We start from the raw sequence: 105,035 nt of genomic DNA, 5'->3' as shown, positions 1-105,035 counted from the left end.
CTTCGAGAGTCAGAAATGGCAGTGGTTATTATAACAAGTATGCATGAGTTCTACATGTAACAGTTTCATATAAAGAGTCAAACGCATTAAAATGTTAATATTTTAGCTCTTTTTATACATTTTCTAATGAATCTTAACCACCTATTATTCTTCAGCCAAAATTGTACTCCAGTTGTGGTAGAGTACTGGTTTGGAATTTTTCATCAAACAGAATATTGATATTAAAATTTAGCATAAGAAAGGTACACATAATACACATAAATGAGCTGCATATGTTCATCAGAAGATTATTCATAATAACACTGTTTTTCAAGAGTCTTCCTTGGGCAGATCAAGCTCTTACATCAAATAAACATTCTATATAAATAATTCATTTAACAGTAAATTATTTTAAAAGCATAAATAAAAAAGTGTGAGTAAATAATAACAATAAAATTGTATTATTATTTCAAATATAGCAGTAAACACAAACATTAAAATATACAATTTATTTGAGAAACTCGTAATGCTTGATTAAAATGAAATATGGTATGCTAAAAATATCATAAAAAAGAAAGTTTTTTTAGAAACTACTCAAAGTTGACAATATATTGACCATTAAAAGTTGGATTTTTTTTAAATCGACAATAACATTTTTATAGCAGTTGTTATTTGGAGATTATGTATATAGAATTCTGTAAAATTTTATGTATTTTAAAACCTCCAGAAACTGAAAGAAAATTAAACAAATTTTTTTAAAGATGTGCATGAGTAAAGACAAATTCTTATAAATGGATTGCAATTATCATTTTGCGTGCTGCTTTGGCACTAGCTTGATTACTTAAATATTTTGATCATATTTTGGCTATTTGGTAAATAAAATCAACTAGACAACATCGTATTACTAGTTCAACACAGATAAAGTTGATGTAATCACACTAATAACAGTTAAAATTAATGTCATTACAACTTTTCAATTAAAACTAGCCCCCTTATTAATACTGCAAGGTACTTTAGTTTTATTACCTATTTATATTAAATTAAGGTCTGCAAGATCAAGAGTACATGGTTATAAAGTGTGTGTAGGTAGCTTGGCTACAGTTGTTTTATAAGGCATTCAGTATTTTGATTAAATTCATAATTAAAGTTAATGAATAACTGATAATAATCTATAACTGTTCAAAGGAATATTTTGTCCTCCCCAATCAGAAGTTCTCAACCCTTCTCCCAAACAAGTGGAAAAAAAATTAAAACTAAATACAAAATTACATCAAATATATAAACAAAATCTATATTTAAAGCTAGTACAAACTGCTTAAAGATCTTATTTACATAAATATATTCACAATAAATTAAATAATTCACAGTCTTTATAAGAAATATTTGTCCTTGAAGACATGCAAGTGATTGACGAACGAATGAAACACAGTTGTGTACCTTTGTACTCTTTGCTTTACAATATATACCTTCATACAGTTGGTTAAGTACCTTTTTTAATTGTTTTATTCACTAATAACCCCAATACAACTACAGCGCTTTAAGATTATTTGCATTATATTTTATAAAAACCTAAGGGTCTATATTACTTTAGGTACTATATGAATATTTTAAAATTTAAATAAATTTAAAGATTTTAACAACACTAAAATAATATCCAATAGGCTAGTATAAGCATAGACGCTTTCTGCATCGGGAACACCTTTTATATCACATTAAACTTAAAAAGCATTTTGTCTAAGAGCATACATAGAACAGCATGCAACAAATATACCCTTACATACTATTAAGTCTTACTAACATTAAGATCTTCAGGCTTGGAGCCATTTACATAACATCACAACCGGACTCGTGAGCAGTGCAAAGTTCGTTTTTGCACATCAACATTAATAATACTCAAGAAATTGCGATCCAACTCGAAAAAGTGAACACATTTTGTGAGGGAATGTTGCTCAACGACAACACTGAAGCAGATTGCCTTCCATACCTTGATATGGTAGAATGATTGTTTGGTCGAAGCATGTTACGTCTACCCTCTCACCCATCCTATCTTAATTATAAATAGAATAAAATTAATAAATTGTATAATAACAACAACAAATAATAACATTTGATCAACAGAGATATTTACAGCGTAGAATGTACAGTAGAGGAGATGGATTAAAAGACGTGGCAGGAACCGAAGGTAGCCCACGTGTGGTAATGATATGTGTTGTCCTGTGTTAGTATTGCGTTGAGATCACTGGAACGTGGCTCGTCATTGAGCAAGAAGAGGAGAGAGAACCCAGTCCCAGAGTTGAACCTAAAAAGAATAAGATTGATAGTAACAACATATCTTATTTCAACCTTTTCTGTGACCACTGTAAGTTTTAGTAGCAAAATACTTTTAACTGTATATTTGAACAAATATTAAGTATTCAGTGTTTGGTCAGTACTGTAGTGCAGATATCAAAGAGAAAGTTACTATCTAGCTTTTACTATTTAAAGACTGTTATAAAACCCACCTTAGTATTCTTTTGACAGAAATAGGTTTGTCAGAGGTATGTATATACAGTATATATTATTGATCTGGAAATAAGGCAAAATTAAGTATTGGATAAATATATCAAGACTGGACTAAATTACAATGGCCATTAATATGAATTTGTTGATCGTGGTCAAACTCAACATTGGCATTGGAAATATAATTCACTCGAACCAGAAGTGCTCATACATGTACAAAGCCTATGAAATAGTGTGTGAAGCCATAGGTAACTGATAGTCTTTTTTTATTTTTCTGAATATGAACTGTGTTTTAAAGAAAGTACAAAAGTGTACATTACAAATACATTGAAAATACAAGAACACGTGTAAATTACCGTTGTTTTAGTTGTGTACATAAATTTAAACATAACACATGAGAAATATTGTAAAGTTTCCCAAAATAATCCCATGATCACCTCCTTTCAAGTACTGTCTCAGTGCACTTTCAAAAATGTTACAGCTGCACTTAAAAACAATCAAAATACTTGTTACCATGTCTACTGCTGAAGATCTGCTTCACACTTGGGGATGTCAAATATTTCAGCGAAAAGAGGTGGCAGTCGAAGCTTCTCCCAGTTGCTGCGGAACCACTCCAGATGTAAGACATGTTTAGCTCCCAGGGCCCGCAGCTCTGGCACCTTCATCAGGAGGCTGGCCACTATTTGTGCATCACCAGGGTGACTTCTTGCCAACTGCAATAATATCATCCATTTTCAATGTGATGATATTTCAGAGAAACTGTCAAGTAAGTGTTGATAAATAGCAACACACATTAGGGCTTACAATAGAGCAATGATAAGTAGTATTTTAAAGTAAAATAATTAACTGACCATCAAACACGTCACCCTTTGTCAAATTGTTTTCAGCATTACTTCTTAAGTCCTCAAGGTTTTTAGCTTATTGCAGATTTAAGTAAAAACAGTACTTATATGGAATTTTACTTAGTGCATGGTAAAAGCACTACTAAAAATGTTGTGAAATTAAAAGATCCAACAAATATAAAACTCTGAGAAAAATTAATAGGAGTAACAAGGGTCACTAAAATATTGTTGTCTAAAAGTTGTTTTAATGAAAACGTACATGCTCATAAAATTATATAAGTACATATACATCATGTAGTTTAACAAAATCAACATGATTCAATTAATCCATGCTCTAAGCATTTTTGTTTTGAAATGACGAGGAATATGAAAGGATCTTGTATAAAAAAGAACAAAGTGAAGAAAACTACTTCTACAAAACATTAATCAACATCAGTGACGCTGCACTTTTAATGGGTTAAACCAGAGGTTCTCAAAGTGTGGGGTGCGGCCCCCAAAGGGGGGGGGGGCGCAATGAAGGTTCAGGGAGGGCCAATGCTTAATTGAAAATAAATTTAATTTACTTACAAAATAATAAAGCAAACTTTTTTATTTTTAAAATTACAAGTGTATATACAATTGTTAGTCATCATTGTAATAGTGCCAAATATTTTATTTTCCTTAGTTTATCGGCAGTAAAATACTGTGAGTGTACACCAACATGTTTTCAGTAAAGCGCTGGAGATGACTCACGGTAGCGCATGGTTGTTGTGGTTTCCCAATGACTCGTAAAGTACTTTACTTAACGAAAACCACCAAAACTCAATGTTTTTCACTTACTCAGATTTTTTTCTGGGATTAGCATACAAGCCAGATATATTCGAGAAAATAAATGTCCTAAACAAGTCTTTAGAGAAAGAAGTTGCAAACCTCCTGCAATTAACTGAAAAGGTGAACAGCTTTGTAAAGAACCTAAGTTTGTATAAGGGCAGTGTGGAAAGTGACAATATTGAGCTATTTCCTAATTTTAAAACTATGATAGAAGAAATTGATCACAAAACTATTCTAACGAATCCAAATAAATGCTTTCTTAAACACTTAGAAATCTCATTAAAAAAATATTTTGATGAGGACTTTGATGGTTGGGCATGGATTAAAACCCGTTCTGAGCTTGAAAGTAAGTTTAAAGAATATTCTCTCACATCCTTCTGGATTGGTGTAGAAAAGGAACACCCAATTTTGAGTGAAAAGGCATTGAAAATACTCAATCCATTCATCACCACTTATTCTTGTGAAACTGGGTTTTCTGCTCCAGCTGCCACGAAAAGTAAATATTGCTCAAGACTGGATTTGACCAAGGAACTCAGAGTAGTGTTATCAGAACCGAACAAATTATGCACAAAGAGAAAACAAGCACAAACTTCACATTTAAGCTCGTTTTATTATTATTACTTTGAGTTATAAATAACAATTTTTAGCTGAAATAAATAAACTATAATTGTTTGTATAAAATTTGTTGTTTGATTAGGATTAAACCTATTGCCCCATTAGGCTTTAATGTAGTATGCATAGAATGTGCAAAATTAAGCAAATAAAAGTTGACTGTAAAATTTCAGAAGCAACTCACTTATATAGTGCGCTTACATGTAGGAGGGCCCGGCTACCAGCTGGATTATGCAAGAGGGCTCGAAGTAAACAGTTTGAGAACCACTGGGTTAAACAACACTTTGTAGCACAATATGCCAGGTAGTACCGTGCCATTTCAAATATTTTTCAATACATTCTTGTTAGGTTGTTGAATCAACACTTCATTTAGAACTTCACCTAGATAATCTAGGAGAACTTCAACCAGCAACAACACCTCAATCTAATTTATAGTGATACTTTTTCCTCTAACATGGATATGTTTGTGGTTCAAGGTGGACAGTACAGCATGACATTTGAGTTTGTCTTAGGAATTACACTTGTTTGATTTTTATATTACTGCATTTTAATGACAAAGAAAAAGGATGAAACAAATAAATGCCTAAAATAGTAATTATTAACTCACATTAATACAATTAGTTATACATTCTTTTGCTGTTTTTAAGGTTCAAAGGTTATAACCAACAATTCAGCATAAGTATTGTTACAAAATTGTACCTTATTAATTTAAAATTATGTTTTTTAATAATAATAACTATGGTAAACTATGGTTCAAATCGATATGTTATTTTTATTTTATCACTTCTTTAAACTAAGTGTCCTATTTCTTGTCTTCCTCAGCCATAATTTGTGTTACAAATCTCAAATATAAAAATGTCATAATATAGGTATATAGTCTGTTTATTACCCTTCTTTTTTATAAGAATCCATTTGGGAATACCCTGCACCCAAAACAACTGGTCTTGTAAATGTCTACATGAGTTAATGAAAAATATAAGATTGTCCACTTAATTAGACATTCTTTACATTTTTTAAATTTATATATATATAAAATAATATTCTAAATAGATAAAATATATTGCTTTAAATTTGTAGAATATTTATTTGTTTCTCTCCCACTATCTCTATAAAGTTGATCATAATCAAGTTAATTTACTTTTACCTGTAATTTCAAAGCTTCCACCATCGGGTCCACAGTGTGTTCCACAGCTTTAGGGTCCATCACATTGGTGCGATGGGGTGCGAGCAGTATGATGGCTGAGAACAGACCAACCTCTGCGTCGTTCAGCGACATGGTGTTATACGAGTTCGCAAAATGAAACATGGAGGTCGCAAAATCGTTCTGAATAAAACATAATTATTAAATATTTGTAAGGAAAAAATCATCAACCAACTTATCTCAAAGCTAAGGATAAAATAAGCAATGTTTAACTAACCCAGTAACAGGAATATATTTGCCATCATTTAGTGATATGAAAAGTCAGGAACATTACGTTTTGAAATATGGATCTCTTTCTCAGGTAGAAAGAGCTGGTAGTCCAGTACATACGCTACCAGAAAAACTTTTAGTAAAATTATATGTTTAGATTCTTTTTAGACAAAAATACGAGATGCAACAATAAAGTAACGAGACTGATGTGAAAAAAATTTGCTTATCGTTATGTCAAGTTTAGTGCTGTCTCCTTCAAAGTAGTTCCCTCTTGACAGCACTCACTTTTTACAGTGCATTGATGGTAACATTTCTAGAACTCATCTTCTGTAATATTCTCAAAGATCCTTGTCACAGCTTTTTGGTCATCTTGTGTTGTTTGAAAATGGAGTCCCTTGACCGCCGTTTTGACTCTTGGAAATAGAAAAAATTTGAAAGGAGTGATATTTAGTGAATAAGGTGGCTGTGGTAGTACTCAAATTTGTTTTGAGGTTAAAAATTGCTGTACTGCCAGAGCAGTATGGGAGGGGGCATTATCGTGATGAAGAATCCAATTATCAGCAATGTTGGCACGGGTATGGAAGAACTCTTTTACAAAGTCTTTCTAAAATTTCTTTGTAGTAATACCGGTTAACTATTTGTACAGGGGGCACCCACTCTTTATGAACAATATTGGAATCAAAGAGGTGCGATTGAGGTAACTCGTGCCCTTTTCCTGTACTGTCTGGTTTTCCCCAGGGCTCTCACCTAGGACCATTACTATTCAACATCTTCATAAACGACATCACCAGTGTGGCAGCCTCTCGTTTCCTTCTCTTTGTGGACGATATCAAGCTGTTTAACAGAGTCACTTCTTTATTTGATCAAGATGAACTCCAGCGTTCCAAAAAAGTGTGTTGTGATGCACTTCAGCCGCAGTGAAGTGGTTTTCTCTTATGGCTGCGCAATCAATGGGAACAAGCTTAAGATGATTGATGAGGTGAGGGATCTGGGTGTCATCACTGCTCCTTCCTTATCTCCTTTTCCTCATCTCCAACACATTTCCTCAAAAGCTTCTTCCCTTCTTGGTTTTGTCCTCCGCTCTACTAAAGAACTCAAATCTCCCCATACCCTTGTTATTCTTTATAAAACCATAGTTCGTCCTTTGCTGGAGTACTGTTGTCTTGTTTGGTCACCTTTCATATTGAAATGCTCAACAGAGTGCAAGTCCGCTTCATCAGAGCTCTGGGAATAAGGCTTGGGTATCAGTACATGGAGACCCCAATCCACACCGTGGAAGAACTGTTCGACATCCAACCACTCTATTCGCGGTGGGCTTATCAAGACCTCAACTTTCTGCGAGGGCTGGTCAACGGTGATATAGACTGTCCTGACCCTGCTGGGAGCTGTGACTTTCACTGTGCCGAGAGGGACTCGCTCAAAGTCAGTTTTCAGTAGGCGTTTCTAGCCAACTAATTATACTCAAAACCACAGCATATCCAGACTCTTGAAGACTGGTGAAGCGGCTTCTTCCTCCGTCAATTTCTTCAGGAATTCTTCTTTCAGGATGGATGCTATTGGTTTCCTGAGAGACTGGAAGTGATGTGTGGTGCATGAGCTACGTAGTCTCTGTTTTACAATTAATTCCTATATGTTAAAATACCTTGATATTGTTTTGTTTGTATACTTATTATCTATTGTTGGTTTCATTCGGATCTACTTGTAATATTTGTAAAATTGGTGTTGTACTGTTGAAATAAATAAATAAACATTTTATACCAACGAAAAACTTGAGCTCTAGACATAACCTCCTCTGTAAAAGCCTTCTGAAGCTTACCATAAGTTGTTGTAGCATTTCACCCAATTTAACGCAAAAAGAAATGGCATACCGTTGCGCAATATTATGTGGTTCTATTTCCGTGATGAAAGACACAAACACACGCTAACTTATTACAGCACAACTCACAACTGAGCAGTTGCATCGATGTGCTGCTTGGACTAGAAGCAGCTTATAGATCAAGGTTGAAGATATTGTGCCTATGCAAGCCTGCAGAGTTGCCACAACCCGTTAAGAAAATCAGTCTCATTACTTTATTGTCGTACCTCGTATAATTTAAATTTATTTAACAAAGTAATTTGGATATTAAAACAAAGGTTTAAAACAAACTATTAAAGTTTTGAAATATATTTCTTTAATCTCTTCGTATCCTTTACTTATTATCATTCATTCCATTTTTTTGGTTATCAGAAACAATAATATAATGTATGAGATGGACATAAAAGAAAAATACACATTTAAAATAAGCATAGTTCCAATTATTTTGTAGTTAATGCACTATTATTAGGAGTTTAAACATATACAGTCTTATTTGCAGTGGTGTAAAGTACACCCCCACACCTTCTGCATGGTCGAGCACTGCATGTCAAGGAGCACAACCCAGGGAGATGAAAAATAAGGGAATGTTAATAAAATTAGTAAAAATGCAGTCCTATTTTACCATGCTACTCTTTTATACAACAAATATTGCTATTTTCATTGTAATGATATATAACACTGCTTCATATAACTAAACTGATGAGAAAATCCGAAACCTTACTTATTACAGCAATAAGGTAGCCTTCAAAACTAAAACACGCAAGTTGTTTACCGAACCACCACCACGCCCCACGTGCCAGAGCCAATCAAGTGTATTCTCAGACCGCTGTGTGTGGGTTGATTTGTTTCATGTTGTGACTTGAATACTTCTCTCCCCCTCCCCATCCTTATCTATTCATTGTTCCCTTCTTAGTTCATTCTCAAAACTTATTGGTTGCTCATTATACTGCACTTCTCGAAAGTGGTAATTTAATTAATGCGATTGTGGCGGCTTTTAAAGATAAGTTTTAACTATGCTATTTCTTAACAGACAATATACAATTGCAATCTGATTTTCTAAAAAATTTAAATAAAAAAGCAATGCCTGAAAAACTTAGTGGTGCAGAGTACAGAAAGCAAAAAAAAGAGCAGGAAGAAAGAGAAAAAGAAAAAAAAGAAAATCTATTTGCATTTTAAAATTTAATGTATTCATAAGTAAAACCAATGAAACTGTAAAAAAAGAAACTTACGGTTTTGTTAGTTGATGTAGTGAAATAAGTTCCAACTTACTTACCATCGAGACTGAAAATGAAAAATCCACACCGACCCGACCTCAACTTACAAATAACGAATGAGATGTGAGTCTAGATATTAAGATAAATAAAAAATAGTCAGTTGTACCGTAGACATTGATAAAATCAATTATTTTGGTATTTAAATATCATGAGAACAAATATACCCCAACGAAGAAGTAGGCTATAGTGTATATGGAAAGATACGGGTAGGCAGGGCCTAGTAACAAGGGCTGAGCCATTTCTTTGATCTCAGCGCGGTGCCGCCACGGCAGGCGGAGTGGTGAGAGGGGGGTGCCGTGACGTCGCTGGCCTGATCAGGCCAGATACCGCCATCGCGCCTGCACCGCGTTGCAACTTGCAGGGACTGGCCGTGTTGGCGTTGAACATGTGTTACATTGGCGCACTGTCGTTTACACGCTGCTGCACATGCCGAAGTGATTTAATTGAGGTTGATCCTCAGTGATTTGATGTGGATTTAGTCTATTTATGCAGTGTCAAAATGAGTTGTTGTGCTGTGGCTACTTGTCCAAATAACTCTAAAAAGACTAAAGGAAGTGAACAGCGAGTAGTGTACTATAAGTTTCCAAAAGACAGTGAGACTTGTAAAAATTGGTTATCAAAGTGTAAAAGAGGAGACGCGGTAAATTGTAAGTATGCCTATGTGTGTAGTGATCATTTTGCACCATCTGACTACATTGATGACTTGAAAAATCGCTTATTAGGGCTGCCTCAGAAATTGTTATTAAAGCCCTTTGTTGTTCCGTCAATAAAACTTCCCACTATCAGTAATGACGATGACGATGTACGCAATGAACGGATAGAAAAACGACGTGTTCGTAAAAACGCAATTAAACGATTAGACAGTTTAAGTCCAAAAAAAACCTCGAATTGAGCCGCTAAATACAGACCGATTAGACGAAAGTAACCTCGTACAACCGAGTTCTGTTTGCGAAAAATGCGAGAATCTGTTAGAAGAAAACAACAATCTGAAATCTTCCATTGATGTTTTAGAACAAAAAATAACTAATCTGAGAAGAGAGCACGATATATTGTATAAATCCGTTGCGAAAAAAAGGAAAATGCATTCTAAAACCTTAAGAAGGCATGCAAAAACTGTCAAGATCCTGAGGACAAAACTAATGTTTGCAAGCAAGCCATACACGTATATGCCAGAGTGAGAACTTTTATTAGATTAAGGAACGTTAATAGTAACTTAGAATGCAAGAGGAAACAGCTTAAAAAAGCTAAGAAGTGGATTCAATAAAAAAAAGACTGAAGAACAGTGTTGAACTAGATAAATGAGTGCTGTAACTATTAAGTGGTATCAATCTATTAACATGCATAATTGTAGTTTAGGTATTGACGTCTTAAACAAAACAATAAACAAATAATGCTGTAAAGTGAACGAACTAATTTTATTTGGACTTGCAATCTTTTCGTCATTGGCTCTACTAGACATTTACATTGCCTAAGTTAAGTCACAAAATATTTTCAAACATATCCATAAAAATATTTAAATAGTTATTAACCAATAAGATGTGTGCAAATTGAAAAAAAGTAGATTCGACGGATATTATTTCTTTCTAAAATTATTCTATTATTCATTTGTATAGAAAAGCCTAAGGGAATATTAATAATATTTTATTTCAATTCTTCCAATGAAACTTATAGATAAACTAATTTACTATAACTTTGCCGCTAAAAGTTTGTTTTTAACCAAAAAAAATAAGGCTTATAAACTTTCAATATATTGCATTTCTGAGTTCAAACACGCCTTTTTGTGGTTGTACAATTTTCAAATCGATATAAACGGAAATATATTTATACTGCTAGTTTCAGCAAATCACACAGTTTAAGAATATATAAGGATGTCCTTAATTATATTATTCTACTGATGTGTAATAGCGTGTAAACCATAACGCTCCCATAGTGGCAAGCGGGTAGACGCGGCAGACGTCAGGTTCGTGACGTATGCGGTCACGTGACCAGGGGGTCACGCCGGCAGGCAAAATGGTGCAGCCCTTGATACTAGGCCCTGCGGGTAGGTTGAAAGTGTTATAGGGGGGGGGGGAGTACTGGAGAAGACAAGAAGAGCGTATTTCGCTACAAGGGGCACCACTCTGTCCAGCTATGCCACTGCTTATTTGCTACACACGCTAGTTCAATCATAGTTTCACTATAAAAGTGACATTTTCAAAAAGGTTCCTTGCTTTAATTTTAGAATAAGTTAACAAAGCCGTTATGTTGGTAAATTCAGGTTCATTCATTATCTATTGGTAATAGACTTTTATTAATATTAGTAATTAGTCAAAATCAATATAAATATCTTATTTAAAATCTAAATACTTATTTGTTAACAGTTTTTAAAATTATTATTTGTAGTAAACATGTGACAATTTGAATATGCCAGCAGTTTAGGTTGTTAATATAGAAGAAGCTTCAGAATTTGGTGCAATATATGAATGTATGACACATCTCATATTACTATTTTTTAGTAACTTAAATGATTGTATAGTAATGAATGAAAAAGTTAGGTGCAAACAGAGCAATTTTGACAAAATACCGTTTTGGGAAAAAAACTCATTAAAAAATTTAGATACTCTAGAAAGTTATTAAGATTTCAAAATAAAAATCAAAATATTGTTTCATTTCTTTAACTTGTTATCTTAGAAAAATATACATACTTTTTGAAAATTACCTTTTTAGTTAATGTTAGTAGATTTTTAAAAGAAAATGGTATCTTACAAAATCGTTCTTTTTGCATTCATTAAGGTCATAGAAAAATATATTTTTGAAATAAAGTGGTTTACTTTATTTTATTTGAATTGTTGAATTGAATTGAACACAGTTGAAATGTTTGTAAAAACCAATTTAATTAACAACGATACAAAGGCTGTAAATAAGACTGAATTGCTCATTGTTCATTATTGTCAAAGGCATTCCCACAGAATCTTACCTTACCATTTTCACTTAAAAATGCTTTTAGAGATTTTAAATTATTCACTTAAACTTTTTTTAATTAATATTTTTAATTCAATTTGTAAAAACCCATTAGACAGTAATTTGTGATAGAATGCATTTGTATTTCCTATGAATTTATATAGTGAATGTTAACAATTAATACTTAATGGTATGCTGGAGCTAAGACCACTCCACTTTGTCATACTTGGCTATTGGTTACATTTGTATTTCTCATGTATTTATATTGTGAATGGTATGAATTAGTACTCAATGGTACGATAAAGCTTAAACCAATCCCTTTGTTATAGAATAGAATTGTATTTCCCACTTTGAACATCATTGGGTACTTTAGCATATAAGGTTTCAGTATAGTGTTCATTTTTTTTTCTTTAACAAACTGGCTGCATGAATGACTCCATATTCACAAGTTTTTGTTTGTGACTTCTTCATACATATTCTGGTACATATTCAAACTTCTCAATATTTAAATCCAGTTATTATAATAATACAATCTGTTATAATACAACTTCAACTCTAAGAAAACATTAATACCGCAGTGAGTGTTACCTCAAGAACAGTAACTATATTAAATAAGGGTAAAAATGTTGTTAGAAAAACAGCTCCCACTGAGACATTCATCAGATCAGTTTAGTTCAAAGACAAACCTTATAGAATAGAGGAAACAGAAAAGCAATGTCTACAGAAAAGGAAATTTTGCTTTTTTGGAGTCTTTACACTATATCTTCTCAATTGAAATAAATCTTTAAATTTAGCCACATACAAGTATATAGACATTACCCACTTTAATTTAAATAACTTGTAAGACCATTATAATTGATCTTTCTTAAAAAAATACAATATTATAGGATTACAATATAAAGTTCTGAGCAAAGTGAACATTTAGTAATCAAACTATTACTAAGACTTTATTATTAGATATACAATTATTAAGACGTTATACAATTTGGATTGAAAAATCTTAAAAGTTTTTGTAATAACATTTTGTCTCTCTATCAGTTTTCTAAATGAAAAAATGGCTTTATAGATGAAGTACAAGATTGATGAATATATCTAACTTCCATGAATCAGAGCTAATAGCAAATTCTTAGAATGGTCCTTAAAACTGTACTAAGCAGCTAACACAATTTTCAAATCAACTGCCTAGGTTAACATTTAGAAACATTATTATCATTCCTGTTGTATACATATTTGGTACTCTTCAACAAAGTGAGGTGAATGTAAGTAAGTTACTTACATCGAACATAACCTCCATCTGTTGGCGAGTGACATACGTTCCGTCAGCGAAGGTAAAAGAGGAATCAGAGACTAGTCTGGCTGCTCCAGCGAACCACAGCTCGAAAAAACCATGTTTGATTAGAATTAACTGGTCATCTTGTTTCAGATCAAGGAAACCTGGAACAGGACTTTCTTAAAATATCTAGTTCACAAACTATAAGTTTATAACTATTAATTTTACTAGAGTTTAGGTATTTATACCTTAAAGAAATTATTTGTTAATTTCTAGGTAAATATGACATGAACATTTTGTAGAATGAGTCAGGGCCTTGTGTAGTCTTGTTACTATCTACAGTAAGGTGGTGCTAATACTGAAACAAGTGTAATCAAGATATTAAAATGTTATAATAAATGCAACAGATGTGTGTGTGTGTGTGTGTGTGTGTGTGTGTGTGTGTGTGTGTGTGTGTGTGTAATCAGAACGAAAGTAAAAATGAACTAAAGTAAAATAACAAAACAAGACAGGGGTATACCATAAAGATCTAAAGGATAACTGACACTAGTTATATAATGAGAATCTTATGATTACATATCAACATGCTATAATTTATACAGTTATATGATAGAATTTCCTTAAAATATCTTTCTAACTTCATGGATGATTTTTATGATTAAAAATAGATTTTCAGTAATAGTCATGTCAATACATATGGTGTAACAGCACAGAGCACCATAACATTATTGCTATTTTTATAAGAGCCAATACTGAGTTCTATAACTCATTAGGTACTGGCATAGAACAATAGAAAATATGAACAATCCATTATTATTTTTCAGTAAATACTTTGTATATATTGAGAGAATTGTTAGTAGATTCATTTATATAAAAGATTAAAATTGAAATTAAAACGTACTACATTAAAAAATACACAGTTCTGATAAAACATAAAATTTTTTGAATTGTTGGGTATATTTTGTTAAAATAAATTTACAAATAGCTATCAGAAACTGATATGCATAAGAATGAGATAGTGGGAACACAAAGCTGTACGAGTACAAAACCTTAAAGAACTATGGAACATCAGAGATTTCACTTACTGGATAGTACGTTTTTAATACAGAACAAATTTTTATATTTTGAAAAAAATTCATTTTTGGAAATTGGTAAGATCGTCAGAAGGTAAACTTAAGGTAATTCATTAATAGTGATAAACTAAACTGTATAAGGCTCTCTTTACTTATGAAAGAAATGTAAGTAAAATATTAATAAGGAAATGTGTGACAATTGGGAATATTACAAACTAAGCGGTTCAAGGTCTGTTGACTGTAAATTCCTAAGCTTCATTTATACTAGATTGTTATATGCCGTGCTATAAAGCTTTGCTACAAGTTTACAAATGCACAACTTAAATACAACTATACAGATAGGCTATATCATTCAACTTTGGAGATGGATACCTGAAATTTGGTTTTTTATTAGTGGTCGGAAAGGTCAAAAGACAGCTCAAATGAAGCAAAGCAGATCATTTACATAAGCTATATATCAAAACTAAATGTTGCAGCTTGATATCTCTGCTATAATATATGTATAGAATATATACGTATGTGTGTGTGTGCGTGTGTGCGCGTGCGTGTGTGTGTGTGTGTGTGTTAGTTTAATTTGTTTATGAGGTTAAGTGGTAGAGAGGACTTTATAGTCCTAACTTCACCTCTAATAAAGACATTTTTCATTTCATTTTTACAGCTGACTCTTAACAAAACTTCCAAATGCAATTGCTTTTAACACAAAATTAGTACTTCCCTCCAATCTATACTCTGTATGAAGAGAACATAAATAGATAAGATTAATAAACTACACAATACTATAATTCCATCTGAATAGTTTGAAAATTTTAAAATTCTACTATAAAAATGTTACCTGGAACTTTTTTGGCGAACTCGACTAGCCTTGTGATGCTCGGGTTGATATGAGTGGCCCATTGCTGCCACAGCCATATCTTTTGAGGCTCCAGACTGTCAGCCGTCGATGACGCAACTTCCGGACTTGAAGGAACTGCTGATGGCTACATTACAAAAAATGTATAAAATGTTTTAAAATACTCATAATTTAAATATCAACACAGTCCACACAGTAACACAACTCACACTGACAACACCAGAAGTGAATTTACTTGTTAAATCCAAGTTGGACTGATTGTTCTGCTACCTACTCTTCCCTCTCCTCAACAAATTTTACATCTCCACTTTCTTTTCTTAGAGAATTCTTTATATACTAGAGGCATTTTAATTTTTATACATCAAACATTTTTAACAACTCGCTGCAGTAAAATGGACCAATGATGACCTGATATGTGGCAAACTTTGAACTCACAATCTTCGTTCAATAATTATTATTTTGGTTCATTATGCTAAAAAGTCATCAGAATAGATAATGTTAATTTCTTACATGTAAGTATTTGATGGAAATGTCCAGACATTGGCTCGCATTTTTGGCTAGTCATTAGCCAAGGACAATAAGGAGCTGTAGATTAATATGTTCCAGATTAACACCTGATCTACAGCAGATTATGCTGAGAAAAACAAGATATTAGCTGAATGGCTTCCACCTCAATCAACATTTAACTTGAACCTGGTATATATTGAAACTAAAGAATATGATTTTGGGTGCCATTTATCTTTAAAATGAAACATCTTCTGAACAAAATTAAAGGCATAAAGGAGTTTTAAGTTTAACATTGTTCTTATGGGATAATATTGAAGATAATTTCCCTACAGCCGGCTCTTAACCTAAACAGTGTATATTTTTACAGTAGTCTCTCCTTATTGACTAGAATTTACATACAAAGACAAACCAATCCTTCTAAATTTACTCCCATTAATCATTAACCAGTTATTCAGGTTCATCCTCAGCTACTTTCCAAATAATTGTGTACTCACCGGCAAGGATGAGATGGGTTTGCGCAGAAGTCCACGCGTGCTCTCCTCCGCGTACTCACAGTGGTCTTGGTATGCTTGGCCCACGGTCAGGATGACCTCGTACAGTGCCAGAATCTTAGGGTCACTGGTCTCAGGCATCGTTGCAGGAGGTGGAGGCTCACTGGGGTCAGATGTCGATACTCTCGCATCGTCCTTCTCGCCCTCTGAAGGTCTAGACCGCTTCGGCACCCTTCCGTACCGCACGGCTAAAACACATAAGAAATTCGTTGAGTTCATAAACACATGTACATATTATGTAAAATACAATTACAAAAATAGCTTACATGACAATATTCCGCATCCAGATTTCTGTTACAGATTTATATAAGAATTTCAAGAGTCATTATAGGATAAATACTGATAAGTTTTAGTTGTTGTGCAAAAATAAATAAAAAAAAAATACCTACATACTAGAAATTAGATTTTGCTTTCTCCACAATATCATACCCAGCCCTGGGAATAAGAGGTTGAGATGTTGTGTGGGTCTCCATGATTTCAATTTCATTTTAAATTGATTTTTTTTCATTGAAAAAATTGTTATGAATAGTGACTGGATCTGAATTGTGTGTAAGTTAATGTAATCATTATTATTCGATTTGTTTAATTTTATAATTAAAAGACTATCGTCATATCATTTTAAAATACCTTATTTTTAAGAAAAAGTTATTAATTTAATGTTTTTTTTCATAATTATACAAGAACTGTAGGCGTTTAAAGTATTATTATCCATTTCTGATAAACTTAGAAGCCCAAATATAAAAAACTGAAGACAAATGTATTTAATTTTGTATAATTTAAATGGACCTAAGTGAAAGATGATACACGAGAAAAAAAGATTTTTTTTTATATGTAAAATAAATTATTTCCTTAAGTAATATTTCATTAAAAACCAGTTATTTTTACATTTCTTACTTAAAAATTCTAATTTCCTCAATAATCATTAAATAACATGACATTTCCTGAAGTTATAATTAACACAAATTCTGTAAAGATTTTTATATTTAGCTTATTATAGTTTTTGGTCTGACTACAAATTAGTCAATATCCAAGTTTTAGAATAAAAAGTAATATTTAAGAATGGGTCGTAGTGTGAACTAAGTTTATAGTCTACACTTCTTAAGTATATTAAAGTTGATTTTTTCTGTTTTTTTTTTTTAAGTAATATTTATAAAAATGTATTGATGAGAGTTTCCCCTCCCAAGTGTGTATATATATCACTCATATAAATTACCACATAAAGGTATTTTTCTGGATTACTTAAAAAAAATCAAAAACTACTCACAATCCCTTGACATTCCGACTTGCAAACATTTCTTGAAACGGCAGTATTGACATCGGTTGCGGTTGAGTCGGATGACCAAACACTTGCCGTCGCGCAGACACCGGTACTCGATCTGCTTTTGGATACTTCTCCTGAAGAACCCCTGAAACAATTAATGTTTTGTTATAGTTTGTATTTGAAATATGTTGTTATTATGTAGCTGTATAGATGGTTGATTTTTAAACTGTTACATCAAGTGATTGTAAGTATTTTGAAACAGATTTATTTTGTTATTTTAGTTTAGGTTTAGGGCAATTTAAAATAATGTTTTATCTTATTTTGTTAAATAAAACTTAACTTTTACAAAGCATTTTGTGCTTATTAATGTTTGAAGTGATTAATAAAAATGTAGAGTCATGCTGTGTCGATACAAAGCATACAATTTAGGTACATTTTTAGAAACTCTCTTTAAGTTTATGTACCTACATATTAGATAATGAATGTAAAGGTTTCTATGAAACACTCTGTAAACATAATCATAAAGTAATATCATACAAACAATAATAATAATTTTGTATGAAAAATAATTATACCAAGATTGATCAAAATGTTCCAGGACTGGTTAAAGACAAATTTATTTCAAACAAAAGACAAGTTATTGAACCTTGTTTCCTTCAAAGCAACCTTTTTTGGACACTATACATTTGTATCATTGCCATTTCACTGCTAAAATTATCATGCTGAATCATCTGCTATAAGGTATGCTTTTCAACTCCTCTAAGTCTCATTCTCTGCCCTCTGGACAGCCTAATCTTCAGTTTTTGAGAGAGGAAAAATTCACAAGGGCTAGGTCTGGTAAGCTAAAGTGCTGGGAAATGCTGGTTATGGTGGTTTCTGTGCAATAATTGTAACTGAGCAGCTGTGTAATGGTACAGCACCTGCTCTCCACTTTACCACATCTTAAGCCTCCTCCTTCTTACAGCCTCATTCAAACATGTCAGGTTTCAAGGTACTAGCAAAAGTTTTAAAAATCTATTGTGGAAGAAATTTATAGTGAAGAACTAGCTTATCTCAAACAAAGCCATGAGCATGGTCTTGATATTAGATTTACTTAACAAGGTTTTTTATGTTGGAGAACTGTACATCTTATATTGTGATAATTGTCATTACTGAGTCATTAAGATTCTCTTAACATTAATGAAATATTCATGGTTATTGGAAAAACCCAAACTGTCCAACCTACACTATTTTTTCTCCATAAAAGATATTATGTAGCTTTCAATAGGGAAGCTTTATCTAAACTATAACATGAATTGAGAAATATCATGACATAGGTTGTAAAAATAAGTAACAAATTAAAATAAATTTGAATGGTGAAATGAAAAAGAAGATAGATTTGCTAGAGAGGTGGATATAAAGGGTTACAATATCTACTGTAAATGTTTTAAAATATAAAAATACAATAAATACAATTTTCTGAATCATTGATATTACTACAAATTATAACTCTCAATATATAATAATGTAATTGCCAACTTCAACTACATAATTATATGCAATCTATACTGTTTCACTATTCCAGCACATGTGCAAAGGCATCCTAGAAGAGTGTAGCAAAATAATAGCAATCTTGAGAAATCCCAATCTCTTCAATCTATTCCTGCTATTCCTAGAAATATATTCCACACTGAAAAATTATATGGGTATTGCATAAAATATAAATAATTACGCACAGTTAAATTTCTTCATCTATACTGATGAAAATCAATCATAGTTTTTGGAAGAACCTTTATCTCTATAAACTACTTTATTTGGCTGCTCTATAACACTTTTCATGTAGACTCTAACAGATCATCATTAAACATTATTATGTGAATGACAAATATTTCATTAGCATCACTAAAGTCTGTTACGATAAATTAAAGAAATCCAAATCTCTCTACTCTATCCTTTTTTAGATTTTCAAGATAGATTACATGCGTGGTCCTTGACAGGGCCATTATACATTATCTTGACATGAAAAGTAAAATAACCATCAGCATCTGTTAACTGGATGACACCCATTAGAAGAAAACTCCATCACCACAACCTTTTCTACCTCATTGCTTCATGACACATATTCCTCATCTAACAATGCCATCATTTCAAACTGAGAAATTGGAACCATAATTTTTTTTAGCAGCACTAAGATATGTCATGATCATTTGAAGAAAACCTAATTCTGCAAACTACTCAAAAGCGACTCACTCCACAATTGGACTTTCAATATGGTGCACTGCATAAAACTGTGACATAAGTGTCTAAGTATGCCCTTATATTGCTGCAAATTTTCATGATAATTTATAACAATAAAATATCACCCCCCCCCTTACCTCCCTAACCCACCCCCAATGGGAAGGGGGGGAATAGATGCACCCTTTCCTATCTAACAAATCCATGATGGATTTCAAATGTTTCCCAACAGGATCTTCTCGTGAAATTTCGACACACTCCCTAGCATTCCTAAATATAGCCACAGAAAGAAAAATCATCATCTTAGCAAGAAAAAAATTATCATCTGTCTTGTTGCTTCAGGACATTCACGTTTAATAAACTCAAAAGATGTCATCATCCCAAATTCAATGCATATAAAAAAGAACCTTACTCAGTGGAAATTGTTTATTGGTGAAAGGTTAATTGTTGTTGGTGAAAAAAGAATATTTTTAATTTTTTACTGATTGTTCGAATAAAAATTATAATTCTTTCTCGAGCTCGATGTGAAGTGTCAATATATCCACTTTTGATATATCTAGATTTTACACTGTGCAATTTCCTGTTAATAAACACTTTTGAATTTTCACACCATTACATATATAGGGATCCAATATATTGTAATTACCTTGCATCCCTCGCAGGACGTGACGCCGTAATGGTAACCGGACGCTTTGTCGCCACACACCTTGCAAGGCACGAAGGACTTGGTGGGTGTGGAGCTGTTGGAGTCAGCAGCCGCGTAGTGTTGTTCTGAAACACAAAAGCTTATATTGAGATAAAATCAGAGTATTGTGTATGCAATGCCGTTTTTATATTCTTTCAAAAAATAATGTAAGAATAATTAAATTAAGATTTTTATATAGTGTTTTATAAAAAACACACACAAATGAGAGGATGAAGTCTAGCATCCTTCAAGTTCACAACAATAATTTAGTTTAAATGAAAAAGTTGCAGATTTTCATTTGTATCTGCAGTAATGAATGTTTTAAAGATAAACAAAGCTGGATAGTATTCAAAGGAAGCAAGTTTGGAGGATTGGTGATGAGTAGGGGGTATTGAAGGGGTGGGGAGGAGAGATTTAGGACTCCCTCTGTCCGCTAACGATAAGAGACTCGTGGTAAACAATCTTGTGATTCAAATTTAATTGTTTCAAAACCACTGACAACATCCAATAATGGTTTCTTGTTTACATCTTCAGTTTGACTCGTAACTTTAGTTTGTCCGCAAACAATATCATTTTTAGTATTATAGGTTTCACTCGTCATCTATAACGATATAATATTCAGCTGTCCTCAGTGCAATATTATTACCAATAGAAGAGTGGAAATTAGAGTTTCTTGCATGCCGAGTGCCAGTGCTATTATAAGTTGGTAAAGTTGTAGGCTCATCTTGGTCCGAATAAGTGCTTATTTATAGTCTAGTTTACAAAATTATCACTCTCCAAACTAAATCTGTCACTATTCTAAAGGTAAAATTCAATTGGAAACAGTGTTGGACGTAAAGTAGTCACAAGTTTGTTTCATAAATTATAAAACTCTTGTTGAGCAATAAAAAAGGGCAAAAAATATTACATTAATTTATGGATAAACATAGCTTTCTTCAACATTCTATGACCATATTCCAGACCCAATTAACTCACATCAAGTGGAAAAAGCGACAAAATTAATTTATTCTTCTTCGGCTGTGAACTCTTGCCAGTAATTATGGAACTGTTAGAACTATGCACTCAATGCAATTATTTTAAGTTAGAGGGTAAAATTTACCATCAAGATGAGGGGATGGCAATGGGTTCTCCACTGTTTCCTATTTTCGCCAATATCTTTGTGGAGGAATTTGAGCGAAAAGCTTTGGCTTCAGCTCAGTTCAAACTGAAGATTTGGTGGAGGTATGTGGATGATACCTTTGTTATTTTTTCTTGGAGATATTGAACTAAATAAGTTTTTGAATCACATTAATAGTATTTCTCCTTCCATCCGCTTCTCAATGGAAGTGGAAGTCCAAAACAAGCTTCCCTTTTTGGATATGTATGTATTAAGAGATAGGGATGTCCTTAAGACAACTGTTTTTCAAAATAAAACGCACACAGGAAAATATTTAAATTATCAATCTAACCATCAAAACTCTGTCAAATAAGGAGTAGCCTACTCATTGTTTGATAGAGCAAAGAGCTTGTGCTCAGATAAAGATGGATTAAAAGAAGAATTTAAGAAAGTTGAATCGGATCGCAGAAGCAATGGATACCCGCAATTAGTAATAAATCAGTGGAAAACAACCAGAAGAATCATTCCTGAGTCAGAAAAACAAAATTGTGATAAATTTGCGTTTATGTCAATCCCTTATGTGCCGGGATTATCGGAGAAAAATTAGAAGAGTAGGTAGAAAGTACAACATTAGAACCGCGTTTAAAACATACAAAACTCTTAGACAAAGTCTCGTAAAAACAAAACCAAAAAATGGCATACAGGATTCCAAAAACTGTGTTTACAGTATAACATGTAGTTTTAATAGGGAATACATAGGCGAGACAAAAAGACCACTAAACATAAGGATAAAAGAGCACAAAGAAAACACAAGAAAGGGTCTCACAGAAAAGTAAAAAATTGCACACCATTCTTGGTCCGAAGACCATCACATGAATTGGGATGAAGCCAACATAATACATCGGGAACCACATTTCTTCAAAATGAAATTAATTGAGGCAACATACATTAAATTGGCAGACCAACCAATCAGTCAACCATCAGTCGAGATTAGGCCGCTTTGGTTGCCAATTCTAAAAAATGAACTAAAAAGAAAACCAAAAGTAACAAACGGATCAGATATGTGTAATAAACCAATGCGGAGTCACAATATGGTTTTAAGAAGTTCATCTAGCATAAACCAATAATGACAAAAGGGCCCATTCCTGTCCCACGTGACGATTGTCATTGGCTAGTGCCCTCTGATCAGTCGTAGGTGGTTAGTAGACGAATGCATACGTATTGTGACCTGTATTCTGTAGTTCAGTTTTAATGATTAGTGATGTGTATAGTTTTTTATTAAGTGCATGTTTTTAGAGTTAGACAAACATGTTACATGGTGGTTGTGATTCCTGAATTAGGCGTGCCACAACGCTTTGGTATGATTTGTTTATTTTAACCTAGTTTGTAATTATGTATTATGTTAGTTATACCTGAAGAAGAGATCAGATTGCAGATCTCGAAATGTAGTGTTACTGATTTATTGTTTCACTGAACGATGGAAAATGTCCGGAAAAATCCTGTTTCCTTCACAATCCTTTCGTCTTCAAAAATAACCTTCAAACAAAGAAGTGAACTCTTAGTTGGATATCACACCGAGAAGTGCTTGTCAAGGTACCGCGTTCTTTGATTGGCTGAATGTGTTTCACTCCTTGAGTTTCACCTCGTAAGGATAACGTTAAACTTCAAACACTTTATGCCCTTATTTTTCGTTTTAGAGTTTGGAGGTGCTAACTTCCTTTCAAAAGATTTTTTTTTTAAGTGTATACGATTTGTATATATAATAGATAATTGCCTTGTTAGGTCTCATTTGGAATATTGCACAGTTGTGTGGTCTCCTAATCAACAATATCTCCAAGACAGACTCCAATCGATTCAGTTTCGTTTAATCCGCTTAGTTGGTTATCGCCTGGGTCATCGTTATGCTGATGTCCCTGTGAACTCTTTGGCAGCTGAACTTGGCCTTCAACCACTTGCTTTGAGGAGAAGAATTTTTGATTTAGTGTTTTTATATAAGTTGGTTAACGGAGATCTCAACTGCCCTCAGTTATTGGAGCGGGTAAGGTTCCATGTTCCTGCCAGCACAAGGTCGAGAGACTGCAAGACTGCATTACTCTACAAGTTACGAAAGGAACAGCACGATGGTCCGGATCCAGACGCTTGGGAATACCCTACCACTGGAACTAGACATTTTCAACACTGGTACTGCATCATTTCAGAGACAGATTACCCAACTGCTCTCCATGGAAGATTAAGAAAGGTAGGCTCCATGTAAAATATGCATTGTTTTTATGTTCGTATAGTAGTTATTTTGTTATTACTATTAATTTATTATTATTATTTTTAGATCTCTTTATTGCTTGTAATCACTTTATTTAATGCTTCTTACTGTTAATACTTATTTTATTTCTATCTTTTCTAATATATTAATTATTTTGTCCTTAATCGCTGTTATATTTATTGATTCATATCTATTTCTGCTTGCTTGCACTGTTCATTAGTACCAAATTGTTCATTTGTTATTTATTTATATTTCATTGTTCATAAATTATTTATCATTGTTATCTATTAAAATGGTTAAAAGTTGTTTTTTTTTTCTCTTTCGAATGTTGATATTCTAGGTTTTATTTCTTTCTTCATAGTTGATCATTGTTAGCTCTTTCATATTTTATTGCCTTGTTGTCTGTTATTTTTCATAGTTTATTATTGTTACCTCTTATTGTTTACTAATTCATTTGGTCTTTTGCATTTTACATGTATTAATTCATCTTAGTCAGGTTGTTTTGTATCTATTATCATACTACTCTGAATATTACTGTATTGTGTTGCAGCTTATCTATATTAGCCTTTGTAACTTTTTACTATATTTTGTCAAAATGGGTTGTCCGTAAATAAATAAATAAAAAAAACAGTTTATTCATGATCTTATAGAGATTATTTTCGGAATAACCATTAAAAAACTAAAAAAAAAAAACAATTGGATTCGTATTAATCATCCATTTAAAAAGACATCTGGTATGATGCTAAAACTAAAAATAAGATGGTAAAAGTGTTTGAAGGTAGCAAAGTTGGCTCTTAAGTTAAGTAAAAGTTAAGATGAATAAAACCAATACAATTTATTATTATATGTTCTTTGCTGTTAAAATTAAAATTCTGATAGCGCATTTAATTTGCATTTACATACAAAGCTGGAATCAAAAAACTTGTGTCTTGGTATGATAATCGTATCAATTTGAATGGGGGTTATGTTGAAAAATAGCTTAAGAGTGTAGTTTTTAAATGCATATAATAAAATGTTCCTATTTGAGTTGGTTAATTTTTTATTGTATTTTATTTTACAGTGCTTTCGATAATAAATGAAAAGTCATAGTGAAATATCAATAAGCCAAAATCAACAGAATTGATAAGTTTTTAGTAGAATATTGATGAATTTGAGATTGGGACCATGCGATAGATGATGGAATTAGTTGAGCTAGGAAAAGTACCACAACGTGAGAGCGCATGATGATTAAACTTTAGAACCGACTTTTAAAATATACTTTCCAATCTATAATTTAAATGTTTTACTCTATGGAACCTGTTTGAAGTGTAATTCAGTTAACTATTTACTTTTGGAACCACTTTTTTGCCTTGTATTTAGGCATGAAACTGATGCGCAAGTTAACAAGTCTAACAGCAAGGAGCTCACAATTTCAATTTACCAATCTCAAATTTAACTCAATGTTTATCGAAAACTGTTTTCAAATCAGAATTCCCTCTTTGTAATTATACAAATGACCCAACGAAGAAAATTATGTCTCAGTGCAGAACATTTTAAAACTAAAATATCTCCATAAATATTTAGTTTATCAGATTTTGCATGTTTATGATTTTACGTTCAGATTTTGCATGTTTATGTTTTTACGTTATGTAATAATTCGTTAGGAATATAACCTGCAACATTTTTAAGGCTTTGATTGAAAATAGGTAATAGGCTAAATGTTTTCTTGTTACAGATACAAGGCATGCACAATGTTTTACAACTACTCAAAATGCGTCAAGAGAATATACTCGTTAAATATTTTGCCCTCCTAGGCGTGTTACTAGGGTGATGACAATTTCCTTTACAAGAAATGCGTAATCAAATTATAAGAAAAGGAATTATTATCACCAAATTAAAGTGGAAAGTGACGCTGTCAGCAGTCGAGGCAGGGTTGGTTTTATTGTAGCGACAAATCAATGTCCTGTCAACCGATACATTGACTTTTCTTTGTTTTACGCAACACTGTGTTTAATGAATTTTGAGGTTATATACCTGTAACACGTTTTTAAAATTGTTGTTTTAATTATTTTAAGCTAACTAATATATATTAATCTCTGCATCCCCTTCAGTATTCTGCACAACGCGGAGATACATTTCTCCCCTCACTGTCCGGTGTGGTGACACAGGGAATAGTTACACTCAACGGCAGTTTGTTAGTAAAAGAAAATAAAAACCTAAAAATGTGTAGCCATGTCACATCTCGTTTTATAACTATATTAATTTAACATCGAAACAGTTTTGAGCGTAGCGAGTGACCATTAATTAACGTAACCACATTGATTTGTCAGTCTTTGTTATTGCGTACAACTTTGTTCATTTAATATTTACTGTATCTCTAACAGTTTCTTCAGTATTGTATACTAGCTGTTTCCCGCGGCTTCGCACGCGTCTCTTAAGCTTTGCCCGTATATTTCTTTGCCTTCAAATAGTGTTTGGATATTTTAATATACGTAACTACTGTGTTGTAATTGCAGTTTATAATGTGCAGGCGCTTTGATAACTTTTATATCTTGCAGTACAGCCTGGTGGTTAGTTACATCAATGGGCATTGCGTATAAACCTTCTACATAGAAAAATACAAATTTTCATAGTGATCGGTCCAATAGTTTCTGAGTCTATAAAGGACAAACACACAAACATTCATTTTTATATATTATGATTGCAGAAACAGTTTAAACAAAATTTGTCGTTTCTCTTAAGCTTACTCTATGCTTTAAAACTATAAGTGTAAAGAAATTTATATATAAATATATTTTTTGTCGCATTATATATGTTTACAAAGAACAGCTGATTAAAAATTTGAAAAGACTCTTTCACTTAATAACATATGTTTGCTGCAATGCATTTCTTACGGGTATTTCTGTAACCAGTGGGGCGGAATCCTGAATCGGGAAAGGGATAAAAAGTATCCTATAACCTTCTACAGATCAAGACGAACAAATTAAAAAAAAAATTAGGCGAATCCGTCCAGCCGTTTGTGAGTGATGCTGTTACACACGAACAGTTTCATTTTTATATATATAGATTTATCACTTCATTAAGAATTGGAGTGTTAATTTAGTTGGCCACGCCGCGCATTGGTTAGGAAGATACCGATATTAGGTATTTAATTTAATATAGCGAAGTGCATACAACTTGGCTGCAATCTGAATATACATTACCACAACGTTCCTACGTAGGCATGTTTCTCACATTCTCCTATCTTTTCCTTACTTGTATTACGTCACGTTGTTTCATACTGCACCATATATATATATATATATATATATATATATATATATATATATATATATATATATATATATATATATATATATATATATATATAGAAAAACGTACGCGTTGTACATTAATAAAATTATTATTAATAATGAAGAGTACTATTTCAAATACTGCAAAACAAATTCAATAGTATAATCACATAAATTAACAGCGAAATCAATGCTTACACGAAAATAAAGATCCATATAACCATTATGCAACTTGAATATTGTATAACATTTACTTATACTTGGTTTTTGGTCGATTTCTAGTTTAACTATTCAATTATGTTTGTGTAAACGAATAGAGAATAAAGTAAAATATATGGAAAATTAAACAAACGCCACTACAAGAATCTTCCACACATCATTAAGATTACGCAATAAATTCTTAACAGATCTTTAAGAAAATTTGCCACTGGAATTTAACTTCTATAGGCCAGTAGATGGATTATGCAATTTCTTTGCCGGGCCGGATTGGAAGAGCAGAATCTCAGAGCCAAAACCTCTAAGCTAACCCTCTAGACACCTTGTACTAACTTGAAGGATTGGAAGAGCAGAATCTCAGAGCCAAAACCTCTAAGCTAACCCTCTAGACACCTTGTACTTACTTGAAGGATTGGAAGAGCAGAATCTCAGATCCAAAACCTCTAAGCTAACCCTCTAGACACCTTGTACTTACTTGAAGGATTGGAAGAGCAGAATCTCAGAGCCAAAACCTCTAAGCTAACCCTCTAGACACCTTGTACTTACTTGAAATAGAACTGAAACTTTAAAAATAACAAAAGCTAACCGATGATAGTTCGTGATCTCCTTTGGGACCAAGCGGACGAAACCGCAAAACTAACGTAGTTCGTAGTTTTCTGTACATTACTTAACCTCTTAGAAATCTATGAATTGTAACAAAAATTGGCATGGACATGCGATAGAATGAATTGTAACCTATGCTGATTATGTATTACCCTTTGGACCAATGGGTCAGAGTTGAAGGCCACTGTGTACACAACTATACTGTACATGTTATGTATAAACGGATTAACAACAAAATTGGCATGTATCCATAAGTATAGAATAGTTTTTTAACCCTAAATAGTTTTAGAGTCATTTTGAATCCAAGTAGGCACAGTTGAAACTAAAACACATTTGTGCAACTATTATAGGCGTCTTCTGGATCCAATGAAGACCGAAATTATCAATAGCATCATAAGACAACAATTGGTATTATTATAAGAACAGCTAGCAAGTTCCTTTTGAACCAAACGAATGAGGCTCCAAGGATAGAAATGTAAATTTATATAAATGGTATCTAGATAGTATATAGAGCAAATAATAACTGAGAAATATTATTAGCAGCCTAACTGTTTGCTAAAAAATTACACATGAATTTTATATTTTAACCAAAATTGGTGAAACAATATTAAACTTAACACTGTGAAAAAATATTTATCTAGGAAGGCTAATGGAATAACTTTATATGTTTCACCACAGCTTCTATTATGACCGAAACATATCCTTAAATACATAATAAATATACTTTTAAATGCCACATGTGTATTGGGCTCTTTGGCCGGAGAATATATATACATTAAATTGTATAAATGGCAATAGCCTTATTTAATTTCAATAAACACTGAATCGCAAAAAGTACTTGCTCCGCCGGGAGTCGAACCCGGATCTCTCACTTGCCGGGTGAATGTGCTACCATTACACCACAGAGCGCTTACTTTTTCCGATTCAATTATTTTGTATTTGGCCGTATCTGTCACATATGCGTTTTTAAATAAGCAAAATAACATATGACCGGAAGACCAAAATACCTATCAAACGACTTTTATTTACATTAAATTGTATAGATGGCAATAGCCTTATTTAATTTCAATAAACACTGAATCGCAAAAAGTGCTATCACAGGCCAACAGCTTCCGAGATTCCCAGCACGCGGTTCTTTCCTTACATCTCAAGCTTTTAGAGAAAAGGGGCTCCAAAGGGCTAGAAGTTACGGAAAATCAGAGGCCGGTCATCCCCAGAGCTACCAAATGCCGAGAACTTCTAGAGACTGAAATATTCTAGAAACCAGGAGCTTACCAAATATCGGTAGTTCCCACTAGGCAAAAGCTTTTGGAGGCCGGAAGCTCCAGACGCCGGAAAATCTCAGTGTCAAAGAGCTGGTAGATCAAGATGTGTCTTGCGCCGATAATATTAAATTAGAAATTTCCGACAGATTTAATAAACAGAATTTATTAAAGTAACAATTCTACAATTTAAACTAGATATTAAAATGTTTTGCAGTACACGACATATTTAAAAAATGGAATGCACCACATCTCTCTGAGTATGTTAATTTATTCGGAAATATCACTTTTTGTATTTTAATTCAAACAATTTTAAACCGACGTTGATGAGACCTAAGGTTTTACGACTGAGGCAAAATATTTTTAGTTCTCGACTGGATTTACGAAATGTCCTAGTATATGTTTTATATTCTTCTGGATGTGTTGTATAGGTCCTAATTCATGAACTTCACGAGCTTGGTAAAATAAATATTAAAAAGAAACTTTATTTTATTCAAAATAAAGTAATATTAAAACATTCTCATTATTAGTTTACATGTAAAATTGATTAAATATAGAATGGCTAATTTTGAATAAAAAGCATAATTAAAAAAATTAAATTCTAACTGATTAAAATTAAATTGAATTTAGCTTTCTATAAATGCTGTCATGCAATTATAGAAAACATATTCAGTATGTTTTTTTTATGCGATAACGCTTGGTTACAGGTACTATATTCCAATAAAGAGAAAATGGTATAATGTATGATTATTATTATTTTTTTTTCACTGTATGGTAGAATTTCTCTATTTACATCACCTTTCCTTGGCTGGATGTCTCCAGGAAATTGGAGGACAAAACCCATAAAAATTCTAACATGGTTTTCGTAAATCTGCAAATATTACCATAGTATACTATGTATTTAACAACTGTTTACTTCAATGTGATTGTTGAAGAGATTCTGACATACTACAACAATCATGCACTATTTTATTTATAACTATTGTTTTTCAGACTCCTTTGTCTCTTGGAACGTACGAATTGGGGCAATAGAAATCTAGATTATTACAAGAAAACCTTTGTATCAAAGACGGACTAAGAAACAGAACTCCTTGCTTTTGAGTCATTTCCGGATCGATGTAGTAGTATGCCTGCGGCTTTAGAAAGTTGTAATTTTAAAAGACTTGAAGAAATTGCCATGTATTCTGGTGCTAATATATATAATGCTAAAATAGTATGTTTTGACATAATTCATGTTCTTCTCCCATTTCAGATGTATCTAAGACACAAGTTTGTCACTTTATACCAACAATTTTATACTACCACAAATTTAGGTGTGGTGTATTTCCTAGATTTACAGTAAGCAGTAGTGTCAGGCGATGTATTTTATTGATATCAAACTCATTGAAAACCTAACCTTGTTATCTTACAACATTAGATAGGTAGACAACAGAGTTAGCACGTTTGTATGTAATTTTGTCTCGGAGGAACTTTACTTCTAAGGGTTTACGAATTAAGGAACAATCACGTGTGCACATTTTCACAATGTATGTCATATTGTCCTCAGTATATGTTTGCACATGATTTTGTATATTACATTAATTATAAAATAACAATGTGTCTTTCAAGATGTTCGGTGTGATTCCACTATATTTATACGTTTTTTCCGTTCTTATATGAAGAAATGGAATTTAATAATTTCATTATATTGAGTGAATAATAAATTATCATAAATAATATATTAATGGATTTGGTAAACTAGAATCTGAGCAAAGAAGTCATTGCAAACTTTCTTCCGCAGTAGATAACACTCCTGAACAGTAAAATAACTAAACTATAAATTAAAGAAAATAAACTTTTTTGTAAAAAAAGATTTTAATTTCGTTTGCAGTTTCGGTAGTTAATGACTATTTTAATGTTTTAAATTTGTAATAATGATGCTAAATTTGTATCCCAATAAAAGATTTACTGAACCACATAATTTTTACATTCATATATGATTTTGTTTCGTAATTACAAACTTTCTAGTCTACATTTATATTAAATATTTCATCAATGTTCAAAAAAATATTAGTATATAATTCAATTCGTTTGATAGAATCAGTCTTATTATGCAATCACTAAAGGATTGCCTAATTCGAACAAATACTGATGGAAAAATTCTGAGGAGAAATGTTAATGTTTGATCACAAGTATGCAAGTACAGGTTTGCTATAATTGTATACTTAACGAGAAATACTGAAACGAACAAAGTCCGAAATTTATATTAAGGTGTTTTTTTTTCAAAAGGGAATAAATATTTTTCGTGGCTATGCAATTTTTGTATGTGTTGTTATAAAATGTTATGTACAATTTTTGCGCCTGATATTTTTTTAAATTTTTAGTTGGTTGTGATAGCAGCAGACTCGGTAGATGTAGTTCTACTAGTATCACTATTGTTCAGTGTTACATAATTTCCAAAACTACACCTCTAAACTGAACTGGTCGAAATGGAGCGTACGTTTTGAGGACCTCAGATGTTTTTATTTTTCTCTTCGAACCGTCTGCTTTTCCCGGTATCGTATTTATGTAAATCTTAAATCTTAAAGGACACACATACCGACAACTCGATGAGGTGGAAAATGTGTTTTAAAAACAAACAACTGGACTGCTTTACTGAGAATACATTAAAACAACCTTTTCGGATCGAATAAATCGTCGAGAGATTATCGGAGATCGGGTTCCCCCACACATGTGTAACAAGAAGTGGAAGGAATGCATCGTACAGCGACAGCGACGTAGCCGCTGCTGCTAGGCCGAGGCAGAGAGCGAGAGAAGGAACCAGTTTGAAGTTAGTGAACCCATCGAGGGGGAGAGCGTTCACCCTCTAGACCCGTTACTTGGCTGACGTTCGATACAAAAAACACTCGCTGCCGACACGCCTCCAGTATCGCACTTTCTCCAGCCAGGAAGTCGCCTGCGCAGTCGCGGCCGTTCTATAGTAGAGCGTTGGCACTGCGTTACGCATGAGCGCAGGGTGGGACACGGTATGGCGTGCGTGCTCCACTTACACCCGTACACAAAGATTTATTGCATTTAGTGTGTACGTTACCTGGTGAAGTGTACGAGATATGTTACTTTATAAACCTACACACCAACCGTGTATCGTACATCAACTGGAATAAAAACGGCCTCTTTCTGCCTCTTCCATTGTGAAATCAAAATACCGAAAGTTTTCTTCAGTCTCACACCATTTGTTTTTGCATTCTAGTAGTTTTTATAAATCGATGTATTTGCATAACACGTGAATGGAGCGGATCATTTTCGTTCAGAGGCTTACGCGGCCGTTGCTGTGACTATCTTCTATTTAAAATTTGTTACACATATTTTTGGATGAAGATGGCTCTCCGCAGCGAGGCTGAAATATCTCTAGATAACTATGGTCTAGATACACATGTGTGACGTCATTGTAAACCGTAAAACCTTTTATTTACCTCGTATGGCATCAAATTAAAAACGCAATAGAAGTGAATTAACCTTTATAGAAGTACACAAATGATTACGATTGCTTCAGCATAAATTCATATCCTTCTTCGTTATATAGGTGGACGTTCTAATCAAAATCCCGAAGAAATTCTATTTCAGATCCATTCCATGCGTTTTCGTTTCACGTTGAGGCACAATTCTTTCCCATCCCAAGGCTTTGCTGATCCAAAACATCGAAATAATCGGCCTTGATGTTTAGCATTACTTTAGAGTAACGAATTTAGTGTATTGGTTGTCTTCTTATTAATATATTTTAGCTTGGTAAGATATATCGTATTAATTTCAGTCGTATAAAACATCCATGATTGCTGAGTACGAAAAATTAAGCTTCTGGAAATATCACAGTCTCGCCATGGCAAGCCATCTTCAGTCAACAATTAAGAGCCATCTTGATTTTAATTATATGAGAACAATGTTAAACCTCAAACGTCTTTAAGCTCTTATTTGTCATCTTATAATTAAGTTAGATATGTGAGTAATGAAATAAAGATATAATTAATTCACACCCAAATCTTTTTAAAACGTTTTATTGATTATAAAAAATATCTCAAACTACTTGTCCTTATCGTTCGAATGTTCTACAAGAATAAAGTACAGGAAATACTAGAAAAGTTTGGATCCATATTAATAAGACATTTAAAAGTTTGAAGTTTAACATTGTTCTTATAAAATAAACAGCCAGCTCTTACATCGAAACAGCCAAGCAGGTGGCTTCAAGTGTATTGTGGCTGAAACTTAACCAAAGAACGACCAAAGTGATCAGTATCAGTTATACTCGTATTGGTCATATTTGAATAACCTTCAGTTAATCACAATATAGTTCAACTCATCTGCACAGGAAGTTGTGTATTATTGGCATTTTGGTTTATCATCTGTTGAAGACGACTATCCACAGTGAGACAGTAATATATCAATTATTCGAGTTAGAAAAGTCACGTGGTATGAACCGGTACTATTCTGTTTGAACCGGTACTATTCGGTGTGAACCGGTACTATTCGGTGTGAACATTCGGTGTAAATCGGTACTATTCAGTGTGAACCTGTACTATTCGGTGTGAACCTGTACTATTCGGTGTGAACTGGTACTATTCGGTGTGATTCGGAAAACTTAGATGTTGGGCACTTGGTGGTTATATTTCCACCAATCTCATTGCCTCAGATGTTTATGACATTTCAAAACATAACTTGCCTATCAGCCTCAGATTTATAAGAAACTTTGCAATACTGTAGGCGGAAAACCAGCAAACACAGCACAAGGAACTCATCCGTGAATTGCGTAGTAATGTTTTTTATTAAATAATTATTGAAACTAAACATCTCTCTTTTAAAATAAAAATGCCTTCAATTTATGATAAACGTTAAGAATTATCTCATAGTAAAGAAATATAATTATGTTCCTTTCAATAACTGTTTTTTTATCTTTCTAAAGACTAATTCCCTCTACTGTTTTCAGTGAATCCCTGAGACCAAGATTGTATTATAGAAAGTTAAAAAGCTTAAAAATTTTGAAGAACTTTGTTCAAATACGAATTTACACATTTTAACGAAAATTACCTATACAACACGTTGGAGAGGTTGTTTGGGAGATTAAATTAATGTGGTGTGTTTTTCCCTTAAAATGTATAATTTAAAATAAATTTATATAATAGTTCTTTAGTAGATATTTTAATTATACTATTAATAATGTTTGAGGTAGTTCTAGAAAACATGTTGACTCGTTTTAACATGCCGACCATTTTAAAATTTGGTGTAAAAAAGAAGAATTAATGCAGGGAACGAAATTTTTTCAACTGGCCGCCTTCATTTTGTACGCTGCATTAACTACTCCGTACGCATATTGCCGCCACTAACCCTGCAGGCACCGCTTCATGATGTGTACTAGGGTTGCTAGTAAATGTGTGCATACTTGTTAGTATTTTCAGAACATGTCTCTTAAAAATTTTGAGTAAATCCTGCAAATTAAAATCCCATCCATCTGTGCTTGCGGCCATCTTGATTTCCGCTATATAATAATAATACTACTAAACTTCAAACACCTTCGCGTTTCTGTTTAAAATCTGTTGATTTCAGATGTCCCGTCTCCACAGACAAGCCGAAATATTTCAATAATTGAAATGAGTCAACATTGTTTCGTCACGGTGTGAACTGTATGTTAGTTATACTGTTAGGTGGTTATCTTAAAGACGGGTATAATTATATCAGGGCATTTTTATCCAAGCATTCATAGTAAAAAGGCAAAACTATGACAAAAGGTTCAGTTTAAAATTAAAATTATTTGAATAAAACTAAACAACACCTTTTAAACCCAAAACACTTTAATCGGTTTTGAATCAGTGGCCATAACCGAAAAATAATTACCAACTTGAGTTTACTACCTTTCACTACGAATTTTGAATTGAATTCAAATGGGCGGAAGAAGCAAAAATTGCAGCGCAAATCTAATTAGAGTGAAATTGAATTTGTTTTATAAAGATGGCAGGGTAAAGAATTTAAACCATTAAAAAAAATCTATGTGGTAACCGAACAGACGTCATGACCCAGCTGCTATATACAGTATACAGTGTATAGTTAGTAGAGCTCAGGATTTGCGTGGAATCAAATTTTCCGTACATACCAATCCAAAACAATTGACAAGAGTCAGAAATGAAGGTACCAACAGTCTTCCTCTTGTTATTATTATTTTTCTCTAATTCCGTTCTTTACTCTTTTTGAGTACGAATCAGAAATTTAAAAACGTTACAGCAGAAGGGTATGGATAAATATGTATTAATGGCAAAAGAGATCGTGCTGTTATTGAACACGGAAATATAAATCACGTTGTCGTTAACGAATATATAATTATATATATATATATATATATATATATATATATATATATATATATATTGTGTTGGTGTTGTCTACGGAGAATTTACTGTCGGTGTCAATGCTTTTAACTTTAAGTGAAAATGCATATCCAGTTGCATATGTCAATGAAAACAGACAAATAACCGAACGTTATTGTTGCCAATTGACATGTTCCAGTAGATAGTTTTCTTTCTTTTGTTCACTGAGACATATCGTGTTGCTATTGTCCACTGAGACATAGATCGTATTGTTGTTGACAACGGAGATATAGATAGTTGTTATTCCCCAATTATGGTTTAAATGAATTTTCATAGACTGTAATCCACAAGCCGATTGAACTGGATATCTTTATAAAATGTAACAATTCACAAGATAATGTCCCGTGGGATTGTATTGACCCGTTTAATCACTTATCAAAAAGGCATATAACGGTTACAGCAGCTTTCCCTTGCGTCTTTATGGGCAAAGGGGACTCTGAGGGATATAAGAGGTTATTAGGGTGATCACCACTGACATTTTTATCGGTGGTGGGTTAACAATGGAATTAACGGTACGAAGCTCAGTCCTATTTTCATTGAATACATACATAAACAAGGTGTTACACCAATTCAATCTTTTTATTTTAAATTGTAATAATTCGTCAATTTGCATGAAATAAATATCTGGTTAAACTAACGACAAAGACCAGTAACAAGATAAATTAACACTATTAAGAATAAAAATATAAACTATCCATGTCTTCTCAATTACTTTGAAATATTTAAGCGTGTTTAGGGTCATAACAAAATATTGGCTCGATTTTGTTGTTCTCTTAAACACCTTGCTATATTTAAGAAATGCGTACAATGCTGAACTTTACAGATTCGCTACTGTTCTGGATGGGAATCCAAAGTGTTTGAAGGGGGAAGTAAGAGTGTGGGGAGAAACAAGAGCCGAATAGACTGTCACACCCTCGTGCTTACTCTTCAGGTATCCTGGAACCCTTCTTCACCAGCTGGTGATATACCATCTATAGAGGCACACGCAAAATCAAACCTTGATCGAGAACCGAGGCAATTTATTGTTTTATGAAAGTATTTTTCTATCCAAAAGATTTTCAAAAGCAGTGGTTTGCAGGCCAGAAATTCCAGCGAACCTACATCAATAATGTATAAAATAAAAACTTTCTGTTTTCTTGTTTGTGAAAATAATTACTTTCTGTTTATTTTATTTATTATTTTTGTGTTGTGTTGACGGATAGCTTTCAGTGATTTAAAGCGTCCAAAATGCAATCAACACTACAAATTTACTGTCAGTATTAATACTCAAGGATCTGTGTTGAGATGTTTTCAAAGTTTGTCATCAATTTATATTTCTGTAGAGTAAGGCACATACTGTATATGGTGTATTAAAATTGTTGGCCATTATTAACCACAATGGTATAGAATCTTAAAGGATACGTTTTGTGATATCAGAGCCTCTTTGCTTGGAATGAGTACATAAAAAGATGGTGGAAATTCTAAAATGTCTGTACATCAATTTACTCTAATTTTCAAGGTATGTTATGAGGTTATATTAGTGACACCAAAATGAAATTTTGACGATCTAGACAATTGCCTGATTTTTTAGTTTTTCAAGTTGTAATATATATTAATTAAAGTACAGATGCTACTTATAAGCTATTAAATAATTCGAATTACACGTGAACTTTGAGAAAGTGAGGGGTTAAAAATAATGAATTTAAATTAGTTATCTTAGTAAGTTATTCATTTAAAACGCACTCTTAAACCTGTAAACTTTATTTAGGAAACTACATTTGTGATGCATATTTTTTAACCCTCACTATATAAAGTAAACCCTCAATACAACGGCATAAAGAGCAGAATTCCAATGCAGTGTTATTATGATTTAGAGTCAGTATTATCCGTGTACAAGCTCTCTGCCCTTGACTCTGTTTTTTGAACGTGTCATCACGGTCTGATCTTGCCACACATCAAACTTTCTTTTAAGAATATAATATGTACGGTATATTTCATGGTGTTTTCTATTTGTAGGTTTACAATAATTTTTCGGAAGTTTTAAACTATGAAATAATCGATAAAGATTGTTGTTCCTGATAAACTTACATGCCACTTGTATACTCCTTATGAACCTACGCCCTAAATGAACTTTTTTCACTTGTATACACTTTATTAACTTATGCCAATTTTATATTCCTTATGGACTAACAAAGTAGTTTTTAACGAATCTAAGTTATTGAAAACCATTTGCGACATCATTACATATCATTATTGAAAAATATATTCCCAACAGGCAAAACACCCGATTTCTAGAGTGAAATGTGTACAATCCAAATCATAGCACAATTTTAAATTCAGCAAAATCACGACAAGCTGAAAGGGAGTTCTTGTCCCATATTCACTACACAAATTTAGAGACTTTTAGAACATCAACGAGAGGGATTATAATAAACGGTTAAGACTGCTGTATATATGTCATCCCGTTTCTGTGACCCCAAACAACGATAGCAATCTAGCTTAGGATCAAAGACATATCACGTAATAAAAACCTTGCAATGTTGTTGAACAGCCTTGCGATTCACAAGTTCACACACATTCACAAATTCTTACATGTAATATGCGTAATGTTACAATAGAGATAAAACATTACTTTGCCGATATAATAATTGTAGCTCTCTTTCAAGTCAGAAACGCACTAGATTCGCGTTAATGTAATCGAGGTTGATGCGTTATTAAATGTACTGGAAATGACTATAATCTCGGGACAACAATGCGCTGATATCAGCTGTATCATTACAGCATTATTTATAGGTTTCTTTGCATTGTTTAATGAAACAAAAACAGAACCATACGTTGATGATATTTGCAAGATAGCAGTGCGGGGGGTGGGGAGGGGGGAACTGGTTTGGCGGCCGATGACCCAAGAGCGCGGCACGACTAGCCGAAACGTGTTATGCGCTCTCTTCGCCTCTCTCTGCTCTCTGCCGCTTGGCTAATGCAAATCCTGCATCTCTCACTAAGCTGTACTCTTACAGTTGTAGTGTAATCTCATTTAATCTAGAACGCCTAAATCTAAACCTCTCCTCCACATTGACACGCACCACAACCGTTATCTGTGTTTAGCTGCTGACTTCTCACGACCCCTCCCAACTACGGCTGGCTTTACCATCTATCTTTGCTGGATATCTAACCCCCATTAAATTATCTTATAAAATTGTTTACCAAGTAATTCGAAAAAATATAAACGTTATATAAATTTAATTATGACGCATATTGATTAAAAACAATAATTTTTATTCATAAAATATTGCTGTCTGTGACCTTAAATACGCGATAAGTATATAATATTAAGTTAACTACTTTCACTTGTATTTTAATTTTATATTGTGTATTTACGAAACTTAACAAATATGCGTTTAACGTAGCATTGGTGGGTAGGATTGAATCCATATGAATGTTGAGTTAAACTCCAGTTCACCTTCCTCTCAGTGCTACGTCTACGATCTGACGCTGTTACAGACTTGACTCGTAATATCTGAAGTCATGTTCGTCTGAGGAGTTCAGACAAAAAGTCGGCGACGAAGAAGCCCAAAATTCGTTACGTAGTCTTGAAATTAGAGATACCTAGACCACAATGTAGTCTAGGCGAAAAAGTATTTTAATTGTCTGATCAGGTCACAGTTGAGTAATTCAGGTGCACACTTTATCAGGAGTGATCATCTCAACAATCACAAACTGCGTTATTCCAGCTCTTTAACATCACGGACTTCGAAAACTACCATATACTGACACGGTCCAGTAATATTGGATCGCTCGGTTCAAATTCGTTTGAACTTCTGAGCTTTAAAATAATATGAAACAGTATCAAATAGGCTGCTCGAAGAAACGCTTTAACGGGCGTTTAATTGAGTATGACTTGTAGTAAAAACATTTTAGTGGTCTTTACATTTCGTATTATGGTTGATGACATATAAGTTAAGTCAGTATAATAAGCCCTAATCTCCTACATATTTATTAATGGTTTTACTCTCACATTTTTAACGTTACTTATTAGGATTTAACTCCAGAGGAAGAGGGCAAAGCCAATTTTTGAAATTTCGTTTTTACTTGTAACACAAAGCGATGTCTCGTGTCTGAATTCAGATACATTTCTAAACTATCCATTCATAAAATATAATAATACATTTTAATTATAAATAATAGTTGGTTAACATTCTGAATCTCAGGTGGCGACTTTTATGCAGTAAATGAGATCCTTCAATTCCATCAAAGTTAGAGTCAGACTCAGAAACAATTTATTTCGTTAATAACAAAAAGTTACATGAAATAAGTCACATTGGTAAATAAGGAGATAAAATAATAATAATTAAGTAAAATCTCAAATAGTCAACATAGGTTATTTCACATGTTTGTGCAATCTGACAGGAATTCTTGAACAGAATACGGACATTTTTCAAGCAAAATAGTTTTAAACGATTTTTAGAAAGCTTTGTAAGCTGGTTATGTTTTTCAGGTGCCGAGGCAGCGCGTTATAGAGCCGTAGAACTGAATAGTGCATGCCCCTTTCAAAGATTGTCAATCTATGGATCGGGTAGACCAATATTACCAATTATATTACCAATTATAAATATAATATTACCAATATTACCCCTGTGGCGGGTATTGTACTGTTGATTAAAAGTGTTCCCTACAAAAAGATGTGGGTTATTTTTGAAGAAAGTCAAAACTTCAAGTATATAGATACTTGGAAGAGTGAGGAGATTCAGTTGCTGAAAAAAGGGCTTACAGTGAGCACGATTACCCGCTGCAGACATAAAGCGAACAATTCTTTTTTGGAATCTAAATACCCTTAAAATTTCACTAGAAGATCCCCATAATCCAATAGCGTATTTCAGTCTACTGTATACATAAGCATAGTAAATTTGGAGGATAGTTTCTTTACCAACTGCAGGCATTAATACTCGAAAAGCAAAGGTAATTGAAAACAGCTTTGAGCATAGCGTATCTATATGTTTAGACCAGTTGAGCTTGTAATCAATGACAACACCAAGACACTTCTTGGGTCTGCCTCTCTAGGCAGACTCTGATGGGGTGATACCATTTACGCTGAAACTCGCTATATCACGAAAAGTTGGTGAGAAAACCATGATATTAGTTTTTTCTTCATTCAAGAGAAGACCATTTGACTCAAACCACTTATTCAAGCTGATATACGACTGATTAATAATAATTTCGAGGCTGTGAATATCACGACAAGAAGGTAGAGCAGTTGTGTCATCCGCATAGCAAACAATGTCTGATTTCATATTGGAAGGAATGTCGTTTATACACACACACACACACACACACACACACACACACACACACACACACACACACACACACACACACACAGAGAGGAGAGAGAGAGAGAGAGAGAGAGAGAGAGAGAGAGAGAGAGAGAGAGAGAGAGAGAGAGAGAGAGAGAGAGAGAGAGAGAGAGAGAGAGAGGAGAGAGAGAAGAGAGAGAGAGAGAGAGAGAGAGAGAGAGAGAGAGAGAGAGAGAGAGAGAGAGAGAGAGAGAGAGAGAGAGAGAGAGAGAGAGAGAGAGAGAGAGAGAGAGAGAGAAATAAAAAAGACCAAGTACGGAGCCTTGAGGTACTCCTGAGCTGGTCCTCAACCAACCTCTTTGAAGTTGTCCTTTATTTGTTACAGAAACTGTCTGCTTTCTCTCAGAGAGATATGAGGAAAGGAGTGAGAGAGCTACACCGTTCAAGCCATATAATTTAAGTTTACCCAAAAGAACAGAATGGTTGACTCAGCCGAAAGCCTTGGACAGATCACAGTATATCGCACCGACACACTGCGATCCATCCAAGGCTCCCAATACGGCACCAATTACATCATTGACAGCGCTAGAAGTTGAAACCCCTTTTCTGAAATCAAACTGAGATGCAGTCAAGAGAGCATTACAGTCAAAGTAACATTGAAGTCTTGCCAGAATGCTCATCTCAAACATCTTAGCAAAGGAAGAGAGCAGACTGATTGGCCTGTAATTGGAAATTTCAGTTTTTTGGCATTTTTTATGGATTGGGCGTATGACAGACAGCTTTAGATTTTCTGGAAAAATTCCCTCAGAAAAATATCGGGTAATTATGTGTACCAGAGGAAAAGCTATAAGATATGCGCACTTCTTAAGAACTTCAGATGTAACCCCATCCAACCCATTCGACTTCGAGTTTATCAGCTTTGAAATCGAGCTTAGAACCTCAGCTATAGTTGTTGGTTCAAACAAAAAAAGAGAAGGTTTATCTAATTGTTGAAGAGCTGGGACATTTGCAACATACTCGAGAGCCGAATCAAAAGAAGCCAGCTGTGATAGTTGATTACCAACTGAAACAAAATATTCGTTAAACTTTCTTTCTACATCAGTTAGGGTTCTGATAGCTACATCACCATCGGTAAGGATAATAGGGTTGTTTGAAGATTTTGAATTACCAAACTCATCTTTCACAACTTTCCAAGTTGCCCTACTCAGATTACTGCTTTTTTAAATGTAATCAATGTTGAAATTCTTTTTCGCCCGAAGTATTACCCTACGAAGAATAGATTTATACCTTCTAAAATAAGACATGAAATCTGTGGAAAAATTGCTCTTACTTACAACATAAATCTCCCGTTTTCGCGCACATGAGGTTCTTATTCCTGTCGTTATACAAGGCTTTTTCTCAGGACCTTTAAGTTTTTTTGAGCGTTCAGGACAAGCATGGTTAAACAAACGAAGGAAGGTATTTAAAAATGACTTAAATGCCGTATTACAATCAGGAGCTTCAATGACATCCACCCAATTGTCATGCTGGAGACAGGAATTAAGAGTGTGAATGTTTTCATCTATTTATCATTCGAAACTTCATTTCAACTGCTGTTCCGCAAGTTGGTCAGTCTTAGCCAATTGTGTTTGTATCTAAAACAGCTTTTAATTGTAATAGTTATAGAGAATGTTTCGCTCTAATGAAGAGAATTTTTGACATGATTTTGTGTGTTGGAGAAGCTATGTGTTTAATTAATCTTTTCCGGATATGGCAATAAAATGGGGCATACATGGTAGCGTTTAACTGATAAGTTCACATCAAAGTTTTTCGATTGATGCACGAATTAGGGACGATTAGGGACGCCCGCGCATTACTTCTAAAAGAAGTTCAAGTTAATGTGATAGCAAACTCACGTTTCATCCTTACAAAGTCCACAAAATGAATTACTATGGTCCTGATAGAAAACTACACATTTATTGAGAGGTGGTAATCAATAAAAATTATAATAATAACTACATTTCACAAATATATTTTAGTGATGTAGCAGCATTTTCATTACATGAAGTGGTCAGTAAACACAACTAACTAATCATTGGTCTGACGTCAATCCAAATTGGATTGAAGAACCATATTCACAGCACTAACAGAAAGTAAAAGTATGGTAGGTGATTCTACCAGATACAGTTGTTGGTCAGTTCTTTAAGTTGAACGTTCAAAGAATACCAGCAATATTTGGTAATGCTCAAAAATGGTATGATCCTGTATTTCAGCAAGAACCAAGTTATTATATGCACGAAACGTTGCAGAACGGGAACCGCCAAACGTTGCGAAATGTTCTAAATGAACAGTTTCTTGGAATTTTCCATCTGAACAGGCCGAGTGATAAATTGGCCATCTTATTTACCGAATCTAACTCCACCAGACTTCTTTTGGGGGTTCTTAAAAAGTAAAGTTTATATAAAACTAGATCTCAAATCATCGATAATCTTAGAGAAAGGTGCCATTCTTGTCATCTTACTACTCCCTCAAATGTTAGAAAACATGAAGAGGGCCTTTGAATCAAGACAGTTCCACCAAGAGATGTTTCAAGAATAGTGGCAATTTCGCGCAGTTAATATAACTGGAAAACGGATGAATTAGCACACAATTTGATTTGTGTCTTTTAAGGACTTTAAAATTAGAGATGGGAAGACAGGGGTTACGCCAAAAGGTCAGCCATGCATCAACTAGATCTAGCACATCATATGCTAGAAAGATGTGCTAAAGGTTATTTGATCATTTTAAAAAAATAAGGGGGGGAATTCTTTCATACACGAAATAACTCATATAAGTTTTGGTTGGATTATTACTATTAAAGCTGATCCGATAAAGAGTTTTTATCTGTAAACTAGATATGTTATCTGCAGCAGGAGGCGGTTAATGAGGTCAGTCTTCTACCCTTCACAGTTCTGTTAGCCTATATACGATATAAGTTGCTTGTAACTTAAGTGTTCTATGTAAATCAATTAGGGGCCTCGGCAAGTTCATTTACGAAATTAGAAAGACGTTTAAGTCAATATTGTCTATTCAAATGCTATAAGATTAAACATACTATACTAATGGCAATGTCTACTCTAAATTATTTTATGGCTGTATTTCTTTGGTTGATGTTCCGTTTGACGATGGATTGTAAAGAAAACGACTTTTTCGGACATTTGCCATCATGAGTGAGAGTAAAAAATCAGTAACAGTTTGAAATTTGCAATCTGATCTCGAAAGGTAGTGTTACTGATTTTTCTGTATCAATGAACGATGGCAAATGTTCGGAAAATCCCTATTTCCTTGATGATTTATAATTTTGCACAAAATTAAAGTCTATCCATACATGCCTTCAATACCAAGTAACACTAGTTAAATACCACCTTACGCAAATAACTTTTAAAGTACCCTTTTTAAGGATTTTAGTATTGACCTATGCTCACCACTCCAAGTTATAATGCCACTCAATAATCATGATTGACAAAATAAGCAAAGTAAGTTAAGTGCGTTTTCTTGTTGTTTATGGTCTACTTAATTTATTTGCAGAAAAACAAATATGTTTGAAGTTTAAGTAACCTGAATTTAATTTTGATTAGACTATATATATATATATATATATATATATATATATATATATATATATATATATATATATATATATGACTCAGACGTTTAGTATGTAAAGTAATCTATACCACCTATATTATTAATATAACCCATATTTACATTTAGCACAGTATATTGACATACTTTGTCATCAGCGTGAAATTGTATTTATTAAACCCAAGCGTAGGTGATTCCTTCTTATACTACCTAACCTTTTTAATCCATGACAGTTTTTCCGCAAGAGTCGAAACCCAATGCCATACCAAAACAAAATAACGCTTGTTGGAAACGTCTGTTTCTACAACAAGATATTTATCAAAAATTTCAAAAGGTTATGTAAAATAATTGTTTTATTTACTTTTCCAACTTGGACTTTTTTTTACATTATATTACTCGTCTCGATCTCACATCTTTACAATAGGTAAATATTATAAAATTTTCCAGCGATTCCTAGTAGAACGTTTTCCTTAGGAAGTGAAGAGTTTTGCAAAAATCGTATGATTTTCCACGTTGTTGTACCGAGTTCCTCTTTTATAGTTTCACCAGTAAATCATTATAAAGGTGTTCTTCCGGGTTTTATGATGTCATCATTCTGAACTTAATGTAAAAAATCGATAGCTCTCTGCTATCATATGTACGTACTGACCGTCGATTCCTAACCACACTTCAATATTTTTAGAATGATATTTTCTCCTTTAGAAGAATGCAGCTTTGAAATCAGCAAAGAATTTGATTTCTCCTTGTCCGAGTTGACGCGGATCTTACTTTCTATTCCAGTGGAATATTTTGACATCCTGTTTTTCTATAATGCATAAAATAGGCCTTATAGAGGGATTATAAATTCAAATTAACTGGCTAAATTCGTGTCTAATCGTGGTCACATGGCAATTGCAATCACCCGAGTCAACGTGTTACTTTTCTACCAACGATTCTTTTTTCAGAAGATAAAATCTGCTTTTTCGTAATATTACGTGTTTATGTAACTTCCACAATGTACAAAAGGTAACATGAAATAAGGTATATGTGAGTATATGTGACTTCTATTGGAGGATTATTTATTTAATATAATCCACTACATCGATCGGCCAAACTATCCGAAGTAAGAAAATTGAGGAATCTCTGTTAGGTGGCAAGAATCGGCTAGTGAATAAAAACAAGCAAGCATATGTTAAGTACTGTACTGAGCCGAGTCCAGGGGCGGACACCACTATCAGAGAACTCGAAGTCGCATAGACCCCCCCACCATCCACGAGGTCAACTTTGAACGGATTCAGTCATTTTTATAGATTGATTTTTGTCCACTAATTACTATGTTGTTTAAGTCGCTTTATTGTTTATGTTTAATTTATTAGATTATTTTGCAAAAATGAAAGAAACCCAGATTCCTCGATTTGTTATATAAACATTTTGACTTTAAATATAAAAGTCCCCATACTCTTTTGTTGTTTTTTCGTTTTAACCCACATAACATATATTTTAGTCCGTAAAATTAAAAACATCAAGCAATTAGTTAGGACTATATCACAAAGAGTCACTTTAAATGGAAACCAAAACCGTTTTAATTCTAAATAACATTCTAACAAACGTACCAAAAGTAATGATTTAAATTTACTGTTTTTATGTCTCATTTAATAACAGGTAAAAAATAATATATAAGTATTGGGAGAATATATTTTATAGATAGTGTTTGAATGATTTGACAAAATATCTAACACCGAATTTAAAAGGTTTACAAAGAAACTATTGTTGTTGAGAACAAGAGCAATATTTGGCGCATTATGATATTGAACTGAATTATATATAAGCACGGTAACAGAGTTTAAGAGTTCAAGACGAACCTGGGTGCGAATCCTCCTGCAGCCCGTGCATAGAACCAACGACAAGGCGGAGCAGTACGAGGATACAGTATCACCAGCGCGAGCGAGCGTAAACAAATGCAAGCAGCGACCGGAGAAAGCTTGCCGACCAATGAGCGAAAGTTGATTCACGATTTGAACTTATCGAGCTTGGTTACCATATATTGCAGGAAGAAAGCTGCAGCCGGTCATGATCCGCGCGATCGCGGGAACTGCACCCAGCTGTTAGTGTGCGCGCAGTCACCCGAGCTTGGCGCAGCGCATGTCCACACAGATCATGTCAGCTGATTGGAAGCGTGAGAGGACGGAAGCCAGAAGCTGCTCGTGATTTGCCGTCTAATTATATGTGCACTAAGACGTTTAACTGCTCAGTCACTATATAGCTGCTACACGAAGGAAATTGGGTGACGATTGTCCCACGCGGTCTAGAAACAGGACGAATAGTTCCTCGCAAAGAAGAAAAAACGATAAAAAATTCGTATCCAAAAATTCAATACTACAACACAGTCTGGTACCAGTGGACGCACACCTTTACACATGGACATTACGAGTTGCTTGGACTGTAAATGCACAAATATATATGGTTGAGATTAATGTTAGTAACAACAACTAAGATACGCTGACGCACGATATAGTTTAGCTACAAATTGACAATTAATAAATCAGAGATACTCTGAGGGTCGCTGATGTTAAACATGTTTTTTTTCGATTGGAGCTGACCAATAGCTTCGTTTAGCCCTGCTAGTCATCAGTTCCGGGTAGGGTCCCTCAGGGTTTTGTACGTAGTCCACTGTTCTTTTTGACCTACTTCAACGGCTCAGCGGCACAACAGAGAAGTATCATCCAGTACGCATACGACTCGCTCTCTTTCAACCAATCAACTAACCTACAGGAATGCTACTTTTGTTGAGCTCAGCAGTTCAATCCAACATTTTAATAGACTCTATCTGAAAAAAATTCAACGAAAGTATCGTTTAATTCATTCTGTTTGAGACAGACGAACCCAGATTACATAGTCTATCACGTTGTAGACTTAGATCGAAGAAGTTTACTCGTCTAAATATCTTAAAAAATAAGCCATGGTCGATTGCCACGTAGATATATACTCTAAAATATCGATTGCCATCTGTATATACTCTAAAATATCGTAATATCGGAAACTTATGTATAAGGCGACTTTTCAAATATTGCCCAGCTCGAGCGATATGTATATGTTATGTAATTTATGCCTACCCAACGGACAGACATTGTGGGGTAATTGTGCAAAACAAGTTCTGGGTCGCTCAATTCGATGTTTGTTGTTAATACATTTACTACACAGAAATTTAAAGTAAGTTGAGCATCTGTTAATTACGGAGTGTCTTAAGGACTCGTATAAGGACGTAAGGACTCGCAAGGCTGTTCTTTCTTCACTGTACGAGAGTGCAGTTTTTAAAACATGGAGTACGTATCAAATACGTACTGCAAGTCAAGATACTTGGAATATATTATTATTTATTCACTGTTTATTTACTTTTGTTTGTATTATGTTCTTTTATATTTTATAAAATTTATGCACCTTCGGTTTTTACCGAAATATAGTGCCATATATGTATATATACTGTTTGATTTAAACATTTGACGATTTATTATTGAAGATTTTATATATATATATATATATATATATATATATATATATATATATATATATATATATATATTTATCTCTTTCAACCAATCAACTAAACTTTTGTTGAGCTCAGAAGTTCAATCCAACATTTTAATAGGCTCTATCTGAAAAAATTCAACAAAAGTATCGTTTAATTCATTCTGTTTGAGACAGACAAACCCAGATTACATAGTCTATCACGTTGTAGACTTAGATCGAAGAAGTTTATCGTCTAAATATCTTTAAAAATAAGCCATGGTCGATTATATAATATATATATATATATATATATATATATATATATATATATATATATATATAAATCTTCAATAATAAATCTTCAAATGATTAAATTAAACAGTTTCTATATTTCGGCTTAGCCGTCTTCAGGAAATTACAAAAATATAAATAGGGCTAAAAGAACAAATAAATATAAAACATCAACACAGAAAATGAAAATAAGGAATTAATTATGTAGAATGGTAAACATATGATTTAATTTTAATAATTCACTTTGTTGACTAAGTCACCTTAAATTTAATCCACTTAGAAATGTTGATTTAGTGACGAGTTGATGGGCTTGTTCCATGGTTCTATGACTGTTTGTACTTAAATTTTCTGATATTTTTCTAATCGGTTTCACTGAACATATAATATAATATAATATGTTTCTTTAAAATTTAAATTATGTATTAAGACATGTGCCACTACAGGTTGCTCTGTCTTTTTATGTTTATATGCATACCTGTGCCCAGTCATCCTTGTTCTAAGAGAATTTATCGTTGAGCCAATATAATCTTTAGGGCATAACTTGCACTGAATTTGGTAAACAATATTTTTTATTCACATGTTAAGTCTTCAAATACTGTATGATTTTTGTGTAGAACTACTTGTAAATGTTTTTGAAGTATTGAAGTTTTTGAGCACATGTTGCAAACTAAACACCTGGATTTATTGCAAGGATGTGACCCAACTGTCACGTTTTCTTGGTATTTGTGCTTAGGCAACTTTGGATGGACTAAAATATCTTTCAAAACTGGTGGTTTTCTAAATATTATTTTTGGAATGTGTTTGAAAATGTTTTTAGTTGAAGCAGAGCTGTCCAATTAAACTGTATGCTACTCGAAGTATGTTGTTAATTTTATAAAGTCCTGGGTGGTATTTTTTTTTTAAACTTTGGATCATTATTGTCAAATTTAGATTTATTTGTTCCAATTGATAGTGATTTAGCGTTCAGTTTGTTGTTTAAAAGTTTGCGTGGATAACCCCTTTTGGAAAATGCTGATAATAAATTATCAATATATTATTCTAAGTGATATTTGTCACTGCATAAATTTTGGGCTCTTCTAGCTAAACTCTTTGGAATGGCTTTTTTGACATGGGACGGATGGCAACTGTCATAATGTAAGTATTGAAATGTGTTGGTGTTTTATATATTAATCTTAGTTTTCAACTTCTGATTTTCAATAAAATATCTATATCCAGGAAACTCACAATTGAATCAGATATATCCTATGTAAATTTTAAGTTGCAGAAAGTATATATATATATATATATATATATATATATATATATATATATATATATATATATATATATAAGGGGAGGGCGCTGTGACACGTCGAACTGCTATTCTTCACCGGTTCAATTTTAATAATAATAATAATAATAATAAAGAAAAAAAAATCTGTTTACATCTGCTATTTGTTCTATCTTTTTATACAACCAACATCGTTCCCAGGTAAAAGGATGAGTATAAGTTTTATTACATCGACTTCAGTTAGTTGTAAACATAATTTTAATCCAAGGTGTCAGGAAGTATATAAATTTATATATTTCACTCAATTTTAAATTTAATTTAATCTTCAGGCAGTTCAAAGCTTTGAACATACATTTTTGAGAGACTGTAAAAAAGTAATAAAGTTGAATTATTCAAATTAGCACATTAATCTGATGTAGTTTACACTCGAAGTTCTGTATTTAGAAGTTCACTGTATGCGGTGTAATGTACGAGTAAGTACTACAAGTAGACAAAGCATTTGTGTAGCTTATTCCAGCTTATAATAATATAAATAAATAATAATAATAATAAATAATGAATATTAATAAAACCAAACGCGATCAAATCAAACATTTATGTTACATTTTGTATTATTTTTGACAGATTTATCACCAATATTTGAAATGGACAACAATAAAGTTTAAGTTAAATCTCTTGGTTATATAAATTATTTTAAAACTTAACATACATATTTTAAATGTGTAAATTTCACTACTTCGTAAATATGAAGAAGGTAACTTCTACTGAGTTTTAATAAGGAGCTGATTTGTTATCACCACAACAATAATTTGATTCTGAAAACACTAATCTTACATTTTTATTAAAATAGAGGCACAATAAATTATCATAAGTATTGTAATGTTTTAATGTGTATCTTTTAATTCATAACAAACTTTTTCTGTACTTTTGTGTTCAACTTAAGGAGTAGCATGGAAGAAATTTGTTGTACGATGATATCTTTAAAAATAAAGATTATTTATTTCCTATCTCAAAAGTGTACGAAGGCAGTTTTAATTGATTAGTACTTATGTGAAACTATTTAAAAATAGGTGCTACCAAAGTATGAAATCGTACAATGTACGTATAGTGGCAATTTGTTTACGTAAAACTCTTACTACATATTCCTTCTGGTATTGTACTAGGTTAACTAAAACGGTTTTTAGTTAGCCTACTGTCTCGATAGACAGTGCAACAGCAACAGTTCCTTTCCTGCTCGTATGGAAACTTGTTTGTAGCTCTTGTATTTAAAAGTCAAACTCGTGTGTTTTAGTACTATTTAGCAAGTCATGTCAAACGGAGAAAATGTTTAAGAAACGATCCCCACGCGATAACCGCTCGGTGTTCCGCCCGCTGCAGTTTTACAACTGGCCGTTATCTGATGCCTTTACTTGGATATGCAAATAGCTTTAAACATTCCTGATGTGAAGTCACGATATCAAAGTGATGGGCCCGAAGAAAAACACAATCTCAAGTAGGAAAAGTCATTAGAAACTCTTATTTTCACAATATATTCGTAGGTACAAAACAGGCAAAATACCAGTTATGTTATTGCAAAAAGTAACAATTAGAATAGACGCTATGAAATTAGAGAGCGAAGTAACGACTTCGGTTACTTCGTACTCGACGAAACGTCATAGCGAATACTTTGAGATCATCGTAGAAAATTATGAAATTTATTCCGAAGAAATTTCGTACGTTCGTACTTACGAACGTACTTACTCTCTGACTTCAGAGAGAAAAAAATTTCTTGTATAACGCATCAAATATGACATAATTGTCTGCGTAAAATGTTATACAATTTCAGAAGACCAATAGTGTGAAACTTAGAAATCGGAAGAAAACATTTCCCTTGGTATATTCGGGTAGCATGAACGTCTAAGGAATGCTTATAGCATCAGAGGTTTTGTGAAATTTCGTTGATTTCAATAACTATTTTACGGGTAAGGGTTTTAAAGTTAAGTAGTCATAGAGCCTTAAGGTCAGAGAGCAAAATAATTCTTTTAGTAACTACGTCAGAAATAAGAATGAATATGCGAATTTGTAGTACTTGGTTCATGGTTTGGGGTATTCTCCTATTGTTTCACGAACTTGCTGTTTTTAATGGATTTTCCTAATCATAACTCGAAATTTTCCAATTGTTATACGAGAAGCCAGATAAAAACAAACAGATGGACGAATTTCAAAGTTTTAACTTTCAGCTTCCAATATTTTAAACGAGTTTTGCGTCCAACACACATTGCTTAATATTAGTAGTTCTGAGATTAGTTACAATAGTTATACAGGTACAACGGATTTTGTAGCCAAAATGTAAAACATTTCGGGATTGAAAAGCCTTTTTATGATTTTTAAGATGAGATTACGAAACAATTTTAAACCGCTTTTAGCGAATACACAGGTTACAATCTTTATTGTAAAATTCGTTCTGTATAATTTAAGTGATTTCGTGATGAGACAGAGAGAGTACAACTTTTATATCTCATGAATATTAAAAAGTAGATTCGCTTTTTCAGTGCCAATGAAGAGTACACAAGATTTAAGAATTCTCACTAAATACTAAATTAGCATTTATTAGAGGTAAGACTATTTTATTAATTCTAGATATGGGATGAGTGGAGTTTGTGTGTGGAGTCTCAATTACGACAATAATATAATTCAATCCCAACCAAAGTTACAAAAATTTACAATTTTATAAAACTCAATTACTAAACTTGAGGTTTTGTACACATATGACAAATTTGAATATAGGGAGAGCGATTTTGTAAGGCTTTTAAAGAGCTGTGGAGATTATCTGTTTATATAAATCCTGCAATTGATTAAATATTTAAGAATTTTATGGTTTTTACACTACTTTCTCATATAATAATAAATAAATCCTTCTAATTTTCTGATATTATTTCGGACAATTCAAATAGAGAAACTGATATTGTAGAAAGAGACATCTGCTGGACATTTTATCCCAAATAAAACTTCTCTCCCATATTTATACCCTTGTGACACCTTGTTAAGACCGTTCTCGGTTCTAATACAGTGAAAGTAATGTTTTAAAGTGTATTACAGCAAGTTTCCTTGTTAATCCTTTGAGTTAGTTTGTTGTAATAGTTAAAAGTTTTGTGACAGCAAAATTAGTTATACTTTTTAAAAAACATTTATTTTTTTCATGCCTTTCCCGAGTTTTCGCATTAACTAAATTATATTTAATGTAATCAACTTTTTATTTACAGGAATCAAAGCATTTATAACAAACATCAATATGAATACTAGATTTGTCATTGGTATCCTAGATACAAATGGTAGTACCCAGATAGTACTTTATTGGCATTCTAGATACAAACCAGTCAAAAGGTCAAAATAAAATAAGTTTCAAGCTTCAAAAATTAAAATTGACTGTATTGTAGAGCTGTTCATATATTTATTTTAAAGGTGAAGGAAGAAAAATCCATGGTCATGGCTGAACTTTACACCCAAGTCAGAGTTTCATTTAGTGATGGTGAGTCGAGACCCTACAACCGACACTTGTTACTTAATATCTATTTGCTAATAGTTGCAAGTAGAGAGCACAGCGTTTAAATTTTAATGCATAATATTGTGAACTGGTTTAATCTTACGCTAACCCTCCAATATCCGCATTTTCATAGAAAAAATAGGTAACTGTCGTAACATATAAATTCACAATATACATTTTCTATCCTCACCAACAGCCAATTATACAATATAATTTTGTCCTCGCCGAAAATCAGGATAATACAGAGAAGGATAAAACGATGGAGGGTTTGAATGAGGTTTACCGACCAGTCGAATGTAATACGTGAGGGTAAATCCACCACAAAATTAAAAGTATTGTCTTTCAACTAATACTCTAAATAAAACATTAAATTCTTTCTTAATTTATTAGTCATCATTTTAGCCACGAGCTAGATTAGTAAAATGGAAGTATCAATAGGATGTCCAGAAACATACAGAAGTGAATGGCCAGCCTGTTTTTGCAAAGCTGCATCTTTCGAGGTTTTTGCCCCGATTCAGGACCACTGATACTAAATATCACACCTAGAGCTGGATTCTTAATCCTACAGTTCTAGAAGTCCTGATGTAACCATATCCTTATATACCAGGCTGGATTTTCCAGAGACGTTTTGTAGACAAGTAGCTCTCAGAGACCAGCTGAATTCGTGATTCTAAAACGATGGACGTTCTAGTGACCAGGAAATTCAAATAATCAGAGGTTTCAAGAGGATGGTGAATATACCAATAGAACATGAATGGTTCATTGTACAATCAGGGATTAGGGACTTTCTAGGACCGGGAATTGAACATATCTGACAGAATCTACCTTCATCTTTCGATCTTGTTCTCTAAAAGCCTCTATTTTAGAAACTACAAAGACACACTTTGCCGTTTGCATAAATGGACAAGGACGTAAAATAAGAGTAGCATAATAATTTGAATAAAACGTTATTAAATCCATCAAAATAATTATTGACATAGAAGATTTAGAATCAGTGGTTATATGTAAGGACCGAAGTTGGCAAGGAAAGAGAGGAGTAGGCTTGATAGGAGGGGATAGGAAGGAGGCGGACGAATTACGAAAGAGAGAAGGAGAGAGAGAGAGATTACGGGGAGGGAAGGAGAGAGATCAGGGAAATGAGAAAGAAGTGGGAGTAACTATCAGATGCAGTATTCAACATTACGCGGCCGTTGCCCGCGCTGAGACTAGTAACTGCTCCTGCCCATTAAATTGTCCCAGTCTTAAAGTTGTGTTCTTGGAGTGAGGTTATGTTGTCCAGGCTTCCGAATTGGCTGGTAATTTTGGTACTTTTATAATCGTACAACTTACAAAAATTTTTAACACTAAGTTGGAACCGTGGTTAAGCTCGAGATGGATAATTCCACTAGTTCTGATTATAGTAATGCTTCAATAAGTATTACTGATATCTACTGCTATATAATTATAACTGAAGAAATTAAAGAAAAGTTTATGTTAATTTAGTCAAAATGTGTGGAATAAAATTATTACCTAATTGGTGATTGTAATGTAAAATTCAAATCAAACAGAGTCAAAATCTAAATTTCAACTACATAAATTTGCAATTCCAAGTCAGTAAGCATTAAAAAACTGGAAACATAGGGGCGCCCAACATGCCTAAAACATTACAGCAAAATTTACATGACTTTAATCTTGAATTATTTATCTGATATCGATAATTTTGTTACGATGTTTAGAAGAACAAATTTTCTCCAGCTCGTAGATGGAGGACAATATACAGATATCCTATTATATCCTTACAAATATCAAAATTTATAGACTTAGTTTTAGTAAACTTAATATACTCGTAGATTTACTCGACGAGAAGATATTGTACAAGTGAATGCGAGTTTAGCTCAATTTCACCTACAGCGTCTAAAATATGACTACACAATGAAGTGTAATCTAGATGAAGAGATGTTCTCATGATATTTACGAGAAGATATTGTACAAGTAAATGCGAGTTTAGCTCAATTTCACCTACAGCGTCTAAAATATGACTACACAATGAAGTGTAATCTAGATGAAGAGATGTTCTCATGATATTTACGAGAAGATATTGTACAAGTGAATGCGAGTTTAGCTCAATTTCACCTACAGCGTCTAAAATATGACTACACAATGAAGTGTAATCTAGATGAAGAGATGTTCTCATGATATTGCATTTCTCCAATTAAGACAAACCCAATTCTAACACCTGACATGGCTATTTAAGGCTAATTACTTGACCACTTACGTTGCATGTAATCCTTAATAACCTGCGTTTCAATGACAACATTAACAGGTCCATGTCCCTCTTCATACCAACCAATCGGGTTAACGAAGCGGCAAGGCGCGGCACGGTGCAGCACGGCAAGTGTTGTATCACCTGTTTCGCTCTCCAACCAGCAAAAAATCGGCTATACCAGCTTGCTTAAAAATTCAGCGTACCAGCAGAGAAATCTTTTGCAACTAAACAACTTATCGTCAAGCGTAGGTTTGGGCTTAAAAGTTTAATTGTTTGGCACTAGACTCTTCAGTTTTCCATAATTAATATATTTTATATCCAGTAGGTACTTCATTTGTTTAAATGTATAACTATTACATTTTTAAGAATGATTTGTATGCGTATTTTTATAGTTATGACTTATTATTTTTAAATACGTGTATATTATACTTAAGACGACTATGATATTATGTTTTACAATTATTTTATACAGGGGGGGGGTTTCTACGTTTACACAGTCTCAATGTAAACATAAAAAGGGTAATATGTGATCAAATAATATTTATTTTAATTTATACATATACACTTTGTACATATAATTTCAAACTGTTTAGTTTATTTCCGTATAACTAATAATTATTTTAGTTATAATGTATTTAACTCAGGGTTCAATATAGGGTAGATTGAAACTTGGCGGTAGAAAGTCTTTTGTACGTGTGGTTAAAGAGACTATAGAGATAATAATAGGGCGGCGAAATGCTCAGAGGTTAATTACAATAATACTAATATACGTAATTTGCAAATGCAACAAATATTGTTTATTTTAAGGTTAATCTGAATAACTAAACAGGTAACATAACATGATGTGTACAAAATAGATCACTAGATAGTAATATGAGGTTCCTACATCACTTTTAGAACAACAATATTATTATATAATATTAATAATAGTAATAATATAATATTTTATCAATATTATATAATATATATTTATTATATATATATATATCGGTTATTATTATATAATAATTTAGTTTTATTATAAAAAAGATATAAGTGAAAAATTACACCCTGTACAGTGTGTAATAAATGCACGAACTAACTAGCCTAACTACGCTGTATTGCTATGGTTATTCCAAGACTTCTGTTAGCGTTCTGACAGACGAAATCCAATGTGTTGTGAATGTGGACTAGAATTTATTGGCGTTTCACCTGAGGAAATGTTCACACCTCTCCTGGATGGTTTACTACCTCTCTCCACCCTCTCCCATACTGGAGTCTGCGCATGTAATGTACATAGCACAGCATATATGTGCTGAGATAACTCCCTCCCCAACTGGAGATAACGGTGGCTGGCTTTAATATAAGTGTAGATAGAATAGTCTATACGATTAGATTAAGAAATCACAGTGTTTTAATAGTTTGTTTTATTTGATACATTTTATGAAAAATAATTCATTGGTTTACATCCACATTAACGTTATTTCGTCAAAATAGAAACTGTTTCTACTTTTTATTCTAGCCAGTTTCTCCTAATGGAAACAACACTATTAAATAATGAAATGTCTCTGATAACACATTAACATATTTATTAACAAAAGATTAAGGTATTTGTATAATTTTGGTCATATAAATCCCCTCTGAATTTTAATTAATAATAGAGATTTTGCAAAATAATTAATTATTTTGTATAACTTTAAAAACTAATTCGTATTGCAATAAAAGAATTATTAGCAGTGAAAGAGAAGAAAAGTAGGTTAAAATATATAATTTTTGAAGGGAAGTAAACAAACACAATGTTTTTTAATGATTCTTAGTAACATTTGTATGACCCAAAATTATGCCTATAGCGCAGATTGTATAGGTTCTAGAATTCTGCATCTGCATAGGTCAATTCTGTACGTATATGTCCCAGTCGAACGTTTATAACTAACCGACAGCATAGAAACAAGCGTAATGTACAGGCGCCAAGATAAAACTTATCACCCAGCTAAATACGTACTGTATTCATCAGCACTTGGCTTCCAATATAGGCCCATTATCATGTATAGAACCCAGCGTAATGTACAGGCGCCAAGATAAAACTTATCACCCAGCTAAATACATACTGTATTCATCAGCACTTGGCTTCCAATATATACCCATTATCATGTATAGAACCCAGCGTAATGTACAGGCGCCAAGATAAAACTTATCACCCAGCTAAATACATACTGTATTCATCAGCACTTGGCTTCCAATATAGACCCATTATCATGTATAGAACCCAGCGTAATGCATAGGTTTATTGTATGCATAATAATCTATGCATACAATAAATACCCCTCGGCGCATAGGTTCCAGAGTCTGATACTTATAGTCCGGTCTACTTTATAGGAATTAGCCTTTGCATAGGCACCAGCGCACTGCATAGGATCCAATCTACTGAATAATACATCCAATTGCAGATAACCAAAACCTACCTCACGAAATACTATACATGTTTATATGTAATTTTAGTGAAATATTCCCTAAATATTTTTAGCCTTCAATAACCAAATAGAACCATCATTGAACTATATTTGTAAAAAATAAATATTATTATTTTCAGCACGTAGGCCTACATAACTAATTTTTGACTAAAACATGTAAATTGTTTTCTGTGAAAACTGTTGGTGACCTAATATATATCTTACACTGGTACAAAATAAAAGGTATCAAGGTATCGTTTGTAACCAAAATATAATTAAAAATTATGTATATATTTTATAGAAATACTATTTAAGATTTTAAATAGCACATAATTTATTCGCCATAAATATTAAACACAAACCCATTCATTAAAAAATTGCGTCCGCCCGTACGTAAGTATGCGTTGGATACACGTGAGCTTTCCAGTCATAAACACATGAAAATGTATTAGTGTCTTGTTAGTGTTGGTGCGTACGTTTTTAATCTAAAATAATTATTCTTTTGTGCTTCCCGCGCCGGCAGCCCGCATTGTTTCTGCATATAATGAAAGAAGACTACCACTAGGCATACGATTGATCAGTACACTATGGGGCTCATTATGGTCGGGACCTATACATGTTAACTAAGTTGTAGTATTTAACATCTTGAGGATATATGAGGAGTATATATACGAGGATTTTTTGTATGAAATTAAATACGATACTGCTCTATCTAATTTAAATACCATTCAACAGTTTCCTAAATAGGTATGGCGTCTATGTAGATTTGTAGCTTCCACAGCACTGACACTTTTGAGTATATTTTTCAAATACACATATATATAATTTGTACACATACATCTAACATTCATAAGCAATTTTATCTAATTTTAACCTTTATATTTTTCAGTAAGAAAAACATAATTAATTTGTTATTATTATTGTAACTTTTTACAAATCGACTGAATTGGTGACATTATGCATATATTAAGACAAATATTTATTTAGAGCCATATTTGTTTGGATTCACTTCAAAACAGAGTAGTGAATCTGTATGTTACCAATGTTGTGTATATGTGCTGCTACTTGAAAATGTGTTGTTTCTAAATATAAAAGTTACGAGTTTTTCTATATACTAAATAGACCTAATACGACATGCGCGTACGCTTATTAAGGCTGCAGGAATGACATCACACTAACTCAACTATTCAATTTTTGTTATTGAATTGGATCTGGTTTCTGGAAGTTGACTGTCTAAATGATAATAAAACTTTTCATTTTACTTTACAAAGGAGTCTAATGCTGTTGGCTCCTTATATACACCTAATGTAAGGATCCATTATCATATTATGACACACCTATACCATCATTAATTCATAACTGGCATCTATCTTTATCTTCCCCAGAACTTTAGGTTACACTAAAATAAAAAATCAAAAAAAATATGACAATAATCAGGAAAACTTTAACTTTTACAATATTATAGATATGCGTAAAATAAGCAAATTGTTTTTTAATCCAGAACCAAATGTAGGAGAAGCGCAAAAAAATACTACAACACAAATACAAATGCACTGGTGCAAAACACCAGGGAGAGTAAGTTGAGAATAAGACTGGGGGGTTTTGGACGTACAACTTTTTTGATGGCAATAACGACTTTTTGTGTCCATTTATAAGTAAAACTAACTTCTTTAGTATTCACGGAAGTAAATTGGTGAAAAAGTTTGTATGTGTATATTACACTGCATGGACACATTACTAACACAATGAGAGCCATTTTCAGTCAGAAATGTGAAATGTGTTTTTGATCTATATTTGTTGACAGATGAAATTCCTGTTCTAGGCTGCGTGAACAAAAAACCATAGATGTTCTTATATACTCTGGCGTCATATGCATAAACACTACGATTATTTTTAGTCTTTCGACATTTTTGTCGATTTGTCAATTTTCATGTGTGCTTAATTTTAAATATCAAATCGTAATGTGTAAGTTTTGATAACGTGTAACAATGGCAAATGTTCAGCAAACAGCGTCTAACAAACAGAGCAGGATACTGCCTAAGTCTGAATATAGAGAACAACATTTACTATTAACCAATCTTTTGTGAAGAATGACGTTGAGTTTACTTTTAAGCATGTGAACTTTTAGCACAGTTATTATTTTCAAGTATATGTAACGCAACACTGATCTTAGCAATAAGCGGTTTCCAGCCTATAATCCTAAGAGTAGAGGAGGTTGTTAGTGGGTATTCTACGTAAGTAGGAGTCCCACACTACAGGTTGGCCATCTGTGTGCGCAAAAGCATTTTCCTGCCTCTCCCTCCCCAAAAAAGCACACTGATCTTTCTCCTTGAACAGCAACAGCGTTAGTTGACCGCTTCACATACACAACACGTTACGTAAGTTTTTACGTAAGACTCAGTGTTCTGTGTTGTGAGCGCTGAGCACGTGTGTTCTATCCGCGCATACTATGTAAGACTGGGCTTTAATGAACCGTATATTTTTTATTTTCATATACAGATGACTAACCTACTACTAAATTACTGGTTGTACTACTTAAATACTAAATTAGTTTCTCCTTAGTGATAAGCATATATCAAAATATTTTAAAATAAAGGTCATATTTTTGGATTTTTAGACTGTGTTAATCAAAATATTTTTTAAGGACTGTAATCATTTTCAGATTTTAGATGAAATTACCTTTGATTAATATATAATCCATTCCATAAACTTGCCTATATATTTTGACATATTAATGCATTTTGTTTTGCCATGTTTAATTTCTAGAATTTTGCTATCACATTTGTTTTTTGTTTTTTTTTTTTAAAGAAGTATTTTTAGCTTCGGTAGAAACTACCTTTAGTTTACTAGTAAGTTAATAACATTTAAGCCCCTAGGTGACTATACAATTTGATCCTATTTATACTAAGGACATTTTTACACCGAGAAATTAAATATTTTTAAATGTAATACTCGAATATAGTACCTGAAACACAATATATTTGTTGTCTAAATTTAGTCAAAATATTTGTTTATTATAGTCACAGATGGTGTCAGTGACAAACTGCAAATGAAATAAATAAAACAAAGATTTACGTACAGCTTGACCAGGTATACCGATAAAACCTAATTTAATGAAAAAATCGTTAGATTTGTACTGAATAGTTATAACTCTAATCCCTGTAATTGTAATTATTAAAAAGTTTGACATTTTGATAAAAATGTCTTTTAAAACTAATTATATACTTTAAGCTTTCAGTAATTTACACAGTATTCAGAGTTTTTACGTCTGTTGTCTTCATTTCCATTATTGTTCAATTGTTTCTATCAAAGCGATGGCTTTTAATGAATTTTAAAACTATATAATACACGACTTTAGCTTTAATTTGAAATATAATATAACTGAGTAAAGTATCATTATCATTTGTTATTATTAATTCAACACTGTGAAACTTGCATGTATACAGAAGGAGTATTGTACGTTTCTGCAATGTTTCCATAAACTACGTCATCCAAAGTAATTTAAAACTGCTAAAATAAAAAACGCGTTGAGCATATCCATAATATACACTTATACATGGTGATGTAAGTTATGTTGTATGTATATAAGTTCTATAAGGCCGTTCTATGAAATATAAAATTACGAAACACAATAAGCCATTATATTTACCTAAAACACTGACTATTCCTTGTTTGAGAATCATTATTGTGAATAATTTCAAAGGACATATAGGACATTCGCCATCTTTATCTGTCAACAAATATTTACACTCTCCGTTTCGAGAACTAACGAACTCCGTTTCGAGTATGCAAGTAGGTACTTCTACAGGTGTCAAACCCCCAAGAAATAATTAAGCATGATTTAAAAGAACAGATAATCGTGTTTGATTCTTAACACAACGATGCCAAAATATCTAAAAATTTGTTATCTCTTGTTTATTTTATACTATTTATTATGCCCTTATTTATTTAGACTCCATAATTTATTATGTGTATAGGCCTAGGTTTTGTTCGAAGTCCAAACAAACCCATAGCCGGGGACTGCCACAGCGTGCCAGGTGTCTCCGCAGAGCGTTGTCCTCGCCATTCACCGTCAAGGACACTAATGTTTTGATACCGTAGTACTTCCCTCACTGCAGCTGTCAACTACTGGTGTCTATATCGCCGTATACATCAACAGTTTTAGATTATAGATTTACTTGAAAGTCATTGCAGTTCATAATCTAGTGGCGTAGTGATTTAAAACGTTTACTACCGCAAAATAAAATATTGTAGTGAATTGTTTGCTTACATAAATACAAGACACTGCAACAGCTAGGCAGGCAAACTGTTAAACATTTGGTAATATAAACTATGATAAGATGTCTACTGTGTATAAAAATCAAAAACGTAATACGTAATTTTGCTTTAGTTGTTTTGTTTCCAGCTATTTATAACTAATTTCTAATTTATATATCATACCTGTATGTACTCTGCCATAGTCTGATCAAGTTGTGATTTAAATTTACATTGTGTGGTGAATGTGTGGTGATACATGAATTCATTAACGATAATTAACATAAATGTATTACTGTTGTAAATATAATTTATACTTACACAAGAGACGATTTTTAATCTCTTAAAATGTATACAATTTAAACCTACCAAAGAAGAGAAACTGTATAAAAGTTTATTCTAAATAACATTATTGTAACTCGTGTAACTATTAATATCTTAGTCGTAATAGGGATGAAGTCGTAATTTAACGTTGACGAAGTCCCACTTTCAGAAAAAATTGTGGAACTTAGAAAATTTGTAATCACTCACTAATTATATTACATGACTCGTGGTTAGTATGCCAGATAATGTATTTCTATATGTGTATTTCAGAAGCATTTGATATTCTTTATACTTTGTTGGCATATTTCATGCTTATTATAGTATGTAGTTTTATACTGCACTGAGCATACTTTCTCATTTTTAACTGATTACTTGATTCATACTCAATTTAAAGTTTTTATGGGTATGTTCAATTTTGTGCAAGATCTATCTATGCCGTAAAATGATACAACGTAAAGTGTATTCAATACCAAGCGCAGAATGTTAAAAGGCCGATTTCTTAAAAATAAACCTCAGTGATAAATGGAATTGGATGTATCTGACCTTGCTTGACTGAGACAGAGGGTTGCGATACCAGCTGGGGGGAGGGTAGCTGCGGGGGCGGAGACGACACGGAGGTCGAGCCCACGGATCCTGGGTCGCTGAAGCCTTGCGCACTGTCCTCGGGTCCGTCGAAAAAACTAAGATTGAATTCGGATCCCGCATCGAAAGAAACGTCCGCGTTTAGTTTTTCCGGCGGCGGAGCACTCCCGAGGTTGGCACTGAGGGACTGGTCGATCTTAAAGACGTCCATGGCGAGCCCATCCTCCCGGCGGGACACGTGGTGTGGCACTCACGGACACGGGCAGCCAGGTACTGGGGGGGTCATTGACCGGCAGCAGTGGGGGCCCCCCACTCTCCTACTCCTGCATTCTTACCGGCCGATTTTTGCATAATATCCCGCTGTTCTCCCCAGCAACCCCCGACGGCTTTCTCCTCAAGGTCAACCCTTTGCAACTCTTGTATTTACAAACAACCCTACAAGAACTCCTGCGACAGTGTCTTCAGCAGATCCTCCTGCCAGAGACCTTCGAGACTAACTGTATACTATTCCACTAATACAGCGCGAAATTGGCATTTTACAGGAACTGAGCATAAACGATGTATACCCAGTATCTTGCAGATCCTTTTAATAAAACAACCACCCTAAGAGTGAACACTCTTGATAATTATATTGAAATATTATGTAAATAATAATTAATAACATTTAATAATTTTCAATTGTATTAACCGTTCTATACAGTGTTCTCATTTCACATTCTTGACTCCTGGCATCTCTATCATTCAAGTCTATGAACCCCTGTCTCTCTGTTGCTACTTATATACTGCCGTTTGATGTGTATTCTTTAAATAAAATGTCCTTACGTTATCCAGTGGCTGTGAATGGATTCGTAGCTTGATGATTTATTACAACTAACACACCCCACTGAATCGCAAGTAATTACTTGTAATTATATGGCATACAAGTGTACTTTTTTTAATACATGACTAAAACCTGAAAGTGTTGAGAGCAACTGAATATTTGAAAATGCAAATCTCTGTGATGTGAGCGATGCATAGGTGACGCTTTGTGCTGGTGATCGGCCTGCCAGATCGTCACCACTTGACTACTACCAAGCCACCAAATATTATTACTTTCAGAAATCGAACACATTGTCAGACTGTTGAGGGAGAGCAATTCGAGTATCTCCTGTGAAACAACATGGTGGTAAGAGGCAATCTTAGTTCATAAATAATTTTATGCAAACTTATTTTATTCTTTTTATGATGTAAAATAATTAAAACTTTTTCGAATTGTTCACTGGGCGTTATTCAGTGTAGGATGGAGATAAAGACTTCATAGAAACCTTTAATTTGCGTAGTAAGAGTATTTACCAAAACCTTCAAAAACGGATCGCTTAGTTGGGGTTCCAATTCGTAGCCTTGGCGTGTTGAGCCACGTATGAAAAGTAGTGTTATCCCTTATAAATACATTATAAGTCTGAGGTTTCTGCTTTAACACACTAAAAAGTGTGTTTCAGACTTAAAATTAGCCCTGTATAACGCTGCTTGTGGAAACAAGCCGAAATGCTCAATAACTGAGATGAAAGTCCCGTCATTTTGAAACAGTACAAAAATTAATCTTATAAATAGCTTGGTTACGTTCATTGGCAAGCATAAACAGGACAAGTGGTATGACTGAAATATCCTTCTTTCCCTTGTTATGAGATCTTGCAGTCTTAATGCAAAGAATGGCTGTTGTAGTGGAAGAGTGACTACATTCCACTTTCATTCTTCCAAAGTGGTATGACTGAAATATCTTTCCATCCATCGTCATGGGATCTCGACAAGAGGCGGCCCCTGGCACCAACCTTACCCATCCTGAAAATCCTATAATTCCAGAAGCAAGCACAAGCAGCTTTAAAGATTAAATGTAATAAGGGGTTTTCTCAGCTTATTGTCTTAACTAACTAAGGCATACATGTAAACATTTTTCTAATTAGATTATCTTTTAAAATAAAAATTAGTGTTGAACAAAGAGCTTAATAGTGAGATTCCGTCTGAGATTATCTTGCTTTCAAAAATAACTCTAACACACTAACATAATACAATATTACTATAATATCCATCAATTATGTCATAATTATTATGATGTACTGTAACATAGCATTTAAATATTTATATAATGTTAATCTGTGATATTCTAATGTAGTGACAGTGAGGGTTAGCGAAGGAACTGAAAATGCTTGTGGGGGAAGTAGTGGGGTACCCCTTGTCACGACACTCTTCCAGACAACTATTAACGCTCCACATTTCTGACAACAATCGCTCCTTTGTTTATACCCGTTAATACATAATGAGCAGACTTTGTAATCAAAATAAAAATTCAGATAAAATGTTTCCAAAACAAACCTTTAATAATAACTCTATTAAAAATATATCAAGGATTTAGTTTGGAATCATTGTGTGTTATACATCATCACTCTATTTCATTATTAGTTCTTATGAAACCGAATAAGAAGGAGAATTGGTATAATTGTTATAAGGCCAATAGAGAACCCCAGGAGAGTTCTGGCTGGTTTATACCTTCCAGTTAAACCCACACTGTTTATACAAAAACCGATGTGTCGCTTAAATCAACCTTATGGATGTTTTAAGTGACTAAAACTAACCGTAAATGTCGATATTCTGGGGTGTAAGGGGAGTTCGAAGGTCTAGTATACTACGGGAGATGACTGTTAGAGTTGGTGGTTAGCAAGAACCCTGAGTCAAAGGTTCTTGCTAGCCTAGACATAAGGGCTCCTGCTTTGACTAGAGAGGCTGGTTCAGAGCTGGCTTTCCATTCATCTGAGGAGATATGACTGAGATGAATGTCCTAAATTCTTCTTCATGGATCTCGACAGAAGGCAGCTTCCACCCCAACCTTACCCATCCAGAATAACCTGTCACTTCGAAAGCAGCGCAAAGGTCCTTTCAGGATTAGGTGCATTTTCTAAACTTCTTGTCCTAAGATAACGAATAAATAGAGCTGATACAAATGCTGTGGTTATAGCCAGTATTTAAACACGCTATCTCTAACTCAGAACCTAAGTTCGACACCGAGTTCGATCCTTAGTACGTCAACCGACTCTCAAATGTAATGATTTTATACAATATACTCTTAGATTCTATTGAAGTTTAATTGTTTCAGAGAAGTCTGAATTTATCGCAGTACGTATGCAATCGACTATTGATTCTTACTATGTTCACTGTATCCCGAATGCACAACTTCAAGCAAAATGTTACTCACGCATTGTTTCAAGGCTACAAGGATCCTCGTTAACGTTTCTCAGTAGGATCCTGCCTGGTCTTTATTTCACTAGATAAATACTGATAAGCACCGTGTTCAGTAGAACGGCGTTAAACCCTTGCTTTTTAGTTATTTCTGGTTAACACTACGTATATATTTTGTCTAATTCTTTTTCAACAGGCTGATCGATATATTATGTAAGGTTAGCTGTGTGGTCTTGCTTGAGATAGGATATAGTACTGATGACGAGTAAGGTGGCTCCAGTAGACTTAATACTCCAACGAGGCTTGCTTCATCTAGCAGGGCAATCTGAATACCCTGGTCTGCAACTGTCCATCATAACATCAAGAACCATTATTACGGAAGACCATCTTTTAAATAGCACGGCTATATGAGGCGTCGTTGCATCGTACAAAATCTCTACTTGTGGGAATGGCTGCTTGCAATAACTGAATTACACTCTGTTGATAGTCTATTTGTTCGCTGACCTGCACCAATGCAAGTACAACAGATAGACGGATTAATCAACCGGTCCTCCAGTGCCTTCTGTTTTGGTGTATTTAACTGAGCTACTACAGTCCATATAGATGCATCGAGAAGTGCTAGTCGCGATTCGGAAGTATACTCAGCTATGTATACTTTATACAGCTAAAATTACATTATACTAAATTTGAATAAGTAGAAGTAGTACTAATACTACAAGCAATATTAACCATATATAAATCAACGATGGGTTTACTCAAAACAACAATTATAATTATACGTCAATAATAAAACACACACACACACACACACACACACACACACACACACACACACACACACACACACACACACAGTCTATTTTAAGACAGTAGCAGACCATCCGATGCTTCTCTTTCTCATATCCGTAATTATATTTCAAATACCAATTAAAGTTATTATATACATTAACACATTAAAAATGTAAGTATACAAATAAGTTCTTAACAACAAAAATTAAAAACAAATATACATAAATACAATGACTATTAAACATATAATAGAGAAACAAAACCTTCATTCCTTCCGACTTTTAACTTGGTTCCTCTTGATCCAAAAAGAACTTTAATGGTTTTGGCGTCAAAATGACTACAGTAAATTAAAGGTGAAAACAAAATTTAGTTTTGGCAGTTTTACATTGGTCTTATAGCAACAAGACCAATAACGGCAACCACTAAAATCTCAGAATAGACACATTTGTAAACAAACTAAGCACAATCAATTTATCACTTGACATAGTAATATGTAATGAAGTTACGTTGTTAGATTTGTGATGCATTGGTAGACATTGTGGATTTGTGGATTAGATACAATGTTTTCGCTGCGTTCTGTATGTTCCTTTGATACTCCGTTAAATCTGTTATTATTATCATTGCAATGAATTTGTTACGGATTATTGATTTCGTTTATATTTTTCATAAAAGTTTAAAACAAATCTTTTAATATCGTAGAAATCTCAATACTCAACACTATATATAGGGTTATAAGATAACCAACTCTGAGCTTGCTCTCTATGAATAATTAGTGGGTCGATTTGTGCACTTAAATGTATGAAATTGTTTGATAAATTGCTTGGATTATTGGATATTGGATATATATAATAGGTCTGTTAAAGAGTATAATTTCAATTATGTAACCTACTTTTCATCACAGTCCCCTCGAAGGTAAAACACACTTGCACTAACATTTCTACGGCTTCTTAATTCTTCGCAGAGAAAGGGATTTAATAACGATGTTTACTTCCTATCTAACTCTTCTGTTGCACTCAAATTTCAGTTCTGGTGGTAGATTTTGAAGTTTCAAAAATAAATCCGAGACAGCTATATCTGACGTATACACGGGATAATGAGCCAGTTACTTAACATTAACTCAATACACCTTTGAACATTATAAAATGAAGGTACCCTCGGTTGAAGTGGTAAGAACCTCTACAGTTCATGCACGTTAATTTGTCGTGCAATTTAAACTAAACATAGAAATCACTATTTCGGGTGTCTCAGATATTTTAGACCACCTGGAAGTTACACAAACTCTTATTATGAAATATATGTTTTTACTGTATATTTTTAGTTTGTTCTTCCTATAAGTGTACAATAGAATCAATCAAACCCTGAAAATTGAAGTTTGGTTTGTTATTTTTGGAAATATAATTAGTTTTGGGGTTCTCGAATTAAATAACTAGATTTTGGATAGTTTTAATCAATCCGTATTTTTGTCTCATGAAGATGAATAGATACATTTTAACTGTATATATATATATATATAACGTAATGGGACGAAATATATGTTTTAAAGTAAACCTTAATATTAAACCAAGTGTGAATTAAGTAGACTATAACTAGGTATGAAAATGCGAAATTAAATGTATATTACTGGTTCGTGATAGAAGAGATTATTGTGAAATATAACATTTGAACATTATCGAACCAGCCAAAATATTGATTTGTTTCATTTTAGTTGTTACGTTGTTAATAATGTATACGGCTATGCACATTGAAAACTTACACTTGATTAAACCGAACTCATTAATTAGTAATGTAAATATGTTAAACATATTAACAGCTCTTAACAAAGAATGTATGGTCAGAAGAACGTATTGTTTATTTGTTCCCATTTCAATGAGATTAGATGTTATATTGTACAGAATTAATAGGCCAGAATTAATAGCATGTCTTCACTGTTGGAGTTTCTATAGCCGGATCGGATATTGAATCACCACTCAGAAACCAATCAATGGCCGATGTTACTGTTTGAGGAAGATGGAAGATGATATGATAGGTAATGTAGGATTGATGAGGTTACACCATCAGCGGACGGTACCCGCATCACCAGCCATGCTTGCGGAATGACTTTCCCACCAACAACCAGAAGATCTTTTTAGTGCCATGACACTCTCCACAGACTACCTAATGGATTGCTCTGCTGAGTAAGGGTTTTCATGAGCATGATGCCTCCCAAATCACAAGCAATTCTGCCAGGTTCTAGAGAGCCAACCTTCCATAAAAATCCTGATCCAACTAATCTCCACTCGTCCAAGAAAAAAGAAAACCATACAAAATATGCCAAACCAGCCAAGGAGAATTTGAAAGACACTAATGGGAAAAGTAAATGTTGTTAACTACAGATAGCTCCAAAGCTACCCAGCAATGTGAACATAACTTTACTGCATCCAAGCAATTGACAGCTTAACATGCAAAATGTAAACAGAATCTCTTGGAGGTCACAGTCCACAGTATGTCATTCAACCACTTTTTTGATCCTTTAAGATTTTCATTAAAATGCTGTTAAGTAAGTGGTAGTAGTCGCACCAATACAGTTATGTAGTAACAAAAACTATGCATTAAGGACAAAAATCTCTGCCTCTAATTATTTGAAAGACATAAAATCGTCCCAGGAATTAATTGAGGCTCTGCAACTTCCTGTAATTAGCGCTCGGAGCGTCCCACCCATCTACAGGAACGTGCAGTTCAAATTAGCAACTTCGTGATTGAGGCAAACTCTGCGTACACAATGGTGATGACTAACTTCATTCTAATAGTACAAGTTAAGCACTTCGGTGCAACATTGTTCTTGAGTATTCAAAATCAAAACACTATAATTAAAGTGTTCTATAGTAAAGTCTAAGGTTTGCAAAGCAAATTATTGTTTTTTGTTTATTTTATTTTATTTGTATTACTTTTACAGTTTAATGTTTTTTTTTAATTTTGAAATTATATATCAAAATATTTTTTAGAGATTCCATTTTCGTTTCCTTTTTAAGATAAGTGACCGTATCGTTTTAGTCTTATCCTGCACGCACTTGTGAGCGCTACCCTGTACAAGGAACTTACCGAACTTACAGTTCTTTCAGTAACCAAACTACAAACCAGACAGGAAGAAAATTATTCATCCGTCCTCGTAGGTACTAACCTGTTTTCGTTCCAGGAACTTAGCAAGCCAAATAATAAGTAGGATGTTTACATTATGAGTTTTCAAGACCAGGTAGAATTTGACCCTATTCCATGCCTAAACCCTAGTTCAAATACCATCGATTATGATGGCATAGATAGACGGGCGGGAAACCATATCGACTGTTAACCTGCTATAACTGGCTATCAATTATCATAAATATCGCATGATGTGTAGATCTATATATATATATATATATATATATATATATATATATATATATATATATATATATATACATATGAAAATGTTGATCTCACTGCAGATAACTATCTTCAGTGAACGGATGATGTTCACTATTTTGCTGTATATTGATGTATCATGAGTTATTTAGAAAAAAAGGAAAAACAGCTAAATGAACAAAGAGCGTATAACATGGCTTTTTGTCACATACTGCTAGTAGGTTTATAATAGTTTAACGCTAACTATCTTGTTTAGTGATTATATTAAAGGTTTCTCTTATGGCCCTTGGATAATAATATAGAATTTCCGTTCGTGTTAAAAAGAAACTTAACAAAAGATATGTAATAACTTTTAAATTTTCAGTTAAAAATATCAATGTAAAATATCATTGAAACAGGTTATCATATTACCGAACTCTGCAAAATACAGTACTCCACTTTTCTTGGGTACGGGTCGTGGATGCTATACAGTACTAATAGTAATACTATACTAATACTAATTTGAATCGAAAAAAAAACCATCCATTTATGATAAATATAAACTCTTGCCGATACTATAGGCTGTGGCTTGAAAGCAAATCTATAAAACCCACGAAAATTAGTATCTTTCCTGAAAAATATTTGTTTTTTCCTACTATTTCACTGATAATTATATAGTAACGGTACTTATACTTATGATTGTCGTTAGACTATGTTGTGGCATTAGACGCCGTCAATCTACTGTTTGCGCGCAGTCGCCTACACACTGCCTTGATCAAAGTTAGCTACTTCTCCTAGATCTCATTTAGGGTAAAACAGCTCAAACGTTCCGATCATAGGCTAAGTGTAATCTCTAACAACTCGCCCTATTCGCTGTCTTGAATGTCTACGGTCAGAGACGCCGCCGACTAGACTTTACCCACCGAGAGGTGCTTAATGGATGTGTGTATGTGGTTATCCAGCCTACCTGTGCCCTGTGGGAACTGGTGGTCAGCTCGCTCTGTCGGTGGGCGGGGCAGACCGGTCCACGTGTGAGACGGACCGGTTTGTGGGTTCATTCACTTCACAACGTGAGCTCTGCTGCGCGCCGTGCTTCCACTGCACGCGCGGCTTGTAAACTTCTTTTCGGATAATTTCTGAATGTTTAAAAATGTAGGTATTTTAAAATTCAAGGAGTATGGGAGATCTGAATAACACGACGTTACGCTAAAATCTCCTGAGTTGATTCATTTTAATTCAAAATACAGAATTTTTATACGTTTTTTTTTTTAATTCCTAGTCTTGAGGAGGTGAGAAGTTTCTCGGTGATGAGGTAAAAGTTTTCTTATTATTGGGAGTGCTTGCATATTAGCTTCTGGACATTCAACGGAAAATAGGAAAACGTAACATTTTGGTTAATTAATTGAATGCTGTATACTTTTGCGCTGTCTAAGTATTCTTAGGCGCTTACGATTAAGTAAATAAGTTTCTTATACGCCATATTCTGGGGGGGGGGGAACTTAAGTTACAGACTTATTAAAAAACGTTTGAATTTTTTAAAATTATATAATGAATTCTTAAAACGGATTTTGTCTAACTGATATGACGAAACCTCGTTTAGAATTTGTATCTAAAGATTCACTTTTGAGATCTTGGGCTCATAGGCTCCTTTTGTTAAGTTTTTTTTATGGCTAAATGGCTATGTTTAATAGAACAATAATAACACAAATTATAACGTTTTAACATCCATAAATTCTCTTACGAACTTTTGAATATTTTTCAGATGAATTTTTAAGCACTTTTCGCATTTTGAATAAATATATTCAAGGATTATTTATTCACTCATGAACAGCTGAATAACAATAACAACCTGGATAGTAATAAAATTTATAGTACTGCTCTTTAACATTCAATAACATTAAGCTCAACTTATTCACAACTTCAAGCATAACCATAGCATTTTTTCCTACTTTCAAAGGACTTTTGTTATATTATATTATACACACTTCTACTCAGCTAAATTAAACTCTTAATTTTGAGTTAACAGTCTCATTTTTTCTCTTACAATAAAATGTATTTCGCATTATACATGTTGTACCAGAGATTGTTTTAGAATTTTAGGTGACATTTTTATTATTTATTACACTGTTACGCTTGGTCGAATCACAATTTGGGCAGTAGATGTTTCTCTTTGACCGTTAAACGCCTGATGCCTCACAATTTCCACTTTTTATACCTGACACTAGTAAATTTTACTATTATATGGAAAACGAATCTTCTATAATTCCATAAGTACTTGTTACTGATATTCCGGGATTCGAGCCTCCGGTAGTCTCCAATATCCAGTGCTGTAGCGGCGTGGCATCCGTCGGTCATACTTATCTGTTGGGCGAACAGTTCCTTCCAGCAGAATCAATCGTGTTCTCAAGCCTGCTGTTGCACAATGACAGAGGGGCATATTTAGAGACGAGAGGCCCAAGCATCAGATGGTTGAAATACTCCAATATGGAGTCACACCCTACTTGGGGGAAATGGTCTGTATGATAGTCATATCGACAACGGGAACCAGGCTGGTGAAATGTGACCTCCTTCACCAAGAAATGTTTTGTTTCAAAAGGACTCTAACCTAATAAATCAGGAATATTGTTCATGAATGTCCCAGCTGTCATCATTGTCACTCCTCGTACAATCAGTTGACACACTGTGCTGCCAATGTTGAGTTTGCGTCTATGACATCCGCAGACACAGGCACGTAAATGTCAACTTCAGTAGTTTTGTTTCTTTTGCAGAATGCAAGAGAACTTTGAAAGCCATGAAAAAAATGTGTAAAATTAAAACAGCTAAAAACGTCTTTAATTGTCAATTCAATTGTGGCACTATACAGAAATCTTTATTTATACATTTCTAAAACGTTTCATCCCAGTATATTGTTACGATAATTAACTGTCAACGTAATAATCACTGAAAGCCCTCGTTACTAACTCGATTAAATAGGAGACGGTTAATATCGTGGCAATTTGATTTGCCATAAGTTTAAATCTTTGCTCCAAACCATATTGTTCCAAACGCAAAGCTGTATGTTTTCTGGAACTGGGTACGAGAACCATCTAAACCATCTGATGCAGCTCTAATTATTATCAAAGATAAATCTTAGCAGGACGTTCAAAATAAATCTTTAATTTACCTCAGAAAAATTAAAACAATGGATGGACTAGAATGTTTTACCATTAACATTTTACTTAACGTTTCAAGAACTAAGTTTATGCCTGTTCTCTTACGTCCATTTTAGATTACATCTTACACAATTTAATTATAATCACAAAGTGTCACTGAAACAATGCCTATGCCTGTAATAAAATTGAAAAAGTGTACTATTACAAACATTTGGGTGATTTGTTTAATACCTGAATTAAATGGATTGATCACATTATTTTTGTACTAAGGCAAGAAAATATATATTTTATTTCAAGCAGTTAAATGGTATTCTGAGTTTTGAAGAAATTAAAACCACTTATTATTCTTATGGCATTCTAACTTGGGGGTTGGGGGTGGTTTGCTTTCATATCTATATTGCTTTACCATTAGTTCAGGAATATATACTGAAAGCTGGCTTTGCGAAGCGTATAAGGAATCCCTTTAGTTTATTTTTTCAACTAAATTAAATTATGCCCAGAGTTTTTTATAGTCTTATTTATTTCATACTAACAAACATTTATCTCAATTATTGTTCTATAATCGCACATTGACAATTTTACCATTTTGCTTCCTATAAGAATTCATTTCTTGAATTACCTGATTTGATTACTGTATTGCAGTTTGAAAGAACAGGTGTTTAATAACGCTCGTTATTGAAAACAGCTGTTTGAATGAAGAATATTGCTTGTGGTATAAAAACATAACCTAACATCCTCCATTACAGTTTTACTGATATTGAAGTTCGAAAAATGGCTCTTAATGTTGAACAAAAAGTGAAGTGTTGTGCGTAGGCTATTACTTATGGTAATATTGCGGAAGCAATTAGACAATTTCAGGTTGCCAACCCAGGAGTTGAACCGCCTAGCAGTCCAACAATAACTACGTGGAACTATTTTTTGTTAGAAACTGGAAGTGTCGTAAAAAAGTACTCTAAAGGATCAAATGAGGAAAGAGAAGTACTACTGTGCGCATCAATGCTCCGCTCTCCAAGGTAAACCGAAATTACTAAGGAAAGTTGAAATTGAAACTGGTGTTCCAAAGCCTTCAGTACAGAGAGAATAATTAAGAGAAACAAAATTAAATTGTACAAAAGTCACCTAGTCCATAATCTTCTTGAAGATTATCCGGACAGGAGAGTGGAATTTTGTTCTCGTATCATTGAGTTTCATGAGATAGATCCTAGTTGGCATACTCAAATTGTTTTTTCAGACGAGTCCACTGTCTACCGCAATGGTGCTGTAAATAGGCATAATTGTAATTATTACAACACCGGTAATCTACACATTCTTGAAAAGACTCTAATAAAATCAAAAGGAATTACTGTTTGGGCAGCTGTCAGTTGTAATGGGGTGATATCTTACGGCATTCGAGGCAGTACAATAACTGGGAATAGATACGAACACGTTTTAAATTAACAAGTCTTTCCTCATTTTACTGTTCCAGAAATGGATCAAGCAATCTTCCAATAAGATGGTGCTCCTCCTCATTTCGCAAATCCTGTCAAGCGATTACTAAATGACAACCTTCATTGCCATTAGATTTTTTTTAGATTGGCCACTCCGATTCCTAGATTTAACTGTGTGTGATTTCTTTCTATGAGGTTACTTAAAGGAACAAGTTTATACTCGTAGCTTCAGTAATGATGAGGAATTAAAACATTCATCAATTGAAGAGAAACTTCTCCCTATACCGCAGAATTTCTTTGAAAAAGTTTACGATTTATTTATTAAGCGCTTTTATCAGTGTGTCGCTGTGGATGGATTACAGTTCGAACAATTATGGACTGTAATTGTAGGTTTGTTTAATAGGCTATGTTCTAATTTTCTGATTGAAATCCTTTATTTCTATAATATGACAATAAATATTTTTACAAAACCAAAAACACTGTTTTTTTCCTGTTTTTAATGTATAGTTTTCAAAATGCCACTATTCTTTTTCAACAATTGTTAGAGAGCTTACATTTTCACAGAATATTTTTAAAACCTATTTAATGAATTGTGTAGAGTTTGAAAATGTTCGGTGCATAAATGGGCAAGTAATATAAAATCAAACGTTTTAACCTCTTCGTGAGACACCCGGTATACGAGTATGCAAATATAGTCCGAATTAACATTATTCACTAACCCAAATCATTTGCTACAAACAACAGTTTTTATTTATTACTTATTCGTATAATATCGTAAGTATTCTATTAGTTTTTGAAAGTTTAAGCTGTTTTATTGTCCGTCCCTTGGAGCTTTTAAGAAAAAAGTCAAGGAATTGTTGAATCTTATCAGTAGTGTGGATGCCAAGTCACATCTCTGTTGACTACATAAGGACATGGACTGACAGGATTGTCCGTGTCTCCTCTCCAAACCAAGGATAGAAGAATCCACATGGATTTTGTTCACTCATAACTTTTAAATGGTTAGTACATGTTCTCTTTAATATTAGGATTCTTAAACCACACTAAGCATTAATTACTCAAAGTTCAGCGTAACTTTTTACAATTAAAGTTCTTTTTTTAATTAATCCACAAAAATAATACATATACAAATCTTCAACTTGAGTCTTCGCAAAATCCATTAAGGTCCATGAACGCTCTTTACCCTTTGATGTTCCTTCATTCTACAGTATTGAAGTAGCATATTAAATCTAAAGATAAATGCTGTTTTTTTATATTTAAACTGCCTTAATTTCGATGTATGGATTTATTGGTTTTGTGACGAAAGGTGTTTTATTTTATTTAATTCATTAAGCTCTTTCGTTGTAACTATTCAGAATTCCGAGTATTGAGTTTAGCTCCAGTTCACCTTCTTTTTACGTTCAGCATCTGAAATCTGATGCTGTTGCTGATTTGACTCCTAAAATCTGGTCATGTTCGTCCGAAGAGATCCAAAAATAATCGGCGACAAAGAACGAAGAAGCTCAAAACAAAACCCTCTGCTTCGTTTCGACATCAGAGCATTCAGACTACAAAAAGTAGTGCAATCTAAGTGAAGAGGTATTCTCATTCTCTCATCAGGTGCACAATTAAGTGCACTACGATGGCGATCCCAAGGCACAGTGGAGCAACCGAGTCTTCTACAGATAATGCAGAGTAGGTAGGGTTGATTCAGACAACATTCGGTATTGAATCAACCCTTCCCAAGATAGCTGTGTTATGTGTATTCAGAGTTATTATACCATCATTTTATATCCAAATGTTTCATTCTTTTCCTTTTTTTTAATGCAAGTTATTTACTTTCCGTATTCAATTATACATTTTGTGGAAAGAAATTTGATTTGTTACAAGTTTTTGTAACAGCAAGCTTTACAGAAAACATACAGTCTAGCTATTTGGGTAGACATTAGGCTATATATATATATATATATATATATATATATATATATATATATATATATATATATATATATATATATATATATAGCCTATATATGAAATTTGAGACTTTGCATCAAGACTATTACGACAGCCTTGTAAAGAGGTATTTTGGATGATAATTCTTGAATGTGTAATCACAGTCATAAAAGCCGCAGAAATGTCTAATTAAGTTGTTGCTTTGTCGCAAGTATCAAAACTACACTAATTATTAAATATTCATGCTTGCAGACGAGTTCAGGATAATACTAAAACTATGAGTGATTCATACAGAAGTTCGTTTCTATTTATGCCGCGTTCACTGATGTTACTGCCAATTGGTGGAATGCCCGCACACTGTCCCGTTAACTGCAGTGGCTTCAGTAGCTCGGCTCTGCAGTGTTGCCAATTCTCATTTCTGACAACTTGGATTTTCCTTTTCACAAACTCATGTTGTTGTTAACCCCATTTAATTACTACTTCCGTTAATAGAATAAATAATGCAGTTTTAAATTAAAATTATTCCTAAATGCAAGGACCTACTTACATGTTTAATAATCATTAGTAAATCTATATGTTGGAATTAAGAGTCTAAAATAAACTAAATTAAAGATACAGTAGTTTCGACAAAATAGAGTATATAGTTGTGATCTGGACGTATTACTTAAAAAATTATGTCAGTACAGTAATCTTAAAAATTACAATACTATGTACCGTATATAATTTAATTATGAAAATGTGAAAGTATGATTTGGTAGGTAACTAAAGAATAAAACATTGCTTTTAGCACGTGTACATTTTACGAGACGATATGGTTACAAACCATCCATCCAACAAATATATTCTTATGCTTTTATGTTATTAAATTTTATAGGAATACTTATTATTAGCATTTAAATATGTCATACCTCCAAAAATTAAATATAAATTTTGTTTAAACCCAGAATGACTTGGATACTGACTAGGATTTATGAAAGGTTTGTAAACGATAAGCAAAAAAACAAGTTATATATATATATATATATATATATATATATATATATATATATACAAGATTGTTCAAAAAGAAATCGGCATTTTTAATGGATTATACTGTATATAAAAATGTTGTATACCTTTCCATTTGATTAATTTTGTATGTGACTTTAAAAACGTTAATTTATAAGAACTTTTATTCTCCATTGGTAAATAAGTTCATGACAAAGGATTATTATACAGAGAAGGATTTATTCTAGATAAAATATTTGTTTAGACAAGAGTTTTAACGTCGGGCTACACGAAAAATTAACAAAAATGCAAAATTATATAATTCATATTTGTGCCATATTTTCAATCATATACTGACACCCATGCGACGATCACTACCCAAATTATGTAGCGCTTCACTTCCCCCAGTCTGAAGGTAAATGAACTGTTCAGGAGCCGCGAGTTGAAGAGATTATCTGCCTCCCACTCACCGTTCTGTAGGGACCATTCGTCTCTTCAATCCTCTCGGAAATCTTTTCAGAAAATAACCGAACAAAAATAATGTTTCATCAAAGTTTCCAACAATACATTTTGGAAATTTATTAAATACATGCAGACAATGTGAGGTTAGCGAATGCTACAGCTCAACAATTACATTTTCAAGTCATAAAACTCATGTTGCTCAGCTCAGTATCCCAGAATGGGCAATACAGGACAGTACATAAGGTAATTGCGACGGTACTGATAATTAATGAAACATAGTCAACGTGAGTACTAAAAACTAATCCTGGATATTAAGAAGCTCGACATGGCTGACTGTAACGTTTCAGAACAAGTATTGGTAGCTTGTATCATACTCGTACTACTGTATACGCAACTCGGTGGCACGCCTTTGCATATTTGAGTAGAGTAGTAGTACAGAGTTGATTATGTACGTCATACGCATTATTTTATAGATGAATCAAATGGCATGCCATGAGGATGCCCATACCATATTATTTATAGTTTTTTCCAACAATATCCAACAATGTTTGAGTTTTCCGGTTTAAAGTAAGTCGAAACATTGAAATATTTTGGTCTCATTATGGAAAGCATTTTTCAGTCATCGGAAGTTAATCCGAAGTAGCGGTAAAACATTTTCGCTTATACAGGTAAAGTTGAGAGGGCGGAGCTGTGTCGTGATTGTCCAGTCAACAATTCGTTTGAGGATAACCTCTGTACTGGTGTTTTTCTTAAAAGTACTGAGGTCTTGGTGAGTTGGGGCTTTGCTTATTGGGAATCACGATTCTTTTAGTTAGTCATAGATCTTTTATGGTGTCTTTAGATCTGGTTGGAATAATATAACCACCAGGTCTACAGTGGCTGCACTGGGCTAGGACATGTAAATACCTCACTCCCAGATAAGAGTTAGGTGAATATAAGATCTACTCTGTGAGTACCAGCCCAACGGCCATCTCATTATTCCTGCATCTTCTATTTACACGGGGTGCAACAAAGCTCTTTACAAAACTTTAGGATATTGTTCCATGGACCAAGAGGATGTAAAACTAAACAGAACCAATGGTCTATGTCTTTTCGCTTACCGTCTCTCTGTATGTGTGTTTTTAGTTTTTATATGAGGCACTAGTAAGAATATAAAAATTAAATTTGAGATAATTATTTTTCTTCCAGTCTGATATCATGAGAATTAATAATATTATATTTATCATACTACGTTTCAAGATTAAATGTTTCAATATTAATACCGTAAAAACTATAAAGATTATGACAATTTTTAAACAATTATAAAATTGTCTAAATATAATTACAAACATTTTGACCATAACAATCGGTCAGTAAATAATGTATATACAAGCTTTTAACAGCTTTAATGCATGGTTAATGACGCTGTAAACGTGTAAACATTGACAACTTCCGCCACGCATCATAACAAGTAAAAACTTACATCTACATTACTTCTTGGGCGATTTTTAATTTTTTTAGATATCAAAGAGTTTGTAATTAGATTGAGCAACTGTCATTTTTTTAAATTAACTATAATTATATTAGTATTTACGGTTATTATTATTTACAAAACTTTAACAGTCCGCCATCTTGAAACGTGATATGATAATATAATATTAATTTTTCTCCTTATTTGGGATCGCAATAAAATAACAGTACTAAAATAAAAATAACTGTAGAAATACAAAATTAAAAACTAATAAAACATATACATACAGGGAGACGGTAAACGAACAGGCAGATCATTAGTTGCAATTAAGTTTTAGCTCATCTTAGTCCATGGAACAATATCCTAATATAAAGTGTTTGCAGAGAGTTTTTTCATCCTGTATATTTTTTCTTACACCTTATACTTTTTTCGCTAACGATATAACAACGCAGCTAAAAGATGATTAAAGAAATGGTTGACTTACCGTGGTTGCGGGGAGCACTGTCAGGGCTGGTGGCCGACTCGGTGGGGCTGGGTGGCTCAGAGTTGTTGGGCTCCTGCTTCACACTGAAACAAACGCGTGTTTACTACTTATTTTCTTTTCCCAATGTAATTAATTTAATGAGTCCTTTCCTTAAACAGGCAAATCGTTTACAGTAATTATATGAGTGAGCAATCTAGGAAGTTTAAACTTTGTCTAAGAAAAAATACTTGACCTACTTGTAAATCCACTTGATGTAGGACTTCCTTGATTTTACTTAGGTATCACAAATGTCGTTAGTCTTAAGTAAAATCTTGCATCTAATACTAATTCCCTTTTGTCCCTCAAATTATTAATTTGTTTATCCTTTAAGTCGCATTCTCCTCTTTCGATTCACTGTTTTGGTTCACAAACTTCGCAGGAACCCGGTATCACCACTAAACAGAGTTGTTCCTACCCTCGACGAGTCTGCTAGCATTGCTTCCTCGCAGTCGCATTGATAAAAATCATTAAATTTCATACAAACCTACAGCTATGAGTTACGTCGAGTGTATAGGTCAGCTTGCGAGCGAACAGACAGAAAGATAGATATAGAAATGAATTGTTTCCAGTTTCTCGAGTGTATAGGTCAGCTTGCGCGCGTACATACGGTAAGATACAGATAGGAATGAAGTGTTTCCAGTTTCTTGAGTGTATAAGTCAGCTTGAGCGCGTACAGACAGTAAGATACAGATAGGAATGAAGTGTTTCCAGTTTCTCGAGTGTATAGGTCAGCTTGCGCGCAAGCAGACAGTAAGATACAGATAGGAATGAAGTGTTACCTTCTTGAGTGTATAGGTCAGCTTGCGCGCGTACAGACGGTAAGATACAGATAGGAATGAAGTGTTTCCAGTTACTCGAGTGTATAGGTCATATAGACAGTAAGATACAGATAGGAATGAAGTGTTTCCAGTTTCTCGAGTGTATAGGTCAGCTTGAGCGCGTACAGACAGTATGATACAGATAGGAATGAAGTGTTTCCAGTTTCTCGAGTGTATAGGTCAGCTTGAGCGCGTATAGACAGTAAGATACAGATAGGAATGAAGTGTTTCCAGTTTCTCGTGTGTATAGGTCAGCTTGAGCGCGTACAGACAGTAAGATACAGATAGGAATGAAGTGTTTCCAGTTTCTCGAGTGTATAGGTCAGCTTGAGCGCGTACAGACAGTAAGATACAGATAGGAATGAAGTGTTTCCAGTTTCTCGTGTGTATAGGTCAGCTTGAGCGCGTACAGACGGTAAGATACAGATAGGAATGAAGTGTTTCCAGTTTCTCGTGTGTATAGGTCAGCTTGAGCGCACAGACGGTAAGATACAGATAGGAATGAAGTGTTTCCAGTTTCTCGTGTGTATAGGTCAGCTTGAGCGCACAGACGGTAAGATACAGATAGGAATGAAGTGTTTCCAGTTTCTTGAGTGTATAGATCAGCTTGCGCGCGTACTGGCATAGTAAGATACAGATAGGAATGAAGTGTTTCCAGTTTCTTCAGTGTATAGGTCAGCTTGCGCGCGTACAGATGTAAGATACTGATAGGAATTGACAGTGTTTCCAGTTTCTTACAGATAGGAATGAAGTGTTTCCAGTTTCTCGAGTGTATAGGTCAGCTTGCGCGCGTACAGACAGTAAGATACAGATAGGAATGAAGTGTTTCCAGTTTCTCGAGTGTGTAGATCAGCTTGCGCGCGTACAGACAGTAAGATACAGATAGGAATGAAGTGTTTCCAGTTTCTCGAGTGTATAGGTCGGCTTGCGCGCGTACAGACAGTAAGATACAGATAGGAATGAAGTGTTTCCAGTTTCTCGAGTGTATAGGTCGGCTTGCGCGCGTACTGACAGTAAGATACAGATAGGAATGAAGTGTTTCCAGTTTCTCGATTGTATAGGTCAGCTTGCGCGCGTACAGACAGTAAGATACAGATAGGAATGAAGTGTTTCCAGTTTCTCGATTGTATAGGTATTCGCAGGATGTCTCGAGAACGATTAGCTACAATTTTGACATTTTGAATAAATCTTCATTTATGCACAGACAAGATCGCGTTCGATGATTGTGCATGCCCTCCACGGGATGTTCCCCATCTAGCCAGGATGTCGTTAAGGATACATTATATCTCTTATATCATTAGCGAAGCCTGTTACTTGATACGTGGTCTGGCGTATTCCTACTATTTTTTTCCATAATACAGATGTAAATCTTATTTAAACACAGTGAACACAACAATATACTGTGTTCTCTAATTATAATTTCGAATAGTCTTGTTCTCTATGAACAGAAATCTTATTGGAAGTGTATTTTTACCATTTCTGCAATAACCAAGCTAGAAAACACGGCGGTAGGTGGTTGAAAGAGACGAGAGTTTGCTTTAGTTGTGTCTATATATCTCCCCTAGGCGTTCGATTGAGTTCACTATAAAATGTACGGTGTAAAAGATGTGGATTGCCACATAAGTAGATTAAGCCACATCTTGACTGCCAGTACATCTACATTGAATGTCTGTCCAAAACTCGAATTAATTCAACAGGGATGTTATTCTCGGTCCAATTATGTTTTGTGTATATGTGAAGTAACTATTTAAAAAGGACATCCTGTTCACGAAACTATGTAAAAGTCAAACTAGGAAACGAGCTTAAATCTAAACCTTTCCAATCCAAGCCTCAATAAATATTACTCAGCTATTTTGGGAAAATGTGCCTTAACAATAACAAAGCCAACTCCATCAATTTCAATTCGAAACAGAAGATTTGCGAATTTCAGCCTTCCGTACTGATTGATGAAATACCATTAGTAAAGGTTGCATTCACAAAATGTCTAGTAATGTAACTTGATAGAGCGCTTGAATGAAATAAATACTCGTATTTATCTACCGTTGAGATGTTATCTACATCGCATTGTATTGAGTGCGCTAGTAAAGTTTTATTCTTGTACAGTTCTAGAAATTTTATATTTTTGCTGATTCGTCTACATTTTTCAGTGGAAAAAGATGTGGGAAGCTTAACAAAGTAAAGATCGTAAGAAGTCTAAAAACTACTCAGAGTTATTTCCGTTATTTCCGACAGGTCAAGATGTCAACGCGTCCTTCCCAAAAGACAGTATGTACGTAAACGAGCATCTATCTCCGGACAATAAGGTATTCCTGTCAAACTTAAAAGCCAGGTGTAAAGAAATAGGATATACGTATGCATGGTGTAGGGACGGCAAATTCTTTGTGCGGAAGTGCCAGGGGGAGAAGTATAAAAAAGTTGACAGTTATGATGATCTAAACAAGCTCCAGTAGTTTTTTTGTTAACGTGCTAGTCTTAAAACCAAATTTCAACAGATATGTCTTTGTGTTTACTTTAAATTTGTCAATCACCAGAATTTCCTTAACTTCCAATAGGCTATGTCAAATAGTGTAAACTTAGATATTAATGTTTTTTTCGATCCCCAAAATAACACTAATAATCTGAATTTCATTCACACCAATATTAGAAGTATGCGGAAAAATTTTGATAGATTTATCGCGGAAATGAATAACATAAGTGGGGAAATACATTTTATAATAATTAGCGAAATATGGATAGGTTCTGACGAAATTAATTTATATAACATACCAGGATATAAGTTGTTTGCTCAGTGCAATGATACATACAGATCAGGTGGTGTTATCTGTTATGTAAACAATAGTATAGATTGTAGTAGATTAGAAATAGATATGACTTCAGCCGATGCCTTATTGTTGAATATTACTATCAATAAACGCTATTTTAAATTGTTTTGTTTGCATAGGCTCCAATGCACTTCTGAAAATTTGTTTATTAGCGAGTTAACTGAAATAATTAGGAATATTCATAGTAATGTGGTTTATGTTGGCGACATAAATGTGAATATTCTTGATAATAAACCAATTGTGAATGAATATACGAACTTACTTAATAATCATGGTTTCATATCATTAATAAACACACCTAATAGAATTACTGTTACATCTGAGACTTGTATAGATCATATTTTTGTTAGAAGTAAAAACATAAATTCCTTTAAAAGTGCAGTTTTTGACCATGGTATTACGGACCATTGTATTTTGGGACTTGTTTACAACAATGTGTACAACCAATCACCTAATGTAAATACTGTTATTAACAAGTCGAATAATGACAATGTTCAAGTCGATTATAATTTAGTTAAGGAGAAGCTGAGAGTCGTTAATTGGGATATAGTCTACAGTGATAATGATGTAAATAGTTGTTATTGTAAATTTAATGATATTCTGTGTACAATTGTAGCTTTAAGTTGTAAAAGGATAAGCAGGGGTAATAAATTACAAAAATCCAAATCATTAAGTCCATGGATGACCTTTGATATTTTGAATGGTATTAATAGGCGTAAGAGGCTTTACAAGATTAGTAAAAGAAGATTGTATGACACAGCATTTAAAAATTATTTCATTAGGTTTTGTACCGATTTAAATCTCAAAATTGCTTTAGTAAAAAACCAATATTATTCTAAATTAACATTAGACTGTAACAAAGACGTATCTCGGCAGTGGAAAATAATAAATAGTTTAACAGGTCAAGTCTCGGACAAAAGTATTGACAATATTGAATTGGCGGACGGTACTATTGTAACAGATCCTAGCGTTATCGCGGAGGAGGTAAATGACTACCTTATCTCAGTACAGTCTGACCGTCCTAGTACAGTTCCGACTGCCAACCTACTTCCGATACGCACTTCCCAACAATCCTTTTTTATTGCGCCAACTACAGAGGACGAGATAAAGTCTGTCGTTAGAAGTCTAAAAAATAAAAAATCTACTGGATATGATAATATTTCTGCGAAACTATTGAAATTTATTGTTGATGATGTAGCGCCAGTACTGACTTATATTATAAATAGCAGTTTTAGTCAGGGTATATTTCCAGAAAGCCTAAAATTGAGTTATGTTGTCCAATTCTTAAAAGTAAAACTTCCTCAAAATTTGACAATATACGTAAAATTAGTCTACTTTCGGTTTTTTCTAAATTATTTGAAAAACTAATGGTTATAAGATTGCATAGATATTTAAACAAAATAAATTTTCTTAGTAGTAATCAATTTGGATTTGTAAAGGGTAAATCAACTGAAGATGCTTTATTAAATGTTACAGAAAATATTTACAACAGCCTTAACTCTAATTGTAAAACATCGGGACTTTTTATAGATTTTAAAAAAGCGTTCGATTTAGTTGATCATGAGATTCTCTTAGGTAAGCTGGAGGCGATAGGTATTAGGGGAACAGCATTGTGTTGGTTTAGATGTTTCTTGGTAGGCAGACAACAAAAAGTAAAAGTTTTAGGTAATTACAGCTCTCCTAAAGTAGTTGAATCTGGTGTCACACAGGGCTCAGTGACCTCTGCAGTTCTTTTCCTGATATTCGTAAATGATTTATTGGAACTTAATTTTCATGGAAAAGTCAGTGCTTTTGCAGACGACATAGCTTTGTTTTATTCAAATAAGGATTCTATTGTACTTGGTGATTTAATAAATCAAGATCTCTTACTGCTAAGACAATGGTGCCTCCAAAACAAAATGCAAGTAAATGTAAACAAAACTAAATTTGTCAATTTTGATCCTCGTGGTTTTGAAATACCACTTCCTCTCACCTACCATTTTGTTTCATGTAATGTAACAGTGTGTGATTGTCTACCTTTGGAAAGAGTAAACCATTTTAAGTATCTGGGGATTATTTTGGATGAAAAAAATTAATTTTGAACAACATATTATTAGTTTGAATAAAAAATTAAAATCTTCTATTAGAACTTTTTACTTTTTAAGAAATTTTTGTAATAGTGGTCTCCTACGTTCCCTCTATTTTGGTTTAATAAACTCTAGATTGCAATATGGTATAATATGTTAGGGCGGGACATATAAGTATCTGATAGACAAATTAAGAACCACCCTAAACTACTTTTTACGTGTCATGTTAAAAAAACTAAAAACGGAAAGTTCCTTTCCCCTCTACAAAGAAATAAATATTAAACCTATTCAACATCTTTTTGTGTACAAAGTCCTAAGATTGTTTTTTATTAGAAGTGGGAATGTAGGCAATGATAATATACATTATTATTATACTAGATATGTAAATAGAAATAATTTTAGACTACCAAAAGTAAATAAATCCATTTTTCGCCATTCTTTTCAGTATTTAGGACCAAAGTTTTTTAATCATATTCCATTACACATTAAAAATATTCCAAATTTAAAAAACTTTTGTCAACAAGTAATTATTTGGCTTACTTTGCAGCAAGACATTGGCTATTTGAGTACTGTGATGTCATAAGGTGTAAAGAGTTTCATGGTCTATGTATATATTACATATCGCTTCTTATCATTGTTTATTGGTAATTTATTGATATTTATTAGTATTTATTGTTAATTATATTTGTGTATGTATTGTGGTGTATCATTTATTTATTTTGTGTATTTGTTTATTGTATGTAATTTATTTTCTGAATTGTATTATTGCATAAATAGTTTTTTATAGATACCCAAATGGCGGCTCAAAGTAATATATGATGCTAGACTCTCGTAAATGTGAATTTATTGTTTATTTTTTCAATTTACTAACTGGCCACACTACTTGTAAAAGTGGTCAGTCAGTTTCCAAAAATGATAATGTTATAATTATGTTTATATTGATTGGAAAAAAAAATAAATTCATTTATTCATTTCAAGCATGAATTATGGTTGTAAAGTTGTAGTTATGAGTTTAGGAGCTAGAATTAAATTTCCCTACTTCCAAATTCTCATGTCTATATGGCCTACGGCACATTCACATTTGATTTAATTAGGGTCTTACATGTGCATGTTGATGTAGAGACAATTTCAACGAAGACCCAGTATTTGAAAAAGGTCAATGTCAAGTCGTTGCCACTTTCCAAACTCAGCAGCGGGCTAGCCATATTATAAATTGAAAACAAATTCAAATTCTAACTTAAAACGCGCCTTCTTGTCTAAAATCTATGGGTACTCATAGGTAATCTGTGGGAGCAACGAATTCATTTACTAACTCTGTTTCTTGGTACAAAATATGTGGATGTTATTTGGTGAATGGATAACTCTAAGGCTTATCGTTGACTATATTAATACACTGTACATTCTAAATAAGTTTGTACAAACGTTGTAAGCTTAAATGAACATGTTTGAAGCTTACTAACATTTGACTTTAAATTAATTCGGATTTTACTAACTACGTACCTACTTGTTTTGAATGAAGAAATATACTTTCAAGTAACATGTAAAAAAAAACAAATTGAACTAAATAATTTAATATCGACTTTTTGCAGATCTACATTGCAAAATATAGCAATTTAGCAAATATATGGAGTAGATGTGGATGAGATAAATTCCAAATATAAAAAAATATTCAATTACATTTTGCAATAAATTTTATTGTTTAGTGTCGTCTATACTACCGTATTAATTGATTTAAAATCAAAGTTTATTGATAGAATTATTGGTATTCATGATAGGCGTGTAAGTTGAAACTGAACTAATAATTACAATAGCCTTCAATAATATGGTCAGGTACTTTTACATCAAAGGAAATGTTAAATACATTCAATATATTACTTGAAGATTAAATAAGGACAGAAAATAGACACCACAGAAGTTATTTTTTTAGCCCAAACGCTCTGTTTTCCCCAGTTTGAGTGCATTATAGATTATGCTAATGGGGTCGGCTCAGTAGGTCTGTAGGCCTAGCCCAGCAGCGAGGGGGTTGCTTTGATTGACGATGCACCGCGTCGTCTCATCCCCTACTTCTGAATAATTATAGAGATTCTATTAAGAAACTTCACGTTTCTTGTTTAATACTTTATTGAAAGTAAAATTTTTAAAATCGTTTGTGTATGGAAAATATAAAATATAAAGGATGCATCATATTGATGTTGACAACTTCCCTCGCTCGGTCTAACCTAAGTTGGGTAGTTATCAAGATAAGTGGGGTAGAGTAGTGCAGGGCTCCGACCGTTGTTAATATACATTACATAGGTGTATTAGACATCTCTGAAAGTATATTGTGCAGTGAGGGGAGCTACAAACCTTGTAAACTCGGGGGTAGGCGACGAGCTGGTAGGCTCCATGGGCACTCATACTACGCTGACGGCAGCACCGATTGTGTGACGTCTGCGCACGCGCGCCGCCATCGATTACAACCCTTACAATACAACCTTGTGCCTCGTTACGCGATCCGGTAAACACAGGGGATGGGTTGGGAGCCAACGACTGACCCAGTTTTGTCCCGGTCCGTCATCCCTTTCACTGTCGTTCCCATCCCATCCCTCCCCGTGCACAGATACAGATGCATTATTAGTTGAGAGCATCGCTCCGCTTCTCTTTCGAAACTCGCTACCCCTCTGCCAGCTTAGACCATTCTACAGATACAGTCAACTATGCTACCAAGAGACAGCCATTTAAGTTCGTCGAACGCGATAAGGAAGTCTGACTGCAATATTATTAAATTTATCGATTCACAATAACGCCATGGACTCTGTGCCACTACAGTTTCTAGTTGGCAGAAGTCCAACTTTACTCTTCCACCTGATATACCTGAATTCAACCTACTGATAATTTATTTATTATATTTAATTATTACGTGTATTGCAAGCTGAGTTAATTCCCCGTCTAATATTTTTTAAGATTTTGAAAAATTAAGACATAGAAGGTAAAATACCCCTGCTAACTTTTGACGACGCACCTACGATAATCGATTGTTTACCGTCAGTGATAAAAACACACAATATCCTGTGGAAGTCGAAATACATTTACATAAAAGCCACGTTAACTCGACAATTTAATATAATTAAATTACCACTCCTACTGACTGGACTCAAAGGAAATCGAGGGCTGTGCGGCACTACCATCTTTTTTTTAACACACGTGGAATACCAATTTTTAATTTATAATACTTCGGCAATCGCAATAGAAAAAACAACATCATCTGAAATACGCTACTTTTAATAGAGTAAACTTCTTATCTAAAATTCTCTTAAATCTTAGAATTAAAAGCTCCAGAAGAGTGGAAGTGAATCTGAGAAAGTCAAGGGAAGAGATTTGTTCAATCCTAGATTTCAGAAAGGGAGCTGCAATTACATCACGTTTTTGGGAAGACAATATGTCAGATAAGTACGGATTGTACATGAAATATAACTTAATATACGTTTAGATGAAAAAACGCATAATTGTTAATATTCCCCTTCAGAATATGTATTGCAAATTATATAAGTTCTTCAGCTATAATAAGTAATTTTTATTTCAAACCCAAGAAGTAGCTCCCAGACCTCCATTTGGCCCAACCTCAAAGGTCCAAACCTTAACAAGGACAAACCTTAAATCTGTCCTTGTCTGTATGAAGGAGAAACCGACGAGGCCTAACGATAAGAATATTACTAATTCCATTCGAATACTACTAACGAGACAATAGAAGAGATGGTAGTCCACGTCAAATTCTACATGATTAGGCCATCATGAGACGTCATTTTGTCAGATTTAAGTTTGTTAACCAATATTCGACGATTCCGAGGTAAGGAGAAACAGATAAGATTCAGATCAATCTGAGAACTGCAGAACAGCAGGAATGAGTCTGGAAACGACGAGAAGGAGTATATACTGTATGTAGAGAATTTTCGTGCAGATTCCATTGTGATTTAGTCAATCATGTAGCCGAATATATTAGTGAGTTGTGTGCTCTACAATTGAAGATATGCAAAGCCATATTTTGGTTGAGCATTAGCCAATCCTATGACTCATAGGACTAGCACGACTTCTGGGTAGGCTATCTGTCAGCAGGCTATCTTGAGGGTAACTTGAGCTTCTAGATATGAAACTTTACATGAAGCTTCAATTCTATTATAGCATTATCGAGTTCCGAGGTGGTTCTAATTTTTCCATGGGATTTGGCTAAGCATTAGCGAAATTTACCTAACTTTACATAGGATATCTCGAGAATGAATTGAGCTATATACTTGAAATTTCGCATATTTTATTTTCACTGAGGGAACAGTTGGCAAAATTCCTTCTGTATGTTTGTCTGTCTGCACACAAAATATCTCCAGAACCAATGAGAAATAAGTTTGAAACGTTGCATGAAATTTCAGCGAATGATTCTACGCAACACCTGCCTAAACTTCCTCTACCTTGTGGTTGAACCTTCCATTTTATTGGCTCCGATTTATTTTTGTTTATGCAGGCCTATAGCCGTTGACTTACGATAATCTACGCTATTATTAAGATCAATGTACACGACAGCTGGTCGGAGTCCAGAACCTCTCTGAAAAGCTGGAAGAATTTTCTAATGAAAGGTAGAAGTATAACGCACGGCGTAGTCAGAGAGATTGGACTCGCCAACATGAATACAACAGAAAATGCCACTCGATAGGATAAATACTAAGTATTGCTCTGCCGTGCCCATTTTATTGTGTCAGGCTACATATATCACATTCCCTACATATCATCGTAGCTTGAGTTTAATTCTTTAATTTCATAAACTAACTCAACAAACCACCTAAATAGAATGTTTAAACGAGTTTTACCACTAAGAATTATATTAGTTCAAAACTGTAAATGTAGGTTTTAACTACACACATCAACATTTTTTGTTATTATACATAATTTATTAAGATATTTTGTAATACTGCCTCATATTTAACTATCTCCTTACATATAAAGATACAAAAAGCATTAAGTCAGAAGTTTACAAACCGAGAACGCCTTTCACCACGTTACCTATTTCCAGGTAAACTGAAGATCAAGACTTCAAACCTTTCAATCAATTAATTATGTTATACTCCAGCAAGGATTCAAAAGCACCGTAGTTCATGATCATGACAGTTCTTAGACAAAAACAGGGCAAGTGTTCCAGACAAGTATTCAGGTTGGAGAGGTCTATCTTATTTATGGGGTCTAGTACCCGAGTCCAGCACGTAGGGTGGGTGAATGGATAACTGACTGCAATTCTTTTAGATATTTCATTCCACATCTCAAGTGGCTGAATCGTAGAACTCTAATCACGCTTTCCTTAAACAGCTTGGACTCAAACTCACCAAGAACTCCATTAAATCCCACGCCAAACGATCGTATACAACAAGTATACAATGTTATTAACAGTTGCTATGTACTTCTGAAGCAGAGCCAGCCTTATTGAGTGGTTATTGATACTTGTCAGTTTTCACAGCAATAAAACCATTCAGCACAACTCCACTTACCACCTGAGAGTTTCAATGATGGACAGACATTTTCCTCTTGTAGAGAATATATTTTCCTCAAAATACAGAATGAATTAATTACAAATTCATTTAAAGTAGCAAGTGAATTCAACGCTTTTTTCGTCGGTTGCGTTATCCGATCCATCTTTCAAATGCTCCAACCAAGTTGTTATTGATGGGACCGGTCTCTTCCATAGCACTGTCTCCAGTGAGTGAGGAGGAGGTGTCCCGTCTGATACAGAGATAGAAACCAAAACTGTCATGTGACATTAACGGCATGTCTATGAGGCTGCTCAAACGCTGCTTTAAGCACATTTTGACTCCACTGAAAATTTGATCAACATGTCTTTCGCTCAAGGCATTTTTCCTTCCACCCTGAAAACATCGAAAGTCACGCAAATTTTCAAAAAAGACGATCCTTGCCTTGCAAGCAACTATCGTCCTATTTCAATCCTTCCAGTTATAAGCAAAATTTTTGAAAAGCTTTTTCTGTCAAAATTAGAAGGGTTCTTTGAACGTTTTTACGTTCTTTGTTCTCATCAATTCGGCTTCAGAAAAAACAAATCCGCTATCGATGCCGTCACAAATTTAATCGAAACCGTTGTCAATGGACTGGAGAGACGGGAACATGTGCTAGGCATATTCCTTGATCTGTCCAAAGCATTCGACTGTGTATATCATGAGACATTGTTGTCTAGTTGAAGACATGTGGTGTTCGAGGTCTGCCGCACAAATGGCTTTCGTCTTATCTCAGAGATAGAAGCTAGTGTGTGCAGATTGCGAATTCCCTGTCAGAAAACTTAAAAATGGCCTATGGTGTCCTGCAGGGATCTGTCCTTGAACCAGTACTATTTCTTGTGTACGTCAACGGGTTGAATTCGTCGCTCCTAACAGGTAAAATGGTTCAATACTCTGACGATACAACGCTCTGTTTCAAAGCTAAAACAAAGAACCAATTAGAAATCAATACCTTTTTGGAACTGAACTCATGTATTCAGTATTTCTCTACATTAAACTTGAGAGCGAACAGTTCCAAATCAAATGTGTTAAATTTTTGCCTTCGGCAATATGAGCCCGAGGATTGAGTTGCTGTGATGGTGGATGATGTCCTCCTAGAGGAAAATGGTTCTACCAAGTTCCTAGGGATGTGCCTTGATCGAGGCCTGACATGGGAAGATCACATAGAAATCATCTGTTCAAAGGTTTCTTCGGGCATGTATGCTTTACGAAATCTTTCCAAGTTTTGCTCCTTGGACTTACTAAGAACGGCCTATTTTGGGCTTGTATATCCTCATATAACATACGGGCTGAGACTGTGAGGTAGCTGTTCTAAATACAAATTTGAAAGAGTATTTAGAATTCAAAAGAAAGCGGTCCCAATAATTTCAAAATTGAAATTCAGAGATTCATATAAAAATTCCTTCAGGGAGCTTGAATTGCTGACTTTGCCTTGTCTCTATATACTTGAGGTTGCTCTGTACTGCAGATTCAAGTGTGAGTTGGTCCAAGGCAGGGACGTTCACCAATACGGGACTAGAGGCCAGGACAACTTCCGTATTCAACAGCACAGAACTGCCACGTTCGAACGTCTACCATCCGAGGTTGGCGTAAGGTTCATAAATAAGCTCCCTGATGATATATAAAAAATTTAAATGATCCTAATAAATTCAAAGTCCAATTGAGAAACCTATTAGTGTTGAGGGTGTTCTACTCTGTTGAAGAGTTTATGATGAGTCGCTGGGATTAAATGTGAAGTTAATTGAAATAAATTGGTCAAGTCCTTTAGTTCTGTTCTAAATTGTAATCGGCATAGCTGAAAACGTTTTAAAGACTGAAATGACTTGCATTTAAATTAATTTATAAAGTTTAATTCATTTTAATACATGAATATTGACGATTGTATACAATTTGCTTAAATTGTGAACGCAATAAAGATTTATGATTATTATTATTATTGAGAATTAATCTGCACATTCCACTTCAACTTCAACACATACAAAATAACACGTTTTACTTTTCAACAGCCGATTTCCACACGATCTAAGACGTTAGGCTTTGAATTTGAGTTTCAGATAGTTCTGGTTCAAATCCTGGCTGGATCGATGGACTTTTTATCAGCACTCTTCACCTCGTACCGTACCGACTCCCCCCCCTTACTTTGCATTTTAAGGTTCCCGCGCAGATTTATACTCTTTAGGGATTGTGCATTGTAAGGCTAGAAGGAGATAAGCCTCTAATTTTTATAACATAATTCAATAAAACTCATTTACGCCAAGTTTTGTATAAACTTTAGATAAGATTTTCAGCAAGTTTTACGATAGCACCTGCGTAATCTTAACTGCTTTTTAGTCTCAGTAATATTTTCATCTCGGCTATTAAACAAAACACAATAAATTAATAAACATTTTATAGAAATGTTGAGGACTTTAACTCAGATTTCATTCTAGTTCACCTTTCGATATCTTTTAATGTTTAAAATGGCGGTTGTTAAAATGAATACAGATAATATTGATATCTTAATAAGATCTAACGTGGAAAAAATATAAATTTGTTTTATTTCTATTTTGCAAGGAATTAAGATGCGGTCGTACATAGATTTGATAAGTACAACGTAACACAACAGAAATACGAGTCAACAGAAAAATAATATGGGATTTTTAACTGAATACAACCAAACCTTGCGTTTTTGTATTTCATATGCATTGAACAACTATTCCAATTACGTTAAATTAACAATATAGATTGGCAATTTATATCAATTTGTGAAACATTTTCTTAGTTATTTTAAGTTATTATTTATTTTTTTGTCAGCTGCCAACTCAATACAATGACTCCCTAACTATATGACATGATTATATGACATGGTGGGTTTTTACGTATACGAGTTTAACTTAGATTATAATTTAGTAATATAGAGCAAAACATTAAATTATTCAAAAATGTATACGTTTAGAAACTACAATATGTTGGGAAAGGTTGATTAAGCTAATGTTGAGTTCAGCTTCGTTTCACCTACCGCTTAGTACAGCATCTGAAAGCGCTTCAGATTTCGTAAGCTGCACTAAGCGGAAGGTGAAATGGGGCTAGATACGAAATTCGCATTAGAAACTACACTATGTTGGGAAGGGTTGATTAAACTAATGTTGAGTTCAGCTTCATTTCACCTACCGCTTAATACAGCATCTCAAACCGCTTACACCCGTTATAGGTGTACTGTGGCGACTGGTGTAAGTGACTAGAACAGTTGAAAAAGTCATCTCAGTGATTTCCGAACGATTTTGTCCTGTCAGATCTCCCTCTCCATAGTGCAAAGCCTACACTACGCTAGTATTTCTTATGAAGCTGGAAATGGGACAAAAACGGCATCTGCGACGTTGTGTGTGCGTGTTAATGTACGTCATCATACTGCTCAATTAACGCAAGCAGCCATATATGGGCTGGGTAGTAATGTCTCATCCCCCTATAATAGGCCTGATATGGCACCATATGAGTTTTCATTTATTCAGCGCACTGAATAAGGTGTCATATTGGAAAAGTTTTCAAGTCAATGAGGACGTCAACACATTTCCTAGGATTGGCTCAGACACTAAAACAGACTTTTCAGCCAGTGGCGTAGCCAAGAGATAGTTATTATTAAATTTAAATTATCCTAAAACTGCACTCTTGAAAACAAGTCTCTCATTTCTATCCGGGAGAGGGTCGTTTAGTAAACCTCTCAGAAATTCGATCCTCCAAATATTTAGTCTGGCTACGCCATTGTTCGCGGCTGGTATGAATTGCTACAATCCCAACGCAACAGATGCAATTCTGTTGATAGATATAATTACTTTAAAGTTTATTTTGTAAAAGTACACAGTTATTTCTTTAGACTAAATTGTATCTCTAATGTTTTAATACGTCTCGTATATATGGAATAAAAAGCAAGGCCCTAACTAATCATTTACGACTTATCATTGACTACTCTCCAATTTATTGTTATAGTTATTCTGCTGTTATGTAGTTATATAACTAATGTTATTCATAATAATTCATATAATTTAAATTTTGCGTGTTTCTTAAGTGAGTGGCTACATGGAAATTAAAACAAACCCCTCGGATAAAAATGTAATTTATGTTTATATTAACAATAATTGCTTTATACGGATATCCTGCATAAAAAGGACTTAAAGTTATAAATAATACTTTTATTAATTGCAGTAATACAATACAATGCTGATGATATCTTAATATCACAGATCATCATCTTAATAACCCAGGTTAAATGATGCACATATGTATTATATAAAGCATACGTTAAATTTGTATTCACGGCAGTAACCTGATTTAATTTAAATAAATATTGAATCACGAAAAATACTTGCTCCGCTGGGACTCGAACTCGGATGTCTCAATTGCCGGGCGAGCATGTTACAACTATACCACAGAACCCTTATTTTTTACGATTCAATTATTTTGTATTTGGCCGTTTCTAAATGTACGTGATTAACTAACCAAACTAACATATGACCGGAAGACATACCATGCTCGCCCGAGTTTAATCAGAGCAAGTACTTTTTGTGAATAAATATTTATTAAAATTAAATGAGGCTATTTTGTCGTTTATATTAATGCATGTAAAAAGTCTGTTTACAGGTATTTAGTCTACGGTGGGAGGCGGTATAAAAATCTGGTCGGAGGTTGTAGAGCTACTTAGTACTAGAACCTCAAGGTTGACAAACATACCTGTATAGCTTAGAAGGACCTATGGTTTCAATTACATGATCTAGTTCAAATTCAGTCTTTAAACAGCGCCTTTTACTATTATTATTTTGTTAAATACGCTAAATATAACTGTCTAACAAAGTATTACATTGTAATAAAAACTATGGAGGCGCTTATCCCGAATGGTAGGCCTCATGGTGTGTTTCCGAAGTGCGCAAAAAGCCCTTGAGGCTTAAGTGCATGGAAGTAAGCCGCCCCAAGGGGAAAAATAGTATAATTTATTTATTTAATATTAAATATTTTTTGGCTTAACAATTTTATTGCAGTGCAAAACAATTGGTTTGTGTATAAAAAGATACAACAGAAAGGAAATGGAAAATGATGTAAAGTATTAGTAGGATGAAAGCAAGTTTGAGTCCATGCTTCTAGGGTTACCACATCACAGATTGATTAAGTAAAGAATTTATTTGATGACACTTGTCCCAATTGAACCCCTGTATCTAAATCAGGAATTCAAAAACAATCAAACGTTTCCAGGAAATAGGCAGCGTTAAAGACCTCTCTAAATGTGGACAATCGACTACAAACAAAGCATTGCACTTCACGTTTTACAGCCTGTTGTAGAAGATCATCATGCCTCAACAAGAGATGTTTCCCAAATATTAGGTATCTCTCAAACATCAGTTTGTAAAGTTTGACGTGACAGTGGTTATGAAGCGTACAACATTCATTTAGTTCAGGAGTTAAGTGAGGTCGACTTTGATCGTCAAGTAGAATTTTGTGAAATAATGATGCGGAAAATGGGTAATAATACGATTAGATTAAACAACATTGCTTTCTCAGGTGAAGCAAGTTTCGTGTTAAACGGTAACGTTAACAGACACAATACTCGTAATTGGGCTGACATTAACCCTCATTGAATGAGTGAGCAATATACCCATAAGCCTGAAAACAAACGTTTGGCTTGGCATTATAGCCTAAGGAATCAATTTGTTGGGTCCCTTTTTGATTGATGAAAACCTTAATGCCGAGGTGTACCAGGAAATGTTACAAATTCAGGTTTATCCAGCTATCCAAGTAGCAACCAATAACTATAATGAAGTTCGGTTCCAACAGGATGGAGTACCTCCACGCTATGGCTTGCATGCCCACGAGTATTAAACAATATTTTTCCAAATCGCTGGAATTGCAAAAGAGGAAGTACGAGTGGACAACAAGGTCGCCAGATCTATCTCTTGACTACTTTTTGTGGGGCCACATAAAAAGAACGGTTATAAAACGAAACCCCAGTGCATTAATGACCATAGGGAAAGAATAGTAAATTTTAAAAATCCCACGTTAATCCATACAGCTTGCCGTTTTAAGTTGATACAACAGGCTTTTACATTGTCAATCTGTCCTGGGACAGCAGTTTGAACATATTATATAAAAACACAAGTTAATACATTTTAGCTGTTTTATTACTTAATGTAACAAAATTACATAGTCTAAAAGGGGTTGGGGGGACAATTTAAAGTTAGCATAGCTCAGTACATTATTTTAAAATTGTTAAACCATCCTACATTAGATGCGAAGAGTCAATAACTACCTCAAAAACTATTTCTTTAGTCCAGTATTTATACCAAGTTTAACTTTCTCAACTTCAGCCAAGACAAGAATGTTAAACCTATTTACATTGTAATGTTTCGAAATTTAAACCAACGTGATTTTTTAAAGAGTGAACCCTTTGAGATAATATTTGAGGTATTGTACTCTAATAATATAGACCTTTAATTTGATGTACTACCCGACCTATGCTTCTATTTAATATTCCTAACGGGTCATCTCCCACATGAACAAAGATAGTACCTTTAAAAAGTAGATTTATAGGAGCAGTAATGATGTGCGACGTTTTATTGCTTTGCCTGTAATTGTTCGGGAATCATCAAGCCCGTACGGGACTGAACTCGCATTCATAAAAGGAAAATATTAAAATTAACAACACTAATTATTTTATCAGTTTAAATTGTGAGAAACAAAATTGTTGGGTCAATGATTGTATTAAAAATCTGAATTCCGTAAACTAACTACTGTAGTTAAAAGAAATTCGGCGTGGCAGCGGAGAAAATTATATTATAACGATAGTCTCCCCCACGATAGTCTCCCCAATCAAGATACTAATCTTCTTCAATCCCTGGTCGCCCAATTGACTAATCTGACGACCACCGTCACTGAGTTATCTTCAAAGATAGATAAATTAGTGGATATCCCGGGCAAGATCGATACATTAAATGATAGGCTAACAGCTTTTGAGACTAAAATGTCAAACATTGATGAACGTCTACAAGAAGTTGAGCGGCGTCAACCAATTAGTATTGCTCCTGATGAAGTCATATCCGAAATTAATGATCGTTCTAAGCGTTCTTACAACTTGATGCTCTTTAAACTACCCGAGTTACAAAATAATAATATAAGTATCAAAAAGGATCTTGACCGCGAGTTAATTTCTAAATTATTCAATTTACTAAGTCCTGGTCTTATAAATTATGACTTTGTCTTCTTCAGAACTGGTAGGAAGTCCCCTGGATCGACACGCCCAGTTAAGATCATTCTCAAAAGTACATCCGATGTCAATCGGTTGATGGGTAAATACACTAAGACCGAAAGAACAGTACTCGATGGGGAATTAAAAGTTATTGTTCTGGCCAGAGATCGCACTCCTAGTGGGGAAGAGAACCTAACCATTAAATATAGAAACGGCATCCCAGCTATCGCCACCCAAAAAGCTAATCAAATCCAACGGTAACCCCTCCCATACAATCTATTACCAAAATGTTAATTGAATAAGGTCCAAGCTCAGTCTTATAAAGCAATCAGTTCTCACATGCATCTACGACATCCTAGTGTTTATTGAGACTAATCTTTCGCCGAGTATTACTGATGCTGAGCTCGGGTTTGAAGGGTTCTCGGTATTCAGATGCAACAGATCCAACATTAATAGCCAAAAAGGAAGTGGTGGAGGGGTTCTCATAGCCGCAAAGTCATCAATCAAGTGTCATCAACTTACAACCAGCATTATTGATATAGAGACTGTCTTTGTTTGTATCCAGCAGAGAAACAAATCTCTTATTTTGGGGGCTGCTTATATCCCCCCCAAATATGCCTAGTTGTATATATGAGAAATATTGTGCTGCGGTCCTCGAGGTCGTTGCTACAAACTCACCGGAGTCTGATTTACTATTACTTGGTGACTTCAACCAACCCAACACAACATGGGAGAACCTATCAATGTGTACCCCCGCCTACTCGTCACAATGTATTATAGACCTATCAAATCTGTTACACCTCCATCAATGTAACCAAGTCAGGAACTATCGTGGTGTAATACTGGATCTCGTCCTTACCACTATTTCTGATACAACTGTCTTTCCTGCCACTGAAACTATTGTACCTATCGATGTAAATCACCCACCTCTGGCATTCTGCATCAGTCTCCAGAAGATAGATATTCCACTCAACCCAACCCCGTGCCACAATCTCAAGAAGTGCGACTTGGACGCTGTCTGGGAGTGGATCCAGAGACAAAACTATCATACGATTTCCTCCTGTAATGTAATTAAAAATTTTACTTCCTTCTGTGAAAACCTAGCTGAAGTCATAAAGCTCAACTCTCCACTCAAGCCTCAAAAGAGCTGCTCATTCCCTAGATGGTTTAGTGGCGATTTAAAAATGATAGTTATCCAAAAAAAGACGACTCATAGACTCTTTAAAGAAACTGGTGAAATATATTATTATGAGGAATTCAAACGGCTCAGGAGCCTGTGCAAACTGCTTACAAATGAATGTTATAATTCATATATTTTTTTTCTTGGAATCCTTCATACCCAAAAACATAAAAGTGTTTTGGTCCCACATTAGCAATCTCAAGTCCACTACAATTCCATCTCGGATGTAAGACATTAGCACCGAAGATCCCCAAGAGCAGTGTGAGCTCTTCGCTGAATTCCTTTCCTCAGTATACACAGATAAAGCTGCCCCGAGATGTGCATTTGAATTCGAGACCAACACTGGCATGCACAACCTTGTTTTAACGGCCTCCCAAGTTGAAAAGAAACTTAGTGCACAGGACTCCTATAAAGGTATGGGACCGGAAGGTATTCCTCCCTCAGTCCTCAAATACTGCAGTCCTGTACTAGCACCTCATATTGCATCTTACTTTAATTCTCTGCTGGCAAACGGACACTTTCCCAAATGTCTCAAAACTAGCTACGTGGTGCCAATTTTCAAATCTGGGAACCGAGGTGAGGTATCAAATTACAGGCCCGTTGTAATCCAGTGCGCTTTGGCCAAAGTTTTTGAGAGTCTTGTCTTGGATGGACTGGAGTTTGACTTCGGACGTATAATTGCTGAAGAGCAACACGGATTCAGGGCCGGAAGGTCTACAGTCACAAATCTTATGCTCCTAAACAATTACGTGTCCTCTGCTTTTCTCAAGCAGCGCCAAGTGGACTGTATCCTGCTGGATTTTACAAAGGTCTTTGACAGAATCAACCATGACGTACTGTTGGCTAAGCTCAAGGGATATGGAATTTCTGGCACACTTCTGCAATGGCTCAGGAGTTATTTGGTTGATCGATGCCTGATGGTAGGATTTGCTGGTGCTCACTCAGGGCAGATCCCTGTCTTGTCTGGTGTCCCCCAGGGATCCCATTTGGCCCCCTTTCTTTTTAATTTATTTTTGAACGATATCTGCAGCGTGATCTCCACAAAGTTTTTACTGTTTGCAGACGATATTAAGATCTTCCTTGATGTGGCCTGCTCTGATGATTGTCGTCGGCTTCAGATGACGCTAGATGCCATCATGGCTTGGTGTCGTCGCAATGCCATGGAACTTAATGCTACAAAGAGTGCTGTCCTGACCTATACAAGAAGGAATGATCCTATTATTTTTGACTACAATCTATCCGGCACTGCATTGAAGAGAGTATCGTGTTTTAGGGACCTGGGTGTGACAATGGCCTCGGATCTCGGTCCTGGGGAGCACATTGCTCTCATCTGTAGCAAAGCTAACTCCTCGCTGGGCTTTCTGTGTAGAGCGTCGAGTGACTTCTGATCTCCAAAAACCTTGGCAACAATTTTTAAAACTATTGTTAGACCTATCCTGGAATACGCCTCCGTCATCTGGTGTCCTTACCAATCAGGCCACATTGAATCTCTGGAGCGGCTGCAGACTAAATTCATAAGATTGATGGGATTGCGGTTTGGCTACTCATATCTGGACGTTCCGGTTGAGCGCTTGAGAAAGGATTTTGGCCTTCCTTCCTTGCGGGCAAGAAGAAAATTGGCTGACCTCTCGTTGCTGCACAAACTGGTGAACGGGGTAATTGACTGTCCTCAGCTACTTGCACTACTGGAATTTCGGCTGCCAGGAAACACTCGCTCTCGGGACATCTTCTCTAGGAGAGCCATGCCCACACTCTACAGTCATCACAGTTGTATTCCTCATCTGGGGAGGGAGGGTAACGAAGTCTCCGGTGAGGTGGACTTCTTCAGCACCACTCCGGCTGCCTTCAAGAAGTGCCTAAGACAAATAATCTTTCCACCACAGACATAATGTGAATACTCCTATAGCTTATTTAATAGTTCTTGTTGTTCTGCGTTGTTCTCTGTTGTTGTACTTAATATTTTTGTTTATTGCCATTTGTTATTTATTACTACTGTTGTTAAGCTCGACTGTTTGATTTTTCTTTAATATGTTCCGTTCTCATATCGAAATTGCACTGTTGATCTGTTGTTATCTTACTTCATACTTTATTATCTGTTACTTGTTACTGTCTATAGTTTATACTGTTACTCTACTCATGTTATTATTAGTATCTTTGTTATTTATAAAAACATTGTTAATTACTTTTATATATTTTGTTCAAGCATGCTATCTCTACCACAATATAATCAATTGTAAAAATGGGTTACCGTTGGAAATTAAATAAATAAATAAAATAAAAAAAGGAGAAATAACAGAAAACTAGCGGAAGGGCACCTCTGACTTTCTCCTCAGAATGAGGTTGTACATTTGGCTTCTTTCCTAGTTCGAAAATGTGTTATTAGTCTTCACTAAAGATTATCATATTTTGTGTAAATAATTTTAGCTGAATTAATTACTTTATGATCGTATTATTTGAGTTTCCACTACTTTATATAATTATTTGTATGTCTATATATGCATAGTTCTAATAGCTTGCTGGTTGGTTTAAGCTCAGCTCTGGGTAACTATGCTGCTGCCTTTGGCGACACTGGTAGTAGTGAAATGTAGACAGCAGGACGAAAGAAAAAAAGAATAGGCCTACAAATAAATCAAATAAACAGTAATAAGAGAAAGTGAGTTTTGTATATTTTGTTGTGACTTGATGTTGGTGGTGTTCATATTAAATAATAAGTAACAGAAAATATAAAATTCTGATACTATCTCGTAGTAAAGTAATTATATGTTTAAATTTGAAATGTAATATCTCAATTTAACATCAGAAATCTCTGAACAGTCTGAAGATAGTAAGGTTCATATCCATTATAGGTTAGTGACTTAGTTACAAGTGAAAATGGATAGCATATTTGATAAAGAGTACATTGGGATGAGTGACAGTCAGGTTGTTGTCGGTGACAGGAGCGCATCTGATGATTATAGTTATTTGCCACCTACTTCAAGTTTTGAAGAACGGCAAAGTGACTATGGCTCAGATGAAGGTTCAGTTGAGTGTGAAGTGAAAAGTGAGCCAATTGATAATATTGATGAATCATCATCATCTCAAGCTCGAGGAGAAGAAATTAACAACATCCAAGAAACTCTCCTTGGTGGTGGTAGTTATATTTTAGGTGACTATGACTCTAACAAGGATGCCTCCCAAAACGATAAGAATGGTGATAAAAAGAAGGAAGTAAAGAGTAAAAAGGAACTTGAAGAAGAAGAAAGAGAAAAAATGCAGTAAGTTTATCTTAGGTAGTAAGAACTTTAAGTTAAAGTGACCTTATCTTGAAGAAGTCTTGTCTTAAGTTCATGGGCTGCAGTATAATAAGCAGCCACCAACACAATCGGATTATGATTATCAAATGATTCGAATCATTGATATTCATGACGGTATTTATTTACAATACCGTGACCATGAAAAATGGACTTTTTTTCATGGGTTGGGCATTTATAGCCAAGTATTATTATCACAGGTGCATATAAACTGGGGGGAAAGTATATCATTGTATTATATTTATGCCTTTCAGGCATTATTGCATTAAGAATGGGAAATAACCGACAAAATTTTGTCGAACAACACTTGGAGGGTTAAGGATCAGGGGCATCACGTGATCTGAGATTCGACTTTTGCAAGCTCGAGTTAATTTTTTTTCTAAAAGAGCAAGCAGTGCGCAGCGGGCAGGCATCGTTGACAGGATTAACGTCATCATTTCAGTAAAATTGCCAGAGGTACTGTCAAAAACAGAGTTTTCAGAGGATTTCAAAAAATCGTAACTCCTTTGATTTTCGTTGCCGACGAATTTTTTCTTCACTATTGTTTTCAGGAAAAAAAAATGAACATACCTTTCCATGGTCACGTTATTGTAAATTGATACCTTCATGACTGTCCAATCGACTGAAAGCAAACTGTCAAAAGACTAAAAACAAAATGTTGGACAAAATAACATAATAGATATTTCAAAGAACAATATGGTTTTGCTTGTTTTTAATCTTATAAATTAACGTATAAATATTAATATAATTTACAAATTAAAATATAATATATCATTCATATAATTACAACAAAACAATAACATTTAATTACCTGATGTGTTTTCAAGGAGAAATGTTCTTGCTGCCATTAGTCAGTAACGAAACACATGATTTTAATTTTAAATATATTTCAAACACAATTTAACATTGAATTTATTTTGAGTTAACTGAATTAAGTTTATTCTTTTAAAATCATATTATGGTGAAGCTATACTTTTATATGTAAAATAAATGTATTTGTTTCTGATTTAAGCAACATAGTACTAACGATTACTGTAGCCAATCTAAAATGGCATTTTCAGGTCCTGATGCTGTCAAAAGTACATTCATTAATAATTCAAAGTCATAGTTTGTTTGATCTCAACTACAATAGTACATGATTTTCATTATATTCATAATACCAAATTTAAAATGTTAAAAAATTGTCTTCTCAAGATCGTTTTTAGATACGTCATGTTTGTTTTTACTTTTCTTGTATTTTCAACTTTAATAATTCTAGTTTTCATCCCGTCAATACAATCTGGACGATTCAGATTTAAAGGAGCAAGGTTATATATATGGTAATTCTAAGCAATATATGGGTCAACCTCGATTTTTCTCATATTACAATATAATGTTCCAATAGTCAATTAGAAAAGGAAATGACTAGAATTTCTTGCCGGAAAGCAGTTATAGGGAGCAGGCAACCGCGAGAATTACCTATTAGTGATCAGGGGCACTGACGTTATCTGGGCTTCAAATTTGGAACTACTCGAGTTAATTTTTTTTCTAAAAGAGCAAGCAGCGCGAAGCGCTGCGCAGCGGGCAAGCAAGCATCGTGCGTGATCTTGGTCTATACTGAATTGATTCAGGCCAAAGGAATGACACAGATTCCTTTACCAGATTTTTACGGAGATTTTGTATTGGGCGGATTATATTGGTTTACTTTGCTTTCCAGCATGTAATTATGTGTTTAAAATTGTTTTACATACATTACCTACATTATATTGTAATATATAATAACAATTTATCAGAAATTTTTAATAAAAAAAAGGTTCACGCACGATGCCAGCCCGCTGCGCAGCGCTT

The 105,035-nt window shown here is 33.9% G+C and overlaps 2 protein-coding genes across 3 annotated transcripts in view; one reads left to right on the top strand and one right to left on the bottom strand.

Moving 5' to 3' along the window:
* Positions 1-2,080: 2,080 nt before the first annotated feature.
* Positions 2,081-88,417, bottom strand: LOC124364941 (ecdysone-induced protein 78C-like). Of its 2 annotated transcripts, XM_046820787.1 has the most exons (10): positions 88,353-88,417; positions 80,262-80,344; positions 20,595-20,719; positions 17,738-17,879; positions 16,417-16,661; positions 15,398-15,542; positions 13,499-13,656; positions 5,887-6,066; positions 2,992-3,191; positions 2,081-2,278 (listed from the first exon to the last, which is right to left on the bottom strand). In XM_046820787.1, the coding sequence occupies exons 1-9, from the start codon at positions 88,391-88,393 to the stop codon at positions 2,997-2,999; spliced, it is 1,314 nt and encodes a 437-aa protein (XP_046676743.1). In that variant the 5' UTR covers positions 88,394-88,417; the 3' UTR covers positions 2,081-2,278; positions 2,992-2,996. The 2 variants fall into 2 exon arrangements, with proteins under 2 accessions (XP_046676743.1, XP_046676735.1); XM_046820779.1 differs by lacking the exons at positions 80,262-80,344; positions 88,353-88,417 and adding an exon at positions 62,970-63,295.
* A 14,137-nt stretch (positions 88,418-102,554) lies between these two features.
* The window catches only part of LOC124364935 (transcription initiation factor TFIID subunit 11), a 20,429-nt gene continuing 17,948 nt past the window's right edge, over positions 102,555-105,035 (top strand). Inside the window, exon 1 of the mRNA XM_046820768.1 lies at positions 102,555-103,172. Within this exon, the coding sequence (XP_046676724.1) occupies positions 102,790-103,172 (383 nt within the window). The 5' untranslated portion in view covers positions 102,555-102,789. The remainder of the gene's footprint in view (positions 103,173-105,035) is intronic.

Source organism: Homalodisca vitripennis, chromosome 1 (assembly GCF_021130785.1).
Source record: "Homalodisca vitripennis isolate AUS2020 chromosome 1, UT_GWSS_2.1, whole genome shotgun sequence".
Taxonomy (NCBI): Eukaryota; Metazoa; Arthropoda; class Insecta; order Hemiptera; family Cicadellidae; genus Homalodisca; species Homalodisca vitripennis.
Note: the sequence above shows the minus strand (reverse complement) of the source record. Positions and strands in the feature narration are given on the sequence as shown.

Bases quoted from the DNA above. Each gene is read 5' to 3' on its own strand.
- LOC124364941 (XM_046820779.1), bottom strand. From the start codon at position 63,219: ATGGACGTCTTTAAGATCGACCAGTCCCTCAGTGCCAACCTCGGGAGT. The intron at 20,720-62,969 runs GTCAGATACATC...TTTGTGTTTCAG, and splicing joins CTCTGTCTCAGTCAAGCAAG to AACAACACTACGCGGCTGCT. The intron at 3,192-5,886 runs GTAAAAGTAAAT...ATATTATTGCAG, and splicing joins TGGAAGCTTTGAAATTACAG to TTGGCAAGAAGTCACCCTGG.